This window comes from Furipterus horrens, unplaced genomic scaffold, assembly GCF_987537825.1.
Source record: "Furipterus horrens unplaced genomic scaffold, mFurHor1.1.pri manual_scaffold_7, whole genome shotgun sequence".
In the NCBI taxonomy this organism is placed as follows: domain Eukaryota; kingdom Metazoa; phylum Chordata; class Mammalia; order Chiroptera; family Furipteridae; genus Furipterus; species Furipterus horrens.
The window spans coordinates 106686612-106829024 of NW_028327177.1; the positions used below are offsets into that span (position 1 = coordinate 106686612).

Genomic DNA, 142413 nt, shown 5'->3' on the forward strand with positions numbered 1-142413 from the left:
CACATACAGTGACCTTGGACTCCCAGCCTTGTGCAGGGTCTTCCTCCCTGGTCTCCCTGCCTTTGTCCTAACCCTCTGTAGTCCCTTCTCCCTTTAGCAGCCAGAGGATAGTGTTAAGTCAAACAGCAAGTAGATGCTTTTCTCCCCAACCCCTTCTCTGAAATCAATTTTAAAATAAATAAATAAATGAAAATTTATTTTTTACAAAATCACAGGTCAGACCATGCCACTTCTCTGCTCCAAATGCTGCACTGGTTCTCATCGCGCTCAGAGGAGAAGCCAGAGTCCTTAGGAAGCCTTGCATTCCAGCCCCCACTTCCTTCCCTCACATGTCCTGCTCCTTGGACACCCAGGCCTGCTCTGCTGCCTTCCTGCTGGACACGCCCCCCCACCCCCCGCCATGGCTCTGTCCCTGTTTTCAGCATTCTTCAAATTTCACCTTCTCAGTGAGGCCTTTTATGACCCCTGTGTTTATTTTTATTTTATATTTCAAATTTTTATTTACTTCTAAATGGCATGTATAACATGGATACCCCTGATACATTTTATGTGCAAATCTTGGATTTTTTGTGTTTCATCTGTCTCTCCAACAGATAAAGACATTTTCTTAAATATAGTTATAATAATAGCATCAACACAACAGAATTCACCATAGACTTCCAGTGAAGATGGCGGCATAGGTAAACACCTTACTCAAGGCCTCCCACAACCACATCAAAATTGCAACTAAACTACGGAACAACCATCATTAAAACTGCCTGAAATCTAGCTGAATGGGAACCCTACAACTAGGGATTTAAAGAAGAAGCCACATCGAGACTGGTAGGAGTGGCAGAGATGCGGATAGGCTGGTCCCACATCCTCATGTGGTGCATAAAAACCAGGAGGGGTAGCTCAGCTGCAGAGATCCCCCTGAGGATTCAGGGGTCCCAGACTCACACAAGGTCTTCCAGCCCAGGGTTCCAGAGCCAGGAAGAGAAGTCCCCATAACTTCTAGCTGTAGTCTCAAGCATGAACTTACTCTGATTCACTCCCTCCGAGCTCCAGCACTGGGGCAGCAGCATGAAAAGAACCAGAGACATATGGGGAGAAACTGAATTGTCTGGCATCAGGGTGAGAGCTCAGGGGGCAGCTTTCTGCTAGATAAAAGTGCCGGCAGAAGCCATTGTTCCTTTTCTGACACACCCCGACACACACAGAGCCAGAAGGTGGGCGCTATAAGTGATTCTCCATTAGCCTGGCTCATACTGTTAGCCTAGCCCTGGTGATTTCCTGAGGCCCCACCCCACCCAACTTGTGGGCCCACCCAAGCTGTTTCCAGTGGCTTTTCCATATAAATGGCCTCTCTCACCTCATGCTTTGGACTTTCCTAAAATCTCTCAAACAAGCAGCATCTGGCCTCTGTGTACCCCATACCTCTTGCTAAATGACCCCAGGCCTGGCACGAGGGACAGCAGGTCTTGGTTCACAGCTTGGCCTTTCCTGGGCACCTCCAGGCCCAGCATAAGTAACAGCCACCTGAAGATTGCTCTGTAGCTCATACCAGGTGGCCCCAGGCAGGGTACAGGTGGTGACTGACTTTGCACCTCCGGGGAGGCCCCAGAGTCCATGCAGCTGGTGGACAACTTCAGATCACACCAATTACAACCCTACCGCCTCCATGAACAACACACTCAAAGGGCAGACTCAGTGAGCACCAAAGCTCCACTGAAGCAAGTCCTACCCCATAGGGTCAACTCCTGCACAGTGTTCCTCCACTGTAATTGCAGCTGGTCTTTGGATCCAGCCTGGGGGTCAATACCTCCCAGTGACACCAAAAGCAGTTAAGGCTCAAATACAACAGGACGGTGCATGGAGCCCACACAGGGCACACCTGGAGCGCCCAGCTCAGGTGACTGGGGATTATGTGCCACTGGGCCCTAAAGGACACCTACTACACAAGGCCACTCTACCAAGTTTGGGAGACATAGAAGCTCTACCTAATACATAGAAACAAACATATAAAAGCGGCCAAAATGCAGAGACTATGAAACAGGTCCCAAATGAAAGAACAAGAGAAATGTCCAGGAAAAGGACTAAGTGAAATAGAGGCAAGCAAACTACCAGATACAGAGTTCAAAACAATGGTTATAAGAATGCTCAAAGAACTTAGTGAGGACTTCAAGGAACTTAGTGAGAACTTTAACAGCAGACTTCCAGTTAAGATGGAGGCATAGGTAAACATGCCTCGCCTCCTTGCACAACCACAACAAAAATTACAACTAGACTACAAAGCAGATATCACCCAGAGTCATCAGAAAATCAAGTTGTATGGAAGTAATTAAAGAAGCCACATTCATCCAGAAGGGTAGGAGGGGTGGAGACATGGAGATGTACAGAGATGTACAAAGACATGTGGAGAGACATAGAGACACACAACAGGAGGTCACTCACCCACGTGTGGTGGATAAAAATCGGGAGGGATACCTCAGGAGTGAGGGATCCCAGCCCCACACCAGACCACCCAACCCAGGATTCCAGCACCAGGAAGATAAGTCCTCATAATTTATGGCTGTAAAAACTAGTGGGGGTTGGAGTGGCAGAAGAAACTGCAGGATTCTCAGGAGTCTCTTCTTAAAGGTCCCACAACAGACTTAATACTTACACTGACTCACTTCCTCTGAGCTTCAGCACCAGGGCAGCAGCTGGAAGGGCACCAGTGGCATATGGGGAGAAATTGAGGTTTCTGGCACCAGGGTGAGTGCTGGGAGACAGCTTCTTTCCAGACAAAACTCTAGAGGCCAGGCAGTGGCATTGTCCCCTCTCAGAGCCCTCCCCAACACAGAGCCACAGAGAGGTGACACAGGTTGTCTCTCACCCTAGCATACCTAAGGCTCTGTCTCATCCAACGTACCAGTGCACTTTTCTACAATAGGCCATGCTATTAAGACAGAGAGTCAAAGCAGCTCTACCTAATACACAGAAACAAACACAGAGAGGCTGCCAAAAATGAGGAGACAAAGAAAGACAGCCCAAGTAAAAGAACAGAGAATCAAATCATCTGTTTGGAACATAAGGAAGCAAAAAAGCACCCAATCAGAACAGCAAAAAAAAAAAAATCCAAGAAATGTAAATAGTGTAAAAAACCTCTGGGACAACTGCAAATGTAGCAACATTCACATCATGGGGGTGCCAGAAGGAGAGGCAAGAGAGCAAGAAATGGAGAACCTATTTGAAAAAAAATAATAACATAAAACTTCCCTAACCTGGTGAAGAAAAGAGACATATAAGTACAGAAAGCACAGAGAGTCACAAACAAGACAAACTCAAAGAGGCCCACACCAAGACACATCATAATTAAAGTGTAAAAGGTTAAGGACAAAGAGAGAATCTTAAAAGCAGCAAGAGAAAAACAGTTAGTTACCTACAAGTGAGTTCCCATAAGACTATCAGCTGATTTTTCAACAGAAACTTTGCAAGCCAGAGGGGACTAACAAGAAATATTCAAAGTAATGAATAGCAGGGACCTACAGACAAGATTTTTCTGCCCAGCCAAGCTAGACTCAAAGGACATATAAATAGCTTCCCAGACAATAAAAAGCTAAAGGAATTCATCACCACCAAATTAGTATTACATGATTGTTAAGGGGTCTTCTTTAAGAAAAAGAAGAAATATAAAAAATATGAACAGTAAAATGACAATAAATACATATCTTCAACAATTGAATTTAAACAGAGTAAATGAACAAGCCGAGAGACTTCTGGCCAAGATGGAGGTGTAGACAGACATGCTGCATCTCCCTCCACAACTAAGAAGGAACACAACTACCTCAAAACTAGAGACAACCAGAAGTTCCAGAAAATCAAGCTGCATGGAAATCTAACAAACAAAGATATAAAGAAGAAATACTCATCCAGACTGGTAGGAGTGGCAGAGCTGGGGCAGACAGGACATGGTGTGGCGGCGGCAGCAGACGTGGCAGCAGCAGCAGTGGCATCGGCAGGCTGGCAAAAAACGCAGTCACATGTTTTAAAAAGTCGGGAGGGACACCTGGGGAGCATTCCCAGCCCCAGACCAGGCCGCACAGCTCAGGGTCCCAGTGCTGGGGAAAATAAGAGCCTCGTTGCTTCTGACTGTGCAACCCAGTGGGGGTTGGGGTAGTGGAAGAAACTGCTGGTTTCTCAGCTGAGTCTGTCTACCTGTTTGAGGGCCCCCACAGTCCTAGAACATCCACAGACCCACCCACTCTGGGAGCGATGGCCAGGGCAACAGCTAGAGAGGCGCCAGTCCCATACGGAGGTGGGAGAAGTGCCTAGAAAAGGGGCACGTGCTGAGCGGGTGGCATTGTTCCATCTCAGATCCCTCCCACACACACAATGCCACAACGTGGTGAAACAGGTCGCCCTATACTGATGAATACCCAAGGCTCTGCCCCTTACAACATAACAGGAGCAACAGCTCTACCTAAGGCCCAGAGGCAAACAAACACAGGAGCCTGTCAAGATGAGGAGACAGAGAAGTATGGCCCCAAAGAGAGAACGGATCAAGGTTCTGGTGGGAGAACTAAGTGATGAGGAGATAAGCCAACTTAACAGACGAGGAGATAGCCAACCTAACAGATGTAGAGTTCAAAATACTGGTGATAAAGATGCTCACAGGCTTGACAGATATGCTTGAGTATGGCAAGCACGTAAAGGAAGAAGCGAAGGCTATGCTAAGTGAAACAAAGGAAAATCCACACAAAACTAATGGTGAAGGGAAGGAAACCGAGGTTCAAATCAATGATTTGGTATATAAGGAAGAAAAAAAGCAGTCAACCAGTACAGAATGAGGGAACAACAATTGAAAAAAATGAAGAGAGGCCTAGGAACCTCTGGAACAACTTAAACATGCCAATATCCAAATCATAAGAGTGCTAGAAGGAGAGGAGGAAGAGCAAGAAATTGAAAGCTTATGTGAAAAAATAATGAAGGAAAAATTCCCAAATTTGGCGAAGGAAATAGACATACAAGTCCAGGAAGCACAGAGAATCCCAAACAAGCTAGACCCAGAGAAGACCACACCAAGACGCATCATCATTAAAATGCCAAAGGTTCAAGATAAAGAGAGGATTGTAAAAGCAGCAAGAGAAAAGCAGAGAGTTACTTACAAAGGGTACCTATAAGACTGTCAGCTGATTTCTCAAAAGAAACTTTACCGGCAAGAAGGGACTGGCAAGAAGTATTCAATGTGATGAAAAGCAAGGACCTACAACCAGGACTATGCTATCCAGCAAAGCTATCATTTACAATGGAAGGGCAGATAAAGTGCTACCCAGACAAGGTAAAGCTAAAAGAGTTCATCATCACCAAGCCATTATTATATGAAATGTTAAAGGGCCTTATTTAAGAAAAAGATTAAGACTATGAACACTAAAATGACAACAAACTCACAACTATCAACAACTGAATCTAAAAAATAAAAACAAAATCCAACTAAGCAAACAGAGGAACAGAGTCATGGGTATAGGGATCACTTGGAGGGTTATCAGCTGGGAGGGGGAAGGGGAGAAATGGGGAAATGGTGCAGGGAATAAGAAGCATAATTGGTTGGTACAAAACAGACAGGGGGAAGTTAAGAATAATATAGGAAAGGGTGAAGCCAAGGTACTTATATGCATGACCTATGGACATGAACTAAGGGGGTAGGATTGCTGGAGATAAGGGAGGTGCTGGGCAGAGGGGAGCAAAGGAAAAAAAAATTGGGACTACTGTAACAACATAATCAATAAAATATACTTAAAAAAATGAACAAGGAGAACAGAAACATATGCATAGATACAGAGAACATTTTGACAGTTGCCAGATGGGAGGAGGGTTGGGGGAATGGGTAAAAAAAGGTGAAGAGATTAAGAAGTACCTATTGGTTGTTACAGAAGAGTCATGGGGATGTCAAGTACAGCATAAGGAATATAGTCAATAATATTGTAATAACTATGTATGGTGTCAAGTGGGTATAAGATTTTTTTTTTTTTTAATTTTTTTATTTTGGTTTTTCAATTACAGTTGTCCCCTTTTCCCCCAATTTCTCTCCCCCACCCAACCCACCCCCTCTCCCACAATCATATCCCTCCCCGTTGTCCATGTCCATGAGTCTTTCATACAGGCTCTTTAATTAAACCCTTCCCTTACTTATCCCCCTTCTCTCCCTCTCCCCTCCCCCCTATTGACTGCTATTCTGCTCTTTGTTCTATTTAGTTCCTTTGTTTGTGTTGTTCTTTGGGTATAAGATTTATCAAGATGATCACTTAATAAGTTACATAACGTCTCATCACTGGGGTGTACACCTGAAATTAATATAATATTGTATTTCAACTGTAATTTAAAAATAATAAAACAAATTTTAAAGTAACAAAAAAAAAGAAAGAAAAATTAGAATGGATTAAAGATCAAATGTAAGACCTAAAACTACAAAACTCCTAGAAAAAAAAAAAACAAGGGAAAAGCTTCATGGCACTGGATTTGGCAGTGATTTCTTTGATATTACATGAAAGGCACAGCAAAAGAGCAAAAATAGATAAACAGAACCACATCAAACTTAAAAGATTCTGTACATCAAAGGACACAATCAACAGAGCAAAAGGCAACCCACAGAATGGGAGAAAATATTTGCAAATCATATCTGATAAGGTTTTAATATTCAGACTACATAAAAAACTCCTACAACACAACAACAACAAAAACAAATAACTGGATTTAAAAATGGGCAAAGAGTTTGAATACACATTTCTCCAAAGACAATATACAAATGGTCAACATGCATATGAAAAGATGCTCAACATCACTAACCATTAGGAAAATGCAAATTAAAACCACAAGATACCACCTCACACCCGTTAAGACAGCTACCATCGAGAAAATATGAGTGCTGGCGAGGCTTGGCAAAATTGGAACCCTTGTGCACTGCTGATGGGAATGTAAAATGGTACAGTCACTATGGAAAACAGTATGGTAGTTCTTAAAAAAATCAAAAATAGAACTACCAGATGATACAGAAATCCCACTTTGGGTATATACCCAAAAGAATTAAAAGCAGGTTCTCAAAGAGTATTTGCGCACCCATGTTCCTAACAGCATTACTCACTATAGCCAAGAGGTAGGAACAACCCAGGTGTCCATTGACAGATGAATAGAAAAACAAAACGTGGTGTATACATATATACCATGTGTGCATGTCACATGCTACAACATGGACGAACCTTGAGGATATCGTGCTAAGTGAAATAAGCCAATCACAAAACAACGAATGCTATGTGATTCCTCTTATTTGAGGTATCTAAAGTAGTCAAATGACAGAAACAGGCAGTAGAATGGTGGTGAGTTGTTTAATGGGTGTAGTTTTACTATTGCAAGATGAAAATGTTCTGGGAATCTGTTGCACAACAATGTGAATATATTTAAGATGAATTGTACACTTAAAACTGGTTAGAATGGGGAACTTTCGGTTATGTGCTTATCTCGCCACAATTAAAAAAAATTAAACAGTCTGCTGGGCCACCAGTTTGCAGTCTCTCCTTTAGACAGCACTTCCCCCAGGCTGGACATGTGCCACATATTAGGGCTGCAGGCACTGGGGAACTGGTCATTTAGGGGCTCACATGCTTGTCTTAAGCTCTCTGTTCATTCATTCATTTAATATTTGCCGAGTACTGATTCTACACCAGGCTCTGCAGTGACAGGTGAGCAGGGAGCTCACAGTCTAGAGGGTGACGGATGATAAACACCAAATGTATAAAAAGATCAGCATTATGAGACCAATTTGACAGGGTGGCAGGATACATGGTGATTGGGAGGGGGACGAGCTTACATGGAGCAGACAGGAAAGGCCTAGAAAAAGGGGAATTTCATCTGAAACCCAAATGACAGAAGGAGGGGGCCCAGTGAGGACATGGGAGAAATGCATCAGGCATCCCCAGTGTAAAGACCCAGAGGCAGAAACGAGCCGGGCCTGTCCGGGGTGGACAGGAGCATCAGGGCCAGTGTGACTGTCTCAGGGGCCAGTGGGTGATGGATGGTTGAAATACTGCCACGACCCCCATGTGTATGAAACACATGAAAAGCAGTCCTTTATCAGCATGAACTTGTTCTGTGAGTTCAAATGTGCCATTATCTTTTATGATAAAAAAATAAATTATCGCCCTGGCTGGATGGCTCGTTGGTTGGCGCATCATCCTGTGCACCAAAAGTTGTGAGTTCAGATTCCCATTCAGGGCACATACCTAGGTTATGGGTTTGGTCCCAGGTCGGGACACTTATGGGAAGCAATCAATCAATGTTTCTCTTTCACCTCTCTCTCTCTCTCTCTCTCTCTCTCTCTCTCCCTCCCTCCTCTCTTCTTCTCCCTTTTCCCCTTTCCTCTCTTTCTAAAATCCATGAATATATAGCCTTGGGAGAGGATTTAAAAAATAAATAAATAAAAACAACCACCACCAAAAAAATTAACCATAATCCTTAATGTCACCTCATATCCAATCCTTGTGTCGCTTCCCCCTCTTGTCTCCCAAATGTCTTTTCACACTTGGTTTATTCAAATCAGGATCCAGCTAAGGTCCTCGTATTGCATTTGGTTGATGGGTTTCTTAAGTCTCTTTTAATCTGTAATAGTCCCTTCTCCCTATTTTTTTTTTTTCACTTTAATTATTTGTTGGTGAAACCAGGGCATTTGTCCTGTGGAATGACCTTGTCATGTTGCTTAATACATTCTTTTGTCCCCTGTAATTTCTGTTCACTGGTATTTGGGTCTAAAGCTGGATTTGATTCAGGTTTAATTTTGTAGGCAAGGATCCATCATGGGTGATGCTATGGTCTTCCTTCCACACCCTGTCAGAGACACGTAGGCCAGAATGTAGCACTTTCGGTGATGCCTAGATGGGTCCAGGGATTCAAGTGCTACCTGCCTGGTCCCTCCATCATTCAGTCCCTTTCAACCTTTCATTGATAGTTCATTTCATTAGGACTATAAAAAGGTGGTTTTTCAATTCTACTATTTTCTCTGCAAGTATTTGCTGTGGTTCTTCTGTAAAGAACAACTTTCTCTTATTAGTTTCCCCTAAATACTGTTCATACAGGAAGACAGGATAAATGCTTCATTCTTGACCTTCATTTTCTGTTTGCAGAATAAGGAGTTGGTGCCTTAACTACCTCCAAAGGGACCTGTGTGGTATTTTTTCTTTTAAAAATTATGAATACACGGATTTTTACAGTCTTGAAGTCATTATTCTTATTTGTGTTGTCCCAGATTTGGCCAGTGGGAGCCCCCTCAAGCTGGCTTCTGTGTCCTTTCGACTTTCTGGTGCCACAAGATGTCCTAGGCTCATCTTGTACTTTCCAGGCCTCAGTCCTGGAATCACCCATTTCTCTGAGGAGCCCTGGGGGCCCTTATAGTGGGCAGAGGTATTTAGAGACCCTAGTCTGGGCCCCAGGGAGACCACCCCCTTTATAAATGGCAGCATCTACCTCTGTACTCTGATACCGCTCTCCCGCTCCATTTATTTCTAGCATGTTTCACCTCTAACATACTGTAACATCCACTCATTATTACATTTGTCACTTCTTCTCTGTCTTCTCCACTGGAATATCAGCACCGTGAGGGCTTGCTTTTGTTCATGGCTGTACCTCTGGGCCTGGCACACAGAAGGTGCTTAATAAGTATTTATTCAGTGAGTGAATGGATGGGTGGATGGCTCTCATCCTCTGCCTTCCCAGCCTGGAGATGGGGTTAACAGGGGTCTGCCCCCCTCCACCTCCCTTCTCTAAAGCCTAGAGGCTTCTGTCTCATTTACATCAGAAGAGCTGGGAAGCAGAAATGTCACCACTTGGACCATGAAAGGAAGGGTCTGGCTGAGAAGATTAAAGAAGATTAAAGGCATTTTTGATGAGATGCTAATTTGTTTCTGGAAGCTGGTGGGGGTGGCAGCAGCTGGGGCCTCTGGGGCTTTATAAGGCTGAGAGGCTGAGGTAGGAATGGAAAAAGGAGAACGGAGGCTGGCCTGGATCCTCTGTGAGACGATCCACCTCTCCATCCACGTGTGGATCCAGCCCTGGGGCCGTCCTCACTTGTGGGGCTAGGAACATTTGCAGAGCCTCCTCCAGGGTAGACTGGTGACAGGAAACCCTTCTAGCCAGGCCCTTGGACCTCCCCCACCTTCCTATGTAGCCTTATTTACTGCTGTGCTTTTCGTGTGTCTACCTGGGCCCTTTCGTGTGTCAACACCGGCAACTCCTGCGGCGCACCTGAAGCCAAGCTGTATTGACTCCGTCTTTCCCTTGGACCCTTCAGCTGCGAAGAGAGGGGGGGTCTGCTGCATGGGCAACAGCAGACCCTCCATATTACCCTGCCCAGGCTCTGTAGCTTCAGCGTCATCACAAGATGTCGATTCAACACGGGAGGAGACAGATACCGTGTCACTCCCGAGTCGGACTGCACAACCATTCTCGGCGGTGCAGATAGACTCTTAAGAAGCTACACCATTGTCCCTCGAGACGGACGGCTGCCGATGACGACATGATGCCGATGACCTGGGCCCTTTGTCTTCTTATCAAGGACAGTGCACGAGTCGGGAGCTGCCTCCCTCCTGGCCAGAGCCCCTGCCCTGGATTCAGACTGTCTGGACTCCCCTCTCAGCTCTGTTCTTAACAGTCGGCACAACCCCAGGCAGGCAGCTTCACCTCCCTGGGCTAACCTGGCAGGGTGCTCAGCTCAGAGCCTGGCACACAGTAGGAGGTTTACAAGGGCTTCTCTATGGCCTGGTTGTGGCAGTGGCTAGTCTGGTGGCTGGCACCTGAGGCCCTGTCTTGCCAATTGCATGCTAGGTGAGACTAGGGGCATCTCGTACCTCTTTGAGCCTTAGTTTCCTCACTTGGAAAATGAGAATGACCTCATGTCCATCCTGTGCACTGTGAGGCTTAGAAGAGATACTCGCAGAAAGCATGGGATTCCTGACTTTCCTATCTGACCTCAGCCAGGCTGTCACCTGGCTGGACCTCCCATCTCCGTTCACACACAGGGGTTGGCCTCATGCAGAATGATCATAATATTAATAGCTGTTACTTATTGTTTATTGAGAACCTACTATGTGTTAGACTAAGTACGCTAGGCACATGATCTCATACAGTACTCACCCTCTCCGTATCAGAGACAGGAACTGTTAGGCCCATTAGTCAGATGAGAAAACTGAGTCTTAGTGTAAGGGCACACTGAGTTGGGATTCACTCTGCTCTGCCCATCTCCAAAGAGTTATGTTCTCTGATTGCTCCCCTCACTCAGTGTTTACTAAGTTAGAGTTTTCTGTTCAGCAAGAGGAAGAGATGCCAGATGCATTTATTGAGTTCTTGCTGAATGCTGGGAGCACTTGCATGTAGTCCCACAGACCCCACCCAACCAGCCCATCGGGTAGATTCTCTGGTTATCTATCCCATGTTACAGTGAAAATAACTGTAGAGGTGAGGAGTAAAGAGGCAGGGCCTAGGTCTCAGCATTCTGCATTGATGACCCCATCAAGTGACTGCAGCTGACCCTTCCTTGTCTTCGTGAGCTTCTGCTCTTGGGTGTGAGTAGATGATATCAACCTAGTGTTTGAAAAGCATGACTGAGGCCCAGCAGGAAAAGACTTGCAGGAAACAGGGATCTCAGAAGGCTGAGCAAACATTCCCAGGCAGGGAAGTTCAGTGGAGCCCGGGAGGAAGGGCTTCCAGGTGGAGGACCCTGCAAATGCAAACGCCTGGGGGCTTCAAACAGTCCAGCCTAGGGGAGGAGGGAGTGGGATTGGTAGATTGGAGCAAAAGAAGGGGTGGGCAAGATGAGCACTTTGGGAGAAAGAGAACTTGGAGGGGGAGGGGCATGGAAGTTTGCCTCAGGGTCCAGAACACCCCAGAGCTTCACTTTCCAGCCAGGGCTGTAGTGGAGGAAGGGCCTTGCCACCACGGATGCCAGCTCTGCTGGCTCCTGGGAGGATTATCTATTTTAGCAACTCGGGGAGGGAGGGGCAGGGAGCTCCCAGCCTCTGCCAGTTATCACAGGCAGCTCCGGAGCGGAGCGCAGAGGAACGCTGAGGAGCGCTGGGACCTCTGGCAGGTCATGTCCCTGGCCCTGGGACCCAAGGGCAGCAGGGGACGATGCTGGCTGTGTCACTCAAGTGGCGGCTGGGCGTGGTGAGGCGGCGGCCCAAAGGTACCGAGGAGGGAGGGATAGGAACCAATGGGTCGTTGGGCAGATACTGCTGCCTCCCAGGGGCTGGGAGGGACCAGGGTCTGGATGGAGGGCCAGGCTGAGGAGCACAGAGGCACCTCCTGCCCAGGCCTCCCCTGCTTGCTCTGTCTCTCCCTGCTTCACCTTGACCCTATGTCTTCGGGCGCTTTTGGGGGTTTCTCTTTCGTACTCTTTGTCTGAGTCTCTCTAACTCTGTCTCTCCATCTTTCTCTCTGCCTCTGTCTCTTTCTTCCTTTCTGTCTCTCTTGTCATCCTGTCGTTTCTGCCCCCCACCCTCCCCCACCCCCCACCCCCCGGCTATTCCATAGTCTCTTTCTCTGAGTGTCTGTCTCCCTCCCTCTCTACTTTTCTGTGCCAGTCCCCCTCACATGCCATGTCCCTGCTGGTCTTTTCTTTCCTCCCTGTTTGGGGCATGGTGTTGTCCACATCAGCTGGGCTGGCAGGGGTGCTTTGTATGTGCATGGGGTGGCGGGCAGGGGCTCTTTGTGGGGAGTTGGGGCGGGGGGAGGACCGAGGGCAAAGGCAGGACTTGGCCCTGGGCGAGACTGAGTGTGCTGAGCCCCAGCCTGTGCAAGGTCCCATCGCTGGACTCCTGTCCAGCGCCTGAGAGAGCCCCAGGAGGGGCTCAGGGCGGGGGATAGCCTGGGGTGGGGGTGGGGCTGGGAAGGTGTGTCCGGAGCTGGGAGTCAAGCCCCCCAGGCTGTGTGACCCCAGGTTTCACCCATGGTCTCTTTGTGCTGCCGTCTCTGCATCCACAGCACGGAGGGGAGGTGGTGGGAGCACAGTGTCTGTGCTTCAGGCCTCAGAACTGAGAATAATCACACTGTTAACAAGAGCAGCAGTACCTGACAGTAATTCAGTGCCACTGTGTGCCAGACAGTGCATTCACTCATTAACTCCTCACCACAGCCCTGGGGGATTGCTCCCGTCCTTATTCTGATGGTGCAGAGGGAGAAACTGAGGCACCGAGAAGTTAAATAACTTGCCCAAGGTTGCACAGCTGACATACAGAGGCTGTCTTAACTGCCATGAGCATTTTCTAGACTCTGAGGGGCCTGCATAGGGAGGGGCTGCCTCAGATGTCATCAAGGGGTAGCAGGGTCCACAGAGAGATGGGGGGGGGGGGCTCTCGGCTCTGCACTGGCCCACAGCAGCTGGTGGTCTGATATCCTAGAGGTCCCTGGAAGTCCCTTCCACAGGGACAGAGCAGCCAAAGCCTGGAGAGCATCAGGAACAGGGTCCCCAAGGAACCTCCCCCAAGGGAGAAGTCCCCTCCCTCATCAAGGCTGTTGTCCCATTCAGGCTCACAGACCCTGAGAACCCAGCGGGATCCTCCTAGGCTGGCAGGATACACAGACACATCCAGGGCTGCTCCAGGTCTGAGCTTCCCCAGGATTTGGTGAACAGACAACTAGATGCTGTAGATCAGGTTCTGCCTCCCGTGAAGATGCAGGAAGTGCTCCTGGGCTCCCAACTGACCTGGATTCAGACCTTGCCCCTGGCTCTTACTTCCTGTGTTCCCCTCAGAACCTCAGTTTCCTTATTGGTAAAATGGACCCAAGGAAAACCATCCTCCCAAGACTGCAGAGGTAACTTGGGGATACTGGAGCAGGGTCTGGCACACAGTAGACACCTGGTAATTTTGAATTCCATCTTCCTATCAGAGGCCCAGCCACTTGCTTCCTCTTCCCGCTCACTGCCGACCCCCACCCCTGCCTCATGCACACACCACTGACCCCAGGGTGTCTGGGACCCGCCACCCCCTAAGAAGACAGGAAAAAACAGAAGGGAGGATGCCCGGATGGACTGAGTGCACACTGTGCGCTGACACTCCCCACTCCTTACGAGGGCTCTGAAGGAGGTGCTTGGACTTGCTTGTCCAGACAGTGAACCTGGAAATCCATTTGTGGAAACGTCAAAGCTCAGGGGAGAAGGATGCCAAGGGAAGGGGAGGTGTTTCCTCTGTCTTCTTTTCCAAAATATTTTTTAAATGCCTGAGGACACATCTCCCCACTCCCAGCCCTTATTTTTATTTTTTATTTTTTGTTAGCTCATGTCTTTTATTAACCCATATACAGTTGCTTGTCTTCCAGTTTGTTGAAACAAGTCAGACAACATTTGCCACAATAATGTCTGTCAAAGTGGCTGGCTGTAAAAACTCCAGCACCACACCACCTGAAGGGCACTCCCGACGGAGGTGACTGATTTTGCCGATCTCACCCACTTTGTAGTATTTCAGGACAGCCAGCTTAACTTCCTTTCTCTTACGCCTGTTCTTCTTGGGGGTGGTGTAAGACTTCCTCTTCCTTTTCTTAGCTCCACCACGAATTCTCAACACAAGATGAAGAGTGGACTCCTTTTGAATGTTATAGTCAGACAGAGTACATCCATCTTCATTTGCTTGCCATCAAAGATCAGTCTTTGCTGATCAGGAGGAATTCCCTCCTTATCCTGAGTCTTGGCCTTACATTTTCTTTTCTTAACTTTAAAAAAAAAGATTTTATTTATTTATTTTCAGAGAGAGGGGAGGAAGGGAGAAAGAGAGGGAGCGAAACACCAATCCGTTGCTTCTCACACGCCCGCAACTGGGACCTGGTCCACAACAAAGGCATGTGCCCTGACTGGGAATCAAACTGGCGACCTTTCAGTTTGCAGGCCAGCACTCAATCCACTGAGCCACCCCAGCCAGGGCTACATATTCTATTGTATCCGAGGGTTCACCCTGGTCTTCCCTGTAAGGGTTTTTATGAAAATCTGTATCTTGGCAGTGATTCCACCGCAGATGGCAGTTCAGAAAAAGAGCCAGCCTTATTTTTAAATAGCCTTACTGTTTCCCATCTTATCTGATAGGACCCCGAAGTTCCTCACTCTTTGATAACTTGAGGTAGGGTCTCTGGACCACATGGCCAGCTGAGCCCCCTCCTGTGTCCCCAAGACTGAGATTTGAGGCTTGGCTTAAATTCAGAAGCAGCACTCTGCCTGGGCCAGAACTGGGGGAAGAGGTGTTCAGTCCTGGCTCCGCTTCCCCAATTTCAATCACAGGTCCAAGACCCAGGGGAAGTACCTCTGTGTGCACAGAGGTGGGGGCATCTCAACACCCAGTTCATTGCCCCCCAGACCCTGGCTGAGCTCAGATAGCCCTGGCAATGTTATTCATTGTCTGCATCTGGACAGTGAGGAAATGGAGGCCTGGGGAGGGGAGAGCCTGACTCTTAACACCCATGTGCTGGACCTTGGTGCCCGCAGAGGACACAGAGATGCCTGGGTAACTGTGTCTTCTTCCATAGCTTAGGTGTAATGACAGTGCCTCCAGGAGAGTGGAATTGAGGGTTCTGGGAGATCAGATTAGTGAGCTTTCCCAAGGGGCTGTGCTTTTGTTACAGAACCCCTGGGCTGCTCCAATTGAAAACAAACCCACCGGCTCTTTAGTTAGGGGCCCGATTGCCCGCCGCCAAAATTATAACTCTCAATACCAGAGTTTAGTGAAAAGAAAAAGAATTGTTTATTTAACAGTTATGTAGATTTAGTTATTTGCGGATTTCTGTTGTTAAGTCTTATGTTCTTTAAAACACCCATAAACACATATCCTTGCCTCTCCCCCCTACCAAACCAGGCTAGTTTTAGAAAAGTCAGAGAAACCCTTTCCCTACTTTCCAAACACAGTTCAGCTTTACCAGTAGCTGCCAATCATTCAATCCTGATTGGGGAGACCTCGTCTGTGTTATGGGGTCCACCAGCTTTTAATCCAGAACCTCATGGATTCTCAGCCTCCTTGTAAACTGTATAGTTAGTTAGTCCTTTTGTAATCCGCACAGTCAGCCTCAGCCTTAGTCCAATTCGCACAGTCCGCCTTAACCTTAGTTAAATCTGCACAGTCAGTCCGCCTAAAATGTCTGCCGCTTATTTTTAAATCCCTGACTACATCCTCTGATGTAGTGGGTGCGATAACCAGTTCTGACCATTCACAGAACCTTACGCAGGTTCTGTGTGCTTTCTCCATACCATCCCCTGGTTCAAGACTCCTCCCATCTACCTGAGGCTTTGGATGCATTAAAGCCATTGCGTTTGAGAGGCAGCTAACTACACATTGATGTTTCTCTCCCTCTCTTTCTCACTCCCTTCCCCTCTCTCTAAAAGTAAATAAATAAAATAAAGCCATTTTGCATAAAAAAGACACTAGCCACCGGCCTCAGGCATGTGGAGGCATTCTGAAAAGCTGCTTCCTTCTCCCCATCCCCCAGTTGCAAACTCTGGGGTTTTTTGGAACACCCCTGTTTCTGTAACACTTTGACCTCTGGGGTCCATAAAATGGTCATGTTCAGTTCAAAGACTGAGGGATTTCATTTCATAGGTGTTCATGTGTGGGATACAGGTAAGAAAAGCCCAGGCCCTGGAGCTGACTGCTGGGTATAAATCCCAGCTGTGCAACTGGGGCAAGTGGCTTTATTTCTCTGGGCCCAAGTTTTCTGATCTGTAAATTGGGGTTAATATTAGAACTTTCTTCATTGGGTGACCACAAGGACAACTGCATTTTTAGTGGTAGGTAAGAGGTGAGGAGCTAGGACTATGGGGTGGGCAGCTTCAGTGAATGTTGGGGCAGCAGAATACCCTGTGCCATTCACTCATTCAACAGCTATCAACTGAGTACCTATTATGTGCCAAGTACAGTTCTAGGCCCTGGGGTACGACAGGGAACAAGGCCACCGTAGATCCCTGTTCTCCTAGAGCTGACATTCTAGGAGTGACAGTGAGGGAGCAAGACATCATCGTGGGCCCTGGCTGGTGTGGCTCAGTGGATTGAGTGCCAGCCTGCGAGCTGAAGGGTCTCTGGTTCGATTCCCAGTCAGGACACTAGCCTGGGTTGTGGGCCAGGTCCCCAGTTGGGGGCGTTTGAGAGGCAGCTAACTACACATTGATGTTTCTCTCCCTCTCTTTCTCACTCCCTTCCCCTCTCTCTAAAAGTAAATAAATAAAATCTTAAAAAAAAAAAAAAGAAAAATAGGATTGTGGTGGTGATATGTGCTATGGAGAAAGATAAAGCCAAAAGAGGGGTGGGGTATGTGGGTAGTGGGGCATGGTTTTAAATGGGGTGTTCAGGGAAGGCCACCCTGAGATGGTGACATTAGAACAAAACCCTGATGGACATGAGGGAGGAAGCCAGGCAGCTATCCAGGGGAAAAATGTTGCTCGCAGAGGGCACAGCCTGTGCAAAGGTCCTGGGGTATGAATATCTTGGGTGTTCCCAGGCTGGCAAGGCTAGAGTAGAGGGGGTGTGGGAGGGGGAGATGAGCTCAGGGAGGCTCTGGGCAGGGGTCTATTTCTGACTTCCCAGGCCAGGGTGGGCAAAGTGATGTATTGGAGGTGCACTGAACAGTTTTAGGGAAAACAAGGTTACTAAGGATAGTAATCTCTCCTGCCGGCTGTGTGGGGCCTCCTAGGCACAGGGAAGGTCTGTGCTGTGCCCTGCCCCCAGCTTTGTCCACCCACCCCCTCCAGGGTACTTGTCTGTGATGAATTATTCACTCCTTCCTTCCCTCTGTAATGAGGCTCTCTGTCTCCAACTCGCCTCCACATCCGGCTCCTGGCATTTTTCACACTGCGGCAGCTGCAGTGAGGTCTCAGATCTGACTCCCCAGGTGGAACCAGTTCCTCCCCGTGTGACAGAACATCATGTGCTCCTAGGCCTCTGTCCCCTTGATGAGTAGGCCCCAGAAGTTCAGATCAGCCATGGTGTCTCAGAGGCCGTGGGATTTCTTTCTTTATTAAGGAGCCAGGGATAAACTCTCCTAAGAATTGCTCCTGGAATCCTGGCAGCCTGCAGTCAACCTCTGGACCTGTTCTTTGTTCCTCAAGCATTTATTGAGCACTTGCTGTATGCCAGGCCCCATGCTCAAAGAAGAAGGGCCTTTCCAAGGTTACACAGCCAGAAAGGATGTGGTGGAGTCTGGGCCTCAGAGCCAAGCTGGCTGACTTCAGTTCCAGTGGCTCACCACGGGACATTTCTCAATGGCCAGTTATCCTTTCTGCACCGCCAGGAGCAGGGGGCCCTTCTGTTGTATTCCCAGAGTGTGGCTGCTGGTCTCTCTTTGCCGGGGTCCCCCCAGGTTCTCTGCTCCCTCTGCCCCAGGGCAGCCCTGCAGAGAGTGATGGGATCCTACAAGGTCCTCCTCCAGGGCCCTTACTTCTCAGGGTCCATCACTCTTCCCACCTGGCCACCGCCTCTGTCCATGCCCCAGCCTGTCCGAGTCCTTCTCCCAGGGCAGAGCTCAGGTCTGGGAAGTCTGTACAGAGCAGGCAAATAAGCCCATCTCCTGATTCCAGGCACACCCTTTGGGTGAATGTCCTGACAGCACATTTGCTTTGCCTGTGTCACCCACCACACCAGTACTGAACTTGTCAGCTAAAGTCCCAGCATCGTTTCCATTTGTCAGCTTGAATGTTCAGTCTAGCGAGACCATCTGCCTGTCTTAATTGCCCAGATAATTGTGAAGGCCGTTGGCCCTATCTCCCTCTCTGGGGAGATGGTCTGATGGAGCAGAAGGAATGTCCATCAGACAGGAGACCAAGGCTGACCCTGCTATCTGTGGTACCTGCTCCTCCTGGCCTCAGTTTCCCATCTGTGCCCGCCCTCCTCCCCCACGTTCCTGTGGCTGGAAGCCTCTCCTTGGCCTCTTCATATCTGCCTACTTGCTCTCCTTGAGCTGACCTTGTCTCTCCAGCCCCTGCATTTTGCCGTCTTGGCTGGGATGGCAGTGACTCATAAGCAGATGTGTAGGCAGGTGGGTGGATGAGGTGGGGGGGCACATACCCAACAACCTCTCATAGCCACACAACTGGGACAGCTGGAGTCCCTGCAGGCAACCTTGGGGAAAGTCCCTCTGTCCCTCGCTGAATCTCAGAGCCCCATTTGCAGAATGCATCTATCAAGGAAGGTTTGTATGAAGTTTGGAAACAACCAGGGACCATTTGGAGCCCAAGCTGTGAACTGAGGTTAGGGAGTCCCAGGCTGGCTGAGGGTGGAGCTGAAGCAGCTCCCAGAAACCAAAGGTCCTACCCTTATCCCAGCCCATACACATACCCCCATTTTACACATGGGAAGGTCAAAGCAAGTTTGCTCAAGGTGGAGCCAGGACTTAAACCCAGGGCCCCTCTAGGTCCCCTTGTGGTACTGCTGCTGGAGTGGGGGGTGCTCACAGACTGACAGTGGACAGACTAGAACATTCATCATGACACCACTCTGGTGTCAGGCTCATCTAGGGACAGATGGGCAAGGAAGAGGGGACATCTAGTGAGTTGACAGAAGTGGGACTGAGGGCTGCCTGTGGGTTTTAGGGATTCCGATGAGGCATCAACCAGCTTGAGGATCAGGAAAGGCTTCCTGAGGGAAGGCTTCCTGGGGAAAGGGTCAGTGGGGCAGTCTTGGGGAACTTGCAGGATTTGGCCAAGCAGGTGAGGGATTGGAGAGAGCACATTCCTGGGAGGGGCCATGAGAGTAAAGTCTGGGACGTGCCAATGGGCTCAGGGCTTGGTGCTGGGAAAGCGAGGCTGGAGAGAGGGGCAGGCTGGCTCTGGACACCATCTGGCAACCTCTCGGTGGTTCTTCCTGAGCAGCACTGAGGATGCCGTGGAATGTGGGTGCCTCTGCTGTCAGGCAGCAGGCACTGGCCCAGAAATCTCAGGGTCAGGCCTTGTCCTCAAATAGGTGGCCTCTGCCAGGGCCCACCTCTCACCTTGCAGAGCCCCCACTCCACACCTCCACCAGGGTCTTACTGGTGTATTCTGAACTGGGCTGTGCAGGGTCAGTGCCAGACTAGCACCCTGCCTGGGCTTCCACCATTAGCACACAACTCCAGGCTTCTCTTACAATAGTCGAGTCCACCAGGAAGGCACAAAATTTGACAAAACTATCACACAAAGCCCTTTTGAGGACATGTGTCTGCTGAACTGTGTGTAATTAAAGCTTTGGAGCCAGACGCCCAAATTCCTCAGTCTCTTGTCCTCTGAACTCCAGGTTCCTCTCCTGTATAAAGAGATTATTCCATCCCGAAGCAAACACCACCAGAGGTGAACAGCACGCTAAAAGCTGTAGGAGGTAAAAGACACACATATGAGCAGCACCCCAGACCTATGGGATGAATGGCCACCCACTCTTTCCAGACACATACTGAGGAGAGGCCCTCAGGAGCTGGTGGGGCCCCACTGAAGCTACATCCAGACTCTTTTGCCAGGGCTCAGAGGCCATGACCTGGGACCAGACGCAGCCCTCAGACTCTGCAGAGTGGTACTGGGACAGGGGGCCTGGGGCCTAGGGCCTGGAGAAGCCATAGGAAGACAGGCTCCAGCTCAGGATATCGGCATGGCTCTCATGCCTCACAACTGCTGGGAATAAAGTGGGCTGTTCATAAGGTGGTGAGCTCCCATTTGTGGAGTTGCACAAGCTGTACCAGACAGCAGAAAAGATTTTCTGCACCAGATTGAAGTGTTAGAGGGGAGATATTGGTTTCTTTCCAATGTAGTCATCCAGAGATTATGTGTATTTATCATTGATTTCTCATTCACTCATTCAGCAAACACTTACTGTTTACTGTGTGCAAGGCCCAGTCCTGGGCATAGGGTCGAAGTCAACGAGCAGGATAGTTGTGGGTCTCCTATTTAGTAGAAAAGAACAAATGAGCAAATGCATTGGGAGAAAAGGGACCCATTTGCTGTAGTCAGGGTGGGCTTCTCGGTAGAGGCAACATTTAGGTTGGGTTTGAAGGATGAAAGAGGGGAACAGGGCTCCAGACAGAAGGAAGAGGCCATGTAAAGGACCCAAGGAGGGAGCACTTGATTCTAACAATCTGACGTGTAGCCTATCCTAGCTGGAGGTGTTGGCCAGGTTCCTTCTCCTCTCTGCGCCTCAATGTTTCCTCTGTAAAATGGGACTGGCCAGGCTTTTTAAAGATTCCAGGAGACCCTGCACATGAAGTGCTGGGTACCCAATAGGCGCTTCATAAATGTTAGCCCCTTCCCTTTTAACCTGCACTTATTCAGAGGGTAATACTTGACCTAGAGGGTAGAAGGTAGGATTCCAGGCACGGTCTTAGTCACCAGGCTGAACCTAGGCCTGAAGTCCGTCTCCCACTCCACTGGGCATGAAGGCACAGGAAAAGGCTGTGCCTGCCCCTTCCAAAGCCTCGTTGATCACTAGCCACAAGGGGGCGACTCCGATATGCTGCGGCTCCAGTACCGCCCCTGATAACTTTCACATTCCCATGTGGCTACAATGGCCCTCTGTGTCCCACCCTCCCATCATCTCCTTGATGGGGCCTCAGGAGAGCCTGCTCCTCCTTAAATGCCCTCCACCTGGTGGCCACAGTGCCAGGAATGCCCCAAGGTGCATTTCCTCCTCTGAAGCAGGTCTCCATATATTCAGGACCTAGCCCACTTGCCTGTCCAGCCCACCTGCTCTGTTGGGGCCCTCTTACCTGCCATGCTGGTTGGCGTCTTTCCATACACATACTGTGCACCTTCCCACCTCCCACCCTTTGCCCGGGCTGTCCCCTCTGCCTGGAATGCCCTTCCCACCTCTTCTTTGAGTGTTTGATTCTTTTGTCCCTCAAAGGTTAGCTCAAATGCTGCCTCCACCAGGCAGTTTGCCTGGACTTCTCCTCTGAGCCACTTTGATTCTTGGCCCCTTTGTTGTTTGGGTTCTTAGCAGAGCCTCTTTGGGTATAGTCCCTTCTGCAAGAGACACTGGTATTCTGACATCATGTGTAATGTTCTCAGTACAGAGTAGGTACTGCATGAACAGCAGCTTGGGAACAACCCCCACTCCACAGTCCCTTTGTCCTTCTTGTATCCGCGTGCACAAGTGGGCCAGTGAGAGCACTTCCGTGTGTGCATTTCTCAGGAGACAGGATGAGGTGCTTGTGAAATGGCATCAGGGTACCTGGGTTCCAATCCCAGCTCACCCTTCACGTGCTGTGTGACTAAGAGAAAGTGGTTGTACTTCTCTGGGCACTGTTTCCTCATCTCTGAAGTGGGGGTATTGTGGGGATGAAATGAGAAAATAGGTATAAAATGCTGAAAGCAAAGCTTGGCACAGAGTTTCTACTCCACTTTGTCCAGAAGAACCATCAACTGCGTTCCTCCCACAACCCGGGGGGCGTCCTCTCCCCTGGTCTGTGCACACAGACTGCCAGGCATTGCTCGCGCAGTCACCTGAGACCCCTTGACTTCACATGCCCTCTTGCCCAGCAGGGCGGGAGGAAGGCTGTGGTGAGGGTGCTAGGAACTGGTAGGTGTCATTCCAGGGCCACAGCGTGGTAGTGGCCCATGGGTGTGACATTACCCCTGAAGCACAACTCAGCCTGCCTTAAGGTCAAGTGAGAGGCACTGAAGGTGGGGGGCAGATATCAGGCAACTTGGCCAAAGTGAGGGCCACAGACAAACAACACCCACTACGAGGGGTCACCTAGTGCCCCTCACTTGTGGCTGCTGGAAACAGTTTCACCATTGGAAAAATGGGGACAATAACACCCACCTTATAGAAAAGTTTAACCACCAGGCAGGGGACCTATTATCCTGGCCTGACCTCCTGGTGTGAGAAGAGAGGGAGGAAGAAGCAACTGAAAAGCAATAAAGGGTTTATCTCTCGTCCTCAAATCCCCATCTCTGCACCCAGACTTCATTTCCGGCTGTCACTCAGGGCCCCCAGTGGGCTCAGGCATGGCTTGCCTGTAATTATGATGAACGCAGCCCTGGGGCTTGAGAGGAAGGAGATAGGCCGGGATCCAAGCCCCTGCTCTGCATTGGTGGGGCCCTCTCTGGGTCTCGGTTTTCCCATCTGTGTAGCCTGCTGTTAGTTGGCTCCTAATTGCAGTGGTCACTGTCCCTGGGTGGGCGCAGGTAAGGGACACCAGGGGTCCTTCAGTATGGGAGACACCTCAGCAAACCAGAGAATGTCCCCAACAGTGGTGCCAGTGGTGCCCCATTAAGAGACACCAAGAAGGGCCCTGTAGGCCTTGCCCCATTTAGAGAAGAGGTCATGTGTGTGCACTGGACAGTCACAGGCTGCAAAGCCCTTCCCAGTTCTCTGCCCCTCATCCCTCACGTTGGGGAGGTGGGGGGCGGGGGAGGCGTAGAGGCGCAGACAGAGGGACTTGCCCAGAGCCATGTAGCAGCTGGCAGAGCTGGGACTTGAACCTGGGCATCTCTGACCTTGAAGTTCTTCCACTCCAGTCTCCTTCACAGTGTTGGTGTTACACTCATGGCAGGAAAGATGGATGAATGCTTTCTGACTCATTAATATGTGGTTTCCCCAACCCTAGGGGCTGGTGCTTTTATTATTCCCATTCTATATCTGAAGAAGCTGAGGTCCAGAGAGTTTTAGACATGTGCCCCAGGTCACACAGCAATCCATCTCCAGTTATCTCATAAAACCTGAGGATGCAAGGGTGGTAGGGCCTTTCCTGACCACGGAGGGGCTGCCTATCAGCTCAGTGGCCCTGCTAGCTCCCCAAGGAATCCCAAATCCCCCTCATGGACCATCCACTGCATTGGAAACAGAGCAAATTCTGTGACCTAGGGCTGCTGGCCACTGGGGCACCTAGCAGGCCTGGCTTCCAGCAACCGCATAGGCCGAACAGTTGCCCCTTTTCCTCTTCTTCCTCGAGGTGTGGCAGCCTTGGAGGAGAGTTGTTGTCTTGGGAGATGGGCAGCAGCTCTTCCTGCTCTTAGGCACCTCCCAGGGGAGATCCACTCCCTGCCTCCTTGGCTGAACTTCATCTCTGAGGTCCTTGAAGAGCCTCTTACCCACCTACTTTACAACCATCCATGGCTCCCATTGCTTGGAGAAGGAAAGCCAAAATCCTAACACTGCTTTGAAACCTCATCTGCATCCTCTGGGACCTTGTTCAAATTTGGGTTCGGATTTAGCAGGCCTGAGTGGGGCTGCTGGTTGGTCCCCAGACCACACTTATAGGAGGAGTGAGACCTCGGTAGACTCTTCATGACCTGGCTCCATCTCCATTTCCTGCCTGGTCTCCTCACTAGTCACATGGGATTGAAACGGCGAAAATGACCCACAGGTCTGGCTGGCTGCTGCCACGAAAGCCAAACTCATGAGGCAGGTTCCGGTCGAGAAGGAAGGGGGCTTCTTCAGAATTCGACACCCAAGAAGATGGCAGACTATGCCTCCAAAGCCAGCTTGGCACCTCAGGCATCCTGGCTGTTATACAGTATAGGGGAACCATGGGAAGAGGGGGCTAAGGAACCTCTGGCGATGTGCGGTTCCTTAGCTTCGCTCTCGGTGGTCTCATCGTTAACTCCTGCATGTGTCATTATGCAGTTCCATTGCTCCGTCTCCAGTTTTACTGCTGACGTTCAGGGGCAGGACCTGCGGGCAGCGTTTCTGCTGGCTCTGATAGGAATGACTGACACTTGTCCAGTTCTTGGAGACGGGGTTGTTCCTTGGTGAGGCAGGAGCTGCAACTGCTGATATCTACGAATTACTCATAAGGAAACTTTTAATACCTAATTTTTCTGTGAGTCTATTAGTACAACCTATTCTATAATTACTACTTGATTAGTATATCACAGTTTTTTTCAATCACTGAAGGATTCCATTCAGGCTTTTTCCTTTTTTGACATGTTCTTTCCCATTCTTCGAAGTCAGGCTCCAAAGCACCTCCTCAGGGGACCACCAGCAAGCCCCTTTACAAGCCCCTGAAATTCTGAGAGGCCCAGATCAGCACCTTTAAGAACAGACCTCTTAGGTATGAACCTGGATCCACCCTTACAGCTGGGTGACCTTGGGCAAGTTACTTAACCTCTCTGTGCTGATTATTTATTTAAACACTGCCTTCTTCCAAAATGGACAGTTGCTTCCAAATATACCCTTGGATAAAATCAAATGCAAATGTGCTGGGTGGGCTGATGGGGACAGAGGGCAGAAGGAAGACACTGTTCCCTCCTGTCTCCTGGTGTTTCAGTCCCCAGTGCCTGGCACAGCGGGCACTCAAATGCTCAGTGGAAGCTCTCTTATAACCCATGGTCTGACCTTTCCAGGAGCTTCTCATCCACAAAAGTAAATTCCAAAGGAGCAGTGAGACAGATAAACATGGTAAAGTCTCCGAAAGTCCATCTTAATAGCTCATTTAAATGCATCTCTATGAAAAGCAAATATTTTTATATGAGAGGAGGCAGATGTAACTCCAAAGCTTTGTGTGCCAGGAAGCCCTCCTCCCTGAAGGAGCTGTAAATGGGGGGCAGGGAGAAGAGGGCAAGGGTCTGTTAGAGCCATTTACATGCCTAGAAGGCTTCAGTCCTGCCTGCCCAGCATGGAGCTTGGACTGCCCCCAAGTGGCTCTCGGTACCCTGGGGATGGTCAGGGAGAGCCTTGTCCCGACCAGTGCCTGGCACGATGAACCACATCGAGAGCCTGCATTGCCTTCCTTGCCTGGCCCAGTTACAGGCCCTCCCTCTCTGACCCACCTTAGCACACCTCCCGTGGCTGAGGTCTTAGTGTCTCTCTTCGACCTTTGGCCTCATTGCTGGAACCTGGAGCCTGGAACCTGCCCCTTGGGACCTGTGTGAAGTCACCCAAAGAAGGAAGTACCCCGAGGAAGTCGGCAACAATGGAGGAACACAAACCTATGGATACAGGGTATAAGTGGCCCCACCCCAGATTTAGAGTCTGGATTATTGTGGCTGGTAGGAGCCAGCATGGGTGGCCCAGCAATTGTGGGCTAGATTTTGTGGGCACCTCTGCTCAGGAGGGAACCCAGAAAAACCCTCTGGTCCCTAACCACTGGGAAGCACGCTCCCACTTGACGCAAGACACAGAAATTATGTGAGACCTGCTTGTTCCCACGTGTCCGAGAACTCCACGGGAGCCAGGACTCATCTGCCTCATTCTTTGCTGCATTCAACTGGATGCAACGTGTAGTCGCAGACTTTGGCCGCCCATGTCACTGTGATCCACCCTTCTCAAGTCAGTGCCAGCACACATGGGTGGGATGGAGAGCAGGAGCAGCTGGAGAGCTGGAGGAGGGAGGCCATCGGGGTCATCAGGGTCAGTCCTGAGCTGGAATGGAAGAATGGAGGGATCCACGAATGTGCAGGGCTGCAGCCCAGCTGGGGCTGGAGTGGTGACCAGCTGCTCCTGCCCATCAAGCCCAGAGGCAGGCAGATCCTCAGCCCTGCTCACTCAGTCTTCGCAGAAAGCTAGGGGATGCTCCCTGTGGCCGGCTGCTGGGCTCATTCGCTCCTAAGCTCCACCTTACAGAAAAGGAAACTGAGGCCTGGGGGAGAAGTTATATCTGCTTAGAATGTCAGTGTAAGGGCCCCAGGAGGCTCCAAGAGCAAGGGTTCCTAACCTGAGACCTACAGATACGCCTTGGCATCATCCATTGACTGCACTGGTTTATGTCCTGGGATTCTGTTGGGATCCACTATTTAAAGCAAAAAGTCTGAAAGACTCTGTTCCCCTTCCCTGGATGGAAAAACTGAGGCCTGGGGAAGGCAATCACTTGCTAAAGTTCCAGGGCAAGTTAGGAGCTGAACTGGACCTGGGTTCTGTCTCCCGAGGGCCTTGGGGGGGACCCCAGGTGTGCCATCTTCAAAGAGCTTCTGCCCAGGCTATGGAGCTGGGGTTGTTGAACCCCATCCAGGAGCCAGCTTGACAGCAGCAGCGTGTCCCCTTTAAGCAGAGAGCCGCCTGCTGCAGTGGGTGGACTCAGTGCCCAGCCAGTGGGAGCTGGGAGCTTCCCTCCCACAGCCCCTCCCTGGGGAGGGTGTGGGAGGGGCCGAGCAGCGTGGCTCCTGAGGGAGTCAGTGGGCAGCGGGGACAATAGCAGACATGCTGTGTGGGCTCAACCGGGAGACCCCTGGAGAGGCTGGTAAGTGATGGGGGACCTGTAGGCAGAGTGGTCAGGCTGGTTCCTGGAACTCCTGCCTGAAAGGGGACTGGGACTGGGATGGCTAAGACTGGGACTGCCACTCCCCAGAGACCCAGGGCTTCGAAAGAGTGCAGGGGCGGACACCTGGCCAGGGGGAGCAGGTGACAGGGCTGTCTGTCTGACCCTGGCTGCTGTCCTGCAGCAAGGCGCTGAGTTCCCTGGGCTGTCCAGCACGGCAAGGGCAGCAGGCAGGTCTGGAGCTCCCGAGGGCAGTGCCCAGCCCCTTGGGGGCCCAGGGCGGGCATCCACCTTGGCTTGAGCCCATAGGCACGAGCTCCTCGCCCAGAGGTCTGAGAGGGTGCTCCTGGACCTTGCAGCAGGAAGAAGAAGCCCTGGCCGGGTGTCTAGTTAGTGGGGCTCTGGGGATGCAGTGGGGTGTCACACAGCTGCCACATTCCTGGGTGGGTCAGGACTGGGACTCAGGGAAGGGCTCTGGGGCTGCATAGTTGCTCCGTCCATCCATCCATCTATACATCTAGCTCTCTAGCCTTAGCCTGCTGGGCTGGCCTTGCTTACCCAAGCCCCGCAACAGGGAGCTTTTGAGGAGCCCAGGACCAGATCATCCTTCACTCTGTGCCCCGCGGCCACCCTTATCAACCCCTTCTCCTACTCAATATACTCTTGACTTTACTGCCTTACAACTACTCCAAAGGGAGGGACTGCAGCCCCAGTGGGCAGGTGAGGAAACCGAGGCACAGACCTGGCGCTCTCCCCAGGCTCCGCAGCTACAACACAGAGACTGACTTGGAATTGGCACACACATGACTACAGCAGAGCTCCCCACCCTGCTTCTGAAGACTCAGTGAACTTAGGCTCCCATCTTCCCACCCATGGCAAGGGCAGAGGCAGGGTTACCCCCAGGCCCTCACATAACAATAATGGAAGCAATAATAGCTGACAGCTGTTGCGATCTTACTCTGTGCCAGTCAGGTCTTACTCCGTTCTAAGCTCTCTGTGCATTTTCTCATTTAATCCTCACAACACTGTGAGCTCGAGACTATTTATTCTTCCCATTTTACAGTTGGGGAAACTAAGGCATAGAGGTGTTACAGGATTTGTCCAAGGCTACAGAGCCAGCAGGGGCAAAACTGGACTTTGACCCTACGTGGTCTGCTCTGGCCCTTTCCTGGCAACGGCACTATAAATGGAGGCACTGCCTTCCTGGTCTGCACACTTCTACTCTCTTGATCTAAGGCCCAGGTGAGTGGAGTCACCGCATCCTGTGGTGGTCAGGGCCACAAGGGCAGTGGGGCATTGGCAGGGAGGAGTCTTCCCTTCCTTCCTCATGCTCCTCTGCCTCCACCCAGGCTCAGGCTGCAGCACTGCCTGCCTGGACCTTTGCTCAGTCTCCTCCCTGGCCTCCTGACCTCCTCCTCTCTCCCCATGCTGCCATGGGAGGGAGCTTGCTAAAACTCAGATCTGATTACAGCTCCTTATCCTGGCATTCAAGGCCCTTCTTGATCTCCCTGACTTTTTGTCTCGCTGATGACTTACTTGACCCCCACCCGCACCACCACAGCCCCCACCTAGTTTCCTCATGGTCATACCTGCCTCAATTGGTGTCAGTGCCAAGGCGCTTTTCAAGAAAAATTCCAAAGAAGCAGCAGCTTCAGGCATAGCAGGATCCAGGTGCTCAGTTAACATTGCTAGGACACTAGGTTTCTGCTTCTCTTTAGGTGAGTTTCATTTCCAGGCAGACTGTTTCTTCTCCAGAGGGCCCAAAGTACTTTCAAGCGTTAGGTTAACTAGCTCAGTTCTCCCCAAGAAAGGACTGTTTCCAAGGGTTTCAGCAAACGTCCCATGGCCTGCTTTTGTCAGCCCACTTGGATCACACATCCTCTCGTGACAAATCATTGGCGCTCTCTCTCTGATTGGACAGACCTGCTCCCGTGGCCTCCCCCAAGAGCAGGGGGACAGGGCAGCCAACAGCTGGCTACCCCATATACCCTCCACATTTTGCAGGGAAGGCTGAGGCCCTGAGAAGTCAGGCCACTCTTAGGCCTCCTCCGTGAACACTGGCTTGGGGTTGGGGTCTGTGGAACACACTGCCCAGTGCCCTCTCTGCCCCAAAGGACTCCTGCCTGCATGAGGGCTTTCTCCGCCTGTACCCTGACCATGTCCATTCCTGCTCCTGGGAGTCTTGTTTGTCCCCCCATCTAACCCCAAGCCCTTGCGGGAAAGGATGTAACAGAGGCTGGGATGCACAGCAAACATGAACACAGATTTTGGCAGGAACTTCCTCACTCCTTCCTAGTGTTCACTCTTTTCTGACTCCAGGCCACAAAGTGGTTTTTGTTCCCAAAGCCTGCTAGGTCTGAGTGAGCACTTGCCATCCAGCCAGGACTGGGAAAGCTTGGGCAGCGTGTGTGTGTGTGTGTGTGTGTGTGTGTGTGTGTGTGTTTGGGGTCCCTCTACTATGGCCTGGGCTTCCCACTCCTCTGAGGGAACGCTCACCAGAACCACCTGGACCCTTGGGCAGGCCAAACCTCCTTCTCTACAGCAGGGGCTGCAGCCATGGGGAATCCCCAGGCTCCACACCATGGAGACCATGGAGGCCACGGCCAAGAGCCAGGGAGTCCTGGCTTCACGTCCTGCCACTGCCTCTTCTTGATTCTATAACCTTGAGCCATTTATTCTACCTCTTTGATTCCCACTCCCTAGTGGGGCAGAGGCAGATAGTAAAGATCACTAAGTTAAAAAAAATTAGGTGTGTTAGATGGCATTGAATGCTATGAGGAAAAATTAAGCAGGGAAGGGAAGTGATGGGAGGTATTGGAGGGGTCAGGATACAGTTGTTAAGTTCAAACAGGCTGATGAGGGAAGACCTCCCTGAGAAGGTGACATTTCCTGAAGGAGGTGAGGGAGGCAACTGTGTGGATGTCTGAGAGAGAACATTCTGGGCAGAGGGAATAACCAGTGCCAAGGCCCTGGGGTGGGCATGCGTCTGAGAGGTGGAACAGCTAGGAGAACTGTGTGTTGGGATGGAGCTGGCAAAGGGGAGACTATGAGGAAGGAGGTGAGGTCAGGGAGGCTGAGGGACTGTGATGAGAATTTTTACACTCAACGGGGTGAACTGAGTCTTTACTGTTCCAGGCAACCACTGTTGGGAAATAAAATGGTTCTGTGGTGACTCAGTTTTGAGGTCATGCTCCCTGATATTGCTGGTTTCAGAGTGAGGCAGGAGAGCACAGACTCGGAAGGCAGAGGGCCAAGGCCCGCCTTGAGCCTGCACCTCATCCCAGATGATGTCGGGGCCACCGTGCCCCATGGAGGGGATGTCTGCACGTGTGTGGTTCCCACCCAGGGCCCGGGGCTCCACACACCGTGTGGAAGGGGGTTACAGGGCTGGTGAGCTCTCCCGGTCATGCCCGTGGTTCCCGGTAGCCCTGAGGTGCCCTGCCTGTGGGTGTCTGAGCCCTGACGGGGGACGGTTAGCGGGGGGGTGGGGAAGGGGGCCTCCCAGAGGCCAGCACTGCCTTTTGGGGTGCCCTGCACTTGGGGTCCCTTACGCTACTGTGAATGAGATAGAGCAAAGCTGAGGGTTAAGGATGTGGTCTGATGTGGGGGCCAGAAAGGCCTGAATTCCAGTCCTTCCTCAGCAGCTCACCAGCTGAGTGGCCTCTCTGGGCTTCAGTCTCCTCGTCTGTAAAAGGGGATCATCGGATAATTCTTGGTGGTGTTAACTGAGTTCAGGGCCTATGAAGTGCTCAGAGCAGGCCTGGCGCAGGGAGGGGCCCCACACCCACGGCTCCTCTTCCATGTTCCTTTTCTTTCGCAATTCTTGGCACTGAATGAATCAGGAGTCTACTTTTTAAATCTATTGATATTTTTTCCTCTTGTTTCCCTTCAAAGCAGGCATTGAACAGAATGAGGGGTCACCCTGTGGCAGCGCTGATCTTTCCATGTTCCCTCCCCCGCGAGAGGCAGGCTTCTAGGGAGGCTTGTCAGCTGTGTGGGTGGGGCTGCCATTGCGAGCAGAACCAGCTAAGATATATAATGTCCAGCTGGGATGGCCAGAGGGACGTTATTCGTGGGGAGTTCCCAAAGGTGCTGGGGCCACTGGCATTATCCCTGAGTCAGCCAGGGTCTGTCATAGGGTGGGAAGGGGAGGTAGGAAGGGGCCCTCTGGCTCTGCCACTTAGAAGCTGTGTGACCCTGGGCGTGTAAACCTCTCTGTGCCTCAGTTTCTTCAGCTATAAAATCGGGATGGTAATGGTACCGACCACATAAGATTATCATGACTATGAAGTGATAATAATTTTAAAGTTCTTAGGACATGGCCTAAGTTCAAATCTTGGCCCTACTCCTTACAGTGGGAAGTCACTGAACCTCTCTGTGCCTCAATTTCCCCATCTTTCAAATGGGAATAACAATCATATCACCTCAGAAAGTGCTGAGGATTAAATGGAATTACGCTTATGAAGCACATAGCACAATATCCAGCATTTAACCAGTAAGAGTTGTTACTGTTACCGGAAAGGGACCCCAGCCCTTAGCAGGTCTGCCTCAGGGTGGCTGGTAATGTGTGGGTTCTTGACTTTGAGCAGGAAAGATTTCACAACACCAGTCCAGGTGATTTTGAGTACATTTATTTAAAGCCGGGACAGTGAAACAAGGGAGGGCTTAGGATAGAAGAAGCAACAGGAGAGCCTAGGTGGGGCTGCTTTGGTTCACTGAGAAGTCAGAGAAAAGGGGGCCTTGGAGACAGGTTCAGGCTGTTAGCCCCAGATGGACAAGCTAATGCTGCGCATTGCTTCCCTGCTTGCACGTCTTGTGGAGACCCTTAGAGCTCAGAAGATGCAGCTGTGGGGGAGGACGAGGGGAAGCAAAGGGGCTGGGATGCTCCTGGAGAGACAGCATGGCTGGGTCCTTCAGCTTGGGGGTTTTAAAGGCTGGGGCTTTAGGGGAGGTCTTAGGGGGAACCTCAAGAGAATATTCATCAGCTTTCCAGTTGTGTCCTTTCAGGGTTGTGGTCTCCACTGATTGGTTGGTTCAGGGCAGGGGTCATTAGTCATCGAAGCTGGTCCTGATGCCAACTGTGGCATCACCTGCCTGGTTTTACTGCTTTTCTAGGTCTGGAGCTGAAATACATCTGAGGCCTAGATGTTATCTTCTGTGTCTGGCTGTACATTGCTCAGCCAGTTTGTGCAGCTCTCTGTCTCAGTTTCCCCATTCCACCTGCCAAGAAATTTTCCACCTCCTTACTATCCTGCCTCATTACCATTATTAATCTAGGAAAACCTTTCTAACGTGGGGAGTGAAGGGGCCAAGGAGATAACCTCTGTCACATTTCATGGTTTCTGGGTACCACATAATCTCCTTGATTCCTCTCACCAACCCCAGAGGTGGGCAGCTGTGCAGAGAAGCCCAGGGGTCAGAGAGAAGTAACTTGACCCAGATCACTTAGCCAGTCAGCAGTAGATTTCGAATCAGAATCTGAAGGTGGCCTAAGTCCAAAGTCCATCCTTCCACTTACCTCGCAGTGGCCGAGCACCGGGAGTGCTGCAGCAGGTTCCCTCGGAGAGCTGGCAATGGGCTACCATGGACAATGTGATGGTTGGACCCAGGGTCAAGCCATCAGTACATGGGGGAGGGGCTGGCCCTACAGGTGGCTCTTTGTCATTTCTTGTTTGCCCCAAGTTGAGTCTCTGGGCATTTATTTTCTCAGCCTCCCCACACCCCCCATAAACGCCCACAGAATCAGGCATCAATCAAGGCTGAGTCTACAGCCCCTCCCAGCGCCCTCCTCCTCCTTAGGCGGGGTCGGGGCAAAGGCATCCTGGCTCAGGGCTGACTTCCTTTTGCCTTTGTTAAAGCTCAGTAGCTCCCTGGGGCTCCAGAGAGACAGAGATAATGAAGGCAAATTAGCAAAGCTTTCAAGAGAAATAAAATGAAAAAGAAACCCACCCACCGACTCTGGGCACAGCGTGGGGCTGGGGACCAGGTGTACATGGCCTTGCTGGGTACAGCACCTCTCCCTTCTGCTCCCCCACTCACCCCGCCCACATTCGTGGGGATGACTGACCGGCTTCACTGCGGAAATGAATTTCCCTCTGAAGCAAGTTCTTACTGGATGGATGGACTGAAGGCAAAAGCTCATAATTGCCCATTGCTGGAAGGAGGAGACAGGAAAAAAGAAACGCGTGGATAAAAATATCTCTGTTTTTTATGCATGTTTCCAGCTGAAAATTGGTGGGAAAGATGTTTTTGAAAAGCCTTCATCTCTAAGCATGTAATTACCAGGTCCCAGAACAAAAAAGAGAGTGGGAAAGAGTGAGCTTGTTCTCTGAGGGAGGGGTACTGGGGCCTGAACCCCCGTGGGGATTTCTATAAATAAAATAATTTCTTCAAATTCTCAAGCATGGGCTGGCTAGAACTAGCGATGGGGAGGCGAGGATAAACCCCCCTTTTTACAGGTGGAGAAATAGAGACTGAAGTCATGCAGTCAATGGGTAATCTTGGCCATGCTTTGATTCTTAGTTTATATGCTGCCTCAGCTCCCCTACCCCCACCCAAGGATGCTCATGACAGTAGGATGCTATGTCCTCGCTAAACAGGAATCAGCAAACATTGTAGCATTCCTTATGGGTGCCTTTCTAAATATGGCCGTGTGTCTTCCATAACCAGAAGTCATGTCTGTCAAGGTCAAGGCCACATCCTGAAATGCACGTGCCTTCCCTAGGGAAGAGTCTCTCAAGCCCTCACTTGCTGCCCACTGACCCTTTACACGCAGGTGTATGAATCCTGGTTTGTAGCCCACGGTCAGGCCCATCTGGCTGCTGGAGAAGAGATGGCTTACAGCCTGAGCTCAAAGCCAGCCAAAAATGGTAGAAGGAGGCAGTTGGGGCCACTCCATCTTGACACCAGCAGACCCATGCACCTCATTTGTCCCAAGGGTATCATTGCAACTCAAGCACTTAGTGGTTCACTAGAGCAAGATCTAAATGTTGGGATGGGGAAAAAGAGGGCAGAGGACAAACTTGGAGGTTTCCACAGAGACCCCTCAGAAGATGGGTCCTGGCCTTCAGCAGCCAGCATCCTGCATTCTTTGCTTCAAAATCCTGCATTTGGAGATCCCATTGACCCTCAGTCTAAGTCTCTCAATCTTTGTTTTCAATATCAGGGCTCAAAACTCCACCTTTAAACCACTGTGGTTCCACTCTATTCTCTGGGATCCTACTGCTCTGAACTTGGCAGACTTGATCCTAAGCTTCCTCTTCCTTTCCTTAAGAAATAATCTCCCCCTCCTCTACCCCCAGATTCATAAACCTGGAGCTAGCAAACTTATCTTTGATCTTCCCAGGACAGCCCAGGACAGAAGGATTGTTGTCCAGTGGCAGAATCTCATTTGCACAGGATAAGACAGATTTTTTAAAAAATTATTTATAAAATATTTTATTGATTTATTTTTAGAGAGAGGGGAAGGGAGAGAGAAAGAGAGGGAGAGGAACATCGACCAGGGACCCAACCAGGGACCAAACCCACAACCCAGGTATGTGCCTTCATCAGGAATCGAACCAGCGACCTTTTGCTTTGCAGGATGATGCCCAATCAATTGAGCCACACCAGTCAGGGCAAGATAGATTTTAATTCCAGGATTGCCCTCATGAAATACCAGAGAAGTTCACTGTCACCTAGTTGATATAACCCAGTCTTACTAATTTTATTAGCTCAGAAACATCTTGTTACATCTAAATGAAGTGCGAGTTAGGGAACTGTAATGGGAGGCATTATACTTAATGGAATGTTGCCTAAATCGTTGCTGGTTGATGTGAACAGGGGGCCTGGGGGCATAGGGGGGAACAGAGCTGCTGGGGCCCCAACTCCAGGGGCCCTAGAAATGATTCTGGGTTCAACTGCTATTTGATTCATTGTTTACCACCCTCAGGCAAGCAGAGTGAGTCTGGCCCTGGTCTGTCTGAGGGGAGGGAGGGAGGAGCAAGAATGTTTCTCAGTAGTTAGAGCTGCAGGTGGTGAAGGTACTTAGGCTGTTAGACCCAGATTGAGCTGCAACCTTGACCCTAGCCTGAGCTGCAAGCCTGACTCTAGAGCAGTAATTCTCAGTGGGGGGCAATATTGCTCCCCCAGTGGACACTGGCAACCTTTGGAGCCATTTTGGGTTGTCACTACTGGGGTGGGGTGCTACTGGCATCTAGTGGTCAGAGGACAGGAATACTGCTAAACAGCCTACAATGCAGAAGAGAGCCCCCCACCACATGAGAAAGGTCAGCAAAAATGTCAATAGTGTGGAGGCGAGAAACCTGCTATAGACTGGACCCTGGTTCTCATGGAGCCCTGACCCTGGCCCAGGCTGAGTCCTGATCTTGACCCAGACTGACTCCACTGCTGACTGAATTCTCATCTGATCTTTCCCTTCAGGAAAGGACCTGGCTGGGATGGGGTAAGTGGCCTCTGTCCCTGACAAGTCTGATTCCTCTCCAGCCCTTCTTTCTCATGCCTCCTCTCAGGAGTGAGGAGAGGCGATGGGGCCTGTGGGTTAGGTCTTGCTATGGCCAGGAGGCTGCTGAGGGGAGAAGAGTGATATTCCCACAGCTGGTGAATGGCTGAGCCAGAATATGAACTCAGGCCAGGCTGAGCCCTGAGCCCACAGGTGGCAGGTGGGTTATTCTCCAAGGGCCTGTGAGTTGGCTGAGGGGTTTGTGCAGGCTCAGGTGAGGCCTGAGGGAGCAGCAGAAGCCCACGGTGCAGATCTGGTACCTGGGAGGGGTGGCCTCCTGAGGCAGCACGGGAAGCCCACCAGCTTGATGGTTTGTTAGTTGTCCTTGCCCATCTAGTTCAGTGCTGAGAAAGGACTTGGAGAAGGAACATGAAAAAATAAGCTGGTCAAGGAAGCATAGAGCATGGGGTGGAGTTGGTGAAAGGGCCTGGGTCTGGCCCTGGCTCTGCAGAGGCCCCCTTGGCCAGTGATTCTGCTGTGTTGCTCTGAACCTCATTTTCCTTATCTGTCAGATGGGCATGATGGGAACACCTGCCTCCTCCCAGGGTCACTGAGAAGTGGAGGAGGAAAAGGAGGTAGCGTGGGTGGTGTGCACAGGGCGCGGCTGGTACACAATATATGAGTAGCCTTCCCTTCTCCTATCAGGACATAGAGGAGAATCCAGAGCGTGCACAGTGCATAAAACAAGGGGATGCTGCAGGGAAGCAGGAAGCCTGAAAACTAGCTTCAAATGAACTCACAGGAAATGAAGAGAGTGAGCTGGAAAGGAGATCAGGATGGTCTGTATAACCTCTTCTATCACCTCGGTACTGGAGGTGTGGCCAGGGCAATAAGGAGAGTAAAACAAAAAGTATGAAGGTCAGAAAGTAACAAATCGTCGGCAGCCGTCCGTCTCGAGAGACGATGGTGTAGCTTCTTAAGAGTCTATCTGCACCGCCGAGAATGGCTGTGCAGTCCGACTCGGGAGTGACACGGTATCTGTCTCCTCCCGTGTTGAATCGACATCTTGCGATGACGCTGGGGTGTCCTCTCCAGTGAAGCTGAAGCTACAGAGCCTGGGCAGGGTGATATGGAGGGTCTGCTGTTGCCCAGGCAGCAGACCCCCCCTCTCTTCGCAGCTGAAGGGTCCAAGGGAAAGACAGAGTCAATACAGCTTGGTTTCAGGTGCGCCGCAGGAGTTGCCGGTGTTGACTACAACGTCAAACCGCCTTAGGGACTCTGGCTCCGGATTTTCTGTCGGGGTTTACTCCCTTAGCCTTTCCCCTGAAGAGGTATGCCGCAAGGCAGCGGAGGTTTTTTGGAGTCAGAGTTTTCCTTCTCTGATGTGCCCTGACTGGAAGATCGAACCAGCGACACTTAGCTCGCAGGCCGACGCTCAATCCACTGAGCCAAACCAGCCAGGGCTAGAAAGTAACAAATAAAGCTGTCATTATTCACAGATGACAGGAAATCCAAACAAAACCACAGATAAACTATTACCTTTAATGCGTGGATTTTAAAGGTCAGAATATAAAATCAACTACTATTATATACTAGCAACAACTAATTAGAAAATAAAATTTGAAAAACAATTCCATTTATGATAGCATTAAAACACTGCAAATATCTAGGAATACATTTAATAAAAAAGATATAAGACTTTTACTTGTGAAAATACTCAATATTCTTGGGAGAAATTAAAACAAAAATAAATGAAGGATATAATGTTTATCAACTAGAAGATTCAATATTTAAAGTTGTTCATTTTCTACAAATTTATCTGCACATTCAATGCATTTCCAATCAAAAAATGAAAAACTGAAAACCAACAGGATGAGTATTAACTGCTGCTGATGCGTCCCTATTGGGGTGGCAGCATGAATGGGGGTATTTTCTGGTCTGATAACCAAGGGCCTGGGTTTTAATAGCTTAGGGGAACAGGACAGGATGCCTTGAACCTTCCCTAGTTGGAACTGATAACCCAACATAAAGCTAGGACTTTGAAAAAGATATACCCTCAGTGAAAGGGGGGACTTGGAAAATATCACTCATCTACCAGGGAGGTAAAACAAAAGTTTCTACGTCTTGGCTGAGCTCCAAGTGGACTCCTTTGAGAATTTGATCTGAGGTTTGCCCCTTGTTTTCGTTAAAGTTTATGATTTACACTACCTCCATGGCTCTAGAATCTTAGAGCCAACAACTTAACGTGAACATTGGTGTCGGAGTAATGACGCTTTGGCAAGCACCCCGGGGAAGGAATTACAAATTCTCTCAGGCTCTGAAGGGACCTTCCCTTAACCAGGCTGAATAAAATTCCCACCGATAAAGCTTCACTAAAGATAAGCTCATAATCCAACAATTACCAAATACACGAGGAAACAATCTACCATCAGGGCATGCCATCAGACAGCAGAAATACCTCTCAAGAGTTTGAGGTAATAGAAAAATAGAATAACAGGTGAATGTTGAAAAAATGTTAAACTGTTAGAGGTACATAAGGAACAGTAATAGACGAGGGAAGAACAACATAAGAAAATAAGAGGAAAACAAGGAGATAAGCAAAAGAACCAAACAGAGCTTTCAAAACCAAAAATGTACTTGTAAAAATTAAAAATTCCTTGGAATTGGGCCCTGACCAATGTGGCTCAGTTGGTAGAGTGTCATCTTGCAAAGGGAAAAGTCACAGCTTCAATTCCAGTCAGGGCACATGTCTGGTTGTGGGTTCTGTTCCCAGTCAAGGTGTATATGAGAGACAACCAATCAATGCTTCTCTCCCTCTCTTTCTCTTAATTAATTATTAATTATTAATTAATTAATAATTAAGAAATTATTTTAATTTGGTAAGGTGGGATAATGTTATTTTGCTATGTTCCTATTTTAAAAATTTTTTTATTTTTTAATGCATACTGGAATATTTAAAGGTATAATTTCATTGTGTCTAGGGTCTGTTTTAAAATATTTCAGCATAAATAAAAACACATGGAGTAAAATGACAAATTTTTAATAATTATTAAAGCTAGATGTTGGATAAATATGATTCATTACATCAGTGGTTCTCAAACTTCAGTGTGACACTGACTCACTTGGCTTTTCAAAACATAAATGATTACATCTGACAAAACACTTGTATCCAGAATACATAAAAATTCAATAACAAGAAAATAAACAACCCAATTTAAACATGGGCAAAAGCTTTGCACAGACACTTCACCAAAAAGGCAAATAAGGGAACGCGTTCATCATTAGGCAAATGTGAATTAAAACTATAATTAAGATATCTCTACACATCTATTAGAATGACTAAAATTAAAAAATAAAATCCTAACTGACATTGCCAAGTGCTGGTGAGAATGTGAAGCAACTGGAACCCTCTCACATTGTTAGCGGGCAGCAAAATAGTGTAATTCTTACAAAATTAACCTCATCCTTACCATATGACCCAGAATCCCATGCATGGGTACTTACCTGAGCGGAGTGGAAACTTATACTCAAACAAAAACCTGTATGCAAACATTTCTTACAGCTTTGTTTAAAATCACCCCAAACTGGAAACTGTAGAAATGTCTCTCAACAGGTGAATGGCTAAACAAACTGGTGCATCCATGCAATGGAACTCTACTCAGCAATGAAAAGACGCAAACTACTGATACATTCAACATCATGGATAGATCTTGAAAGATTGTGCTATATGAAAGAAACTAGACTCAGAAGCTTACATATCATATGATTGCATTTATATGACATTCTAAGGAAGGCAAAATTATATAGACAGAAAACAGATCAGGGCTTTTGGCACTGAGGTTGGGGAGGGACTAGCTACAAGCAAGAGCAAGGGAGAATTTGGAGGGGGGGGCAATGGAAATGTTCTAAAACTTGATTGTAGGACACATGTCCCAAAACCCATAGAAATACACACCAGAAAATTAATTTAAATGTATATGAGGTCTGTCTGGAAAAGCCCAGCCACTGTTAATATAACAAGAATGGTTTGTAGGACAACGATGTAACCTGGCAGCCAAGGAGAGTGGACTGGAATGCGCATGTGTGAACAATGATGACTTCACTGTACTAGTCAGTAGGGGCAGTAGACACTGCTGAGTGAGCATGTGTATTATGTGGCCATCGCATTCAAAATGGCTGAGCAAGTAGAGAAACGAATCTGCATCAAATTTCACATTAAACTTGAACGTTCTTCCATGGAATGTATTTGGATGATTCAGAAGGCCACGGCTATGGGCAACCTGTGATTGGTAGCTTCATCATGACAGTGCACCCACTCACGCATGACATCTCATGAAGAGTTTTTTGGTGCAACATCAAATCACCCAGGTGACTAAGCCCCACTACAGCCCTGATTTGGGGCCCTGTGACTTCTGGCTTTTCCCAAAATGAAAATCACCTTTGAAAGGGAAGAGATTTCAGACTGTTGATGAGATCCAGGAAAGTACGACAGGGAAGCTGATGGAGATTGGGAGAACTGTGTGAGGTCTCAAGGTGCCTACTTTGGAGGGGTCTGAGGCATCATTGTCCTATGTACAGTGTTTCTTGTATCTTTTTCAATATATGTTTCTATTTTTCAAATTACATGGCTGGATACCTTCTGGACAGACCTTGTGTACATTTTAAAAAGTGGATAAAAATGTTAGATTAATATACTAAAAAACACACACAGATTGCTAGACTTCACCCCCAAAGTTTCCAATTTACTAGGTTCTGGGGCCCAAGAATTTACATTTCTGACAACTTCTCAGGGGACACTAGGGGCTACTGGTCTGAGGACCACACTTTGAGAACCTCTGCCTTATATATTCTAGTACTTTACTTATGTTTGAAATGTATGAAAAATTTCATAGTAAGTTAAAAAAAACCAGCAACAAATCATAGATTTCCTTGAAGATTAGGCACATCCCAGAAAAAAAGACAGGAAATATGATAGGTGGGCGAAGGGTCATGGGGATAAAGTGGAAAGTCCCAAAATACATCTATTAAGCATTTCGAAAGATAGAGATGAAGAAAACAATTGATGAAATAATGGGAGAGCATTTTCTAGAATTAAAGCTAAAGTAGACAGACTTACCGTGGGCTGCCTAGAATGTCTGAGAATATGGTTCATACACTGTAAAGTGCAGTCCTTGTGAAGAAACACTAATCTGGTTCACTCAAATTGAGTTCACAAATGGTCGGCATTGTCTTACATGTGCTGTGACACCTACCCATGTGTGCAAAAGCTCCCTTTCCCAGCAGGTGTGTGAACGCAGCCCCAGGTGGGAGAGTCAGCAGACCTGGGTTCTAATCCACATTGCATAATTCCCCCGCTGTGTGACCATGGGCATGAGTTGTCCCTCTCTGGGCCTTAGCTTCCTTATGCATACAGTGGAATAATATTACCCATAATAATACCACCCATGAGGCTGAGCAGATGGTTAAACGCAGAAGAGCTATGAAGTTTCCAGTATATGGTGAATGTTCAAAAGAATATTATTAAGTGCAAGAGCAGAGATGTATCCTCCCTTGGGAGGAGAAGCCACAAGGATCCCCCAGGTGACACAGGTGGAGCCGGTGGCAGGAAGGAACCCCTCCTACAGGCCACACCCCTGGAGTGGAAGATTCCCAAGCCAGAGGATTTGCCTGAATGGAAATGAAAATGAAACTTGGGGCCTTTTCTGTCCTTCTTGCCTGCAGATGATGGGCCTTACTCCAAAGGAGGCAAGGATGTGGGAGGAGCCGACGTGGCCCTGGCTTGCCGCAGACAGAGCATTCCAGGTAATGAACCCCTGTCCTTCCTCTTTCTCTGTCCTAGAGGCACAGAGAGTTCTGGGTGGGGGTCAGACGGCATTGGCTGTGCTGCTAACTTGCTCTGTGACCTTAGACCAACCACATAACCTCTCTGATCCTCCTCTGTAAAAAGGAGGTATCTCACCTAGTGTAATGCAGCCAAGTGCCCTGCTTACCAAGTGTTAGCCTCACTTGTCTTGGAGCTGGGGGCCCCAAATTGCTCATGCTGTCTCCTCACCCCCCATATGTCAGCAGAGGAGTTCCGAGGGGTCACCGTGGTGGAGCTGATGAAGAAAGAAGGCAGCACGCTGGGTCTGACCATCTCAGGTGGCACCGACAAAGATGGGAAGCCCAGGGTCTCCAACCTGAGACCCGGGGGGCTTGCAGCCAGGTGAGAAGTGGGGCTGGGTGGGGGCAGCAGGAGGGGGTTAGAGACCAGTGGAAGATGTTCTAGGGCTTTGGGTAAAGCAATCAGGCTGTTGTTTCCAGAAGCACCCAAGAGCTTGGTGTCTGCAAAAGGGAGCCCCCCAGTGGGGGCTGTGACTCTAGGCCCCAACTTCTCTTTCCCTTTACATCAGGGGCTGACTTGGCCACAGTGCTGCATCTTGCCAGGCCTTCCAGGCCTTTGCGCATGCACTTCCCTCTGCCTGGCAGTCCCATTCCCCAGGACATCCTCCTGGCAGACTCCTGTTCATCCCTCCACGTTGCCTCTGGGAAGCCCCCAATCCCAGGCTGGGGCAGCTGCTCGCTCGCACAGCCCTGAGCACTACTTCTGCACACGTGGCACTAAATTTTCCCATTGTTGTGCCTCCATGGCTCCCTTGGATCATGAGTTCCATGAAACCTGGGAGTTAGCCTTTCCATTGCTGCCTCCCTGGGCCTGCATGGGGCCGACACTGAGAAGTGTTCATTTGAACAGAGCAGATGATTAGTGGTGAACAGCCCAGGATGGTGTTAGGGACTAGCAAAGGTGGTGATGATCTGGCCCCTCTGTGGGCTCGGCTGGAGCTGGGTAGAGCTCTGAGGATGCCCCCCGAGAGGAGGAAAAGCAGGCAGACCAGCATCAGGGAAAAGGTCAGGCCTGGGTGTCAGACAGGCGTAGGTTAGAATCCATGCTCTCCTCCTCACTCTGTGTGACCCTGGACATTGTCTGACTTCTCTGAGCCTAAAGTCCCCATCTGTAAATGAGGATCCAGGGGACGTAAGGATTCAATGGAGGGTGGGTGTAAATGCAGGCACCCGTCACCACGCATGTGCTCTGGCCTCTTTGCTCCCAGGAGTGACCTGCTGAACGTGGGTGACTACATTCGGTCAGTGAACGGGATCCACCTGACCAGGCTCCGCCATGATGAGATCATCACCCTGCTCAAGAATGTGGGCGAGCGCGTGGTGCTGGAGGTGGAGTATGAGCTGCCCCCGCCCGGTGGGTGCCCTTGGACGGGGAACTTTCTCCACTGCCTTGGTTGTGGGTGGACACAGCTGCCTCCCCACCAGGACCTGGGTGGTGGGGATCATGCCACATGGGGTAGGTGGGACTTGGAGCCTGGCTGCAAACATCCATACCTCACCTAGGGGCTTTGCCTGCGACTGCAGTAAGCTGTCACCAGGAGGCGGCAGGGCCCTGTTTAGAACCCACTCTCACTTTGCATATTTAGTTTCCAGATTTTTTCCTTTACTAAGGCAAGTTTTGGGAACATTGGCTGAATAAGCTGTTCCCTGCACTACCGCTCTCCCTACCCTACCATCCTGAACTGTGTACAGTGGCCTAGCTCTGAATATTCAAAGTTGGACTAAAGTCTTAAAATTGGGTAACTCTGGAATTCAACCCTGGCCTGAGCCCAGCAGCCATGAATTCAAGCCTGAGTCTGTCATCGTCTCTGTGTGAGCGTGGGCAGGCCCTTTCCTCCCTCCCGGTGATGGATGAAGTGGATATTAGGAAGAGAGTCCCTGTCGGCCTCACTTGTCCTGCCTGTTAAATGGGGAAGAATCTGTCTTCCCTGTAATCTCTGACTGGTCACCCAGCTCTCCTGGAATGAGCTTTGGGGACATGGGCCAGCTTGGTGGTGTGACTGAGAGACTTAAAGGCGTCCCTCATTTTCCTCTAGCCCCTGAGAACAACCCGGGGATCATTTCAAAGACAGTGGACGTCTCCCTCTGCAAAGAGGGCAATAGCTTTGGCTTTGTGCTCAGAGGTCAGTGTAACAGTTACCCTCGACCTGGGGGCGGGAAAGTTGTTCATCTAATTCTGTGCATTTTCTGTTTTGCTTTAATGAATCTATATACAAATATGATATATCATCTATATCTTGCTTCTGACTTTAAAGCACCCAGCACCATTAAGCCCAGTGTAAAATGAAAAATTCGGCCAAGCAATGACGTGTGCGTGGTTAAGGGGAGTGTGAGGGAAAAGTTGTATCAGAAAATGATGGTGAAAGCTGCCGTTGAGATTGGGAACAAAGTTTGGAGCTGTCTAGCCACCAGGGCAAAAAGGGAACTAGGATAAGGGAAGCAAGCCATTACACAAGGGGAGGACTGTGGTCATGTTCCCACTTTTTGCTCCAGCTCTGGCTGGCGGGACATGGGATTTACAGTTAGCATCTCATGTGGGGGTCTGTGAAGAGCGGACAAGGTCCTCAAACAGATTAATTAAGGGAGCCAGCTTAGGGGCTGGGTCAGGGCCTCTGGGCATCAGGGAAGGTGTGGGTAGCTGATTTTCTGCCTTTACTTGAACTCTGTCCAGGAGGTGCCCATGAAGACAGCCACAAGTGTCGCCCACTTGTCCTGACCTATGTGCGACCCGGGGGCCCGGCTGACAGGTGAGCCTGAGCCAGAGGAAACCTTTCAGCCTCGCACTCCAGGGACCAACCTCAGTTCCTTGTGAAGGAGGCAGAGCAGGGGCCATGGTGCCCATTCTCTAGATGAGCGAATTGGGGTTCAGAGAGGGGAGGCCCTTTGCCCATAGTCACTCAGGGAGTTGTTGATGTAGCCACGACTAAACCCCAAATGAGAGCGATCCCAAGCTCTTTCTTCCCCAACATTCTGTTGTCTCAGGGGACCAGGGGAAGAGCGAGCCCTGGTGTCACGCTGCTCTTCCCTTCCCCGGCCTTAGTTTCCCCTCCAGGGAATGGGTCCAACACGTAGCTCCTAAGAGTTGCTGTAAGGGATTTGGGGGTACGGGGATCTATGTCGCTGCGGCCCTCTGTAATTCAGCATCACCCACCCCACCCCCAGTCCTGGCTGCGCTGCCCACCCCGGCGCTGCCCAGAGATGCCAAGAGGAGAAAATATGGGCAGGAACATGTCTAGTTCCCAGCCCCTGACGTCCCCAGTGGGAGATTCCTGGCCATTTAAAGAGAAGCCCTGTCAGAAATCTAAATCTGTCCTGGGACAGGGCCCTGTGACAGGCTATTCATAGAACCTCCCAAAATAGCTTTGGCCACCTGCTGGGGCAGGCATTCCAGGGTGGGGATTTGACCCAAACTGAAGTGAACCCCAGCTTGGGCCCCACCCTGGGGCCCTTGATGAATTGGATCCCAGGCACATTTGTCACCAGGACAGATCACTGCTGAGAAACCAGGGTGGGGACAGTGTGATGAGCAGTGAGAAGCATCCAGACACCCCAGCACCGATGCCATGTTGCCCTGGCAGGGCTGCCGTCCTCTCTGGACCCTTGGCTCTCTTCCACATCCGGGACAGGAGGGAGGTGGTGCCCTCCAGGGCCATCCCCAGTGCTGCTATTCTTGGGGGCAGCTAGGACTGAACCCCTTAAGCACCGAGTGGGGTGGGTGACGTTGGAGCTGACTCCCACCTTCACTTGCCCGCTTCACATATTCAATGGCACGTGCGTAGTTGCTCATTCCTTCACTCACTCACGCGTCCCTTCCCTCACCCGTCCATGCCTTTCTCCTTCACCCGCTCCCGCGCCTCCTCTGTCCTCCGTGTCCCCCTCTCCCAACGCCTCTCGGCAGGGCTGTGCCCAGTGCTGGTGCTGGGTCAGGGTGGCTGACCAGATCCTTCCATGCAGGGAGGGCTCTTTGAAGGTGGGTGACAGGCTGCTCAGCGCTAATGGCATCCCACTGCATGGGGCCAGCCATGCAGCTGCCCTGGCCACTCTGCGGCAGTGCAGCCAGGAAGCCCTCTTCCAGGTGGAGTACGATGTGGCCATTCCAGGTGAGCTGGGGGCCTGAGCACTAGGGCTGGGTAGGAAGAGGCCTGAGGGTTGGGGGAAGAGACAGTAGGCACAGATCCTCACCACTGCAAAGGCTGTGTGACCTCGGGCCGGTCACTTAGCCTCTCTGGGCAATAAACAGTATGTACCAGGCATTATCTGATGTATTGAGGGATTCTGCTGAGGGCAGTACACATGAAGTCTGATCTCATGGAGCTGACATGATGGTGGGAGAGACAGACAGTAAACAGAATAAATCAAATATTAAAAAATTAGGGAGAGAGGTGGGAAAGGCTGAGGGGTGTCCTCTAACTTGCAGCCATCACGTGAGAGAAAGGCCATGGTGGCTGGACCAGGCTGGTGCTTGGGGAGGAACATAGTTGGGAATGGATTCAGGAAATGTGGTAGAGTCAAGCTGGCCCGCTTTGCTTACATTTGGACATGGTGTCAGAGCCAAGAGCAGAAAGAACTAGGTTTTGTTTTTGACCCACTGGGCAGATCAATGGGGGTGCCATTTTCTGAGGTGGGGAGGGGTTGCTGTGGACACTACAATTCAGTGCCAGCAGACAGCAGGCTTCCACCGAATGTGAGCAAAGCAGTCTTGTCTAGCAAAGCCTTGCGGCCAGAGCCCCTCAGACCCGAATCCCTGCCCCTCCTCTGCTGCACAGTGTCTCTATGAACTTGGACAAAGAAAGCTTTTACCTCTGCACAGCTCAGTTTTCTAGTCTGTAAAATAGATACAGTGATCTCTCTGACAACAAGTATTAAACTGAGCAGAGTGAGGCTAGGGACGGAAGTGCTTAGTATTTGCATTTTAAACTCTTCTTTCCTTCCATGTTCCAGATACCGTGGCCAATGCGTCAGGGCCCTTGATAGTGGAAATAACCAAGACACCGGGGTCCGCACTGGGGATCTCGCTCACTACCGGCTCCTACCACAACAAGCCAGTCATCACCATCGACCGCATCAAGCCGGCCAGTGTAGTGGACAGGTGAGGCACACGCCGGGCACTGCCACAGCGCAGGGGGGTAGGCAGGGGTAGAGGCCACCCAGAGTTCCATCTGGCCAGCCCAGCCACACCCTCCTTCACCACCTGACCCGGCCAGGAGTGGAGCGCTGCATGCTGGAGACCACATCCTGTCCATCGACGGCACCAGCACGGAACACTGTTCGTTGCTTGAGGCCACCAAGCTCCTGGCCAGTGTGCCAGAAAAAGTGCAGCTGGAGATCCTGCCTGCGCCCCGAAGTCGACGGCCTCTGAAGCCCTCCGAGGCAGGTGGGTCCCCTTGCAGGGTCTCAGGGCATATCACGTTATCCTAGTAGGGGGACACTATCTTAGTTCAGTTGTACAGATAATGACAGTGAGGCACAGAGGGGTTAAGTGACTAGTCCAAGGGACCTAGCAGCGGGCTGCAGAGTCAGCCAGGCCCTGGATGAGTGTGGAGGCACTTGGGTCCTCACCTCTCCTCCCAAGGATACGTCATACTGTCATACCGGGCTGGACCGCTCAAAGCCCTGAGGCAGAAGGAAGGGCCAGAACAGGACACGGGGCAGTCTGGGAGGAAGTGCTCCAGGGCAGCCAGTGTGGATGATCAAGTGGGGAGGCAGGATCTCTGCAGTCACCTGGGATGCAGATGCTTAGGTGGACTATAAGTATGAAGAATTCCCTGCGGGGAAGGCCTGTGAAAGGTTGAAGGGGAAGGATGCAGGTCTGAGCAAGAATCAGCCAACCCAACAGGAGCCCTGAGAGCCCAGCATGGGGCAGAAGCGGCCAGGCCCCGGGACCCCAGGGCTCAGCCCCTGGCCGAGGCTGCCCGGGCTATGGCCCTGAGGTAGGTTCCAGAGGTACTGTGGCCAGATGCCACCTATCAGCTGCACTCCTCAAAGCCGACAGACCAGCTAGCTCTTAGGCTCCGGGGCCAGTCGGCCTGGTTCAAAGCTTTCTCTACCACATCCCACTGTGGGCCTTGGCTGGGCCCACTTTTCCTCTCCTGTCCCTGCTGCCACATGGCTGAGCCCTGAGCACAGTGCCTGACAGGCACTTCATGGGCACTGGACTTCTGGGATGCAGGAGCAGAATCCTGACGGCCTCTCTTGGCTCAGGGGAGCTCAGGATCATCTAGAGGTCCTGTTTTCCTCGCTGCAGCTGTAGATGGGAGTGCAGCCTGGGGTCGGGGGAGGGTACGGTGAGCTCAGATTTGCTCAGCCCCTGACGTCCGCACCTCTCTCCTCTTTCTCTGCTGGTCACAGTGAAGGTGCAGAGAAGTGAGCAACCACATCGCTGGGACCCCTCCTGCGTGCCCTCCTGCCACAGCCCCCGGCCCAGCCACTACAGGGCACCCACCTGGGCCACACCAGCCGGCCAAGATCAGAGCCGATGTAACATGACCACTCCACTGTGGGCTGTGCATGTTTCACAGGGGAGGAAACCTAGACTCAGCAATATCGGGGGGCCTACCCAGCGTCACCTAGCTCATTAGGGATGGGGGGGGGGAGGCTCCTGTCCTGGCAGCTGGGTTTCACCAAATTTGTGAGATCCCTGCAGTCTTTGAGGCCCAGAGGAGGAGAACCTTGCCTGAGATCACACAGCAAGTGGTTAAGGGGAATGGCAGAAAGCATCCCTCAGTCTCCCTGAGGCTGGGTGGCTTCCTGGCACCTACTGTGCAGTGAGGGGGGGGGCTGCTGGGGTTCACAGGCCTGTGCTCTCATCTCCCCAGCCGTATCCTCGACTCCATTTTCCTCGCCGATCATGAACCACACGTTTTCCTGCACCAACCCCAGCACCCTTCCCCGTGGGTCCCAGCCCATGAGCCCCCGGACCACAGCAGGGCGGAGGAGGCAGCGAAGAAGGGAACACAAGAGTTCATGTAAGCCATGCCCCCTTTCCTCCCCCTGGGCTGCCTGTATGCCTGAGAGATTTGCCAAAGGGCAGGGCTATTTGGGGCAGGGCCTCAGGTGTGTGGGGGGGGGGGGGGCAGGAGTCATTAAACAGCATGAGTGGTACAGCATGGATGGTCAGGCAGGTTGTGCGCTGCACGAGGACACATCTGAGTTACTTTTCACATTTTAGTCTTCTATGTTTATGATGGAAAATTCCCAGTAGGTGGTGGCAAAATGTCTTCTTGAGGACAGGACGCCTTTTCAGACTTGCACGAAGGTCTCAGAGTAACTCCGTTTCATTTTTCTTTTCATTCAGTCCTTTCTGATCTACCCAAGTGTGTGGTATAACTGTGTCTTTATCACCTCTCTTGACATTTAAAATTTTTTCCCTAAGACAGAGACACAAGGCCTGAGACTAGCCATCCAGACTGTAATAATTTTTATGGGATATATATATATATATATATATATATATATATATATATATATATATTTCTACTTTCCTTTTGATTAGAGACTTTTGTCTTTATTTATGAAGGTATTTTAATATTGTAAAGAGTGAATAAATGTAATGGCAAATAGTAGTGAATGAAAATGCAGGAGTCAAGTGGAGTAGCAAAAGTTACAGAATGCCCAGAATTTTTAAATCTTTCCTGGGGAGAGTTTTTCCTTTGTTGATGTAGAAAGTATGCCAGCCTCCCACCATGTGAGTTGCAGAGGCTCCAAGGAAGGATGAGGGTCAAACTGGGCCATTTGGAATTGAAGCAGGTGAGGGAAAAGAGGAGTACAAATCACCTGGCACCTGAAAGGAGCTAAAGATGGTTATGAGCTTTCCAGCAGCCAGGGTGAAAGAGAAACAGATTTCAAAGTCAACTGAGAAATAAAACACACCTTTACCAACCAGCTTTGTCAGCCAGCAAAGCTGGGGGGGGTGTGGGTGAAAAGATTCGGGGCTGTATAGGTAGGAGCATGTGGAAGCTGGGGGCTTTTGGGACCCCTCACCTATCTGCTTCCTAGAATAGGTGACTAATAAAATTATCATTGTTATTATTGATGATAACAATTAGTTAAGTGACATTTTTGAACACCTGTGTATGTACCAGGCACCATTGTTATCATTAGGTATATGAGAGTAAAAAAATAATAAAGATAAATATAATAACACAGTATACCCAACAACATACTATATTATACATATTGCAATGTTTACTATGAAATATAACAAAATAGTGTCTACAGACATACCAGTATAATATAATTAGTAATATAATGAAATAAAAATAAAGTTTATTAATAAATTATATTTAATAATCCATATTTTAAATTCCAAAACTTTTTTCAGTTACAATTGACACTTAATATTATTTTATATTAGTTTCAGGTGTACAGCATAGTGGTTGGACAATCATATACTTTACACAGTGATCCCTGTAATAAGTCTGACACCACACACAATAATTACAATATGACTGACTATGTACCCTATGCTGTGCTTTACATCCCTGTGAGTATTCTGTAACTGCCAATTTGCACTTCTTACTCCCTTTCCAATATCCACATTAATAACACAAATATATTTTATATATGAAATATAAGACAATATCTATTAAGTGATATATCAAGTAGTAGTTATATATAAAGTTATCATGTGCCCCAGCAACTCTACATCTAGACATTTGTCCAAGAGAAGTGAAGACATATGTCCTGTCCACACAAAAACTTATACATGAATATTCATAGCATATTATTCATTTTAGCCAAAAGGTGGAAATAACCCAGATGTCCATGTACAGATAACTGGATGAACAAATGTGGTATATTTATACAATGGGCTATTTAGCCTTAAAAAGGAATAAAATTTTCATATATGCTACTATACAATATGGATGAACCTTGAAAACATTATGCTAGGCAAAAAGAAGCCAGTCACAAAAGATCACGTGTTATATGATTCCATTGATATGAAATGTCCAGAATAGGTAAAACTATAAAGAAGAAAAGAGGTTAGTGGTTGCTAAGGGCTGGGAGAGATGGGAGGATTTGGGGCTGTACCTAAGAGGAACAGGGTTTCTTTTTGAGGCAATGAAAACATTCTAAACTTGACGGTGGTAATGGTTGCACAACTTGATGAATATACTAAAAAGCATTGAATCGTATACTTTAAGTTGGTGAATACTGTGGTAGATGAATTGTATTCCAAAAAAACTGTTACAAAAATAACATAACACATACTGTACTATATAATAGCATTATAGCATAGCTAACCTAACATAACACATGACATAATATCACTGACCCTCAGGATGGCTGTTTTCCAACATGACCACCCCAGGAGCTGTCTTCCTTAGTCCTTCCCATAGGACTAAGTTGTGGGAATCACAACTCCATCATACAGATGAGGAAACCGAGGCTCAGAATGAGCCATAACTGGCTGGCATGAGGTCGCATCAAAACCCTCACTCCCTCTAGGTCCCTGGGCCTGGGGGTGAGTTGGTCCCCACAGGAAGGCCTGGCTGGGACAGCTCCACTAAGTGTCATGTCCACTGCCCCACAGTGTCTCTGGCCTCCAGCACAGTGGGGCCAGGTGGGCAGATCGTGCACACGGAGATCACGGAGGTTGTGCTCTGCGGTGACCCTCTCAGCGGCTTCGGCCTCCAGCTCCAGGGCGGCATCTTTGCCACCGAGACCCTGTCCTCCCCACCCCTGGTGCGCTTCATTGAGCCTGACAGCCCTGCAGAGAGGTGAGTCTCCTCCCTGCTGGGCTGGCCCCTCTTCAGTGGAAACTCATGGACAGCCTGGGAAGTTGAGTCACACACCAAGCCTGGCTTTACAAGTTACCTCACATAGCCATCACATCAACTCCATCACCAGCCCCATTTATAGATGAGGAAACCAAGGCTCAGAGAAGCTGATTCACTTGCCCAGAGTCACACAGATCACGAGTAACCCAGGACTTGAAGCCTTGGCTGTTTGAGGTCAGAGTCCTCTATAGAAACATCTTACAAGGCACAGCATCAGTTCCATTGAACAGACAGAAAAATTGAGGCCCACCAAGGTGACCCCCTTAGCCAGAGTCACATGGTAAGTTGCCTGAGGGTCTCTAGCTCGTACCAGGCAGGGCTGAGTCAGGTGTTCCTGTCTCCCAATGGAGTTGTGACAGTGATGGGGCTTCTTCTCTCTGCTGGGCTGCCTGGGGTTCAGGTGTGGGGTGCTGCAGGTGGGGGACCGTGTCCTGTCCATCAATGGCATCGCCACTGAGGATGGGACCCTAGAGGAAGCCAACCAGCTGCTGCGGGATGCTGCGCTGGCCCACAAGGTCGTGCTGGAGATTGAGTTTGATGTGGCAGGTGAGTGAGTGCCCCTCACCTCCTCCTCAGGCTTCAGAACCCTGTGCTCCCTCCTCTCTCTCTCCTGCTCTTGCCTGGCGCAAAGGCACATGCCTGAGCACTAACCTTAGGAAGGAAGGGACTGGCCAGGGAGGACGAATTCCACACACAGTGTCAGGGTTCATGAGGGATTTTGCCTCTGAATTTGGGCTAGAATTCTGGTCCTGTGATTGGGACATTCTGTGACCTTGGACAGGACAGCTTCCCCAACTGTAAAACAGTGAATAGAATCCTTTCACTACAGGGGATGTTGCTTGGGTTGATGAGAGAAAACACGTGGAAACACCCATCTAAGGCCTGGCACATAATAGGTGCTCAGGAAATCATCACTGGATCCAGATTGGGTTGGGTTTGGGTATGGGGAATCCCTAGCTGGCAGTCATGAGGTCTGGGTTCCAGTCCTGGATGCTACTCTGACCGGGTGGATTGGTGGTCTTGGACCAATTTTTCAGCTCGGTTTTCTCATCTGTCAGGTGTAGAAGGAGGATGGGGTTGGGACAGTGACGTTTTTTGGGTTCCCTCCCTACTGGACCAGAATTGTGGGGCTGGGTCTCACACGGATCCACGTCTGTTTGCACCCAGAATCTGTCATCCCGAGTAGCGGCACCTTCCACGTAAAGCTGCCTAAGAGGCGCGGTGTGGAGCTGGGCATCACCATCAGCTGTGAGTCCCCTCCCAGTCATGCTGTCCCCTCCATACGATCCCTGTCTGCCTCGGGGTGCAGAACGAGTCCACCTTCTGAAAGAAAGAACACACCCCGTGGCCCAGGGGAAAGGCTCCGAGGGGAGGACTGGCTGGTGTGGGTTCCCTGCGGCCTGCGCTGCCCAGGTCTGTGTTCAGGCAAGACTGGAACTTCTTAAAGCCTTGGGTTCCTGTCCTGCACCATGGGAGTCTGCAGGCCCTTTGGTCTCCCAGTGGGGTGAAGTGGCTTGCAAGGCACCAAACTTGTAAGCTGGGTTTGGTTTTCTGTCTATCTCTGTGTGCCCAGTGCCCAGAAAAGGCCTGAGGCACAGTAAGTGCTTAAATTCACATTTGTCAAAGGAATGAAAGTGAGGACGGCAGAATGAAAGATGGAGGGTGGGCCACATAAGCATAAGACTGTGCAGAACCCTCCCAGGGCTCCCACCTCACTCCGAGCGAAAGCTCAGGGCTCAGGACGTCCTTTGTGATCTGGTCTCCATGACCTCCGACATTGCCTGCTGGCCTCCTGGCGGTTCCCCCAACAGGCTGTGTTCCTTCCGGCCTGGGGCCTTTGCACTGGCTGTTCCCTCTGCCCACTTCCCCACACCCTTCAGGTCTTTGCTCACAGGTCATGTCGGCAAGGCCTTCTCCACCAGCTGATTTAAAACTGCTCTGCTCTCTGCGTAGCCTCTGCCCTTCTTTCTTTTTCTCCACAGCACGCTTTTTCACCTGACAAATTGCTTTTAAATTTTATTGGTTATCTCTGATGCCTGTTAGATTGGTAGCTCCAGGAGGGCAGGGATCTTTGTCGGTTTTGTTCACTGCTATTTTCCTTCCTGGCACATAGTAGGGACTCAGTGCATTTTTATTGAATGAATGAATGAACAATTATAGGATGAATTAATAAGTACAGAGAATGAGGCTGATTAGGACATGGGAGTCAAGAGTCTGGCTCAGCCTGGGTATAGCCTGGGGATCCTGAAGAGAAAGAAGTTGGGGTGAAGGGAGTGGAGACCCCACTCACCTGGCCACAGCATCGCTACCCCCCATGCCCTGCTGAGGTGGCCTCCTAGCAGGTGTCCCCCTTGGCCAGGGCAGCCACATACATGGGTGGCCAACCCCAGTCCAGACAAGGGGTGCTGGGACACACTCCCCAAGGACTGACTCTGAGGGCCGATGACCAGTGCTGCGGTCCCTGTGTGGAGTAGTCCTCAGCCCCCACCAGGGCTTGATGGAAGGGCAACTGCTACAGTGCCTTCCTGCCCCAGGCTCTGCAGTCCATGGAAGAGAGAGTTTAAGCAATTTCGGAGGGAGAACCTGCTTCCAGCCCAGGAACCTCTGGGCAGGGCCACCAGGTGCAGTTGCACGGGTGGCATATGACACAAGGGTGACCATTCAAGGTAAACATACAACTTCCTTACATTTTCTCAGTAGACTTGATTGGAAGGGGCACTTTTGTCTCCTCTGCAAAGATACCAAAATGGCTAGAAGGGGATCCTACCACCTGGCCACTAATGGGAAAACCCATTAGCCCAAATGGATCCTTTTTTCAAGAAAATTTAGCCACTGATGCAACACACATTTGCCTTAGGTCATATTCCCCAGAAACAGCTTCTTAGACAAAGAGTTACATGCAGCGGGTTTACCGTGGAGACCTCCTGAGCTCAATCCCTGTGAGCAACGAGGAACACAGGGCTGGGCACAGGGAGAAGCTGGGCTGCAATGCAGTAGCGACAGAGGCTCAGCCAATCCCCTTGAAGAGCTGTCCACTGGGAGGCTTTGGAAGTTGTCCTGAGCCAAGGCTGGGAGCCAGGACTTTGCATCAGCTCATGGACCAGTCAATGGATGTAGGCTGCCCCCAGGAGGGGCGTTACCTTGGGTGAGGCTGCTCCCTTGACCAGAGATGGTTCCCAGAATGGGATTCTGCTCTGAGCAATCAGCAACCAACACCACCTGCAGCCAAAGAAGGAAGGACGGACTCCACTGTGTCAGAATCACCCAGGTCTGGGTCCCAGCCCTGTGCCAGGTGCTGAGGACACAGACAATAGCCAGACATAGACCCTCAAGGAGCTCACAGATGGCTGGGGGATGGGCAAGAGGAAAAAGTGGCTGATGTGGATTGAGCACCTGCTGTGTGCCAGGAGCCTGCATTATCTAGTTTAATCTCACAACATCCCTATGAGGTCTGTGGCATCATCCCCATCTTGCAGAGGGGGAACTGAGGCACAGAGAGGTGAGCCGATTTGCTCACAGCCACCCAACCAGGCATCAGTGGGAGCAGGGCTTGTGGCTCTGAGTCCATGCCCCAATCCTGGGTCACCCTGCCTGAGACTGAAACCATCAAAGGTCAGAGACATGGCCTCTCTTCCTCCAGCGGCCAGCAGGAAGCGAGGGGAGCCCCTGACCATCTCTGACATCAAGAAAGGCAGTGTGGCACACAGGTAGGGGTGGCCCTGGGCCCGGGGAGGGTGAGTAGGCAGTGGGGGTGGGCAGGGCACTGGCATGTGCCAGGCTCCATCATGCCCCCCACCCCTGCTCATGCAGGACCGGCACCCTCGAGCCAGGTGACAAACTGCTGGCCATCGACAACATCCGCCTGGACAACTGTGCCATGGAGGACGCTGTGCAGATCCTGCGGCAATGTGAGGACCTGGTGAAGCTGAAGATCCGGAAGGATGAGGACAACTCTGGTATGGCCCACCCCTCCCTGCCACCTCTTGAGGTCTACCCTCTGGAGCAGCGAGTTCCCTGCTTGTAATTCAGGGCTCCCTCTGGACATGGAGGGATGGTGGTGGAGACTCCTTGAATGGACAGATGCAGGGAGGGGCAGCACCACAGACCTCTTGCTGTCCCTGGAATCCGGCATCATCCAAGACCCTTGTGAGGGGTTTGAGTCAACGCTTAGATCCCTGTGCTCTGCAGGAAGCCTAGCAGAGGAGACCCACAGGGAGCAGCTGTGAACAGAGGAGTGGATGGGGTGTGAATGAAGAACAGGGTGCACCACTGTGTGGGTGGGTGTGTGACTAAGCAAATGCTACAAACTGAGACACACCTGAGGTCAGACAGGTGATATAAGTGAATGAACTGACAGAAGGTAGAAAAATGATACAGCTCGGGAGGCAAAAGGGAGGGGTGAGGACTGTGGCCACTGGACTGTGCCCCTTATTCAGAGGGGCAGTCACCACCTCCTACCCTGGGAAAGACAGTCACCTGTGGACCTATTTCTTTTTCTTCCTTTTTTTTAATTTAAAGATAAGTTGGAAATCTGGTTTCTTATCATGATTAGTATTACTACCATCATTATTGTTATTTTGTGTGATGTGTGAAATCTACACTTTAAAATGTTTGTTCCGTGGTTCTTTTCTTTTTCTAAATGGTGTTTGGGTGGAAAAAAAAAATTCTGAAGGCAGAAGATGGCCTCAGGGTCCCCAGGTTGCACCATCTGATGTCACAGCACCAGTGAATGTGTGAATTAATGGATGAGTGAATGGATGAGTATGAGTAAGAAAGTGCACCAAGGTTTCAGGGGGCCGGGAGTTCCCAGCTCCTGGGCCCTGGCCGTCTGGTCCCTGCCCTGATGGGTGTCACCCTTGCAGATGAGCAGGAGACCACAGGTGCCATCAGCTACACAGTGGAGCTGAAACGCTACGGGGGCCCCCTGGGCATCACCATCTCGGGCACAGAGGAGCCTTTTGACCCCATTGTCATCTCAGGCCTCACCAAGCGTGGTCTGGCTGAGAGGTGAGCCAGCGCTCTGTAGGGACACACAGGGTGGGCCAGGGACCCTCCTGGAGCAGAAGCTGGGCTTTGGGATTAACTGGATTCTGACCTTTGTTCCAACATCTATGCTCTGGGGACATCAGGCCCGTCTCTTCCCTCTCTGAGTCTCATTTCTGCAGAGGTGTACCAGTGTCCTGCAGACCTCCCAGCTCCAAATCAGTGCTGGATAAATGTACGCTAATCCCTCTGTTCCCTCCCTGCCAGGTGGAGATGGCGGGGGGAGGTGGTCTACCCTTTACAGAAAATCTGCACTGTGAGCCTTTTTTGAGCGCCTGCTGTGCCTTCATAGTACAGGGGCTGTGTCCTGTACTTGGGTCCTAGCACCTGGATCCTGGCACAGTCTGGGGCTTTACCTGGCACACTGGGGGCCTGGCCCCTACTGTCCTTTCCCTTGGAAAGTGTCCCCCAAAGTCTCTCAGTGTAGGAAATTATGAGAAGGGGGAGTGTCCCAGGTTCTCTGGTTGGTTTGGGGAGCAAGTGGATTTGGGTCCCACCCCAGTGTGGGTGAGAGGGAGCATTCTCCCCTTAGCTGTGCAGTTTACCCCCAGCACTGAGAGGAGCTGGCTGTGAAGGGGGAGCCTGACCAGGCTGGAGGGTCAGGATAGGTCCCTGGAGAAGGACACCGTGCAACAGGAGCCACGGGGTGGCAGGATGTGGTAGGAGGATCAGTGGGGGTCTGGGGCTGCGGCTTCTCCAGACAGCTCCCTGTCGGTGTCCCTCTCCTCGAGCGCCTCCTGCTGGACATATGTCAGACTGCAGAGGCCAGTGTGGACCGTTCTTTCCTCAAATGTCTTTGCTCCCACATGTACCGGGTACCTACTGTGTGCACAGCGGCGTAGGGGGATGTAACGCTTTCCCCCTGCCTTTGTCGGGCTGATCTAGCTTGGCCATTTAACTGCAATATAATATGAGGCACCCATTTATTTATAAACTTTCTAGTAGCTACATTAGAAAAGTAAAACGAAGCAAAATAAGTCAAGTATTCCAACATGTAATCAACATAAAAATTAACGAAGTATTTTTATATCCTTTTTAAAAATACTTTATCTTCAGAATCTGGTGTGTATGGTTTGGTAGCACATCTCTGATCTCCCTCCCTTAATCTGTCATTCCCTGATGCACTCACTCTCCCAGTCCCCTGGGAGCTTGCTGGGCAAAGCTGGAGATAAGGAGATAAGGGGCTGGACCCTCTGTGAGCTCCCACCTGAGGACAACATCTACGTTTAGATTTCAGGACCCCAGCACCCCAATCCTCTGCCTCTTTCTCCCCCACCTGGGTCAAGTGAATTCTCAGCAACTTCTGTTCCTACCCTCAAGTCCTGGCTGCTCCTCAGAATCACCTTCCCTAACCCCAGTCCCATAGATTTAATTGTTCAGGGGTGGGGCCAGGCATCTGCATTTCTTAAAGAGTTCCTCAGGTCATTATAAGAGTGTCTCCGTAGGAAATCACTGGGCCCTGGGAATGATGCTCACTCTCTGGGTGGGGAACCTGAGGCCCAGGGAGAGGGAACAGCTACCCATGTATTTCTGCTGGATGGAAACATGAATCCATTCCACTCATCCACCCTTCAATAATAATTTGATAAAATAAGTATTATCACCCCCATTTTACAGATGAAGGAACAGAGGGAAGTTAAGCAACTAGCCCAAGATCATGTAGTTAGAATTTGGCAGTTAGTTTGTAGGATTCAAACCATGCTCAAAACTCATGGTTGACACTGGTTCCAGACCCTAACTTTAGAGTTAGGCAGGATAATCCCCTCCCAGATTGTAGACTTTATACTTCTATTAATGCAACTCAAGATCACACTTGCTTTTTTTTTTTGGCAGCTGGGTTTAGCTGAGGCCAGCCAGGCTTGTGCTTTGGGGTTCCTGGTTTCCCAAGGGCAGACCCCCACTGGGAAGCTCTGAGTGTCTAACACCCATCCTCTGCCCTGTGCCTCCTCCCCAGGACTGGCGCTATCCACGTTGGGGACCGTATCTTGGCCATCAACAACGTTAGCCTCAAGGGTCGGCCCCTGAGTGAGGCCATCCACCTCCTGCAGGTGGCTGGTGAGACTGTCACACTGAAGATCAAGAAGCAACTAGACCGTGAGCCTCACCTTGCACACTAGGGCCATCCAGCCCATTTAGGAAAGGAGATCTCTCTGTGCCCCCGTGCCAGGCTTGTGTGCCCCATCTTACAGAATCTTTACTCACTGCTGTGGAGGTGGGAGGGTACCTGAAGCAGCTGAAGAGACAAGACTCAGTGGGGATTGATGGGCCCAAGGTCACACAGCTGTGTGGGGCAGAGTCTGGCTCTGAGCCCTCTTCTCTATCACCTTCTGCTTCATCAGGCTGCTTTTTGCACCTTGTGGTCATAACTTGTACATTCCTCAGCTTCCCCTGAACTTGTCCCATGTGGCTTTGTAGGGAGGCTGCCATGTACAGTGGAAGGAACCTGAGCTATGGGGTCTTCCTTCTAATCTGGGCTCCAGTGTTGCTCACCATGCAACCATGAGCATGTTGTTCAGCTTCCCCAAGCCTCGGTGTTCCTGTCTGTGAAATGGGTTTGTCTATGCATGTGGCACCTCCCACATGTCAGACTGCCAGCAGCAGGCGTGGGGGGCTCAGCACCTGTGAATTCTCCAACATGACTCACATGGGGAAACTGAGGCTTGCTAAACATCTCTGTATCTCCAAGGTCAGAGAGCAGTGGCAGTGATGACCCCTTTTTCCTCTTAGGCCCGCTCCCACCCCACAAGTCAGGCAGCTTCAGCGAGCCCAGCGATGTGGATGAGGACCCGCCAGAGGCGCTCAAAGGAGGACTGCTGGCAGCCCGGTTCTCTCCTGCTGTGCCCAGTGTGGACAGCGCCGTGGAGTCTTGGGACAGCTCGGCCACAGAGAGTGGCTTTGGGGGCCCAGGTAACAACTCAGAGCAACATGCTCTCTCTGGGTCTCCCCCACTGCCAGGCCTTTGTGGAGCTCTTTCCTCTACCTAGTCCTCCTTATTATACTCCTTTTCTCCTAGCTCCCTCCTTTTGGCACTTTCCCGGAAGACAGACCTGATTGGGCCCCATTAGCCATTCTCAGGGGCCCTCACTCCCCAGAGTAGAGACCACAGGCCTTCACATGTCTTTGACTAACATCCACAGCACCCTACCTCCCGTGAGGTTAGAGACCACGCTTATCTTCCTTCTTCTGTCTCTCTCCCTCTAGCCTGATGGATGCCCAGCACACAGTAGGTGCTCAGTCAATGTTCATTGCATCCCACTGAATATGGGAAAGCAGAAGGCCCCCTCCCACCCCATCCTACAAAATCCAGCTTGGGGTGGAAACCTGCAGGGTGCCCTCCTAGGACACAAATTCCCCTCTCCATGTATGTTGAGACCCATATGTGGCCTCAAGATGGGCAGGGGGCATTTGAGTCCAGTGGCTGGCTTTCTGGCCTCTATGACCCAGAGCCACAGGGACTCCCAAAGGCACAGCTCAGGGAACTAGTGGAGTGAGGCCTCTAGGTGACCTTGGGCGGCTCCTAGCCCTGGTCCTCACTCTCTGGGTCTGAGCTTCCTCAACTTGAGCACTTGGTCAGCATCTCTCAGCTCAGCCCTGGGCAATTTTCAGAGCTCTCAAAGGTGGGGAGAGAAGGAGGGTCAATATATTGAACCTCTCTCTCAGGCAGGGGATCAGCCCAGCCAAACCCACTGGAGCTGGGACATGTTCCTGGAACCCCAGGCATTAACTCTTCTGCCAGATGACCAGGATTTCCAGGGGATTCTCGGGTAGGGACTTGGATGGCAGGAGCCCCCAGGGCACTCTGGGTGGTCATGCTGGCCCAGAGAGGGCAAAGACCTATTCAGGGTCATCCAGCACTGCTAGAAATGGATGTGGAAGGAGGGCAGGCTAAGGGCGCAGAGAGGATGCAGACATCCCCCGTCTCCACCTGCCAGGTTCCTACACTCCACAGACGGCAGCCCGGAGTACAAACCCCCAGGAGTGGCAGCCCAGCCGGCGGAGAAGCAGTCCCCCACCCACCAAGCCCCAGAGGACAGGCTACACCCCAGCCCCTGCTGACAAGCACTTATGCGAGGAAGAGGAGGATTGGGAGCCACCAACGAGGTCTGTGGTGGGAATGCCGTGGCTTGGATGGGGAGGGTAGCCAGCTCCTGAACCAGAGCAGTGGAGGCAATGGAAGAGTCTTGTTTGGCCCCCAGGGAGGAGCCCTTCCTGGGAGGGGAGAGAAACCACCAAGCAGACTATCTCAGCCAGGGAGAGACAGTGGAAAAGCACCTGGGTGGAGGGCACAGCTGCGGCAAAGGTGGGAGGCGGGAAGCAGCCTGGTCTGCCCTTCCCGAGTCGGGCAGTCTCCTGTTCCCAGCAGAGCAGCAGCGGACTCAGACCTTGAACCCAGGCCCCCTGCCTTAGTCCAGATGGCCTGATGGCCTTCTGCGAGGGCCCTCTGGGCCATGGGCTCCAGCCCTGGGCTGTGGATCTGGTGGTTTTGTAATGTTAGCTTTGAAGGCTCAGTCTCTCCCCTGACTGAGAAGGCTCCTGCCGAGAGCTGGTCCCATGGAGGGATGCTGTTCCTCGTCCTGCCCTTGCCGACCTCTTCCCATGTCTGGGCTTGGGCTCAAGCAGTTCCTTCTGCCCAGAACACCTTCCCTCTCCTCTCCTGGCCAACGCCTACTCATCCTTCAAAACCCAGCTCAAGTTCCCCTGCCTCAGGAATGCTTCCCTGGCTTTCTCAGGCAGATGACAGTCCCTCCTCCCTCTGCTGGTACCCTCAGCTGCTCGGTTGAGCCTGCTTGTGGCACTGGCTACCTTGTATCTACCTGGTTAATGACCTGGCTCTTCTACATGGCACCCCAGCTCAGTGCCTGGCACGCAACAGGTGCCTATACACACTTTGTAATTAAATCCTCAGCTCCCTGAGAACAAGGGCCACCCCTTATTTACCTCCATAGACCAATTGTTTGTACATCTGACTTAAATAGAGACAATGTCCTTCAGTCTCAGTCTTCTCATCTTTAAAATGGGAAGGGAAGGAGGCAACTGTATCGCATCATTGTCTCAGGCTCCCTGGAGAAAAGCCAGCAAGCCTTTGGAAGAGGGAAAGCACTTTGCAAACCATAGCATAGTTTATAAACAGCCAGGGCTTGGTAGATGGCAGATGGCTTTATGAACTCTGAAATGTGAAAATATGACTTGTTACCCTTCTGATGAGTCGATCGTAGAGCAGATAATGGGCTCATACAACCTGCGCTGGAAGTTACAGAGTGGTCTCAACCCCTCCCCCAGCACAGATCCTCCATCCTCTTCATCCATCTGTGTCCTTGCTGGCTCCAGCTCTGTCCCTGTCCCTGTCCTCTGATGCCATGTGTCTGGGTGGGTTCCAGAAATTGCCCTCTGGGGCTACACCATGGATCTCCTCTTTGTCTGTCTGTCTGTCTATCCGTCCGTCTCTCTTCCCAGGTGTCCTGTGTCACTGCTCTCCACCCCGTCTCATCTGCTTCTGTTCTAACTGACCACCGGCAGTCTTGGTCGCCCCTAACTGCGTCTCCCCCCATTCGTGTCACCTGCCACTGCCCCGGGGCCCCAGCACTGCCACCGAGGATGCCCACCTGCCCGCCTACTCGCCCGCCAGCCCACTCTCTGGCCCCGCGAGCCCAACGCTGATGGCCATTTAGAAGACTCCTCAGGCCCCAGCCTGCCCACCCTCCTGCCCATCAGGAGTTGACGCTCTCTGGTTCCTACGTTACAGCCCGGCCCCCGGCCCTGCCCACAAGGAGGGCTTCTGGCGTGTGTTTGGGGAAGCCCTTGAAGACCTGGAGTCGTGTGGTCAGTCAGAGCTGCTGAGGGAACTGGAGGTAGGGCCACCTGCCCTGCAGGCCTGTGTAGGGGCACCTGCATCTGGGCACACTGGTGTGTGCCATGGAAGGCAAGCATGCTGATGGGATTGTGCTCACTTGTAACATGTAGGTTTGCACTCACACAGTACCCGCTGTGTAAAGGTGTCTTCACACATGTGCAGACTGTGCATGGACATGTGTGCAAGTGTGACTGAGAGCACTTTGGATGGCACATTGAGGCATGTGCACATGTGAGCATGTCTGCATCATGTGTGTACTGGGACCATGAATGCATGCATGCATGTGAGCATGCTCATGCATGCACAAATGCTGAGTGTCTTTTCAGATCACATGTGTGTGAGTGTGCACATTTGGATGCCCAGGGGCAGTTTTGGTGCTTGTGTATGCATGTGCCATATGTGGATATGGTTGTGGGCATGCCCCATGGAAGGGTGTGGATGTCAATGTCATTTACAACACAGGAGATGAGGAGCCAGAGGAGCTGAGAGGTGAATGCAGCTTTGTGCGAGGTAGCGTTGCCCACACTGGAACAGGCAGCTCAAGAGAAACTAGGGAAGATCCGACGGGGTCGCTTCTGAAGCTCCTTCGTGCTCTGAGAGCAACTGTTAAAATTCCTGCTCTGCTCGCACACGTTCCCTGTACTTGCGTTCTAGCTGCTTTCCTTCGTCTTCCAGTCCATTCATCCTCTCCTTGGCTGTATTTAGTCTACTAATCCATTTCCTAAATAGTGTATTTTAACTTCTACATCTTTTATTTCTATAATTTCTCATTATTTTTCAACTCTTCAGTCTTTTTCTTAATGTCTCATTTTCTTACTTTTCTGCACGTTTGAAGCAGACTTATTTTTAAATTTCTTTAGATGCCTTTTTTTCTAGTTTCTTGGGTGCGTATTTCTTTGTCTACTGTGTCTGTGAGCAGGGGGACTTTGTATTGCATTGCTGTGCTTCCGTACAGCAGTGATGGCTCCTGAAGGCAGGGTGTTGTTGAAGCATCTCTGAGATAGAGTCTCACAGGTCCTTGCTGGGGCTTTTGATCTTCATCAGTTCCAGACCAGTTTTTCACATTAACGTCCCAGCTCCATGTTTCTTTTACACTGTTGATGGGAGTCAGAGTCTGGCCCCACGCTAACATAGTGGTCGGGTGAAGGTTCCTGGTTTCTCACAAACGGTTTTGCCAGCCTCCACCAGTCCTGGCGGTTCCTTTCTGAACCCGTGCTAGCCAGCAGGCAGTTCTGGTCCCCATCCAGCAGGGGAGGGCAGTCCACTCACTCTCTGCTTTTCCCTCAATGGGTACCCCAGCTCCTAACATGCATGTCTAGTTCCACAGGCCAAATGGTTCTACTCCTGCTCATGCCTGTCTCTAAGTGTTTCCTTCTTGCTTCGAAAGTGTTTATTTTTATTATGGATTTTAGAGAGAGAGAAACACCCTTTTTTTTTTTTGGTTCCACTTATTTATGCATTATTAGTTGCTTCTTATATGTGCCCTGGCCAGGGATCAAACCCACAACCTTGGTGTATCAGGATGATGATCTAACCAACTGAGCTACCCAGTCAGGGCTGAAAGTGCTTATTTTTTAAATTTTAATTTACCACAAGATTCGGTATCAGCTCAGTCTGCATCTTAATTGAAAGTTCTAGGATTCTACAATTCTACCATTACAGTTGTAATTCCACAATTCTACGATACCCTGGTCCAGGAGTCTATGACACCTTGATTTTATTTTTTAATGATTCTGTGACCCCAAGATTCTGGGCCTCTGGTCTTTCCTTCTGGACTCTGGCTCTTCAGGCAGGTGAAGACCAGGTGTAAGAGTTGAGAAAGGTTCCTCTGTGCCTCTTTGTTCAATGTCCTCTCCCATTCTCCTCTCTTCCTCCCCACCCCAACCCAACCCTTGACCCCAAGTTAATTGTTGTCATAGTCCACCTTCCCTTGGGGGATCTCTAAAAGATGGAAACTCGCAGCCCCCGTGTGAGATAGTGGGAGGTCAGATGATGTGATGGGCAGGAGGACAGAAGTTTCTAGGCTGGGGAGATACCTCTGTGCCTAGGAAATTGTATAATATCACGTTTAGGAAGTACATTCTCCCATCCCACCAACCCCCAAAGCACCCCCTACTCCCATCTATGGATTTCCCAGTCTGAATGCGAGTAAGTTTCCCTCAGGGCCACCCGTGGCTCGCAGCTCTGAGCACAGCATTGAAGGTTCTCCTGGCCCTCTCTGAGCATGCCCTCACTCCACCTCTGACACATGTCCTAACTCTGCTCCTTTCTGTCCTTCCCCACGGTCACAATCCCCGGTCACAATTCAGACCAGTCATCTTTTGCTGGGAACTGCATGGTCCCTAACAGGTGTCCCTTCTGGCTTCCACGCCCACCTCTGTAGTCCAGTCTCCATCCAGCAGCTGGACGATGCTACTAAATCCACAAATCTGGCCCTGTCCCCCCACCCCCTGCATAAATTCTTCCGAGTGTCCCATTGCTCCCAGGATACAGTTAATATCTCTCACAGCACAGTCCACAGGATGTGCAGGACGAAAGCCGTCAGCTCCCGGCCTCATTCCATTCTCCCCACCCAGCCTTCTTCCAGATTCCCCATCGCAGGAGCTTTGCACATGCTGTTCCTCTGCCTGCCAGGTTCTCTCTCCTCCCCACCCCACTTCTAGCTCATCTTTTAGATTTCAGCTCAGGAAACTTCCCTGACCCCTCACCCTGGACTGGATTCATTGTCCCAGGCTCTTGCCTTCCATGTGCCTGGCCTCTCCTCTGTGACTTTTACTGTCATGTGCGATTTTATCTTGTTTTTGCGATTAGCAAGGTAGCAGAGTGGTTAAGACCCCTGACTTTGGAGCCAGACTCTGGGTTTAAATCTTACTTTCTCTCAGCCTCTGTTTCCTCATCTGTAAAATGGGAAAAAAAAAGGTATTTGCTGGTCTCGTAATATTGAACAGAATAAAATGAGTTCTATATAGAAAGTGCGTAAGACTGAGTCCAGCACAGTGAGTGCTCATTCAGGGCCAGTGGTGATTATTCTGATCGCTACTGGGATGGATTGATCCTGAGGGACCCAGGAGGGCAGCACTGCACCTGTGCTCCCCACCACCGTGACCTGAAAGGCTGGCGCATAGTAGGTGTCCAAAGAGGCTGACTGAGAGCAGAGTGAGCATCTGAGTGCAGGGTTGTGTCCTCACAGGCATCCATCATGACAGGCACTGTGCAAAGCGTGGCCCTCGAGGGCAGGCCTGGCCACCGGCCCTGGCGGAGGGGCCGGGAGGGACCAGCTTCCCCTGAAGAGATGCGGGAGCCGCTGCCGCCAACACCCTTGGAGATGCACAAGGTGGGTGCTAGGGCTGGACGCAGGAGGCCTGGGAGAGTGTCCTGTGCCATTGGGCCTGCCCCTCTCTGGCTCTTGTTCTCTGCCATCAGGAAAGGGGGATTTTGTATTGGTTTCCCCAAACTTCCATCACACACACCCCTGTGGTACACACTGGGCTGGTATTAATTTTTTTTAAGTAGACTCACTTTTTCCCAACTTAAGTTATTGTGTGCATGTGTGTATATATATGATTTATGTATAAAATATAAAGGCTTTGCTATATTATGTGTATATATTTATTACTACCTTAAATAAAAAGCCAGCATTTTTGCCACCTATAGTTTACTACATAGTAAAAAACCCAGAGGAGAAAAAAAAAACCTCTCACCCAAACCTCTCACTCAGAAACCTCTGAGCCTGAAGCCAGCTCTTTGATAAGGGGGTGATGAACAGGTGTTGGGGGGGGGGTGAAAGCACACAGGCACCCCACTGAGACCTTCTCCTGGGAAGATGAAAAGACCTGAAAAGGAGCACCTTCCTCAGGCCCTGCTGCGACTGAGTGCTGTGAACTGGGATGGGTCTGCTGAGGTGCAGACCCGGAGGGAACCATGTGGGCGCAGGCAGTAAAGTGTGGGGAGCGCAGCTGGGCGAGGCGGCTGAGGCTGGGTGCTGAGACGCGGAAGGCCGGACCATGGGATCCTGGCTGCTGTGGGAAGCTGGGGACAAAGCTCAGCACTTGAGGGCCCTCCTCCTCCTCTGCTCCCAGGTGACCCTGCACAAGGACCCCATGAGGAATGACTTTGGTTTTAGCGTCTCAGATGGCCTCCTGGAGAAGGGTGTTTATGTCCACACTGTGCGTCCTGATGGGCCCGCCCAGCATGGGGGCCTCCAGCCCTTCGACAGGGTCCTCCAGGTAATGCTGTGACAGGGGCACCTCAGGTAGGGTGGTCTCTCCTAGCCCCAGGGTGGGGAGAGACCCCCACTGCTACCCTGGCTGAGTGGCCTTGGGCCAGTCACCTCTCCTCTCTGAGCCCCGGATTCTCCATCTGTGAAAAACGAATGATGACACCTGTTGTATTAGTCAGGTTAGGCTTAGTTGTGTTGCAGTAACTAATAGCCCCTCAATCTCAGTGGTTTAACTCACACAAACATTTATTGCTTACACCACACATCCACCATGGACTGCTGTGAGCCGCGCTCCATTGGGCTGATGGAGGCTCCACCCTCTTGTCATCACCTCAGATTCTAGGGCAGAGGGAACCACACTGGAAAATTGCATGTTTTGTTTTTTTTTTCTGCCTTCACTCCCGTTCATGGCCTGTTGGCCAGATTAGTCATGTGACCTCACCAACTGCAAGGGAGGCTGGGAAATGTAGGTGAGCAGAAGGAAAGCTATGGGCATTGCTAAATTGACGGAATATATATTTTCTCTAAATTGATGATGTTTTTTCAATTTAGATATATTTTAAAAGGAAATTTTTCTACTCAATTAGGAGTGAAAACCCAGCACTGTTTTCTTGAAATAGAACGCCAATATAAAATACAAATAAAATCGAAATAAGGGATGGTCACAAAATTCTAGGCAGGAGGCTAAGTGCATGTATGCTCTTTCACATTAAAAAGGGAGAAAAGCAGGTGTCAGGGTGTGTGAAGGATGTGCTGGCACGTCCTAGGACTTGCTCTTTAATTAAACCCACCAGAAGGATTGAAATAGTTAAATGAAGAATGACTTCTAAGTGGGTGTTCTAGATTTACCCCATGCCTTGGTGGGGGCAGGGCCCTGGTGGGGGCAGGGCCCACATTTAGGAAATCCCTCAATTCCCACCCCTTCGGCCCAGCAGCACTGATGCCCGTGTGTTCCTTGGCTATGCACCGTGCAGGTCAACCATGTTCGCACGCGGGACTTCGACTGCTGCCTGGCAGTGCCACTCCTGGCTGAGGCCGGTGACGTGCTGGAGCTGGTCATCAGCCGCAACCCACTGGCACAGAGCAGCCGGACCCAACGAACGCCAGGCCCCAGCAGCCCCCGGATGCTCTGAGGTCGGCGTGGTCCAGACACCCAAGGGACCACTCCAGCAGATCTTGGCTCCTAGACCTGTGGCTGGCCTGGAGACGTGGCCACCCACCCGTCCATCTGTCCATCTGTCCAGCTCTGTTCTCCAGTTCAGTGGAACTGGGGTGCCAGGCAGTGAGGTCCCTGCTCCAGCTGGAGTGGCATCAAGGTCTTTTTCCACTTCGGGTCTTCAAGATGCCCAGAGGTACCCGGTCCAATAGAGACAGGCTGCTCAGCTGGAAGAAGAGGGGTCTGGAGGTGGCTTCAGGTCCCCACAGGGCTTCCTCAGGAGGGTGTCTGGTGTGGGGAAAGCCCAGCTCAGTGTAGGGACCACTTGCTCCCAACAGAGCTGTGGAACTGGAATGAGCTACCACAGAGGAGTGAGCTCCCTGTCACAGGAGGTGAGCAGGCGGGAGCTGGATACCCCAGTGGGGTGTGAGGCATCCCAGTGATGCATCCACATGTGCTCAGAGGGTTAGTTTCTCAACAGGGGGGTGTTCAGGGGGAGACTGGGGAGCAATTTCAGCTGAAGAGCTGATCGCCAGGAAGTCTGCTGCTTGGGGTAGGTGCCCACCTCCTTCTCCAGAATTCTTTCGTTTTGGGCTTGCTGGTTCCAAGATTCTCTGATTCTGATGTCCCCACTGAGAAGGTTCTGAGCTGCAGCCTCTGGAATCTGGGAAGCGCCAGCTTTTTGATACGAAAGTTGCTTGATTGTTTTGTTTTTGGCGTCTCTTTGATGAAGTGTCTGAGATGAGAGACTGCAGCCCTGGACCCACTGGGCAGCTCCATGTCGGGCTTTGGGCTCTCAGCACCCCCGGCTTCTTTCGTCCGCTGCGTGGCCACTGACCCATCTGCATACACCCTTCTGAGTCCAGGCCCCTATATGAGGAGGGGGCTATTTGGGGACAAAATTGGGGCTCCATCCACCTGCCATTGAGTGAAGACGGGAAGCCATGGAAATAGGATGTGCAGCTCAGTGGAGCAAGAGAATGAAGGAGAAGCAGAGAGGAGAGAGAAACAGGAGCGAGAGTCTGAAGAGATGGGCCAGTCTCTCTCACACTCAGTGGTGACAGTGTCCAAGTTGGTCATTCAAGGATGTTTCTTCCCACTTGAAATCTGGAAGCACTGGCATCTTTTAAAATCGTTTTTCTCATTTTCCACAGACCAGAAACCCTTTAGATTTTAAGAAGAGCATGGGGCCTCCCCCTGATGGCCCGGAGTGTGGTCCCCGGGATGGAGGTGGGCAGGCAGGACGCAGCCTGGTCTGGGGCTTTGCTCTTCCCCACCCAACTCTTAATGAGGGTCTCAGGAAAACGGGGTACCCACTCCCACCTGCACCCACCTCCACCCCTGTCCCCTGAAAATGTTCTTCCACTCAATCAACCAGATGGGGAGTCAAGAGGCCTGTCATTTTCCCTGAGTCTGCTCGGTTACTGTATGACCCCTCTGAGTCTGATGCACCCTCTGGACAATCAAGGGGTGAGCAGTATCTGAGCAGGTAGGAGCCTCCCTGTCCACTGTGGCCCACTTGGCAACCGAAGGGCCTGCCTCCCCTCTCCTCAGCCCTTCCCTTCCCTGTTCCATGCCCCTCCCACCCTCCCTGGAGAGCCCTCCATGCCCTGGCAGGACTGCCCAGTGCCTCTGCTGTCTTGATTTCCAGTGTGAATGTCCATGCCCCGGTGAAAGGGCACTGTCCACCAATTACAGGGGCACCAAGCAAAAGCCAAGAACCCTCAGATTGGTTGGGGCGAGGGGTTTACAGCAGAGACATGGCCACTCACAGCCTTAGCTGTGTGACCTTAGGAAAGTGGCCCAGCTTCTCTGGGCCTCTGTCATTTGACAGAGCATACTCCCAGGGCCTCTTGGCTTGGGAAAGCTGCACTGGACTGCAGGTGAGGAAAGATGCATCCTAACTCTGACCAGTGCTCCCTTCCCTCCCCCAGCTGAGGCCCCTTCCCCACCCATGTATGCAACGAGGCCTGGAGGCCTGGCAGGTGGACCTCCTCACTGTGGCCGGCCTCCTCATATGCAATATTTCTTCTGGCTTCTCATGGGATCGTTCATTCCAGACTTGACGTTTCCTGACACCTGTCCCTGGTGAGCGTCCTGCCTGCCTATGCATTTTGGGTACAGACTGTGCAACATGCCCCTTCCACCCCCAAAAGCTGTATTTTTCTCTGGCTGAGATGAGAGCATATTCCTTGTATTTTTCTACATGGGGTTTCTTAGGGAAGCACTACAAGCCAAGGGGCTGCACTGCAAAGGCCATTTGGGGCCTGTCTGGGCCCCATGTAAATATGTCTGTCCCACCAGGGGCTGCAATGACTTGGGAGTTGGGGGTGGGAGGCTGTGGGGATGATTTGGATTTTTTAATAAAATTATTTAAATGTACCTAGAGAAGGGTGTTTACTATTTTTTTTAATCATAAGCTAGCAAGAGTCAGCTTCTGTTCGGGTCTTGTGACATCTCACCTGCTGTTGATTAACCCATTAATTCATCTATTCAAAATGTTTGCTGTGCACTACGCTTCATTCTAGCCCCTGGGAAAACATCAGGGACAAGATAGATGAGGTCCTGTCTGCATGGAACTTATATTCTAGTGAAAGACAGACCATTGACAAGTGAAAAAAATCATAAAGAATTCTTCCAAGAGGAATACAGAGCAATGAAAACCACAAAAACAGTAATGGGGTTAGTGACTGGGGCGGAGGACCTCTAGTTCAGGGGGTCAGGAAGGGCTTTGCTGAAGAGGCAACTTTTGTGCCAAGACCTGAAGGACAAGAGTCAGCCCTGTGGAGACATGGAGGAAGCATGTCCCAGGCAGAAAGCATGGCAAGTGCAAAGGCCCTGAACTGGGAATGAGCTTGATGAGTTCAAGGAAAAGAAAGAAGGCACGGAACGCCATGGGGTTAGAGACCAGACTGAAGTACACAGAGCCCGACTGTACAGGCTTGGGTGAGGGCTATGGATTTTATTCTCTGTGCAGTGGGAAGCCACTGAGGCAGGTGAGTGGCAGGTCTGCTGCCTGGGTAGGGAAGGGGCCAGGAGGGCAGCCTGGGGGTGTCCTGGGTAGGATGAGCCAAGGGGCAGGGCTGGGTCTCACTGTGGGGCCACAGCTCTGTGAGGACAGACGAAGAGCTTCTTCCAATCAGCTATGCCAGAGGGAGTGAGCTCCCCATCTCAGGAGGGGTGTAAGCAGGGACTGGACCACCCGATGGCATTTATGTGGATGAGCTGAGACAATTGGAGGCTATAGTGTTGCACAGGATACTGCTGGTCTTCCGAGAGAGAGAGAGACAGAGAGACAGAGAGAGAGAGAGAGAGAGAGAGAGAGAGACAGAGAGACAGAGAGACAGAGAGACAGAGAGAGAGAGGTAGCACTGTTCCTACAGCCTGCCGGCACACCAGGCACTGTTCTAAGAGCTTTTCGAGAACTCCTTGGATTCTCCCAACAGCTTTCAGAAGTGGCTCCATCACCATTTCAACATTATAGGTGAGAGTATGGGGCACAGAGAGGTTAAGTAACTTGTCCAAGGTCACATGGGTAATAGGGATGAGGCCAGGATTTGAACACAAGCCTTGTGGCCAAAACATTCAGGGAGTGGGGGAGGGAGGTGGGCAGAGGCCAACAGAAAGGGAGATAGCCAGAAAAAAAGAGAGAGGTGTTATTCTAACATTGTCTATAAATAATGAAACACTGAGAGATTCCTTTGGTCTGGGAAGTTGAGGAAAAGACCCAGCAGGCTCCCCCAACCCTGCATCATAAAGGGTGATCTGGCCAGTAGGCGGGAAAGGCTGCCCCAAACATCAACCCTCTCCTGGCCTGTTTCCCCACCTAGATCAGTGTGTTGGGCTTACAATCCCCAAGGCTGAGGACATCTGTGCCAACCACTGACCCTTAGGATGTCCTCCCCTGAGGTCCCAATGTGCATACTTCCACAGCTTGCCACTTACCCACCTTCCAAGAGCACCCTCAACCCAGGCCCCACTCTTGCACTTGGCAATCAGAGCCCCGATGGGACAGCACGGGATCAAGCTTCGGGGACTGCACCTGGTGGGAGGCGGAGGGAGCGGGGAGAAGGGCACTGACCTCAGGTTCGTGCTCCATCCCTAGCCTTACAGCAGGATAACCCTGGGCTGAGAAAGAAGGAAGTCAGTGCAGGTGAGGGCCTGATGCATGAGCATCACCTCTAATCATCCCTGAACACATAAAGGGGGAGTGGTTTATTCCAGATGGGGAAACTGAGGCTCAGGAGGCTGTGTGAGGTCTCTCAGCTGCATGGGGCTGTGGGTGTAGCAGGTGAGCTTCACTCAGTAGGACCAGTAGGACCAACTCGAGCAAACCCAGGTGCAAATCGACTTTCACAGGCTTGCCGTGTGCACGTGTACAAACCACCTCCCATCTAGAAGTCTCTGCCTCAGTGTCTCCAGCCTTGGATAACACCTTTGAGGGGCATCCTGGAGCTGGACTGAAAGCCCCTTATGAACTGCAAAGCACTTGCCAAACGTAAGAAAAACGAGCCTCATCAAACTAGAACCCACACATGTTGGATTTAAAAAGGAAATGTTTATTTTCATGTTATAAGGTGATTACAAACTCCTCTAAAAAAAAAGCAAAGATGAATTTAAAATATCGATATACATATTTATCTACAAAGCAAAAAAGGAAAGACCCTGCAAAATACAGGGATTCATATCATAAACATTTAACACAAAAGCTTGTATACTGCAAGACTGAATTACACACCAAGGATCTTATTCAAATACAAATGTTCCTCCTCAGAAGAGTCTCTTGTTGGTTGATATATATATATTTTTTTTTACAAAAGTTCAAAATACCTTAAAAATATTTTGAAGTTAAAAAAAAAAAGTCCTGGTGAGCCAGACATATTTCTGGAAGGAGGCAAGACCCACATTTTCAGCTTTCTCTTGTGCTAAATACAGTCACAGTTGGTAAGGATTTGAAAATTAATTGGATTAAAAAAAACCATGGAGCAAACATCTCAGTTTGAAGCCAAATGTGTCACAAGAGGCTGCCTCCCTGGGGACCTTGTCAGAGCAGGTATGTAGTGACACCCACAGAACAATAGGATAGCTTCTTATTGAAACAAGACTAATTCTGAGGGAGGCCCCACATTCCGCTCCCGCTTTGATATCTGGGCTTTTGTTTTGTGGCTTTGTGCTTGTTGCATTTTTGCACAGTGGTATTTACGGCATCCACGGGGATGGCCCAGGTTGGAATCGCCTGACCTCCGGTCTGCGGGCTGCATGGCCCCGACTGGCGATCTAGTGCGGTTTTCCTGGCCTGTGTCTGAGTTGGGGAAGGGAGGCACCTGCCTTCAGGACTGGCTGCCCAGAGCATCTCCCCACCCAGAGGGGCAGCAGCGTGCAGATGCTGGCTGGGCCACTGGCCACTGTGCGGTGGGACCTGGTGATACAAGAATGCCCTGTGCAGGGCTGAGGGGGGCTGGCTTTCCCCTGTGCTTCACCACTGGCTCTGGGGATGTGCTGGGGACCTGGGATGAGATCAAGGGACCAGAGGTGCAGAGAGGGAGCTGCGTACTACTGGGAAATCAGAATCTAAGGCCACTTCCTGCTGCCTGGGAATGTCCTATGTGGCCTCAGGCTGAATCCTGCCTAAGGGTTCTGCCTTTTGCACACCAACTGGCTTCTTTGGGCCTCACAGTTTCCTCATGTGCAACAGGAATCTCAATGCTTCACTCTCAGGGCTGCTGGGGGCAGGGCTAAGGTGAAGAGGGGGAACAGGGGCTGCCTTTCCTTCCAGAGGCCCGAGTCACCACTTGGGGACCAGTTGGCCCACTGATGGTCAGGGGGTGGCAGGTGCTGCCCACCTCGCTCCTGAACACTGGGGATGGAGTGTTTTTCTTTTTCCCTAAAGGCTCACCCTGGATCTTCAGGGAGAACACTGGGGAGCTGCATTCACCACTCGCCACACACACGTCAGAGGACCCACAGCCAGAACTAGATGCAGACAGTCTGATTCTATTCCCACTTGCTGTGCCAAAGACCCTCCCCCATGCCAGGCCTCAATGTCCCCATTTTGTGAGGGCATTGGAGGGGTGCACTGGAAGCCTCTGTCACTGACCGTGCAACTCCACTGCAGGGACCTACACGGCCCAGCTCGATGGAGCATCTCCCTGGTGAGATTGATCCTGGGGCCCTTACCCATTTCTGCATCCTAAAAAACATTCTTTAAACACCTCCCTTGCCCCGCTTCCAGATCTAGCCAGCTGGACTATGTATGCGGGCATCGGAATCTCTGACCCATCCCAGGCAGAGAGTGGGAGGAGGACTGCCCCTTCTCCAGAGACAGGTGGACCAGAGTCACGAGCGCCAGTGACAGTTTCCTTTATGTGGAGACATGAAAGTCGCGCATCATTACACATTGTACTCATAGAGCCAAGTTCTGCAGATACACCAGAGCTAGGGGATCAGACACAAGGGTGACAACTGGAGACAGGTGCCAGGGAGACTGCTGAGGGGTGGGCTTGGGGCAAGTGGCTGACCTTCCAACCAGGTGGGACCTGGGGACTTGGTCTGCATGTCTTTGGTCTAGAATTTGGTCTGGGAATCTTATAAGAGGCCTTCCTCGGGCCATTTCCAGAATGTTGCAATTTGCCTGCCACCCTGTGGCCTTTCACTGGGGATCTGAGCCCCAGAGGGGAGATGTATGTAGCCTGAAATGACCACAGCTGGCCAAGCCCCCCTTGCTCCTGCATACCACCTGTCCCCAGTCACTGACAGTGGTTAGTTTACTACAGTTCCATAAGACAGAGGAAAAGGGGTCACCTTGCTACTCAGTAGAATTAAGGAAAAAAACAAACAATAAAATCAAATCAGACACAGCGGCAACCATAAATACATAGAAAAATAGGAACACGTCAGAACTGTGAACGGTTTGGAATAGGTGTTGTTCGGCAGAGTATGTGCTTTGGAAAGAGCGAAATGTGAAAGTTTACCAAAGACAAGAGGTTCAGAAGGTTCAGAATTGCCTCTGCCCCTTGGGAGGGGAACATCAAAGACTCCTCCCTCTCCCAGACTGGGGTGGGGGTGAGGCTCCAGGTTTCAGAGAGCCCCTGCTCTGAACACCTGAGGTGGACTTCACTCTCCACCCTCCTGCCCCACACCACCCCCACTAGGCAGTCACTGCCCTTTGTGACGTTTCGGTTTAGTCAGAACTTGGAAGTAACTTTATATGGCACAGTTTAGGTCCAAATGGGGGCCAAGGCGGAGGTGTGTCCATATGCAGGGTGTTAAAGGTAGAGTACCTCCTCTTCTGGTTCAGCGAGGACACTGTACTTGGTTGATCCAGTTCTGGGGTGCCAGCCCCCTGAACCCCAACTTCTCAAAGAAACCCTCCCTCACTGCCTGCCCTCAGTCCCCACATAGTGCATACCTGACACCAGCTATTGCAGGGGTTATGAAATGAAGACTTTTATTATCTCCCAGGGTCTACTAAGCGTTGCACTTGTGGCTGAACTGGGAGGAGTTTGGGGAGCACTTCACCAGGTTCAAATATCCAGTGAACCTCCAAAGATGTTCTTGGTACTCCCTGCGGGGAGCCAGCATGGCCCTGGGCTGGGATCTTCAACAAGAGTTTATCAGGAGTTTCCCAGCCTCTGGGAGATGAGGGTGGAGAGATGAGGGGGAAATAAAGCACCCCTCCCCAACACTGGGCCCCACATCCTTTGGTCCACTCGCTCACCCCTCGTCCCTCACCAAATACAGGCTGCTTCCCTCCTGTAGGGAGCTTCCAGGGAAGGGGAATAAGCAGAACCTGACAGGCCCCCACTGTGATGCCGTATGAGGCTCAGGGCCGTGGGATGGCCAGCTCCCGCCAGGCCAGCCTCAGGTCTCTCCCTGGGGCACCCAGGAAGGACAGGGGCTGAGCAGGCAGCCCCGTGAGTGTTCTGAATGCCAGGCCCCATCCTCACCATCCACCTCGGATGACTGGTTCTGGCAGTCCCTCTGACCATCCACCATCGACCTCTAAATAAAAGGCAGGATTTTGTTCCTGGTGCCACGATTTCTACCACTCTCAGAATCTGATTTTCGCTGTAGGGCCTCACCTGTCAGCTTTAAATCAGTGCCTTTATTTGAGGGGTTGGCTCATTAGTTAGGTTTCCCTCTTCTTGGCTACAGCAAGTGTAAATGAGACACCTCCTCACAGCGCTCCTTTCTCCAGCCCCAATGGGGCTGGGGCTGGCCTGAGGGTAGAGCCCTCTCCCTGCTGGCTGCTTCCACTTGAACCAGGTTTAGGAGGTACTACACCTTTCAAAGGGGTCTGCTGTTCCAGGAAAATTCCACCCTGCATTTTCTGGGGCAGAACTTTCTGCCAGCTACATAAGCACCGAAGAATTGCTTTTGAAAATGAGATCTATTGCTGGCAAGAAGATCAATTCAAGTGGTAAAAGTGTATGACAATCTCTAAGTGTATATATAATTATACGTAAAAAAAAAAAAAAAATACAAAGAAAAATTTACCAGTTCCCATAAAATACATCTAATTCAGTATGAAAGCTCTGCCTTGCCCCGGACTTCTGCCCATGGGGCTTTTCTTTTTTTGTACAAAATAGCCCCAAATCAAAACAAAATACACATACACACAACACCACACACGCGCGTGCACACACACAGTAATATTTTCTGTGACAATTAAAAAAAATTCCTAGTGCAAATATAAAGCTCTGTAAACCTGGTCCTATGAGAATCTAATGTTAGTAAACAGCAGGAAAGCAGCCCCTGGCCCGAGAGAGCTCACATCATGGTCTCCACTATGATGTGGGTGGGCTTCATGAGAGCGCCATTCATAGCCGCACGGGAGCTGTAAGGGGTGGCCCCCTCTCGCTCCACGGCCCAGTGGTTGGGTTCCCTCGGGGTCAGCAGGTACTTGAGTCTCTGGAGAAGGAAGGGAACAGAAGCAGGCAGCAAGTCAGGCAGTCTGGTTCCCTTTCACTACAGCCATCTACCCCCACCCCCACCCCCCGGGGCTGCCAGGGTGCTGTTTGGCCTTTTGCAAATTACTGCCCTCCCGGGACTTCCCGTTTCATCCACTGGCAAAAGCTGAACTAAGGTGTCCTCAGGTCCCTTCATCCTCACAGCTGGCTGCCTGCTCGTGGAATCATTGAGGAAGAGAGCCCTCCCCAAGGACACCGAGAGAACCGATGGCAGAACTGGGACATGAACCCAGGGCTCCCGCCTCCCCGCCCACCTCTGTCAAGTGTCGACCCAGAAATTTTAATAGGAAGAAGTTATGAAGTACTCTATCTAGGCATTTGGATTAGGTATATTAGAAATTTTCAGAGCTGCTTATTAAAAGCTACGATGTTTCATTCAAAAATCCAAATTTCCACCTTTTCTTTAAAAATCGCAAGATCTGTCCACTGCAGACCCCATGTCCCCTTTCGGTAACTATTGGCCAGAGCTGAGCGCATCGCTCTGGGGCCTGCCCCCGGGGCTCCCCTCAGCTGGGTTGCCTGCCTGGTCCCTGGAGGCCCGGCTGGAGACCCAGGTGAAGGGCAAGGGGTGGGATGCCAGCAGGAAGGGCGTCTGCTCCCCTTTCATCGCTCCGCCTCTCCGCACATCTGTATGATGGGGTGCACGCACAGCCGGTGGGATGGGAGGCAAACACTCCCGGACAGCCACTTGGGTGCCATTTATATGGGGGTGAGATGCAACTGGACTCCTCCCAGGACAGAAACCTGGGTTTGTGGAACCTGGCTCCAGGAGACATTCATGCTGAGAGGCTACCTGGGCAACCCGTGCAGGCAGGAGCTCCAGGGGGCACACAGCAAAAACAGATGGCGGGAGGCTCAGTGACCTCCGGGGGAGGAGGTTAGGTTTGCAGGTAAGGGTGCGGGCAAGTGCGGGGGAGAGTGGATTCCTCACCCACCCCTTCCTCCTTCCCCTACATAACCCCACTCTGACCAAACCTCGACACTGCAGCTGGAACAATGTTTTAAAATTAAACTCTGAAGGGACACACAGGTTAGTGACCTGTTGGGTGTTCCTCTGTCCAGCCCCAGGGTAGAACTCTGTAATTGCTGTGGGTAATGACCAGTCAGAACAGACATCCAAGCCCCTTGGCTATGCATCCAATTAACCCTTTAGTTTCTGGATGGTGGGAACTGTTCTGGAAATTCCTGGGGAGAAACTGGGTTGGCATAGGGTATATGTAGGGCGGGTGCCTGGGGGCTCAGGGCAGTAGCTATTGCCTGTATGTCCCCAGGCTCAATATTTCAATATTTTAAATGATAGGGCCCTTCAGCATTCTGGCTGAATACTGGGGTCCTTCCGTGTCCTCAGAAAACACCAGGAGCCCAATGCTGCAGGAACAACCCAGGGCCTGCTGGCTCAGACAGAGCTTCATGTTTTCCTCCCTGGCAAACCCCTGCCTACTTCCTCTGTCTCCGGAAGGCTGGTCCTTTCTGCCTAGCCTTCCCCCCCACCCCCAACAACACCTCCAGGCCATTCCGTTGCCCACAAGGAAACCCACCCAGCCCAAGGGGGAGACAGGGCCCCAGGACATCCTGGCTCCAGATTTTTAAGAGAATAACAATAAAAAACAGCCCAGAACAAAACAGTGCAATCTTGGAGCCCACCCAAGCCCAAAGGTTAAGTAAGATTCTAAGAAAAGGATTTCTTGGAAAGAGCTCTGGCTTTGGCCAGGCCTGGAATCTACAGTATTGTCAGAGGAATTTCTGAGAGGAGGTGAACAGGGGGAAGGCAGCCTCAGGGGAGGAGACTGGCAGGCACAGAGGCCTGGAAGCTGGAGTTCTGTCTCAGACAGAGGTGGCTTCCGAGGGTTGGGCAGCAGATAGGGCCGCAGGCCTGGGGACGGGGCACCAGCTGGGTGGCGCTTATCTGCGCTTTGGCTTCAGGGTAAGGGAAGGCCTCCTGGGGGGTGGCGGGTGGGGGGCTCAGCCTTCCTCCCTGGCTCCTGGTCTCCTGCCTCCGAAATGCAGCCTCTCTGCTCCTAAAATAGAGCCCCAGATCTTGGCTTGGTATCCAAAGCTGCCATCACCTCTCCATTGCCCATCTCCTAGAACATGTCACTGCTGCCCAAGCATTGTCACACCTCCGTGCACGGGGCCCCATGCCTGTCCACCTCCAGTTCTCTGCTTGGCTAACTCCTCCTGCTGCTACAGCCCTGAGCCCTCTCCCACGTGAACTTGTACTTTGTTCCCATTTCCCACAATGCGCTCTCCTGCCCAGTCTCAGCCACTCCATGGGGCAGGTGGGAGTGTAGGACCCAGGGCAAGTAACGTGCCCGAGATCACACAGTAAACCCAAACCGACAGCAGGGGGGCCTTCGGCCTCCCCACCCTCACAATCCCGCCTGGGCCCCGGTGCTCACCACGAGGAACGGCCCTTCCGTCTGGCAGAGGCGGATGACCATAACCAAGGGGACACACACCATGGAGGACAGAGCCAGGCTCCAGCCCAGCCCGATGGCCCAGGTGGGGTACACATACACTTTGTTGTAGGTCAGGGGTACATACTTGACGAGAGAAAAGATGAAACATCCCTGTGGAGAGATGGGGACAGTCAGGGGGGTCCTGGGCATCGGGGTTGGGTGGCTTCTGGGACCAGGGCAGGCCTTACCCAAGGGGCTTCACACCCTTCTCCACTCTGCAGCATAAGGACCTCCCCTGGTGCAAGCCTGACCAAGTCACTTCTCTGCTCAGAACCCGCTGTGGCTCCCCAGCGCCTTCAGGACGCAGTCCCAGCTCTCAACGTGGCCGGAGTGTCACCAGGAGCTGTGCCCCTTCCCTTTTTACCTACTCCCACCTTCACATCTGTGCTCCAGCTCCCCTGAACCCCTTCCAGCTCCTCAGCCACTTGCCCCAGGGCCTCAGGGCCCAGGATGTTCCCTCTGACTCCTCCTAATTTAGCTCTAATGGTCCTGCCTCACTCGCCCAGGCCCTGCCCAGACATTTCTTCCCAGAAAGCGTGTGGTTACAATAACTCCTTCAGCACAGGTTGCACCCTCCCAACCTGAGTCAGTGAGGGCAGGAGGTATGTGTCTTGTTCCCAGCACTTGGTGCACAATAAATGCTAGCTGCCTTTCCTCCCCTCCCCACCATCTCCATCTCTGAGCCCCAGGACAAGGTATGGACCTGGGCCTTGCCCTTCTGGATGTCTACAGCCTAGCCTTGAGACTACGAAACTGGCCAACGGCCATCAGCATCCATGAATAGCGGGGAGGCATAGGTGAGGTCAGCTTGGAGCCCCAAAGTCTATGCAAACACTCTTTTCCACACATGGCTGGGCTGGGAGGGCCCAGAGCTCCTGCTCTGATCAGAATGACAACATCTCAGAGTATAACCCAGGTTGTCTTGGATGACGCAGAATGTGAAAATGCCATCCTCATGACCTAATAACTGAGGTTTGATGGGAAAACCAATCTATCTACATTAGAACTGATGACTGGGAAGGGAGGAAGCATTAGGCTGCAGGTGCCTGCCATTGGGCACCTGCTGTATGCCTGGCCCTGGTATTGTTTCTGCCCTTCTCTGTGGGAGAGCACAGGAGGGGGCTGCTCTGGGCTCTCCCAACATGAGGAAGCCTTATACCTGCCAGAGACCTGTACCTGCCTGTCATGTTCCTCTTCCTACCAAGGTGACTTTATCCTGCCACCTTGAAATGCAACCTGTCTCTGACCTATGCAACTCCTCAGGAAGGGAGAAAGGAAGAAACTGATAGTCATAGTGGTGAGAGGCACTGCCCACAAATATTCAGTAAGGACGAGAGCATGGGCTTTGGACCTAATAAAATCTATCTCTAAAAATAAACCAGCCAAGTATTATGGTTACTGGCTGCTGTAGTTTACTTATTTTAATGGGGAAAATAAGCACCTCATATGGAAAGGCCACAACCATATTAAATAATAATAGTAACAACCTAACGCTGTTGGCTGCCGCTCACATCCCACGTCTGTCTCCTCATTTTACCATTGGGAAGATGGGGTCCCCTAAAGTTACACAGTGAGTTAGTGGCAATGTTGATTTATTCTGCCTAGGAGCAGAGGTCACTGAAAGAAGGGCCTATTTATTCTTCAGCCCCTGGTCCCTAAATACAAGGAACACGTCTGTCACCTGTGCCTCCCATGGGCGGTCTGAGCCGAGATGGCAGAGCAGGTGTGTTGCCCTGCAGTTAGCTCCAAAGCTCACGGCTGGTCTCAAATGCTGATGGGAAAGCAGCTTCTGCTACAGAGGATTTCTCTTTGGCTGGAGCCTTTGAGCAGAAGCTAGAGACAGACAGGGTGCTTGGGCATACTCCAAGGCCACATTCCAAGGTGGCAGTTGGGGGACCCCTGGTGGGAAGAGGAGTGTGGCACCTCACTACTCTTGGGTCTTGGGCTGGTATTCAGCTTCCTTGTTCTTGGGAGAGTCCTGAGCATCTCTTGGCTGGGAAGTCCCCTCTCTAGTTACAAGCCCCACCCTGCCATGGAAACACATTTCTAATGTCTGTGTCCTCTCCTTTGGACATCCCGATGGCTCCTTCACTTAATCCATGACTGAAAGTGGGCTCATGGGCTCTGGAAGGGTTTGGGGAAAGGTTACGTGCTGTATTGTGGATCCTCTGAACTTCTCAGCAGGCCCTTATACGTTTCCCTCTTTGAGAATGCTCTGCCTTTGCACAGGCTGGTTTCTTTGCCAGGAATGTCCTTCCTGTTTTCTCTTCCTGACAACTCATCTCAGGGTACGCTTCTGGGGCAACCTGCCCCACCTCCTCCCAGGCACAGTTGTCAATAGGCTTGGTACAGGACAGCACTCAGCAGATGCTGAATGCAAAATAGTGTAGCAGATGAGAAAAGGCTACTACCCACAGCCAGGCCAGAGAAAACTCACAACACAGAGAACTGGAGTGACCACGGCCCAGCTGTACTTCATCCATGGCCCAGGCCGATAGCCGATCATGTCCTCAATACCATCATACAAGTTATCACTGCCTGCAAGAGACAAAGGGAGACAGATGTTGACCTGGTGTCCAATGTCAGCAACCATACTGTGGACGGCAGAGCAAGGAAGGGCTCAAGAGCCATGAGGGGTCTCTGGGGCCTGACCCATGTCCTTGTATCATACACCACATTGACCCAGGTGTGCAGATGTTTATCTAAAATAAAAAGTAACTGCACATCCTGTATTTTTCTGGCCACCTTAGGCATACCCTACCCAAAACCTGGTGTAACCAATCCCTGTTCTCAAGGAGGTCCGGATGGACCATTCCTGGACCCCAGAGTAGTTGATCAGAGAGACCCCTGCACAGCCAAGTTATATGTCTGTCAAAACATACAGTCACACCTTGCACCTTTAGCACAGGGAGAATCTGCAGTGTGGCTACAACAATGTTATTTCTGGAGGGAAGGGGCAGCCTTCAAATGAAAAGTCCAGGTAGGAAAGGTCTTTGTGTTTGACTCAATAAATTCCCCTCAGAATTCTGTTTCTGAAGCTCCTACATAGAGAAGCCCAAAGGAGAGACTTGAGAAAGGATCTGCAAAAACTGTACTCACCATATATCCAGGCAACAACAAAACATTCAAAGAATGCAACCCACAAAAGGCATACACCGCTAGCTGCATAGTAGTCAAAGAGTTGAAACACATACATGCCACCCTGTGAAGGAAAAAACAAAGATGTTTGATGTGTTATTTGGTATCTAAATCCCTTAATATATAAAGAGCCCTGGCATGTCAATAATAAAATATAAAACCCAAAAGAAAAATAGACAAAGGTTTTTACAATCAGATACCTCTGTAAAAAGATACTCCACTTCATGTTTGACTCAACACACACATACACAGAGCAAAATAACATCTTCCTGAGCAAAAAATGACAAGTTCACTGAAGCCTGCTTCCAAAGGAGGCACTTAAAACCAATCGTGGCCAACATGGAAGACTTCAGCAACTTCCAGCAGCTCAGCATATGCACCTGTGATCTACCTTTTGCAGAGGGAGGTTTCTTACAGAGACTTCCAGAAAAAACATTTACTTTTACTCCCAGTAAGGAAAAGTGGTGATGGAAAAGCCTGAGCTGAGTTTGGGGGCTAATGGCAGCCCTGTGCTGGAGAATATGGGAGGTAGGCAGGGAGAGGTACAGGAGAGAGTGCCCTGGGCCTGTATCCTGAACTCACATGCCTACATCATTTAGCCCAAGAATCTTTTCTTGTCTGGCCCATCTCTTGCTAGACATGCTGACCCACTGCTGCCTTAGACACACTTGCTCCTTTCCTTGCTTACTTCTTTGTCCCACTTTAAATGGATCATCTTCTGGCCCTGCCCTTTCTCTGAACAGCACATACTCCTGGCCTCGGCACTGCCTGCAGTATTTATGCTGGAGAACCAACCCCCCCTTCAGGCCTGCAAAGGGCGGCTGCACGCTCATGGGGGAGAGAGCTGTTTTTTTTTTAAAAAACGGATTTTAGCTGAAGCACCCCTTTCCCAGGCCTCCCAGGATGGGGGAAAGACAGAGAGCATCAGTGTTGCCATGGTAACAGGAAAAGAGCAGAAGTTTGGGTCAACTGCTGAGTCCCCTGGGCAGGGCAGGGCCCCTGAATTGGGTGGGGCGAGGAGATTACCCACCCTGGTCCTGTCATCCAGATGTTGAGGGGACCAAGGAGACGGTGTGGCCTTGAACTGCTCTGAGACACATATTTGGGGCACCAAGGGCCCTAATAAGGGGAGGCCCCTCGCGCCAGGTAAGAGAGCCACCTACCTCCGTCACCATCGTCAGCCCCAGAAGGTAGCTAATGCTACATATCAAGGCGATGAATATTTCCCGACGGAAACCCTTCCTTAGGAAGGACGGGTAGAGATCAACCAAGGACGTGATCTGTCCTTCAACTTCAACAAACTAGGGGGGGAAAGAGAGCAGTTTGAGTGGCAGATGCCCAGCACCTCCCCTCTGCCTAGAGAGAGGAGCGGGCATGGGCAGTTAGCCTGTGAGGTTAAATCCAAACATGTGAACCCGGTCTTGTGGGCTCGGCCTGCTGGTCAGGCCACAGTGGCCCATGCACAGTTCTTTACATGTTCCACAGCTCGTACTGCTGCTGAGCCTTGTCCAGCCACCAGAACGCCCTTCCCTCATCACTCAAGAATGACCGTTTCTCTGTAGCCAATGCTGACCTCCGCCCTGGCTCAGGCGTTGGCACATGTGTTAGCACATGTGTGTTGGCAAGACAACCTACTCCCACTTTGGTCTTGGTCCTCTCTGAAGCCAAGAGCGGTGCCCCCTCATTTCAAAGCCTCGAGTGCCCAGCTGGGCCAGGCCCATGTGGTTGCTCTACAGACACATGAAGAATGGGTGGGTAACCCCAGGCACGCCTGGGCCTCAGTTTCCCCATCAGATTCATGTGATGGTTTTAAACTCTTTGGAGTTTATAGGCCCGCAAGAGAATTCTGCAAGTGTGCATGCAGGTGTGCACACCTACATGCACATGTGTGTAAGCTCAATGAAACCATGACTCCAGGGCTCATGGACTCCGGGAACTCATCCCTGAGCCCCCAAATGTGAGGCAATGTTCTAGAATGACTCAATTTTTCTAAATCTTCTCATCTATGCACCTAATAATTTAGCTTGGAGACTTCCATATCATTCCATGGGGAGCTGCCTCATTTTTTAAATGGCAGCATAAAACTCCGTCCTGTGAGCACATGTTGTCATAGACCTAACCAGTGCCCGACAGAAGGCTTCCAGCCTCTGCAGCTATTGACCTGGGCAAGGACTCTTCCACTACATCTGTCTTTAGGTGTCTGTGCACAAAGTAAAACTTCAGGACTAAAGGGCTCACGGACTCGTTTTACATTTGGATGGCTACAAATTGCTCTGCCAACCAACACACCCTCCAAGGCCAATCTGACTCCTTTAAAAGTTGAAAAGCTAACCCCCGACCCTTCTGTTCTGTTCTTTCATCTGCGAGCACTTTTGGGAAGGAATCGTTCCTCAGCATTCCTACAAGTCCAACCACTTACTCCTCTGGGATGCATCACAGGAGGATCAAGGAATACAAACAAGGAGCAGATCCCTTTCATGTGCTAACAGGGGCCCAAGAAATGACTCTTTGTTGCCAGGGACTCAGGGTAAAGATGACCAAGAGGCTCTTGAAAGGCACCCAAACACAAAGGACTGATGCTTTGACCTCTAATTGATGTGTCAGCGGAAGAGGTTTTGAAGCTAAATTGCCCCTGAATTACAGCTAACCTACAGCTCAAAGGTTAAGCTTCAAAAGGAGTTTAAAAACAAAGGCTCATTCTCTTTTGGAGATGGGGAAATTACAGACAGGAAGACCCAGTGTCACTGTGAGTCAGGGCCAAGACCCGCACAAGCCCCTCATCACCTAGTTGCCTGCATTTCCAGAGAACACCACCCTCCCGTCCCCACTCCACCAGCCTCTTACGATCTGCTTCACTTAACAGCTGTGTGACCCTGGCTTCTCCAGGCCTGGGTTTCTGCCCCTGTGAAATAGGAGGGCTTTGCTTACTCAGCAGGCATACTGACACAGATTTGAAGTCATGAGGCAGGATGGTAAGAAGCTAGGAAAATTCTCTGGCAAGTGGAATGGGAAAACCGAGACAGAGAGCTGCACAAACTGGCTGAGCAATTTACAGCCAGATACAGAGGTCACTAGGGCAGAAGGCCCCAAGTGCCAAGAAACAGGCAAAACTGGTGCTTACCCTCAGGGTGGCCTGTCCTCCCTGGGCACATCAGTCAGTAGTCATGAGATTTAGACCCCCTGCCCTGGCGCTGATGAATCAGTGGAGACCACGACCCTAAAAGAGCACCCCTGGAAAATGATGAATATGAGATCCTCCCCTAAGACCTCCCCTCAACTTCCAGCCTTTGAAACCCTCCAGACAAGGACCCAGGGTGCTCTCCTGCCTGCCGACGCCCTTCCCTTCCCCTCTTCTTGCCCCACAGGCATGCATCTCCGAAACTCTAAGGGTCCCCACAAGACTTATAAGCAGGGGAGCAGTGGGCAGTGGCAGCTCATCCTGGGCTTACCCCCTGAGCCCATCACCAAGGCTCCCTTTTCTCTGACTTCTCAGTGAGCCGAAGCAGCCCCACCTAGGCTCTCCTGTTGCTTCTTCTATCCTAAGCCCTCCCTTGTTTCTCTGTCCCCGGCTTTAATAAACGTCCTCTCAAAATCACCTGGGCTGGTGTTGTGAAATCTTTCCTGCACAAAGTCAAGAACCCACACACTCCTGGCCACCTGAGGCAGACCCGCTCTGGGCCTGATCCCCTTTCCAGTAATAATTAAGAGTGAATTGGCAATTGGGTGATTAACCTTAACCCATGTCAGGGGGCTGGGATGGGCGAGCTCCTGGGAGAGGGGCTCCAGCTCTCTTCTTGTCATGTGTGTTCACAAATGCCAGGCACCTGCCTCTGTGAGTGACATCCCCACCCCAACTCACAAAGCCACCGCACTCAGCAGTACAGCAGGTCTTAAGCCAGAAAGTGCCCCCTCACCCCCAATGCTAGAAATTTTGGGAAAACGTGTTCTGTAATGAACAAGAGTCAAGCTCCTCCACCGGCACAAGACCCTGCTTAAGGTTGACTGTGGGTCTCTGCACTTCCACAGGAGGAAGCTATTTTGGGGAAGCTCAGAAGTAAGGCAAGGGAGACAAGTTAGCAGGTCTGGGAACAGACAGCCCCAGGGTCCAGGCGTGGCCCCACTCCTTACCCAGCTATGTGGGGCCTCTGCCCTCAGGGGGAGCCCTCATCTCTCTAAACCTCAGTTTTTCAGGCACTGGGACACTGTGCAGATCAAGGAGCTAATGCAGAAAAGAGCCAGGCTGGCAGGAGGGGGAATGGGGAGTAGGTTTAAGGGGCACAGAGTTTCAGTCTGGGGAGATGAAAACATTTGGAGCTGGATGGTGGTGGTGGGTGCAGAACATTGTGAATGGACTTAACGCCACTGAACCACACCCTGAAAAATGGTGAAGATGGTCAGTTTTATGTTTTGCGTACTTCACCACACACATGCATGTGAAAAGCCTGGCCCACGGGAACACCTCGAATGGCGATGCTCCGGCCCTACCACGGTGCTGGTGGTGTGCGAGGCGGTCCCCAGCATTGGCAAAACCTTCCCCCATGTCCCAGGTTCACACAGCACATGGTACAAAGGAGGGATCCCAGCCTGTGCCAATGAACCTGAGACACCATGGCCCACCCCGCTGAGCAAGCATCATCCCACCACACCTTGTTGGTAGGTCAATAGGCAGGCAGGCCACTTAGGGCTCTGAGCCCAGTTCCACGCTCTCAGGTGGGAAGAGAACCCTTCCCTCTGAGGCTGGCCTTCAGAGCTCTCGGAGATTCCTTCTGTGCCTTGGCCACCGTGGGGCTGAGCTCAGGGGTGCAAGCCTTGGCTGGCCCCACCTGCCTCCCAGGGGAAAACCTAATGAATAAAACCACCTACACTCACTCAGGAAGCAGATTCCACAGCCTAAGAGACTGCTGTGCGCCCCTGAAGATGTCAGGCTCCATCATTCACTAACCTCTCTCTGTTTTTGCGTTTTGCTTTCACTAACAGGTGTGGAAGAAGTTATAGAAGCCACTTGCATGGGGCCTCCGAAGGCCAAGCTCATGAAGTGGGAATGATTAACGGAGCCCTCCTGCTGTTTACACAGCCCAGGCCCATCAACCACTACAGAAGCATCTTGTTTTCAACCCCCCAAATACTTTTCATTGTCTTCTCTGCTGATCTGCTCCCCTTTCTGGCAAATCCTTCACGCTGTTCTGACCTTGCTGGTGAACACCTCCTTTGCTCTGCCTGACCATCTGACACTTTGGTCCTGAGGTCCCGGGGACCCGCCCCGGGCACTGGCTTTGCCACCACTGCCCCTTGGGGCAGGCTATAAAGCGCTCTCCTGACCTGGCCACAGGTCCCCCTTTCACTGGGTCTTAGATGACCAACAACTTTCCATGAGGCAGCCAGACCCCTAGACCACACGTGAGGCTGCAAAACACCTGCTTGCAGTGACTGACCTCAGATGCTGGCCCTGGGTGACAGACACCACGTGTGAGGCTCTAAATGGCCTGGGCACAGGACTAGCCTGCCCTGCACACCATAATCCCCCACTTCTGGAGTCATGCCTGTACTCGAAACTGTCATCTTGAGAAGACCCCGATGGAAATACGTATCTCCAGGGACAGGTGACTGAGAGGTCACGCTATTTATCCTCCGAGTACCACTGACTGCTCTGTGCCAGGCACTGTACCTGGTGCTTCATGCAAGGCAATGGATACAATCACACCCATTTATCAGATGAGGAAACTGAGGCTCAGAGGGGGAGGAAATGTGCTCAATGCCACACAGAGGCTTAGAACTGTGTTACTCCAAAGGCAGGTGCAGCCCCTGGTTGGCTCTCACTGAGCATCAGGTAGAGGCCTGAGCCCCGGAGGGGATGGGGCGCGGGGGTTAAGAAGTGCAGGAAGCAGCCTTGGCGGAGTCCTGCCTGGGGAGGGCAGGAGCCAGGATGACCAGAAGACAGGGTGGGTTTGAGGGAGGCTCCCCAGTGCTTAGCTGTTTAGGAAGCACTGGAGGACCAGGATTTCACTGTGGGGACAAGCTCTCTGACTCCTGCGTGCCAGTAAGCACAGAAGAGTGTGGTCAGTTTTCTCCAGCCCCATTTAGGACTCTCAATGCTGGCCCAGACAGGGACCATCTGGCTCAGGCAGAGATGTTGGTCCCTTCCCCTAACGACCCATGTGCCGGTTCCACTCCTGGGCCCCTGCCCAGCCACTCCACAGGAGCACAGTGCTTCTGCTCCAGCCTAGCCCTTTTATTTCCCACCTGCGGCTTTGTTCAACACCATGCCGCTCAGTTGTCCCTTCCCCTTGCTGAGGCCCCAGACTTGAGCATTGGGGCTTCCATCCTGCTCCTGCTGCCCTGGGCCTTTCCCACTCCCGGCGTCCCATAGGAACCCTTGCTAGCTGAAAGCTGAAGCTGTGGCAAGCTTGATGTGAGGAGATGGGAAGGGTAACCATCTCCCCATGGGTGGACCCCCAGTGGGGCCAGCCCATCAATCTGTACATACCTGGCTATCCAGTCCAAGCAAGAGAAGCATAATAAAAAAAAGAATGGACCAAAACGTGGGCAGCGGCATCATTGTCACAGCTTTCGGGTAGGCAATGAAGGCCAGGCCAGGACCTAAAGGGAAGAGAAGACGGGGAGGGACAGAGCAGGGAGATGCATCAGCGGCCGAGCACCCAGAGCCCCGGAACTCACACCAAGACACCTGGGTCTAAGGTGGGTCTCCCAAACCCAAAATGCAGGGAGGAGTCAGGCCTGAATGGCCATGTGGGTAAAGAGACCAAGCCTGTCTCACTTTTGGGCGGGGCGCACGGGGGCTCAGATGGGGCCCCGTTTTAGCATCTGTCTCCTAAGCAGCAGCACAGTGGCCTCCTCACACACCAGAATCCAGATGGTCACCGGTTACTTGGGGTGGCAATGAGACTACTGAGCCTGGACTCAGTCTGCTGGCTTGGAAAAGGAGCACCCCCACCTCGAACCAGGGCACCATACCAACACTTGCTGGAAGGAAGCCAGGGGAACGTTCTGGTTAGCTGACCACTAAACCCGTTTGCAAAGAAAAGATTTCTACTAAAACACTGCATGAACAGAAAGAAAATGGAGAACCATGCCCCACAAGGCAAATGTCTTTTCAGAGGTGCCTCTGCTCACCCACCTGAGCAACGTCAGAGCCAAGGTCCAAGGCCGGAGGGAGAAGTACGAGGGGCAAGCCGCCAGGCCCGGGAGACCCGTGCTCGTCCCACTGTCTCCTCCCTCCACATCACCACATACCCGCTCAGGGCCTCAGTTTCCCCTCCTGAGAAGAGGGGCAGGGTGCCACAAATGACTACCAAGGAGCCTTCTCATGCTCAGATTCTCAGATGCTGACACCATTTCCCTAGGAAAGGGCTTATGGTTTCTAAAGAAGGGACTCTGACAGAATCTGGTGGCAGGTCTCAGGTGACAGGAGCCCCATCAGCTCAGGGGGTGCCTTTCCGACTAGAAACATTAACATTCTGAAGACACAGAGAAATGTCTCCTCTGTCTCCAGCCCACCTATGAGAAGATGCCAAGGGGAAGATCTGAGCTGTAACTGAGACCTGGGGGGTCCACGAGATAGGAGGCCTCACAGACCTGAGCTGGAAAAATAAAGTCCAAAACTAAAAACAAAAGAACAAAAAAGGTCAAGAAATGTGAAACAAAAAAAGCTAGAGGTAGGATACTTAAAGCAGTTACCAGAAGCAAATGAATGGTTTAAGAATGGGGGGTGGGGGGAGCTTTGAAGTAAATTGGAGCCGGAAATCACATCACACAGCACAAACACAAATGTGGTGGTCAAGGGCGAGTCCTTTTATCATCCAGAGTCCACTCGACCTGAGTAAAACCTGACCATGACTGAGCATCCTCTGGTGGCTGGAAAACTAGCACCTAAGAAGCAGTGGGAGAGGTGTCCATACTAACCCCAAAGCCCAAGTTGGACTAAGAAACCAGGCTTCTGCCTAGGCTGGGCCCCCAGCCCCCCAACAGGTCAGCTCTGCGTGAGGAGTCAAGTCCAGCCGACTTCGAGACAGATGTAAAATGGGGCCCCCCCCACCCCTCCGGGGCCTATGAAGATTCTCAACGCACTCGTTTCTGTATTTCAGTTTTGCCTTTCTCAAGCGAGCCTCTGGAAGAGGGTCTGAGCGTCTTTGTCTAACAGCACATGGTGAGCTCGAGAGAGAAGTCCATGTGAAATAACGCAGCCGCTCCGAGCATGCTGCATGCCTCTGCTAGCGGAGAACGCGCCTCCCTGCATTTCATTTGCACTCTATTCAGCTAAATAATGATCTCGTTCAAATGTACTTGGCTCAACATGGTGCTTGTTAAAAGCTTATTAGAGAAATAATCACCCTTGATGGGTCGGCTGTTCAGACATCACCGTGGGGAATAAACGCCAAGGTCTTTGACATGGACCAGAGGAAGAAAACATCTTAGGTTGACAATGTATATACATACACATAAAAGTACCTAGCTGTCCACAGAGAGCTGTCTTACATATGGTTACATATATTCCACCACCAAGTACATTCCATGCTCCTGGAGATTCCCAATCAACCAGAATCGGTTTGCAAGCCCTCAGGCTGAAAAAAAGCCATCTGCGAAGGAGGTGTGTACTGTCGTCTCCCTTCAACACTCTGTAAGTCACAGGTGGGCGTGGGTATTTCTGGAATTACTTTCTGTGTCCTCCGTCTCAGGCCTGTCTTTGGGGGCTCCTCAGGGCAGGAAAACTATGTCTGAAGGTCTGATTTGGAACTGGGGTCAGTGGAGAAACACATGGGGCCGAAGCATGGACCTGCCACATTGTCCTGCACGTGAGGATGGGGCTTGGCAGCATCTTTGCAAGTGAGGAAGAGAGCAGAGCCCAGGAGCCCAGAGAAGTCAGGAGAGCCCAGATGTATTCTAATATGGCAGGGCCAAAGGTTGTCACATGTATCCAGGGTGGGGTGGGGAGGCAGGTGTGGGGACACCCTCATGTCAGAGGCACCCTGTCCTGGAGACCCCAGCTCTGATCCTGACCAGCCCAAGGCTCTCAGGCCATTGGTCTCATCTGTGGAGCACACATCTGAATACACAATGCTGAGATACCCTGACCCCCAATTCTAGGGTCCTGTGGGCAAGTGTGACATCTTGGGAGGGACCCAGCTGTACCTGACCCTGGTCTGTGGTGGTCCCTGGAGTTAGGACCTTACATTACGCTCTCCTTGGGGCTTGAGGGATCTCAGCTCAGGACCCCAACCTGCCTCCCAGAGGCCCCACAGACATCATGAGAAATTAGGAGGTCGGGCGGAGCAGAGGGAGGTGTGTAAAATAACAAAACTTCCAGGAAACTGATGGTCACCTTCCAAGTGAATTGGGCAGGACCAGGAAAGGGCAGAGAAGCCACAAAGGTGGACTAAGGATCCTGGGAGCCTAAGGTTCTCATGCCCACATCTCAGCCAATGCATTTTTAAAGCTGAAAGTCCAGAATTTAGCACATCACGGCAAGTCCTAGAATTTGGACACCTCAGATACTGTGGTTCTGAGGTTTTAGGATTCTATCAACTGAAGACCTCATAATTCTCAGATTCTGTAACTATCCTGCTAGAGCTCCAGGATCCCAGCCTAAGATTCCAAGCTTTGCAGAGTCTGTGATTCTAAGATTCTTTCCATTATTTCCAAGTGTCTGAGGGAGGAGCACATTGCCAATAGGGCCCACATTCCGAGAGGGTGACAGTGTCCCCACAACCCACCCCCAAATTAGACCTACCACTGTTCCAGAGGGCGGCCTGCCACGGCCAATGTCTCCCCACACCCCAAGCCTACGGTGGTGCCTGACACAGAGTAGAGACTCAATAAATCAATAAACCTCAGTGGAATGAATGAATGGGTTTGCTTAGAGGGAGCGCGCTGGGAGCAAAGTGCAAAATACAGAAACCAAAGCTGAGAAGGCGGCGATGGAATGCCGATTGGTGGCTGACTTGGGCCTCTGTTAGGAAAGTGGTTCCTGTTTTGGAAACCAGGAGTTTGCTGGGGAAGGAGGGGGAGGGGGAAAAAAAACCACACAAAAGTAGCTAAATATTTCCCAACTTAACCAAACCCATGTTTCTGCCGCCCCTTGGGCCAAATTGCAATGAAAGTGTTTAAAATTTAGCTTTTGTACTCTTTGGTACTTGGGGGACATCTTGGTGGGGGGGGTCCATTTTGGAAACCAGGCTCGTCCCCCCCCCTCCAAAGCCCCTGGGGTCTGGCTTCATGCCTGCAGTACTCGTCTTACACACTAGGTGGCAGTGCCCACCACCACTGCCACCAATACCACCATACCTGACTCAGCCACATCAGCAATGTCCACCCCTTGCTCTTGTGCCATGAAGCCCAGGATGGAAAAAATTGCGAAGCCAGACACAAAACTGGTACCACTGTTCAGGCATCCCAGCAGCATACAGTCCCTAAGTTACACATATGTCAGGGAGCAAGTTAATTTACAACACAAGGAAGCCACGCTTCCTACTTCTTCTCTTTTTTTCTTTAAACATCATCATTTCTAACGTGCACCAGGCCCGCTGGCACATCACTTGCCTGTACGAGTTGTACTTGTACTTGTTGTAGCTCCCCAGTGAGGTCATGGCCCCCAGGCAGATGGCATAGGAGAAGAATATCTGGGTCCCAGCATCGATCCATACCTATGGGGAAGTGGGAGTGGGTGGCAAGGAGAGATAAGGAGCTGTTAGACTGGCCTCCTGGAGGAGGCAGCTTGCGTCCCTGGCCACCTGACCACTGAGGACGGCACCTCAAAGTATGCAGATTCTCAGTTGCAATTGGAGTGTCTGTGCTGAAATCCAAATGGCTTTCAAGATAGCCCTGAGCAGCAAGGAACCACAGAAGTTGAAGACACTCCACAGTCATTCAGCATCAGAGTTAAGAGGCTGCACTTATAAAGTGACGGATATGAACTCCGACCATGGAATCGATGTGGGCAAGTAAATATGACTCCTGGAGCCTCTGTAGAATGGGCTCTGCAGCCCTGCCACACAGAGCTGTTTTGCAGGCTCAAGGAATCAAGATGCAGCCCAGGGCCAGTGGCAGCCCATTAAGTCAAGGCTGCTATCATTCCTGTAATTGCTCGTCTGGGGACCCTGAGTTGGAAAGGAGAAGAATCCCCTAATGGTTAATGCAGGCAAAACTGCTCTCCTTCAATAGGCAGGTCTCCTTATGGCTACAAAGCTGTTGCCTTCCACACCATCCTCTGACGTTAGCCAAACCCCTCCCACCCACCTCCTACCCAGAGCAAGAAGAGACTCAAAGCAGCAACCCGAAGGCTGAGGATCCTGGGGACAAAAAGATCCTTAAACTGGCCCATAAAATCTCCTAGGCTTTTCTCCAACCCCCTGTGGTCACATGGTTGAGTGCCAAGAGGTGGACGTTCAGTACTGATCCCTCAACTTTCCAAGGTCACCAGCTCTGAATTCCATCCCTGGCCAAGGACGCCAGCAGCTCTCCCACCCCCCACGATGAGGCTTTCTTGGCTGGTGCAGGCAGAGGCCAGGTCCAAGGAGAAACTAGCTCAGAAAGACTTCTCTCTCTTCCCTGGCACAGTGCCTGAAGAAGACTCTATAATTGGCCCGCCTCAGGAGTCCTCGACATGAAAAGATACACAAACAGCTAGAAAAGCCCACAAGCGCTGGGAACGATCCGCCCCGCCCAGTGGAAAAGTACTAGGGGGTGATGGCACCCAAGACCCATGGCTTGGGTAGGAGGGAGGACAGGCTGCCCGCAATACCTGTGGGTCCTCCAGGCGGCTGATGTCAGGGTACAGATAGAACTTGATGCCTGCGCCTGCACCGGGAAGCGTCAGCCCACGAACCAGCAGCACCAGGAGCATAGCAAACGGGAAAGTAGCTGTGAAGTAGACGACCTGCAAGGGAAGAGAGGGATTCAGGGAGGCCTATGGCATCACCTGTTGCTGTTAAATTACAGCATCTTTTCCGAGGTGGGGGTTCTGTGGCTAAGTTTGCCGTTTCATTTGCTGTGTGATCTTGGGCATGTTGCTTAACCTCTCTGGGCCATGGTTGCCTCACCTGTATAAGTATGAGGTAGGATATAATTACCTACCTCATAAATTTACTGAGATTCAATGAAAAAAATTCCTATATTTATATTTATATTTAGAAATACAGTGGTGGACAAGACAGAAAACAAATCCCTGACCTCATGGAATTGCCATTCTAAGGGGTAGAGATGGAAAATGCAAATTAAGACACTACCAAGTGTGTATGAAAAGGCTTAGTCCAGTAGTTGGCACGTGGCACTTAGTTCATATTAGCTAACATTACAACTACTAATATGACTCACGGTTAAAAATCAGATAAGAGTGGATTCAAATCCCAGCTCTCTCCCTTCACTTGCAATATGACCTTGGGCATCGGGTTTAACCTCTCTGGGGCTGTTGCCTCATATGTAAAATGAAGACGGGAGAAATGAAAAGTCATCATCAAGAGACGAGACGAGGATTCAACAGGATAGCGTTTCAAACATAATTAAGAGGCTTGGCACTTAGGTGCTTAAGGAATGGGCCTGCTGTTGGAATTGCGATTTTGCAGGAAGCACAAAGGAACCTCTGGGAAGGAAACAAGGCCTCTAAAGCCCCTCCTTCAGTCAGGATGGGGAAGGCCCTGCACTGCCCGGGAGCTGTGGGAGGCCAATGGCCTTCCCTGGGTCACACAGAACATCCCAGACAGGCCAAGGTCAGTGCAAGGTATGGATCAGAGATAACCCAGCCCTGGCCTGTCCATCCCCAAGGGCCTGCCCTGCTGTCTCTCCTCCTGTTCTGAAAGCTCTGGTCTCCAAACACTGTGGCCTCAGTTCTCGGAAATGGATTTCCCCATCATTTTCTTCACCATGAGAAGATTTCAGGCAGGGTTTATGCCTGGAAGGAGCTCAAAGGTGTGGGCTGAATGGATGGTGAAATCCTGAGACTTTCAGCAGGGCTCTGGCTGAGCCAGAGCTCTGCAGTACAAGCTCACCTCATGCTTGCCATGTCTGCCTCAAACTGGTAGATACACTGGCCGCCTGCTGACAGGGGGCTGAGGCTCAGCAGGACTCAGACACTTGCCCGGATCATCTGCAGAGCACAGGGGCTGCTCCCAGAGCCCCCGGCTTCCTCTGAGGGCCTTGTGAGCCAAGGAGCTAGGGAAGAACCACCCACAGCCAATGCACCTACTTTACAGGTGAGGAAACTAAGACTGAGAACAGGACAAATGTGCCGTGGTATTAGGGGAAGGAGGCAGTGCCAGGGTACTGCAGAGCACTGCTGGGGTCTAGGGAGCTAACAGGCACCGACAGAGGGTGACAGAGCCCCTGGACCTAGTCTGGCTGGCACAGGAACCTCAGTGAAGCAGAATTCTCGGGCAGCCACCATCTCTTTGTGCAGAAAAAACCAGAAAGAGGCTTTGGAAGAGGGCACACAGGAAGCTCTCAGGGCCTGTCTGACTCAGCTGCCTGCAGTCAATACCATCAACCAGCATTTATTGAGCGCTTACTGTATGCCTGGTGCTATTCCAAGTGCGGTTACTTCTATACAGTTGGTCCTGCCTTCCCCCTTTGAGGGAGGTTTTATTACTATTCCCATGGTGAAGGCAAGGAAACTGAGGCCCAGAGAGTCCATTGCTTGCCCCACACAGGTTACACAGCACTTAAGTGGAGGAGCGGGACGCGCTGGAGCCTGCCTCCGGATGAGGCAGTGCAAAGCCTTCCACAACTGGCAGGTTGGCCAATCCTCCCAGAGGTCAGAGGGAGGCTGGGTCCCCGAGGGTTCGGGACTGGCTTACTGAGAGCGAGGGACTGCCCCTCTCTGGGCTTTGTTTCCCCACCTGTGAAGTGCACGGTGCTCAGACCAGATGAGCTCTGAGGTTCCCTCCCGGGGTGGGGTGGGGGCAGTGGCTGAGAGTGTCAGTTTGAGGGCACCCAGACTGGGGTGTGTATCTGCTTCTGCCACTTCCCAGCTGGGCAGCTTGGCCTCAGCTCCCATGTGTAAGAGGGAAATACGAGTACTGACCTCGCTCACGCGTGGAACGGAGTGAGCCCTCCAGAACCCTTAGCAGGGAGCAAGTACTCTCTGATGACCCCGTAAGGCAGGTGTGCCGTACTCCTGCCTCTGCCACACCCTGCCTGGACGTCCTTTCTCCTCTGGGCCTCTGTGTCCCCAGCCACCCTTACTTCCCTCTCCTGAGGCAGAGAACTCTCACTATTTCCCCAGGAGGAGAAGGCAGGCGTGGAGGGTGGAAGCAGGGCAGGAAGCCCCAGGAGTGGTGAAAGAAGAAAACCAGCAAGCCGCTCCTCCCTTCCTGCAGACAGGCCCCCTGACCAGTTCCCACCTCTGGGCCCACGAACAATAGCTGCTGACAGCAGGCCGTCCCCAGAGAGCGGCCACTTCAAAGCCAGCTGAGCTCCACAGGCCTGAACAAGGCAGTGTGGCCAGAGGACTTTGTGTCAGGGACACAGGACACCACCAGGGGAAGGGGGTGGCTTCCCTTGTTTTTCTGTATTTAATTTGTTTAACAAGCACTATGGAGCACTTACTGTGTGCCAGGCACTATGCTGAGAGCTTAACCCATGTTAACTCATTTAATCCTCACAGTGTGAAAAGGTGCTGGGGTTACAGAGCTCGTAGGTGGCAGAGGTGGAATTTGATGTAAGCCAGCTAGTTTCGGGGTCCTGTGTCCTGGGGTTGTTTTTGTGTTCTTCCCCAAATCCAGAATAGAACAGTCTCGCCTGTTCACAGCCTCCCCTCGGCTGTCTCTCCGCAAAGCCACTCTTGTTTTGCAGAATCTACCGCTCTGAGGACAAGCCCCTGAGTGAGAGCTGTTCTCTCAACTTTTCCGTGACTCCTCCAGGATCCTTGTGGGAGAGGCGAGTGCCAACTGCCGCCAGTGGGCCTCTGGCAGTGGCCCAGCAGGCTTCGCCATGGGACATGGTAGTTTTCCACTCTTGCTGGCAAACCTCTGTGGCTCCTCTGAGCCCTCGACCCAAATGCCCTGTGGTCCAATTGCCCTGGAAACTCGCAAAGATGACTCTTCCTCATTCCCTAGTGACAGGGAGGAGAGGGTGGCCTGTGAGACAGGAGAGAGATGGGCTAGTTTCCTGCTGCCCTGAGCTTCCTTTGGGGGAGAAGGCCTGGGCAGGTGGGGCCATGGGTTGGTGCCTAGTGCCTAAGCAGGCCCTGAGGGTCCTCAGACCACCCCTGTGTGTAGGTGGCTGGGGGGCGTGGCATTGGAAATGAGGCTCAGAGAGGGAAAGGGATTTGCCTACAGTTATGCACCTTGTGGGGGACAGAGCTGAGACCCCAAACTAGGTCTGGCTCTGACTGCCGCCACTGCTTTATGTCTAAGCTCTGGATGGAACAGCTGCCCTGAGGCCAGTGGCGGAGGCACAGCCTCAGAACACGTTTGTGCTATGTCCTTCCTTCGGGTCCTCAGGGCTGTACTTCCTGTGTGAGGGTCTGGACTTCTGTCACCCCCCTGGACCGTGGTGGCTATGAACCTGGTCTGTGACTTAGGATGGAAGCTGGTAGTGGGTGGGTGGTTGGGCAGGGAGGTGGCTGTGGAGCTTGAGCCTAACTGTGCTTTTGTCTTGGCTTCTCTGGACTGGCCCAGACCCGGCTATTGTTCTGAGAAGCACGCCTGCCCCTCAGGGGCCTGGAGCTGCCGCAGGAGGGAGGAGGTGGTCTCTAGGGGCAGGCTAGGGGGACCTTTGACAAGTCACGTCTTCAACCGGCCACAGTTGCAGTCTGGAATACTTTTTGCCTGGATTCTATTCTCTTGCCCCATTCCATTGTGTCTCAGATGTTGTCCACTGTTTCTGGTAGACAATGGCCTCCTTCATCAGACTGGGGGCTCCTGAAGGGTCTGGGTCGGACACACCTCAGGGCCTTTGCACTAGCTGTTTGTCCTCTCCCAGGAATTTCTTCCTCCTCCAGGTATCCACAGGGCTCACCCCTCACTTCTTCAGATCTTTGCTCAAGTCCCCTTCTCGGTGAACCTTGCCTGGCCACCCTATTTAACAATGGCCCCCATTCTCCCTGTTCTCTTTTGCAGCATTATTCTTCCTCATAGGTCCTGTCACCATCTTACTCCTATAGAGGGTCAGGCAAAAGTAGGTTTATAGTTGTTCATATGGAGAACACAATAATTAATAAATAATAATACAAGAACAAACTCTGTATTTCATGTACTCACAACTGTAAACCTACTTTTCCCCAACCTGTACTTTACACATTCCTCTTGTTAAAACCAATGACTGTCAGCTCTTGGACCACAGGGTTTTTGTCTGTTTGGTTGACTCCTGCACATCCCCAGGCCCCATTCATACAACAGTACCTGGCAGCTACAGAGGTTCAAAGCATACAAGAGCCTCAGGAGCTGTGTCTCCAGCATTAATCGGGACCAGTGCTCCACAGAAACTTCCCGACAGACTCACCTCTGTGGAAGAAATGGAGGCAGGGCGAGGAAGGGACTGGTGCATACTGCACAGTCTATGCTAAGCACTGTGCCGGGTGCTGAACATCTAGGGCTGAGGGAGTGACCTTGGATAACTCACTTCACCTCTCAGGCTCAGTTTCCTCAAAGCTTAAAGAGAAGAGGTGATGAAATGGGATAACACAGGTGGGTGAGCACCAGGGAGCTGGGGGACTCACTTGAGCTTCCCTCTTGCTGCCCGTCCTGGGGATCGATGTTAGCTAGGGGTGTGCAGGTAGAGATTTCTGAAGTCTAGCCTGCTTCCTTTCCACATTGGGTTTTAGGATCCCAGACAGGGTGGCTCTGTCCTGAGAAATGGGGCAGAGAGTATGGGACATGCAGACAGACCCCTACTCCATCAGCAATCCCACTCTGCCTAGGCAACCACGGTGTCCAGACCTTGCCCAGCTGGAATTGTTCAGGTCCATGACTTTGCCCTAGGGGCTCTTCAGCCCCTGGAGGGAACATGGTCCTTAACTCCAAATTCTGGTGCAGCCAAGGCCCTTTCTCCAAGGGACTTTTCCACTCCCCACCACTGTATCTCAAATACTACTTTAACATATTCTTTGATCTTAAGAGATTTTCCCCCTATTGAGATGCAGATGATGGGGGAAATGATAGATGGACTTGTAAAAGCAGATCAAGCCAACCCCTTAGCAACTGGCTTGTGCCTTGGGTTCAGGTTCACACTTCTGACCACAACAGACTCCTCCACACTGACTTTGTCATTAGAGTGACTGTGATACCAGTCAGTGTCCTGGTTAGCAGGTGACTGTTCAGCTTGGTTAACACAGAAAAGTTTAGTTATAGGCAAACATTTCATTATTGCCGATATATATCAGTGTATACCTGAAATCTTAATTATAAGCTAACATTTTAATTATCCGCTACCACCTTTGTGAATAGCTTACATCCTAGTCATTATGTAACACATTAATCAGCAGCAAATATTTCAGTTACGGCTAACGTTTTAGATAACAACTAACATCTTGGTTATGAGTGAAGGACTTAATCTTCAATGAAAAGAACATCTTAGTTACCAGCTAAAACGTTACTGGTAAGATAATTTAGTTAATTTTGACTCAGCAGCAAAAATCTAAGTCCGTGCTTCTCAAACCTCAAAGTAAATTTGGATTATCTTGGGCTCCTATTCAAAGGCAGATTCTGACTTTGCAGGTCCAGGGCAGGACCACAGGGTCTACATGGCTAATAAGCTCCCAGCGGGTGCTGACGCTGCTGGTCAGGGACCCTTGCAAAGCAAGGCCACCCTGTCCATTAAGAGATGCTAATTAACAGAACTGCAGAAAACCTCATTACCAGCTAACTTACCAGTTACAACCTCAACATTAGTTTTTTGCTAACATCTGCTCCACGGCCAACACCTTGACAGGGAACCGGTGGTGTGTGCGAGCTCCTGCAGGTGCAGAGAAGAGCCGACTGTTCCATTTTCAGGAACTTTGCAAGCTGCTTGTTAAACTAACAATAACTTGACCTCCGACATGGTGGGAGTCTTTATATCCTGAAATGAGGAAACCGCTACAAACCAGGGCTTTGTGTGCTTTTCAAGGACAGATTTATCAGGCTGCACCCTGGCCTAGGTCAGGCCCAGTCTCAGGCGGGAAGGCCTGCAGGACAGGAGGAGCTCTTTACTGAGGGCCAATCTCCAAGAGGCAGGGGAGGGGAAGAAGCACAACTCACCTTCCCTGTGGACTTGACGCCCTTCCAGATGCAGAAGAAACAGACCAACCAGACGAAAAGAAGGCAGAGAGCAAGGTCCCACTTCAGTGAGCCGGGGCTGTTGATTCCAGAGGACAAGCTCAGCACATTGCGCCTGGAAGCAAACAGAGCTGCAAGTCAGAAGGGCCAAGTTCTGGACTTGAGTAGACTGGGGTTCAAGTCCTAGATCATGTGCTGCTTTTGCACAGGTCACCTGTCCTCTGCAGGCCCTGGGATCCCCGCTGGTCTTGGGAAATAGTTAACACCCTTGTCACGGAGTTGTGAGGACGTCAACCAGGGGAGGAATTTAGACTCCTAAGTGAGGTGAACTTGGGTTCAACCCAGCCTGGCCTTGGGCAGGTTAAGTAAACACCTAAGCCTCAGTTTCTTCATCTGTAAAATGAGTACTGCATCACTGATTCTCAGCAGACACAGCTCCACCATGTAATCACTGACTCTGGGCTAGTTACCCAGTCTCCCAGACCTCCTCGGTCTCATCTATAAAATGGGAATAGCTACCATCCCCTAACATGCTGCCCCATGCCTCTTTTATTGTATTCACCTGCTTCTTCTCTGGATCTCTCCCTAAATGTAAGCCTCAAGGGGGACAGAGTATCCTACCCATGGCTGGAGAACACCCACCCACCTCCTTACATGGATTGCTGTTAAGAGAAAACCCACACAAAGTACTAACTACAGGGTCAGGGGTTGCAGCCAGCCATAGAGAAACCTAGCAGCTAGGTTGCTGAGAAGCCAGGAGCTGCTCCCGGCACCTAAGCAGTGCTGGCTCTCCCCTTCCCTTCTCGGGTTGTGAAGGCCTTCAAAGGAGGCAGGTAGACCATTGGAAGGACAATCAGCATGGGGCAGCCACCAACCCTGCCCAGCACAGCCTGGGTCTTTGCATTCAAGAACCTTGCTGATGCACACAAGCACCTGCTCAGACACACTCCTAAGGGGCAGATGACATCTAAAGGCAGGACAGGGCAGCACAGGGTGCCGATGGCTGAGAAGACCATGCAACCTAGCACCCAGAAATGTCCCCATTGTCCCAGAGCTCTGACTGCTGCAGCACTGACCATGGGCAGCCACACCGAGCAAAGGGACAGTGGCTCTGCCTACCAGTCCCCTGAAGTCACCTGCCCACCAAATCTCCAGGCCACAAACCATGGAAGATACAGTACTCATGCTCCCCTGGGAGATGCTGGGTTCCTTCTAATGCAAGTCAGCTCCCTATTTGAAACAGGAATGGCAGAGAGTGTTGTGTGACTTTGTGCCTCAGTTTCCTCATCTGTAAAGCATGAACAACTCCTGCCGAGGATGCTGCTGGGAAAGCCTTCCAGGCCATCCCTAGCTCTCAGCCAGTGGCAGGATGTCCCCCATGGTCAGGGCTTTGGGACATGTTTCCATTACTTCTTCTTCTTCTTTTTATTTTTATTTTCCCCAGAGGAGCTTCAACATGAGGACCTTGAATAAATCCAAAATGCCCACTCAACTGGCATTCAAGCCAGGCCTTGCTTTGCTGTGCTACACGCCTAGAACAGCACATGGCACACAGTAGGGCCTCAATAAGCACACGTGGAGAGAATGAAAGGACTTCAGGGGTTAATGGAAAGTTTGCATGGCACTCTGGACCAATCCATGAAATATTTCCACTAACGAACCTTAAGAAGAAGCAGTTGTTCTTTTTCTTCTTGCTGGTCCCCTGACATCGATGGGCTTCCCACTGTCACCTAAGACAGTGTGTGCTCAAATGTTAACACCAATGAAGCCTTTTCAATTTATCTCATCTGATCCAAGGACTAGAGGTCATTTGCCCCCTTCTACAGACAGGTAAAAAAAGGTTTGGAGGAGCCAACTGCCCATGAACACAAAGACAGCAGGGGGCAGAGCTGGCACCCTATACCCAGGCCCGTCTGACACTCAAAGCCAGTGCTCCCCGGACTCCACCTGACTACCTCTCTGATTCACAGAGAAAACAGAGCCTGAACTTTCAGAAGAATCTCTCCAGTCCCCGCTACAGGCCGGGATCACCTGGAACCTTGGAGCAGGGGAACATGGACATCCCCATAAGGCAGGGCTGGCGGCCAACTGCATCCCAGCTGGGGCCCTGCCAAGCACATGGATCTGGCGGCTGCAGCAGCTTTAAAACAAAAAGCCTTCCCCGTGCAGCCTCCAGAGCTCGGTGCCTTCAATGAAGGCTTGGGGCATGCTGGGCAGTGGCCCAAGGCTTCCTTGTGAATGGGCAGCATCAGGGAGAGAGCACTTTTCCACCTCCACACCGTTGCTCCCTTGCCAGCGCCAAGCACTGTCCTCGTGCTTCCAGAGAAGCTTTCCCTTTGCTCCACGGACAACCTACCAGAGTCCCTGGCTGTCCTCTCACACTAGATGTCACCCTGGGTGACGAGTCTGGCTTGCCTAACAGGCTCTAGGCGTCCCAAGGACAAGAATCTCACAGACAGGCACACAGCAGGCACTCAGCTAATGCTGAGGTGGTGCCCAGCCCTAAGACGGCCTTTTCTCCTTAACAGCAATTGGGCCAAGTAGCTTGAAACCCCAGAGCCGGGATTCTGACGGCACCAAGCCAACAGTCAGGCCCCCAACACCCTTCTGCCTTCTCCCACCTCCGTTCTGGGAAAACCAGTGGTGCCCACTCTGAATGGGAGGCTGCCACGTTGGCTTGCTCTAGACAACTGACCAGTGAGGCAGGGCACAAGGAACCTGAGTCATGACTTGCTTTTTCCCTTCCTGGCGGTAATCTCCTTGCAGGATCTCATGGCGCCTCCAGTGACATGGTAAGGCACCCAGCAATTCCATTCTCAAGACTCTTCCTCTACGGTTTCACTTGCATATGTGGCCAAAGTCAGGGTACACCCCACAGTGCTGTCTATAAAAGCAAAAAATTGGCAACCACCCAAATGGCCATCAAAAAGGGCAGAGCAGGCACAAGGACACACAGTGGAATGCCCTGCAGCCGTGGACAGCAGGGAAAGCTCCTGAGGACTGATAAGCAACTCCACCCTGGAGATAAATAAATGAACAAAGCAAGGTGAGGAATAGCACATACGCGTGCTCCCTATTGTGTAAAAAGGGCTGAATGCGCATTGTGCTTGAACACGCACAGACTATTTTTGGCAGGACATACAAGACGCTGGTTTTGTCACTGCCACCGGGGAGGGAGAGCCGCTGGGTAGGAATGTGGGGGCGGGGGGCTCACTTGGTATTAAATATATTTTTTCATTATGTGAATGTTTTTAATGTGCACATATCACCTTTATACAAATTATTTTAAATTCTAGAAAATGTTTGTAATGGGTCATGCAAACGTTCTAAGAATAGAATATGTCTCATCAATCAAAGGCTGCCATAACTGAGCCTGACATGGGCTCGGGGCCAAAGGGACTGACATCCATCCTTTCCAAGGTTATCTCAAGGGTAGCCATGAGGGCCGGAAAGTGTGTGGGGCTATCTGAATCCATTTTTGAGGGAACCCAGTTCAAAGGACAATCCGCAAGTCCCTTCCCTGTCAGACCCCCCAGCCTCAGCCACAAAGCACCGGGATCTGTTGGGCCTTCCCCTGGTGCCCAGAAAACTGCAGTGGCATGCACCAGAGGGGCTGCCATGTTGCACTGCCCCTCATGGGTCCCTCCTAACCACACCAGGCTACCCCAAATCTCACCACATCTCCCCAACACCACCACCACCCTGCTGCTCCCCAGAGCTAGTTCAGCAGCTCCCATTTTTTATGTCTCCACTCTCAGTCCCCAGTTTGTTCTCATCAGTCTGTCAATACCCAAGTCAGGTCATGCTCTCCTCTGTTCTACATCCTCCCATGGCTCCCACCTACCAAGGGACTCAGACACCTTCAAGAAGGAGGATGGTGCCTCCTAATGATATCACAGGCATAAATGGGACGTGTCCAGAACAAACTGTATGCACAGTGGGTAGTTCCATCTCAAACCTCATTACCATATGGCTCCCTTCACTTCCTCCTTTAGCCATACTACCTTCTGCAATGTTCCCAGAATAGGTGGAGCATGCTCTTGCCTCGGGATCTTTGAACCCCCACCCCTTCTTCAGGTCTTTGTTCAAACAGCACTTCACTGAGGCAGTCTGTACTGGCCACCCTATGTAAAAAACATCCCTGGCCACTCTCCTGCCCCTGTCATGACTTTATTTTCCAGCACTTACCACTTTTCTATTACAATTTTATTTGTGGTATCTGTTTAATGTCTGTCTGCTCTACTAAAATGACATCTCCACAGAGACAGGGTCTGTGTCTGTCTTCATCACTGCTAGATCAGGAACAATGCCTGGTACACAGTAAGTGCTCAACAGATGTTAGTTGAGTAAATCAATTATACCCACTTGGTTGATGCAGAAACTGAGGCTCAGCCAGGTTCAGGAATTCACCTGAAATTACTCAGATAAAAACCAACCCTGGGCCTGGTTTTCTTTCTGATGCCACCCTAGGGACCTGTCACCAGTGTGCTGGGTCCTACGCTGCCCTTCATGAGGGCCGAGAGCCCCAGCACCCCAAAGTCCCCTGCATCTCGCACACAGTGGGAGGAGATACAGAGGTGAGCTGCATTCTTGTCCAAGAATAGTAATGATTCATTTCAGGGTGGGATCCAAAAAAGAATTGCCTGGACGTCTGTTTTGAGTCGGCCAGCCTGCTGCCGTCCAGCCGGCACTCAGAGATGTAAATACGTCCTCCAAGTGGGCCAAATCGTTTCCTTTTGACTGCCGGCCAGCCATTTATTGGCGATGGTTCTTCCCTGGAGACTGATGGAAGCAACAATTATAAAAGAGCCCGTCCGCCCTGAGCATGGGGCCACACAAGGCTTTCTCCCCTGCCTCCCCCTCCTGACAGCTGCAGGGGAAGATTGGCTGAGCAGGGCTTGTTTGCAAATATGACTCATTTCTTTGATTCTAATAAAGTCTAATGATACGTGCTGAGCTCCCAGAGGGCTCTGGAGGAACTGCAGAGGAAGGAGGGCATTTGGCCAGATCAGGCCCTGCCTGTCTTCCAGGTCTAGGGGTGAAGCAGGACCCTCAGGATGGAGGTGGCCCCAGAGCAGGGATAAGCAGCACCAAGCTGAGCGGGGGAAGAAGCTCTGCTTCCCCATCATACACTGACTCAGAGTTAAATTATAAAGCCAGCGTGTGGTGATTATCTTGGGAGGCCGGGTGGTTTATCTAGCAAAGGACATCTCACTGGCTCCTGCTGAGCATGGCGCCTTAGCATTGCAGATAGGGTGGGCACAGGGGATCCAGGCCAAGAGAAGACCCCACGCATAACCTCAGAGTGGGGTCGCACACATACACATGGCACAACGTCACCTGTGGCCGTGGGCTTAGCCTGGCCTCACAGCCAATGAAAACACAGACACTGGAGGTGGCATCCAGCGTCTGAGGTCGGGGCTGGAACTCGGCTCTGTCTGGCTACAGAGCGCCCTTTGGCAAGTCATACCATCCTCTGGTCTCAGTGTCCTGTCTAATAAGCCATGCCTGGAGGCCCTGTCTTAACTCTAGCCGGCCTGTGAGGTGTTGGCACTATGTCACCTCTGAGGTTTGGACAGGTGAGGTGACTGCCCCGAGGACACATAGGAGCCAGTCAGCCTCCCCGCTCTCAGGGATGGGAGCATCACCCCCTGCTCTCCACTACCTCCTCTTGTAAAACTGGAGAGGGGCAAAGAGGAGCACCAAGGTCCTTCCTTGTCCAGGGCCAGGAGGAAGTATCAGGTCCCATGGTGCCTCACTGTCTCGACTCCCAGGAAGCTCCTGAGCACCCATCAGGCATCATTCGCCCAAGAAAAAGCTCAGGGACCCACGCACCTCGTGCAAGTAAGAGAAGGGAAGGGAAACAATGGCTATGACTGGGCTTCGCCTCAAGGAGCAGGGACACCAGCCTGTGACAGATCCATACTGCTCTGCAGCCCAACAGGGGTGCCAGCCAGGGACACTTCAGTAATAACCCAGCAAGCCGATTTCTCAATGAAAACCCCAAAGCTGGTCACTGTGGAGCTGGTGGCTATTTTCAGGGGAAATCATATAAGCTAAGATTCACCCCAGAGAACCCAGGCCCACTGATGGCTAAGTCCGCTGAGGCCCTGTACCGCATCGGTGCTTCATACAGGACCCAGTTCTTTTTCCACCCGTGTGATCTTTAAGCAATGTCCAGAAAACCCAGACTCAATCCCATCACTCCCCTTCTTGTATACCTTCCATGGTTCCCCCTCTAGAGAGCAAAGCTCAAACTTAGCCTAACATTCAAGGCCTCAGTCCTTCTCTCTGGCCCCAGGTGTCCTATGCGCTGACCAAACCAATGACTTGCTATTGCCAAAACAGTCATGTGCTTTCAGGATTCATGGGATGTCCCTTCTTCCCAGAAGACCTTTTCTCTCCACTTTTCAGTCTGCTGAGCTTCTACTCATCCCTCAAAGCCCAGCTCAAAGGGTCATGTGCACAAGGGAAAATGAGGCCAGAGAAGGGTAGTGACTTCCTGCTCCAGGCTACACTAGGAAGTGGATGCAGACAGGTCGTTAAAAAGAAGAATCAGCAGTCAGTGAGCACTGAACTGTGTTGAAACACTTAAAATCCTCTCTGGCTGGGTGAGATCACAGCATGGGAAAAGCCAGGAGACGACTCTGAACTAAGAAACAACACGCTTGGATTCACAACTGATTGCAGAGTTGCAAGGCAGGGAACATGGTGAGAGGGCCAGTGCTGGGGTCTGGGGGAGTGATGATGGGGGTCCCAGGTGGAGGGAGGAAGACTACAGTGCAGATGGGGAGGGTGGTCAGACTCTGAATATACTTTAAAGGGAGAGCCAAGAGGACCTGTGACTTGGGCATGAGATTAGAGATAGAAAGCAGTTTGTGGTGATTCCTAGATATTCCTAATCATAGGGCCTCTGCCAAGATGAAATGAAAGGGTAGCGGCAAGTCCTCAGCACAATGCTCATGGGAGTCAGTCATTCCACATTAGTTCTCTTTTCCCTCTTGTGACCAAGAGGATGGAAAGCTGTAGAAGGCAGGCAGCCAGGCCCTTCTCGCCCTCTTCAGCTGACTCAGAGCAGCACTGAGCTGAAGCCCCCGGCGCAGCTCATTGGCCTCAGCCTCTCTGCTCACATGGGCAGCAGGTCTGGCTCCTCTCACCTAAGCCTGCTTTCCAGGCTTCCCTCTCTGTGGGCCCCAGTCCTCCAGTGTTCTAGAAAGAGAGCAAGTTATTTATGATGCTCAGGTGGGCTCACAAAGCTCTGCTAGAACCAGGAGGGGGTACGAAGGCTGCAATGGGAAGGGAGCATCAAACAGGCGGCCAGAACTGTCTGGGCTGAGCGAGTCCATCTGGATCATGTGGGACTTGAGAAGGTGCCTGCAGGACCAGGAAATGTAAAAAGATAAACACTGTCTTAATGTCTTCCGGGCCAGGAAAGGGAGCTGGGGCACTCAGAATGGAGATCCTGGAAGGCAAGAGACCTAGAATCCTCCAGTAGGGCCCAGTCTGGGGGACAGGCAAAGGAGAAGGCGTGGATGTGTCTGGACACCTGGAGGACCTCATCACTCATACGGGCATCTTCTCAAGAGCCCTCAGGCCTTAGGTGGCAGGGAGACGATTAAAGAGGATCCAGTGGGGGGTGAGGTGACAACTCTGGCATCTGAGAGGGGGCCATTCTCAGTCCTTCTGAAGGCCATATCACTTAAGAGTTCCAAATGCTCCCGAGGAGGGGTTTTATCCACTATGAGGGCCCTAAATAAATAATAATGGCCCATATTTATCACGCAGGTTCTCAGAGCTGGCTATCCCTGGGAGGGCAGTGCTATGATCTCTCCGGGTACAAGTGAGGACACTAAGGTCCAGAGAGGTAAAGGCACCTGGCCAGGCTAGAAGTAGCACAGCTAGCATTTGAACCAATCCATGCCGAGGCAACAAAGCCCCGGCAGGCACCCGAGTGGCGGGTTGAGTGCCAGTGTCCTGGGTGGGGCAGGCCCTGGGTGTTCAGGTTGTGCCAAGAACAGCAGAGAGCAGACAGGGCTGTGGTCTCAGGCCCATTCAAGTGAGAAGAATAAAGTGCCCCATTTCTTTGTCTGTAAACTCAGCTCTTCAGAGGGTGGAGAGCTGAGGAGATGACGAATGGGCTTGTAATGCCCTCTTTGTCTGGAAATGGGAAACATGTACATGTAAAGAGCCCCAGTCCCAGTATTCCCAGGGACCTGGGGGCAAATACTAAAAGGCCCACATGTCATGACAGGGACAGGCACCACCTGAGTGAGGATTGACTGACCTTGCCTATTATTTCCCAGCTCTGGCCCCAAAGCACACCTGGGACCGCCTCCTCTTCCTTGAGCCTGTTCCTAGGCCAGGTCCTCAGTGGTGAGGAGACACCTTGGAAACAGCAAAGCCACACACAAAAGAGAGGGAGTGTCATCTCGTGATGATTAGGGTCCACCTGCTTCCTTAGCATTCCCTGCTCCTGGCTCTCAAGCTTCATGCAAGGCCTTATCTCAGTTATTTCCAGGTTGAGGGGGCGGCACCCATGAAGAGCAAGGAAAGTGATGCACTGAATGTATCTTTAACTGGCCTCCAAGGACTGTGTTAGAAGCACTTTCCCATACATCAGCTAAGAGGTGCCCAAACTTCAAGCCCCTCCACAGTCTGCCCTCTGATGGATACTCCTATTGACAATAGTGTGGTAAACTATAAAAGTGCCTATAATTCTCCACTCCTCTCATAAAGAGACAGAACCTATTTCTCCACCACTTGAATCTGGGTAAGTCTTGTGGCTTACTTTGGCCAACAGGTCATTAACAAAAATAATACAAGCAAAAGCTTAAAAACTGCTCCTCATTGGGACTTTCCCACTTGTTGCTTTGGAATGTCAAACTGCCTCTGAATAAGCTCAGGGTAGCTTGCTGGATGATGAGACCATATGAACCCCGGCACCCCAGCCAATAACCCCCCAGTCCCCAGAAGAGCTACCCTCATGCCCTACAGTTGACCTACCCATGAGGGAGTCCAGCAAAGACCAGAATAACTGCCCAGCCAGGCTCAGCCCAAACTGCCAATCAGCAGAACCTTGAGCCAAATAAATGGTTGTTGTTTAAAGCCAAAGAGTTGGGGATGGTTGTTACACAGCAAAAGCTAATTGACACATAATTTTTACTCTATTCACCTTTTCACTTGAGTAACTATGTTAGCTTCTTATATGCATTTTTCTCTGTACAATAATGGGTTTGATGTGCTAACTATATTTCTTCCAAAATACATTAAGAAAACTATCATTTTCAGACAATATAAGTACATACATATACCTGCCTTTGGGAAAAAAATCCTCATAGAGATCCCATAGGTGTTGGAACAGTTCATTCCCCTCATTTGACAGTTAAAGAAACTGAGGCTCAGAAAGGGGCAGAGACTTGCTGAATATATCAAACAGCCAGTAAAATAGCAGAACTGGTACTCGATTCCAGGTCTGTCTGAGACCAAAGGCATGGATTTATCTCCAAATCTGTACCCACCTTCCCACCTTCTCCCCAATCCCACATTGCTGGGGAGAAGACAAGGGAGTGGGCTGTCTTCTCTGCCCCCACCCATGCCCTCCCTCCTTCCTTAGTGAGACCAGCCTTACTCCCAGAACTCAGTGACGGGGGAGGTGAAGTTGCTGGTGTTGAGAGTGCTCCACAGGCTCTTATTCTTGCGCATAGTGTCCTCCATGCAATAGGGAGTGTTCCAGGTGTGGTTGCAGTGCGCCCAGGGCAGCTCTGACTGGAAGGACTGGAACAGGTAGTATGTGGCCCAGGCCAGGATGATGATGTAGTATACATTCAGGAGGGACACGATCACAATGGAGGCATAGCCGATGCCTGTGGGTATGGACAAGCAAGATAAGTATCAGAAGGAAGGCCAGACCCACTACATCCACACACTCTAATGGAAGGCCGCGGCACCCTCACGGGGCCATCAACATTAACCAGCAAATATCTGTAGGATGAATGGATGACTGGATGGATGGATGGATAGGTGAAAAAATGGAGTTAAATCAATGGGATACTTGGATGAATAGAAGATCCTGCATGGAAATGGGAAAGATCTATGAACGGATGGTTAGATGGATGAATGGCTAGAGAGCTGGTTAGACAGACTGGTAGAGAGCTGAACGGGTTTATGTTGGATTGATGGGTGGACATTTCATTTGTTGGATGGATTATGGCTGGTGATTGGCTGGAAGGTCAGGTAGATGAATAGATGAATGGATGGATAACTAAATTGACTAGTTTAAAGAGGAAAGATTTGATGGATGATAGATGGACAGGTTTCTATGGGTGACTAAATATACATACATCCTCCCATTCTTTCAAATTATAATCATAAGACTATTATCTTATGCTAGGTACTGGACATAGGACTGAATGTTACAATAATAAAGCTACCATTAATTTGGGGCTTCCTATGAGGATAAAGCACCTTTACATGACTGTCATTTTGTCTTCACAGTCACCCTATGAAGTAAACATACTGTTTCCATTTGATAGAGGAGGAAATTGAGGCACAAAGAGATTAAGAGACTTTCTCAAAGTCATGAGTTAGCAAGAGAAGGAAGAGGGACTCAAACCCAGATGGCAAGGCCGCTGAATCTGAGTGCTTGTCTTCTGCACTGCACTGCTAAGCAGCCGCTAGCTTATCTGTCCTTCCACAACCCAGGGAGGGGGAACAGCTAATACATATTGAGCAGCCACTGTGAGGAGCATCATGTGTATCACGTACTGGCTGCTACCTTGTGTCAGGCACAGTGCCAAGTAACTTGTGTGAGGCTACGGTGTACCTGGCAAACAGCAGATGCTCAATAATAATTTGCCAAATCAATGAACACCAGGCCCTGGGTGACCTTTGTCCCATACTCACCGGAGAACAAGGGGCAGATCTTTTCCCAGCAGGTGATGCCCCCTTCAGAGGTGTACTGGCCTATGATTACCTCCAGGAAAAACACAGGCAGGCCGCCCCCAAACAGGAAAATAAAATACGGTATGAGGAATGCACCTGCGGAGAGAGCAGAGTGGGATGCGGGTCAGGCTGTGTCTGTCACAAGAGCCAAGGCGGCAGGTGCTCACTCCCAAGCCCTCCCAGCCAATGGAACCAGAGAGAACGCGTGAGGGATGTGAGGGATAAAGGCCAAATTCCTGGATGTGGTTGCAAATTCTCCAGGCCCTGCCCACCTGTCCTGCTGGCATCACCTTTCCAGTGTGCCCTTTCACCTTCTTCAAGTCTCCCAGGTGCTCTGAGCCTCGGAGCCTCTGGTTAAGCTATGCCAGCTGCCTGCCTGTCTTCCCCACATCGTCCGTCTGCATAAGAACTGTTCAGCCCTTCAGACCCATCTCATATATGACCTCCTCATTGAAGCCTCCATCTACCTGTCCCCAGGCCTGCCTAGAGCAGAAGCTGAGATGAACTAGCTAGGAAGGGTGCGATGATGAGAAGCTAGAGGTGGGCACCTCCAGCTGGGGATGGGAGCCAGGGGAGGAGTGAGGGGCAAAGAGTTGGGGTGAGGGTTCCTACCTGGTGTCCACTAATGGCTTCAGCGGGTCCATAAACCCTTTGAAACTGTGGGCAACTTGGGTCTATGTGTATGCGCTTTGCTCTGGGGAGCGTCTAGAACACTCATCAGAGTCCCAAAGGCACCTGAGACCTACAAAAGGTTAAGAAACCAGACTCTAAGGCAGAATCTCCCGAAAGGTAGTTCTCCTAGCGCAGGCTGTATGCGGCATGCCCATCTCCGCTGACAGGTAAGCCCTCAGTCACGGGCAGTTCTTCCTGCCAGTCCTCATCAGGCCCCTGCTAGCGCACAGCAACACGGGCCCAGCACATGCTGCTGACGTGAACGCCTCCAGCGGGAGAGGATTCTAGCTCACAGCCTTCAGGTTAAAAAACACAAAAACAAAAAACCCGAACCAACCAACAAACCAGCCAACCAGACTATTTTTAAAATATCTTCAATGATTGAAGATGGTGAAAAGCTACAAACTTCCAGTTATAAGTTAAGTTCTGGGGATGGACTGTATAGCATTGTCGCTATAGTAAATAATACTGTATTATACTTAAAGTTGCTGAAAGGAATTTTAAAAGTTCTCAAGACAAGAAAAAAATGTGTGACTGTGAGGTACTTTATGCTAACTAAACTTATCGTAGTAATTTTTCACAATATATACACATATGAAATCATTGTGTTGTACACCTGAACCTAATACAAGGTTATATACATCAATTATATCTCAGTAAAATTGGAATAGAAATTTTAATTAAAACAAAAATAAGAAATTTCTTCACTGTATCTTTTTTTCCTGGACACCTTTCCATTATGGCAAACAATACTGGTTTTCCATTTATGAGGGGAAGTGAAGCTTACTTTTGAATTATATTCGGTTTAAATTAGGAAAGCCAAAGCAAACGTCAGGAAAGATATAAAGTAAGAAGGAGTCAGGAGGCACTTAGATAAGAGAAAATTTATGAAGGAAGCGTGAGTGTCAGAGGTTTGAAGAACATGGGCCTGGCCTCATCAGCCCTCAACAGCCTTCATCAGAGATGGTAAACTGAAGGATCAGAGACTACTAGGGATCCTCTCAAGGTAACACAGTAAGACCTGACTCCCAGGCATGCTCCTCTCCTGCTGCTAAGGTGGGGCAGGGTGGGGCGCGGGTGCAGCACACTGACTGGGGGAAGTCAAGGTGGGGACTAGGGAAAGCAGGGCACAAGAGACCATTCCCCTCTCCATCCCCACCCTTCTCTCTGCCCAGCCTAGACTCACCTCCACCATTTTTGTAGCAGAGGTACGGAAAACGCCAGACGTTGCCCAAGCCGACAAAGCCGCCAGCCACAGAGAGCACAAAGTCGATCTTGCTGGACCACTTCTCCCTCTGTGGGGGCTTCCCCTCCGCCTCATCCTCAGGCCGCGTGCCGGGGCTCTTCCCTGGGGATGGCTTCAGGATGTCCTTGTGAAAGTCTTTCAGACACTGCAGCTTCTCCTTGGTGGCCATCTCCTCGCTTTCTGTGGGGGACAAAACAGGACCCAAAGTGTGGTTGGTAAGGAACGGCCTGTGTGTCTCCAACGCAACTTCTCCCTTCTCACCCAGGCCTGCCTCTGACCTCCCAGGCCTGTGGCAGGGAACAGACCGGCCCCTCCTCTGCCCACTGATCTGACAACATCCTGAGTGATTCAGAACCCTGTAGGTAATCAGGCACCTAACAATTCAGAAACTGAGAGATTCCATTCCTTGGGCAACTACTGAAGAGAAGGACTGCGGGCCCATGTTTGTTGTCCTTGAACTTTATACCCCATCCTGCCCCTGCAGGCAGGTAAGCATGAAGCCACACTGCCTTGGCATCATCTACAAAATACGACATGCCCCAAACAGTTCTAAGGCACCTCCCAAATAACACCTGCCTGAATTTTCTAAAAATGAATAGATACTATTTCCAAATTCCAGTCTACATAGAAAATGACAGCTCCCATGTCACTCATGACTCAGCACAGTGCCTGGCGCACAGGAGGTGCCTGATCCTGTTTAAAGAATGGGTAAACATAAAACGAATGAGGAATGGGGTTTCAGGCTGAAATGAAAACAATGTGAAAATGGGGTTTTCATCAAAATATGGAAAAATGCATGTTTATGAAATATATTTGCAATTCATTAACCAGTCTCATCTCTGCAGCATAGAAGACAAGGGATTTGCACTGGTAAGGGTTATGTAAGAAAGCCAGTTAACCTCCCTTTGTCCACCCCTCTCCACGGATTCTCTGGCTTGCTCTGACCTTTGTAGCATGCAGGTTCTCCCTGTTGGGTTTGGTAATGGGAAGCCTCCAAGGAGGTCAAATCCCTAAGCCTCCAGGAGCTGTTTGTGGTCACTCTCAGCTGACCCCTGCTTGAACCCCACTCTAGAGGACATCTGCCACCAGCTAGAGCAGAGCCTCTTCTTTCTGTACCTCATCAGATCCCTGACTCTTCACTCTCCCTGGTAGCTCAGCCCGGAGGGCAAGAGCAACATGAGTCCCAGCCCAGAAGGAAAGGGAGTCTTCAAGGGTTTTCCCCCTATAAGGTAGAGGGCCACAGAAGACAGATGAGCTAGGGGGCCAGAGCCTGTGGGCCTATACACCCCTCTCTGAGCCTGTTTCTCCACCTGCAGAATGAAAAGGATGACGACAAACGTGACCGACTCATAGCCAAGAAGCCTGGGACACAACTTGTCCTCATGATCCAACTTGGTGGCCAACCCTGAAAATACCAGATTTCAGAGCAAAGTTAAGATTTCTAGGTTCTCTTGAAAAACTGGAAGGTTGGACCATGTGTGGCTCACATTCCCTTTGGCAACCATCAGCTGGACCAGATGTGGTCCTGTCACAAGTGCACACCCACGCCAGCTCACCACCCAGCTTACAGGACACCTTCGGAGGGCATCTGAGTCTGTCTTGCCAAACTGTTTGGCACTACCTTAAAACGTCTTCATTCATATCCTTGCTTCCTTGCTGTCCCCTCCTTGATGACAAGAGTAGTGCCCCCATGGGGACAAGGACCTACCTTGTCCACTGCTATTTGCCCAGAGCCTGGCGCACATCAGATCATCAAGTAAAAATTGTTGGGGAGATGGTTCCCAGAGTGGGATCTGCCAGCAGCTGGTGCTAAGTGTGAACCCCAGCTTGGCCTCTTCCCAACCACAGGGCACAGTGAGTCACTGGGCCTTGGAGCCTTGCTTTCTACACTGCCTGGTTCAGAGGCCATCCAAGGCACAGCCAGGCGGGGGCTGCCCGAGGGCCTGGGGTGTGGAGAGGAGACGTGTTGGCCTGGCCCCAGCAGCCAGGCCCACAGGGGCCGTGCCCTGAGGAGCAGAGGCACAAAAGCACAACAGAACCCCTGTTTCCCCCACGCCTCCTTCCTCTCCCTGGCTCAGGGTGGGGGACCCCAATTGTTTTGCTATCTGGTGGTGAGCAGACCAAGAAAAGGCTTCCTGGAGCCAACGGGCGGCTCACTGAGCCCTTCCTCTGTCTCCCAGAGCACAGACTGGTGGCGGCATCCGCATGGCCTTTCTTTGCCCTGCTCCCTAGGGGCGACGTGGGGGTTCGGCCAGGCGTATGGCTACTGTAAAAATAGCCCGAGCAGCCAGCATTGTTCCAGCGTTAATTTGTGCAGCCCCCGATGGTTATCTGAGGGACCCATTGTGGGCTGGCTGGATGGGAGCATAATTGGAGGATGTGGGACTCAACTCCCTCCTAGTGAAGATGTTTTTCAGGGAATGACCCATGCGCCTCTGAGGAAGGTTGGTTCCGCCCTATTGGGCTCTCCTTGGATCTCAGAGCTGGAAGCCACTTCACAAGGCCAGCCAGACAAGAGGGAGGTGGCCAGCTTCTGCTCACATAAGCAGCAGAGACTCCTCCCCACTAGGACCTGGGGTGTCTGCTTCCCCTTGGATACCCTGAGAGTCCTGGCTCTGCTCTCTGGTCCCACAGATCCATTTGCCACATTGGCATTCAGAGAACCCTCTAGAAGTTGAGAGAAGAAGGAGAGCAACAAGTTCTCTGAGACCTCCTCTGCTCCAGGCTGATTTCCTACAAAGTGAGGACTCCAGCTCCTTCTCCACACTCAGAACCCTGTCATACCAAACCCTGTAGCCAAGACTGGTTGGAGGGAGGGCCTGAATGGGGCAGAGCTGGGGCCCATCAGTGCCTGGTGTGGTGGGGGCTTCCCCGATCCTCATCCCCAAGGAGCATCCAGAGATGTGTTCCTGCCCTGGCTGGTGTGGCTCAGTGGATTGAGTGCAGGCCTGCAAACAAAAGGGTCGCTGGTTTGATTCCCAGTCAGGGCACATGCCTGGGTTGCAGGCCAGGTCCCCAATTGGGGACATGCAAGAGGTAACCACACATTGATATTTCTCTCCCTCTCTTTCTCCCTCCTTCCCTTCTTTCTAAAAACAAATAAATAAAATCTTAGAACAAAAAACAAAAAAGTACAAAAAACAGAGATATGTTCCTCCTTCACCATCACCTGTCCCACCTGTGGTTGCTGCAATCGCAGGCCCTGCCTCTGGCTCCCTCAAGCCAAACTATCTTCTATGGCCTCACCCAATGCTCACGCCTGGATGAGGCCACCCCAACTCCCTCTCGGGGGGCTCATTCCAAGCCCCTCTGAGGTGTCTGACCAGCCCTGTGCCTATAGAAGACCACAGCAGCAAGACGGTGGATTCAGCCTCTCATATATTCTTGGCATCCACCCACTTCTCTCTATCGCCATGGCAACCACCATGCTCCAGGCCCCAGTAGTCCTCAAAGAGCATGGGAGGCAGCCTCCTCACAGGCCTGTCTGCTGACGCTCTACCCACCTCCCCACCCCCATCTATCCTCAACATGGCAACTAAAGGCAACTTACAAAGTACACTCAGACCATAATGACCTCCCACTCAATCCTCAACCACTCCTAGAAGAAAGCCCCAGCTACCTCCCACAGCCTTCTGAGGCCCCTTCTCCTTGGGCCACTGGCCCCACAGAACTGCTTTAATTTTCATCCCCTCCTCACACTCAGACTCCCTGCATGGCTGCTCCAGGACCTGTAGTGATAGCCTGGCCCCTGTAGGAATCAAAGCGTGAGTCCTGGCCTAGAAGCACGGCCACTTCTTGGCTGGGTGACTTCAGGCAAATTATTCACTCTCTCTGGTCCTGTGTCCTCATCTGTAAAGTGTGGATAATTGTACTCACCTCACAGGGATGTTGTGAGGACTGGATGAGAGAGGTGTATAGAAAGTGCTTAGAACAGTATCTGGCATGTGGCAAGTACTCCTTAAATAGTAGCTGCTAGTATTACTGTTGTTATTACAGCTATAATTATTATCGGGTCCCACCTGACCTTGGGGTCAGTCCTAGTCAGGGTGAAATCAGCAAGGCCCAGAGGGGCCAAGTGACACTCCCAAGGTCATGAAACTGATTGTGACAGTGACCATGATGTGCCCAAATTCTTGGCTCTGCTTCTGCCGTCCCTCTGCCAGCCTAGCCTGATCTCAGATGACACCCTATGAGGTCCACTAATTCTCCATCACCCCTACAGCCCACTCCTGATTCAGTTCCTAGGAGCGAGCTCCCTCCACAGGCATCTCAGCAGGCTGCCTTGCTGGCTTGTGTGGAGAGCTGTTTTCATTGGCGCCAGGCCCGGGGCTATTTTGTAGAGAAGGTGATACAGAATTCCCCATTTTAAGAGCTTCCTCTTTGATTATTACAGCCACAGGCGATTAGACAGGCTCTGACACAGAGGCTCCAAGATGAAGTCTCCCTCCTGGCCCAGCTGAAACTCTCTCATCTCTGTTCCAGGCTAAGGCCAGAGCTGGCCGTGCCCTTCGGATGACATGACAATCACCTGGTCAGCTCTGGCACTACTCAGACAGAGTCAACCTGGTGGCAGCGACACTGTGGATTTAGAAGTGGTTCCCTAGCTCCCCTGATTGAAAACTACCAGTACTTACTCTGTGCTGAGCTGTTTGAAAACAGTTTTCTATTCACTCTCCAAAGACCCTTATGGTAGAGGGGCTTTTAATTTTACAGATAGAGAAATTGAGGTTCAAGCAGGAAAGGGGACTGGAGCCAGAATTCCCGCCTTGGTCTGCTCAAGGCCCAAGGCATTGGAGCAAAGCTTAGAGGAGGAGGCCTCTGCACTATTTGCAGATGGGGACACTGAGGCCAGAGGGGAAAGGACTGCAGAAGTACAGAGGGTGCAGCTGTGCAGGGTGGGGACTGAGTGTCCTGCCTGCCTCCAGTGCCCTCCCACCCACTCTGGCCCCAGGTGTCTTGAGTGGAGTTGCAGATACTGCTGTGGCTGTCTCCCCCAGCATCTGCCACCTCAGTCCAGGGATGTGGGGGGAAACCAAGCCCTTACCTCTTTTTCTAGGGCAAGCTGCCCACCTGCTGGGGGGTTCTCTCCCTGGGCCTCCCCAGCAGAGTCTGAACCTTCTCAAGTAACAGCTTCCCACACAGCTATATTGTAGAGAACAATGACTTAAATCTCTCAATGTCACTGATTTAACCACTTAGGAGCTTCTGCCATGTTTTTGTTTTTGTTTTTTTCAAGGTTTTATTTATTTATTTTCAGAGAGACGGGGATGGAGGGAGAAAGAGAAAGAGAAACATCGATGTGAGAAACATCACTTGGCTGCCTCTCACACGCCCCCAACCAGGGATGTGGCCCCGCAACCCAGGCACATGCCTTGATTGGGAATTGAACCAGCGACCTTTCTGTTCACAGGCCAGCACTCAATCCACTGAGTCACACTAGCCAGGGCATGCCATATTCTTAAGTAAGAAGACAGGTACTTTCTCTGTTTCCTCTTTGGAATATTACCTCCAACTCCAAAAGGGCCAGCCACAGAGCCGGCCTCTACCATCGTTTGGACAGTTGGTGTTTCTCAGCAAACCTCTGGGGGTAGCAAGCATTCCCAGCATCCTAGAACTGGGGAAGGAGGACTGGATGATAGACCCATTTCACAAGTGGGGAAACCCAATGCCTGAGTTACCCCCGCAACCTGTTGGGCTAGCTGTAGAATTTGGCACACTGCTCGTCTCTTGTCTGCCCTCCTTTCCAGTCTCCCTATCTACTCCAGAGGAGGTGTTTAGGCTCACTGAGGTCGTGACTATGCTTTGTGACCCAGGGCAAGTGACAACCTTCTCTGTGCTTTAGTTTCCTCCCTGGTTAAAAAAAAATAGGAGTAAAAATAAAATTTCACCTCACAGGAATTAAATAGGATGATGCCAATAAAATTTTCAGCATAAGAGTCTGGCACACACTAAGTGATTAATAAATACTAGCTATTATTGAAGAAAATAGCTGACCACATTGGGATTTTACTATACTATGTGGCAGACATTTTATCCTGCGTGTTTGAAAAAAAGAAAGAAAGCTGCATTTATTGGGTATTGATGGCACGCATATTCATTCTGCACTGTGCGAAAGCTTTGCATGCATTTTCTTAGCTCCTCAATGGTGTTGTTACCACCTCTGTTCTGATGATGAGGCGCAGAGAGGTGGAGCTTCAAGTGGCTCTGTTTTGGCCTCTAAATTCCATGTTCTTAACCATTTGGATGTTTGAAATCACTTACTTTAGCAAAGTCACAAAATGAAACCAGGTCTGCTGCCTTTAAGCCAACTTCAAGCCACTGGACTGAGCTGACAAATTAGGGAAGTAGGTAAGGACAGACAGGGAAGTGAGGGGCCACATGAGAGAGATGGGGCAGGGCCTGGGGACCTGGCAAGCAGTCCGTGCCAGGGCCACAGGATGGAGTGGGCAGGCTGATGACATTCCTGGACTCGGGCAGAACAGATGGTGCTATGGACTGGAGGCTCATTCTAGTGAACAGTCTCCCAGATTTCTCTGCTGGATTTGAATGGGCTCCTGTGAACACCGTCTCCACAGATTCCAGGCAAGGAACAGGCTCAGTGAGGACATCTGGGTTCAAGTAGTAACGTCTGTCACATACCATCCTGGCCTAGGAAATATTTAACAATTAAGCACCCTAATCTCCAAAAGTGAGTTGTGTTAAGAGCACCATTTCACCTTCTACTTAGAATAGCTATAAGTCAGTCAAAGAAAGCTTTATTTTTTTACTTCCGGTCAAGACAGTGGTGTAGGTAGACATGGCTCACCTCTTCGCACAACCACATCAAAATTGCAACAAAAACATAGACCAGCCATCACTTAGAACCATCAGAAATTGAGTTGAGTGGAAGTCTGACAACTATGAAATTAAAGAAACCACATTCATCCAGACTGGCAGGAGCGGCGCAGACATGGAATGGGGCTGTTCTCTCACCCATGTGTGGTGGATAAAAATGCGGGAGAAATATCTCAGGAGCAAGGAGTCCCAGCCCCACACCAGGCCCTCAGCCCAGGGTTCCAGTGTCAGGAAGGTTAAGTCCCCACAACTTCTAGCTGCAAAAACCAGTGGGGATTGAGTCGGTGGAAGAAACTGTTGGAGCTCCAAGCAATTCCTCTTAAAGAACCCACACACAGACTCACATACTCAACTTCCTCTGAGCTTCAGCAGCTTGAAAGGCGCCAGTGGCATACTAGGAAAAACTGAAGTGTCTGGCATCAAGGCAAGCAGAGGCCATTGTCCCTTTTCTAAACCTTTCCCCAACAGAGCCACAGAGTCACAAGCTGGTGCCATATCTGAGATGCCATCAACCTGGCTAACGCTGTTTGACCCTCCTTGGAGATCCCCAGAGACTCCACCCCACCCAACTTACAGGCCCACCCAAACTGCTTTTCCATATGAATGGCTCGTCTTGGCTCAGGCTGCACAACTTCCTAAATCCTCTCAAATAAGCAACAACTGGCCTCAGTGAGCCTCAGGCCCGGCACTGACAGCAGCCAGCCTAGATTCACAGCTAGGCTTCGCCTGGGATAGCAGCCATCTCAGATTGCTTTATAGCTCAGGCAGGGTGGCCCAGGCAAAACAAAGGTAGGGGCTGACCTTCGCCTGCCCCACCCGGGAAACCCCAGGGCTAGCACAGCCAGTAGACAGCTACAGACCACATCAGAGCACCACCACCCTGCCCCTGCACAGCTGATCCTCCACAAAGGGTGGAGGTTGGTGGTCAGTGGCCACAGCCAGTCCTTGCAGCTGACTGGCCTGGGTAAATCCCTCCCATTGATCTGCCACAGCAATCAAGGCTCAGCTACAAGCAGAGGGTATACTCAGCTTACATGAAGGGTGCACCTCAAGTACCCAGCTTGGCTGTGCCACTGGACCCTACAAGGCACCTACTATATTAGGCCACACTATCAAGACACAGAGTCAAAGCAGTTCTACCTAATACATAGAAATAAACACAGGGAGGCTGCCAAAATGAAAATACAGATCAAAACTCTAGAAAAGAGCTAAATGAAATGGAGATTAGCAATCTCTCAGATGCAGAGTTCAAAACTCTGGTCATAAGGATGCTCAAGGAACTTAGCGAGGACCTCATCAGCATAAAAATGATCCAGTCAGAAACAAAGGATTCACTAATTAAAATAAAGAACAATTTACAGGGAAACAACAGTAGAGTGGATGAAGCTGAGAATCAAACCAGTGATTTGGAACATAAGGAAGCAAAAAACAACCAATCAGAACAAAAAGGAGAAAAAAATCCAAAGAAATAAGGATAATATAAGCAACCTCTGGGACAACTTCAGGAGATCAACATTCACATCATGGAGTCCCAGAAGGTAAAGAGAAAGAGCAAGAAACTGAAAATCTATTTGAAAAAATAATGAAAGAAAACATCCCTAATTTGGTAAAGGAAATAGATATGCAAATCCAGGAAGCACAGAGAGTCCCAAATGGAATGGATAACAAGAGGCCCACTCCAAGACACATCATAATTAAAATGCCAAAGGTGAAAGATAAAGAGAAAATTTTAAAAGCAGCAAGAGAAAAGCAGTTATCTATAGGGGAGTTCCCCATAAGACTGTCAGCTTTCTCAAAAGATACATTGCAGGCTAAAAGGGACTGGCAAGAAATATTCAGTCATGAAAAGCAAGGACCTACAGCCAAGGTTGCTCTACCCAGCAAAGCTATCATTTAGAATCAAAGCTGTTAGCTTCCCAGACAAGAAAAAACTGAAGTTCATCATCACCAAACCATTATTATATGAAATGTTAAAGGGCCTTCTTTAAGAAGAATATTAAAAATACGAACAATAAAATGGCTAAAATACGTATCTATCAACAATTGAATCTAAAGAACAAACTAAGCAAACAAAAAGAACAGAGACAGAATCATGGATACAGAGAACATTGTGACAGTTGTCAGATGGGAAGGAGGTGTGGGGGAATAGGTGAAGAGGTGAGAGGATTAAGAAGTACATATAGGTAGTTCCAGAGTAGTCATGGTGATGTAAAGTGCAGTATAGGAAATGGAGTAGCCAGAGACCTTATACATACCTATGACCCATGGACATGACCAATGGTAAGGGGATTGCCTGAGGGAGTGGGGGATGCTGGGTGGAGGGGGGCAAAGGGGGAAAAAATCAGGACAACTACAATAATAGTATAATCAATAAAATATAATTTAAAAAAAGCTTTTTTTTCTCTTATAAAGGTACATCTTTAAAGATTTAATCATTTGATGGAGTCATGTGGACTGCATCCTTCTATCTTGTTTATTTATTTATTTTTTAGAATTTGCTCTTTATTATTATTGTTGTTTTACAATAAAAACAAACAGTTATGCTCTTAGTAAAACAAAACACATTTTAAAAAATCACAGAAATTTACTAACAGCATTTCAAAGGTAATGCGGTTATCTATTCTTAACTCAGACTAACTCAGGTGTGACAAGTTCAAAGGCCTCAAAGCTTAAAGGTCTCCGGGGGCCTGCCGGGCAGAGGACAGGAGTACAGCAGGGAGGCCACGGGGAAGAGCAAGGACTGTGACAAAGGGAGCCTGGGTTCCAGCCACAGGCAGCTCTTTTCAGCTCCAGAGACTGGGATTGGGGCCCACTGGGGCCAGCTCCTCCAATTTCTCAAGAGAGGTTGAAATCTGAGATGTATGGGAATATACATTTTCCAATTTCTAAAACACTGTGTGGGCCAAATACAAACAGTTTGCCCTCTTTGGTCACATCATTGCCCCAGGTCACCCAAGGTGGCCACAGCAAAGGACATGCTGGCCAGCCCAGCCTCACAGGCCTGATGGCTCGCCCCACTGAGGTCATCCAGGAAGCCTGGCATTGTGCTGCCCGGAACAAAGCCTAAACAATGAGCAACAATATTCGGTCCTAGTGAAAGTGAATTGTTTGGGGAATTGTTTTCAGTGTGCCATCTCTGGGGACAGGGCTTGTTATCCACTTGGGGTTTAGCATCTGTGGGCAAGGTTCTCCCTTATCCTAATCTAACTGCAACCGCCTCACCCCACAAAAGTTCAGGTCTACCCTCAGAGACCCAGGACCTCCACTGAGAGCACCTGCCTGGCTCAGCTCAGCCTTCAGCCTACAGAAGTATTTGCTTCTCCCGAAGCCTCCCAGGGAGGACCTGGCCCAGGTCACACAGCCACAGGCAGGGCACCAGGAACTGCACCCAGATCCTGACTCCACACCATCCCGGGGCAAGTGACCTCTGCACAGGGACCCATCAGAGCAGGTCATACTTCTTGGTCTGTGGTTTGCAAAGGGAAAAGTGGGTAAAGGTAGACACTTTTGAAAAGAACTGGCCTCTGGGACTAAGCTGGTGGGGAGCAGGGCAGGATGTGGGCCTGATGTACAGCCACCTTGTCCTCTTTCCCTCACAAAAACATTTGCAGGTGAAAGGTCTGGGCACTTGGTCCAAATTTCTTATCTCCTGGGAGATGGCAGGCCTCGACCCAAAGCCCAGAGAGTACAGGCAGGCAGCAAGCAGAGATGAACAAAGAGGACGTACAAACTGCAGGCGTGGGCTGGGGCGGGGAGTACAAGGGGAAAGAGGGGGAGGAGGGCTGCAGGAGGCCGCCCTGTGGCAGGACTAGGCCTGGAGAGGGTAGAGGAGCCAGGGTAGGATGACTGGACGCCAGGTGAAGGTGAGCTGGGACACATTGTGCCCCACACAGGTGCCCCAGGCAGCAGCTGAGCAGGCCGCAGGCTGGGAAAGGGCAGTGGGCTAGGAGTCAGAAAGCTGGGTCTAGTCTGGTTCGGGGGTCACGCTGGGCAGCTACTTCCCCTTTGCATCTCGGATGTCCAGAGAAAAAGCAGAGCAAAGGTGGCTTTAACAAGCAGTGAAAGCTGGATAAACATTTACTGACAACCTACCCTAGAGGCCAGGCATGGCTCCAGGAACTGGGGGCGTGGACAAGGGCCCTGAGGAGCTGACATTCCAGAAGGGGAGATAGACACTAAACACACACATGAATTAATAGTTACAACCGGGGCCAGCTCATGGAAGACAACCAAGCAGGCTGAGGTCTAGGAGATAGGGGCACAGGGAAAGTCAGTGAAGCCCCTCTTCTGGGGACTGGCTCCAGGCAGGCCCCTCGCTAAGTCCTTTTAGGCACCAACTCATTTATTCCTCTTAGGAGCTTGGATGAAAGAATGAGGCCCAGAGAGGTGAAGCCACTTTCCAGAAGTCACACCCCTGGGACTCATTTGAACCCAGATGATCAGCTCCAGGGTCTGTGCTTTAAACCACACTGAAGCTGAGCTCTGCGTGGCAAACATCTGGGGGAATGGTGTTCTCAGAACAGGGAACAGCGTGTGCAAAGAGGGCCACACCGGGCATGGTGAAGGAACACAGAAGGCCATTGTACGAACAGAGAAGAAGGGAGGACGGCGCTCAGGGTGACCTGGAAGGGAGACGAGGCCTGGAGGCCAAGGTCAGAACCTAGATTTATCCAGAAGGCGTGGGAGTCCCTGAGAGCTCCATTCTGCCTCACTGAAGGCTCAGCACATTCAGCTGAAACCCCCCCACCCCTCTGCTAGTCCCTGACCACCTAGCCCACCCCTCCCTCCTGCTCTGGGAAGAAAGGTAAGGCCCCAGAGTGGGCTTTTCCCTGTAAGCAACTGCTGGGGGGAACTTCCCAGTGGCGGCCTGCAGAGAGCGAGTCCTCAGCCCAAACACCCCAGAGCAGCCTCTCCCTCGCTGTACAGACACTGGAATCAGCCTCCTCCTCAAGAGGATGGGCAGATGGTGGCTACAAAGAGGCACCAGCCAAGGATGGGTGGCGGAAGTCCTTCCCCTGGGCCAAGTGACACAGAGAAGAAAATGTTCTTGTGCGTCAGGTCTAAACCCCTCAGCCCTCCACGGGTGAGGCCCGTGGGTTTGGAAAGAACAGGGTTAAGCTGTTGAGGCTATTCAATCTCAGGCAAGTCCGTTCCCTACACCGAGCAGGCCCATACTCACCTGGAGCTGGTCAGGAGGAAAAGCCCCAACTGTCCCACGCCGACTGAGCACCTGCTGCGCGGCTGGCCAAGGCCCACTGCAAGGGGCACAGGGTCACCTTCATGCCCTCAAGGTGCTAACGTCCAGAGACAGGAGGAGGGGCTCATTTGTCAAAGTAACAGAAAATTTTCTACCAGGCCACGAGGAGTACAGGAGCCCGTGACTGAGTCAAGGGGGAATGAGAGAGGCTTCAAGGAGGAAGTCTCATGATACCCTCTGGCGGAGCCCTGCAGCCAGGCTTGGCCCTCCACTCCACAGGAAGGCGGGGGCCAGGGACGATCAAGCCTCTGTGATCCCGTCTGAAGGGGCTCAGACCCCAAGTGCCACTTAGTAGATTTCTAGCATACGCCACATGCCACCATAACCAAAGCGAAACTAAAGGAGAGCATTAGGGAGATGCAGGAGGCCCGCCATGATGTCTGCTGGGCTCTCAGGGGCCTGTTTTCAGGCACAGGGCGGTGAGTCAGCAGCCACAGCCTCCAGGCACTGACTCACCAACCACAAGCCTGTCACCCTCCTCCTGTCAGCTTCCCCACCACCCCAGGCCTCAACCTGGTTTTGCCGGAAGTGGGGGTGGGGTGAAGTCAATCATGATCCTGAGGCAGGCCCTGGTAGAACCCAGAATTATTTCTGGAGGCCACAAAAAGAGACTTGAGAAAAAAGAAAGCTTGGTTTTTATTTCCTCAAACTTCCCTTTTTAGGCAACCCTCCTCTCACTGACTGTAAAAAGCAAACAAAGAGGCCTGGCCAGGTGGCTCAGTTAGTTGGAGCGTTGTCCCATATACCAAAAGGCTGCAGGTTTGATTCCTGGTCAGGGCGCATACATACCTGGGTTACGGGTTTGATCCCCGGTTGGCGTGCATGCGAGAGGCAACTAATCGCTGTCTCTCTCTCACATTGAAATTTCGTTTCTCTTTTTTCTCTCTCTCAAATCAGTAAAAACATATCCTCGAGTGAGGAGTTAAAAAAAAAAAAAAAAAAGAGCAGCCCCTACCTTGCTGTATGGGAACTGGAAGCAAGCCCAGGGTGACAAGACCAGCTAATGGCACACCTGTAGCCCAATGCCCACTGTGAGCTCAGCCACTTCCAACCAACTCTGCGGGAAGGCACAGCTCCACGGAAACCAGCGACGGCACTCTGCTGTAGGGCCTTGGGCAAGTCACCTCTCAGTTTGTTACCCTCTAGAAGGTGGGCATGATATTTTGTCTACAGTGTGTGAAAACTCCTAGCTCAGTAAATGCTTGTTAAAAAACTGTTTTCATTGTTCCTCTTTTAAACATGTTTCTACTCAATGAGGAAAGACCTTCATCTTCCTTCCTAGCTCTACCCTTACCTCACCTTAACTTAGAAATTCAGCTCAAGGACAGTTCGGTGCCTGCAGAATGAAACAGCCTGGGATATAGTAAGACAGAGGGGGTGTGATTGATTAGCAGTGTCTGCCCTCCTTGCCCCTGTTTCAAAGCAAAGGACCTGTAGTTTCAACTACTGGTCCACTTATCTGGAAGTCAAGTTTCAGGTGTCTTCCACCATCCAGAGCCCACCCAAGATCTCCAGGGGCTACTAAACCACACCTTGGCTCATGCTGTTCCCTTTGGCTGCCATGCCGTTCCCCAAGTAACTCACAGGCAATAAATACCCCAGGAAGAAGGACCCCTAGTGCCATGCTTGGGCTTCACGGGCCACACGACACTCACTAGCTGTAATGTAATGATCTGCTTGCTTCTCTGTTGCACAGGGCCTGCGTCCTGACAGCGCCTGGCACTGTGAATATTTGTCAGACAGGAGATTTAGGGCTCAGGACTCTGGGGACACTCAATATAGGAGTAAATATCTACCTCGTAGCTGTGAGGGCTCCTCGATCAGGGTGACAGAAGCAATGGCAGACGTTTAGGATACAGGCAGGGAGGTCAACAGGGGAAGGATGGGCCCTACCTACTCTCCAAGCACCTGAGAACACAGTTCCCCCAAGTGGTATAAAAGTCTACAAACCTTTGCCTTTTTTTGAGGTGAGCCCTCAAGCTTTAGAAAATCAATTTTCATGAAATAACCCGTTCCCTGAGCACCTTCCAGAGTGACTTTGCAGTGAGCTCTCCCCAGTCCCCTAAAAGTCTGCCAAGTGCTGGGGGAGGCTGCTGAGTCCTACACAAAACCCAAAGGCTCAAAATGGGTCCTCAGAGGTCCTGGCGCATGCAAATGCAAGCCCACTTTCTAGATGAGGAAACAGGCCCGGGACCCAGAGCAGAGCAACAACAAGAGACACCAGCCTCTTTCACTGACGGACCATCAAAACTGCAGGGAACTTGGTTCACAGAAGGGAAGCCTAAGCTGGAAGGAGGTAGTCGAGGGCAGGCACACTCCTGACATCCCGAACCCGGTGGAACACAGCGGGTGCTGGAGGCTAAAAGTAAAACTCCTACTCTAAACCCGGGTGGACTGGATCCATAGCTAATTCTGTCAGGCTGGCAGATGTTGGTGCAGCAGCGGCAGCGACTGCCAGGGCTACAAGACAGTGCCTAACGGCAGCTACTGCTTGGCTAGAAGAAAAGCTCAGCATTAAAATCCACACCAGGATCTTGGGAGACCTCAGGGGAACACAGATATTTCTCAAGTACAGTCTTCCTACATGTGCAGACCATCCTCCAGGGCAACCAGACTACTTCCGTCTCCCTCAAATTCTCATTGTATTCCAGTTACACTTCGATAGCGTCTGCCCGGTGTTGGGGACATAGCGCTGCCTCCTTATGGCTCTGTCACTCATGCAGCATCAGAAAACAAGGCCACCCGACCACTGGAAACTCCAGAGGTGTGCCCTGAGCTCTGCCAAGCTTGTTCCTAGCAATCCCCTTGCTGTGCCGCCCTCAGCTCCAGAACTAACGGTGACTCCCCGCTGCTTGAAGAGTCTCTCAATTTTCCCACCTGGAATCCCAGGCTCATCACACTTGTTTGCCCCTGTCCACAATCTCTGTCACTTTATTTCTCTTCCTGCCTGAGTCCCGGGGCCTCCTTGTGCTCCCCAGCACTACCCCATTCAATCCTGTGCTTTGTGGGTTCATGTTTAGATGAATCCCACCTGCCTTGAAGACCTGACCCAAGTTTTGCCTCCTTCAGGAACTTCCCCTCCCATTCCCTCTCTCCCTCACCCCTCCTGTGGCCTGCATCATTGCCCTGTTCACCAGGCACTGGGCTCTTGCTCAGAACTGTGTACTCTGGCTGAAATGGCGGGTGCCTGGGCCCACCCCAGGCCTACGAAATCTGAATCTTCAAAGTTGTAAAACCAGCCCCAGGCTCCTGAATGAATCTTAGAATCTGGTGAGGCTGGGAACAGTGGTGCCAATGAACTGGGTGAGAGACACTTGGTGAAACATATAACAAAATCAACCACTAAGAAAGACTGTGGGTGGCTGACAGTGCACAAGAGCATGCATGGTGTGCACACGTGTGTATACATGGATGGTCTCCCCACCAGGCTTTGAGCAGCTGGGGGCTGCGCCAGGCTCAGCTTCACTTCCACCAGCCCTCGCAAGTCCAGGGCCTGCCCCAATAACCATTCGTGTAGAAACGACAGTCTGCCATTGGTTCTCCTCTGCCCTGTTGCCGCTGCTCCTTATAGTTCCCATGGGGGTGGGTACTTTTGTCCCCAATTTATAGATAAGGAAACTGAGGCTCAGAGAGGCAAGAGGACCTGGCTCAAGGTTATCCAGTGAGTGGCAGAGCCAGAATTTGAACCCAGAACAAGGCCATCACTCCTTTTATCTATCTGCTTGATCAAGTAAAAAGGAGCCTGAGAAATACCGGTGAGGGCTGACAGGTGGACTCCCTGGGGCTCAGACCTGCATCAGACTCCTTCACCCAGCGGAGAGCATGAAGGAAGCCTGGACCTGGCTCTGAAGCCTCATGAGGCGCAGAGTCCAGCTGAGCAGGCCCCAGGCAACATGTCCAAAACCAGGACTGAGGAGCAGGGTATATCGCCTGGGACTTGGGGACCTCCCTGGCTGTCACCCCCGCAGAGGGGGGAAGTCACTTTTTCGCTAAAGTAGAGACAGCAGGTAGGGCTTTCCCCAAAGGAGAAACACCTAAATGCCAGCCCCCCAAACACAAGGAACAGCAGGCAAGGCCCCAGGAGGCCCTGGTGAGGCCTCAGCACTGCCAGTGACCACTGCTTGACCAAGGCAAGGCCCGCCCCTCTCCAGGCTGTGCTGCAGACCAGGTGACCAAGAGATCCCAATGACCTGGAGGTGACGCATGCGCGTGTGCACACACGCACACTCACACACACACACACCACAGCCCTCTCTCTGGGAAGGCGACCGCCCCGACAGAAGACTGTAAATAAACCTCTGTGCCTCAGTTTCTTAAATATAGAATGGGGACAGTAATAGTACCTACTTCTGAGAGTTATGGGGTTCAATGAGCTAATACGTGTAGAACGCCTAAAACAGTACCTGGACAAAGTGTCAGATACGGAGATGACGGCCCAAGCCGTGCACTCTCCCTGAGACCAGTGACAGCCTGGACTCAGCCAAGGCCCTGCTGGACAACACCAGGCCCAGGGATCAAACGTGGGCTAGCCATCTCGGAGATGAGGGCCGTCACCCTAACAGCCACCCTGGCCTCCTCCTGCTGCCCCTTCCCTTCTATTCCAACCTCCGCTCCCCTTCCTCAGTGGGGTAGGATTGGGGAACCCTCAGTGCCCTCCCCCAGTATTTTGTTGACTAAAAGACAACATGGGTGCCATGGACTGGTGGCTTCCTGGGGATCTGAGCATGAATGCGGGAACACCCTGTCACCTCCACTACGTGGCCTTGGGGCTCAGCTGGGAGAATATTTCAAGTAGCTGCCTGAGGAAGGATGGAGGGCAGAAGGAGGGACAGGCAGCTAGGCCAGGGCCTACAGCCCCCGTATAAGGTGCTGGTAACGGTCTGGCCCTCGGGCCTGTGGTGCCTGCCAAGCTGGGGAGGTGGGAGTTTCAGGGACTGGGGCCTGGACTTGAGGGCAAAGGCTTTGCTGGGAAAGCTGCTGGGAACGGGGACTACACAGCGACCTGCACAACCCACGGCGAAAACTGCAGACCAGCTGCTTAAAGCAGGGTGCCTGAGGGGCCCCCCTCCCTCCTTCCTTCCCATTTGTCACAGCTGGAGACTGGGCAGCTGTGAAAAAAGCCTTCAGGAGAGGAAGGTGGCCTCGCTGGTGTCCCCCAGGATGGCTGCAGCTGCAGACATCAGATACTGTGACCCCTCAATTACTCCTGGCAGCCTCAAAACCACAGAGGTCCCTGGACACCTGAGACCCTTCACCGGGCCATCACTGAATGATACTGCAGCCCAGGACCCCACACAAGGAGACTGAGGCCTGAAAGGGGAAGGGACTTGCCAGGAAGCTCTGGAGTCAGGCTGCTAGGGATCAAATCCTGACTGCTGGGTGACCCTGGGCAGCCCACTAGGCCTCTGTCTCCTCAGCTAAAAATGTAGCTGATGATAGCATCAGTCTCCCAGGGCATAGGGGTGATCACATAAACTGACACAAGTAAACCGCTCAACACAGAGCCAGGCACACAGACAGGTGCCTATCAAGATGTTGTGTGTGCGGGTGAACATCTATACTGGAGCCTACTAGTAGGAAGGCAAGACAGCAGCGATCCCTGTAGTTGTGCCCAGGGCCTTCCAGAGCTGTTCCATGGCTGTCCAGCGCCAGGCCTCTGCCAACCTAGCTGAGCCTTCACCGCCCCAAGTGCAATGAGAAAGCCAAGGGCATGAGGTCCAGGTCTGAGATGGGGGGTTCCGTGGGCACCTTTCTTTAACCCTATTAGCCCTACCTGCTAACACTGCAGCCTTCCTACTTTTGGGGGGGAGAAGGGGGTATTAAAAATGGCATTTCTTTCACAACATCATAGTGAGAATAGATGATCTTTTTTTTAATTGCCATTAAGTGGTAAAAATAAAAAGTTTACCGGCCTGAGGGTAGGTCATTCCACTCCTCAACCCCAATTTGTTTTTTGAAATGTGTACTGGTCCATGAAATTCAGTATCATCATCTGGTCTAATGTGCCTGTTCTGCAGGTGGGGAAACTGAGACCTAGGTATAAGAGCTTCAGCCTCCAGTGTGTCAGTTCTGGATTCTGCACATCCAGTCTCCTTTCTGGCCTGCTCTGACTTTGGATGCTTAGGACCCAATCCAGTTCCTCATTTATTTGGGGAACTCTTATCCAGGCCCAGATATATCAGAGTCCAAAATCCCATGGAGGTCTTTGACCCCAAGGGAATGCCAACCTGCCTTCAGTCAGCTCAGGGGCTGAGAGGCAAGGATTTGGACTCAGGGGGTGGGTAGACGGAGGGTCCCACTGGTGGTCAGGGGTGAACAATCTCAGCAAACAGCTCCCAGCACTGGGAGCCATGATCTGCGTCAAGCTGGACACCTTTGACAAAGCCCTTGTTCCCACCAGACCCACAGCAGGCCCACCCACTCAGGTCAGAGCTCAGATGCACCTAAGGGCTCCTGCATTGGTTCCCTGCTCCCTCTTCCACTCAGACAGACTCCCTGAACAAAAAGCACACTCCCAAAGCCTTAAATGTATGGAAAATCCTCTAACTGCAGCCATTTCAGAGAGAAATACCAGCTCCCTGGGCTGGGCACCCATGTGTGCTAGGCTCAGTGTCCGACATTTGGGTGCAGTAGCTTACCTAGTCCTTACCAACCACTCTGTGAGAGGAAGGATCTTACCCTATGAGGTTCAGAGAGGCTGAGTGACTTGACCAAGGTTAAGGTTGCACAGCCAGGAAGAGGCAGGGCTCCAGGGCCCTGGGTTCTCAGCCACTGGGTCTGGGCATCTCCTGGCTTTAACACCAGAAAATCCCCCTAGTCACCCGACACAGAAGGGAACAAAGGCTAGCAGGAGGCAGGGGGGTCATTTTGCAAATTAACCATCTGAATTAGAATCCAGGTCTCTTTACGGGCCCAGATCACAGGTATTTTCGCCTCTCCAAGGATGAGGCTGCGCCAGTCTCAACCACAGAACAGCAGCCACCAAAACATCCACTGAGCTGAGGCTTTGAACTAAGTGCTTCACAAAGATCTTCCCATTTAATTATGTGTACCTGCTGGGATGACTAAATACTGGCCCATCAGCCCAGGAAGAGCTTTTAACTATTTAAATTCAGCCTGCCCAGACAATTAAGTAGCTATGTCCAGGCTCCAAGCCCCCCTCATTTTTGGAAATGTAACTGCCCCCTTCCGCCTCACTCCCTCTCAGCCCTACTCCCTCTCAGCCCAGACAGCATCGCCCACTGCCACATCTCCCTGCAATTTCTCTCACCCTGACCCTCCAGCAAAGCGTCCCATCCAGGTCTTAATCAGCTCACTCATCCTGTAGAAAGCCTGCGATCTGAAAAAGTCTCCTTTTACTTCTTGAGGGCAAGGATACCCGAGATTTAGGCCACAACTATAAATAGTTGAGAAATCGGTCCTTTTTAATTAACTCATCTATTTATTTGGTCAATCAGCTCTGCTGACCCCCAGATGGCCCAGTTCTAAATAATTTCTGCCCAATACTGTCATTGGAGAGAAGGCATCCTACTGGCCTCTCCAGCTTTGTTCTCTGAATTCCCCAACAGACACCCCCACACCCCCCGAGACTGTTCCCCAAATACGCTTGCCTAGTTCCACTTTTGCCTGTGCTGTGTCACCATGAAAGACTTTAGCTGGAACCTAACTCTGCAATTTGCCAGCTGTAAGAAGTAGTGATCTCAGGAATGTCACTTCCCTCTGGGGCCTCAGCTGCATCATCTGTAGAACAGGGCACCTCACATTACACAAGGGAAGGTACAAGGAAGTGTCTCAACACAGGACTGGATTTGCTCTCAGGAGAACCCATAAGGCCCAGGATGAAAAAGATCAGCCACCTTCCATTTCATGCAGTTAATAATCACAGAGCACCCCCTTCTCAGCATCGCCCAGTGCTGAGAAAGGCAGATGCAAACACCTGGGGCTGATCTGTCCTGAAGGGTAAAATACCAAATAAGCAGCTTCTTCATCAGTGTTCTGTGCCATCCCCTCCCAAGGCACGTTATATGCTTCCAAAACCATGTGAGCGGCAAAACGAGGTTAGACATCTCATTAGAGTGGGTTTCCTCATGGGACCTCTGGCTGTGCCTGCGATTCTCCCACAAGCGTGTTTGGGTGAGAGCTGAGCTTTGTTTTTCTTTCTGAGCAGAAGCCAGTTGTCAAAACAACTACAAAGTCACAGCACCTTTAAGGGGCACCTGCATCATTAAATAAGGACTTCTGGTTTCCGGATGGTTCCCCAAAGTAAATCAAAACCTACCACTCAGCAGGGCATTTGGGGTCAGCAGGCAAGACCACGCCTTCCAGCTCCTCTCTCTTTGCCAGAACAGGACACCCAGCCATGCCACCTCCGTATGTCACGGGGAGTGCCCGCTCCATACCTTTGCTCTGCCCTGCCTTTTCAAGGGCGGCTTCTCTACCAGTAACGAATGCCCTTCTGGTCTTGTGCCCACCTGGCAAAAGCCTATTCAAGGCCTCTGGGAAAAATCTTCAAACTTGGTGTGCCCGAAGCACCTTCAAGAGACCCCAGCAAAGGACACCCCATCTGCCTCCCCGCTGGCCTGGGAGGCCAGCCTGGGCAGAGCGAGACTCACTCATCTCTGAGTCGCCGGGACCCACCAGGACCTGAGCCCCAGGAAAAGTCCATAACTCTGATGATAGAACGAACAGACTTCCAATTCTGTTTTCGGTTGTTGAGAGGTTTCCCCAAACTTCTCCTGGGCAGCAGTAATTCTCATCTGGTCCTCGCCAGTACTCAGCAGGGCTGGACCAACTTTGGAAATGTGTTAATTTCTCAAATGGCCCTGGGGAAAACAAAGGTCTGCAACCTGTGACCTTAAAAAGTGCGGGTTACTTTATCTATGAGGAGATGGATGTTAACTTCACATTTATGTAAATCAAACCACCATGCTATGCTGTACACCTTAAACTTACACAGTGATGTATGCCAATTATTTCTCAATAAAACTGGAAATAAAAACTCATTTATGTTCACATATTAGTCTAAAAAACTGACACTATGTCTTGCTCATATTTGGATCACTAACATCTGTCATAATATTTATGACTATGAAATAAAATTAATTTATTTTTTAAAAAATTGGGGGCAATGCTTCTCCCCAGAAGCGCCTGACAGACCCAGTCCTCAGCCATGACTTTCAGGTCTGGCCACACAGAGATCAGCTGACCAGAGAAGGTCACAGATGTATAGAAATCAGTGCCTATAAGCAACCCCACCACCAACCCCCCAGACACAGGAGACCATCCAGAGCTTTGGCTTTTCTAGTTTTGTCTTTTAGAGTGAGGGTTTTATCTTTTAGGGTGACTGTCCCAGAAAGCACTTTGTTAGGGCTATTATTAATAAGAAATATCTGCATCAAGCCTTTCAGTACACCAAACTTTCTCCTGTGCTGGTTAACCCAGTGGGCATCATGGTTCCCATTTTACAGATGGGGCAACTGAGGCCCTGCAGGAGATGGGACTTGAGAGAGGTCACACAGCCAGGAAGCAGCAGGGTAGACTCCTCTAGACAGCACCAGGACAGGAAAGGTGGTTCTGAGAGGAGCAGAAGCGTGACACCTCAAGGTGCTGTGTGACCTTGGGCAGTTCACTGCACCTCTCTGAGCTTCTGGATGCTCATTATAAGGAAGGATGTATGGGAAGATGGAGGCAGATAGGGTCATGAGAAGGATGGCTGGTTCCCATTCCCAGGTCACTTCCTTCCTCCACCCTCAGACAAGACCCAGTCTCCTGGGTAGCACCCCTGGGAAGGAGAGGTCAGGTGGGGAGCCTGAAAGCCCACCAGTCCTGTCTCCTACTCTGTGTGGCCGCAGTGGCATCACTGGGCACCTCTCTGAGCCTGGCTTCTTTGCCCACAAAGCAGAGAACATTGTAACCTTCTCACAGGGCTGTCTCAGCTCAGATGAGTTCCGGGCATGGTAGGTACTCAGAACGCATCTCTGCTCTCTACGTCAGAACTGGACTTGATAAATCAACTAGGCTGACCCCTCTGGTGCCTGGGTGAGGAGACAAGAGGCCCAAGGCAGCAGCGTCTTACAGTCTCACAGCAAAGAGGGTCAGGGCCGGGGCGACAGTCATTGTAACTAGATTCATGGGGACAATCTGAAACTTCAAGAAGCAGTTCGTCATGGTTCCCACGGGAACGACCTCCCTGGGCCATTGGATAAATAAAAACTGCAAAGGTAAACTTGTCAGATTTAGCAAATACTCCACAGGACATACTTAGGCTAAAAACATGACTCATTGTTTATCTGAAATTTGAATTTAACTGAGTGCGCTGCATTTTATCTGGCAACCTAATCCACAGTGCCTGGATGTGTTACCCACCCTCAAAGTCAGCATAAAATGTGAGACCAGGAAACAAGAGGACTCAAATCATCTAGCTGCCTGGTCTGAAAACCTCCACTTTGAGTACAAATTAAGTGAGTCGGGACTTAAGACCACACACTCCACTCTGGCCAGTGTGGCTCAGTTGGTTGGGCATCATCCCACAGACCTAAAGGTCTCAGGTTTGGTCCTGGTCAAGGTTCCTACAAGAGGCAACTGATCGATGTTCCTCTCTCAGATTGATGTTTCTCTCAGTCCGTCTTCCTCTTCCTCGTATCCCCAACCTCTAAAATCAGTGATATCAGTGAGCATGTCCTCGGGCAAGAATTAAAACACACACACACTCGCACTCTCTCTCTCTCTCCCCCCCGTAGACATGCTCCTTTTCTTCTTGCCACCCAGAGAAAGCCTCTTGCTGCACAGACATTTCAACATCCTCTTGGCTCCTCCGTTTCCACATTTTTTCCAAAGCAGGTGTCCACTGCCAAGGACATCATGTCACGTAGACCATCAAATACCACATTCTCCTATCCTGCCCCCTTGACAGACATAGCTAATGGATCATGGCGTCCTTCCCACTGAGCAGGACTAGCCTTAGATTCCTCACCAAACCCAGTCCCTCTCAGGGCCCCAGTAACTTAATGAACGAGGGAAAGATCTTCTGTGTGAGAGACCGTTAGGGCAGGTGGGACGCCCAGAAAAGACCAGGAGGACAGCAAGACAAGCAGAGGCTCCCAGCACCACTTGACCCTAAAAATATGACTAAGAACAATACTCCTCACTGCGGCAACAGGACCAAGAGCTCAGAGATGAGGAGAGAAGATGGGAGGATTTGGGGGTGAGAAAGCACCCACAATGTGCAAGGTGAGGTGGGAGCTGAGTCAGGGCTGGGAATGAGGGGCAAAGGTACAGAGGAGCAGATGACCTCAAACTACCTGTGGTTGTTCCTAGGGACAAAGGCAGGAAGTTGAGAGTGAATTTTGGACACTGAGGTGTCCACAGATAGCCCCACAGAGGTGTGCCACTGAGCTGCTAGGCTGGAGTGGGGGCCAGCCCTTCTTCTAAGCACATACAGACAGGAAGAGGGGCGCACACACTGTCGTCCATTTTACAGTAAACCCCCAGCTCAAGGAGGGAGAACCCTCACGCCGGGGCACCCAGCTCCTGAATGGGAAGGGGGAGAGTCACATCCAACATTCAGCACTGTCGCCCCAGCTGCTACCCTAGGGAGATGATTCCAGCCCCGTGTTTTAGGTGAGGACGCCAGGTACTGTAGGAGGCTCTGGGGGCCCTTCCCTGGCTGGGTCTGAATACGGACTGGGAACAAAAAAGGGATTCAGTGGAAAGTAACCTCACAGGGTGATCTAATCATAAATTCACAGCAAGCCCTGTCCATCTCTTCTACCCTGCTCTTCTTGAGTTATATCTTTTATAATAACCACTGACCAAGTAAGTAAAATGTTTCTCTGAGGTCTGTGAGTCACCCTAGCAAATTAATAGAACCCAAGGAAGGGGTCATGGGAGCCTCCCATCTACAGCCAGTTGGTGAGAAACACAGGTGACAACCTGGACTTGCCATTGGTGTGTGAGGGGTGGGGGAGGGCAGACTTGTGGGACTGAGCCCTTAATTAAGTGTGGAATCTGACACTATCCCCAGGTAGATGGTGCCAGAACTGAGTGGAATGTGAGGACACCCAGCTGGTGTGGGGAAACCCCCACACATTAGAATCCTAAGTCCTTCCCTTGAAGACATCCCTGACCGATCTTTTGCTAAGAGCCAAGACAGGAAGATATACCCAAAGGGATCTTCTCTCCACCTGAGACCCAAGCTTTCCTGACACAGGTGCAACCAGCAAGGGAGGCACCAGATTGCCCTGTTCATCCCAAGGCCCATCTCCCAGCAGCTGTGTAGAAGATTTGTAAGCCAAGGACGTGGGCTGAAACCCAGGCTCCTGGTCCTGACACGTGGCTGCTCTTGAGCTGGCCACTGCCCTCGTGAGCCTCAAATTTCTCACCTGTTACATGGGGACAGTAATAACTATGCTGTAAGACAATATAAGTATCAAAAGTGGAAAACTTTTTTGAGAACGGCAAAGGGCTGCTCACGCTATTATTGTCTGTATATTCGTTCAGGCTACCCTGAGATAGAGGTGTCAGAAATAATTACAATAATGGTAACAGTAGGCATAGCAGTTATCATTTATTAATTGCTATGTGTTCCTCACTGTCCTTTCCTAGTTTTTCTTCCCTGATCCTCACAACAACATCATTCTATATCACGTCTACAGTGTCACAGGACTCTGGGGCCCAGAGAGGGTAATGGATGTGACCTGAGTCACACAGTACAGTACAGGGCAAATGATATTTACACCCAGACTCGTTCACTGGACATCTGAACGGAGATCTTAACCACACCTCTCCTCTCTCTAAAGGGTGTATCTATCTACCTCTGAGTCTGGCCCACTATTTACAGCATTTCTTGTTTGCTGAGTTTTTATTTTCTTCCCCAAATGAGGAAGGCTAGCAGCTTAGGAGTTACTACTCTGGGGTGGATAGTTTGAAATCCTCTGTTCCCTAAAGCCCTGAAGGCAGGGACTCCCCAGTGAAGTGCCATCACTCCCTCTTGATGCCCAAGGGCTGTCATTTAGGGTAATTTCTGGAAGGTCATACATTTGGTAACATAGTGTCCAGCATAAAAAGCACATAGCCCCCTTAGGCTAGCAGCTCCAGTTCACTGCATTCAGTTTTGCAAGATGAAAAATTCCGGAGATTGGTTGCACAACACTGTTAATATGTTTAACACTACTTAACTGTATCAGAGAAGGAAAACTCTGATTCCAAAAAACCTCCGCTGCCTTGCGGCATACCTCTTCAGGGGAAAGGCTAAGGGAGTAAACCCCGACAGAAAATCCGGAGCCGGAGTCCGTAAGGCGGTTTGACATTGTAGTCAACACCGGCAACTCCTGCGGCGCACCTGAAGCCAAGCTGTATTGACTCCGTCTTTCCCTTGGACCCTTCAGCTGCGAAGAGAGGGGGGGTCTGCTGCATGGGCAACAGCAGACCCTCCATATCACCCTGCCCAGGCTCTGTAGCTTCAGCTTCACTGGAGAGGACACTCCAGCGTCATCGCAAGATGTCGATTCAACACGGGAGGAGACAGATACCGTGTCACTCCCGAGTCGGACTGCACAGCCATTCTCGGCGGTGCAGATAGACTCTTAAGAAGCTACACCATCGTCTCTCGAGACGGACGGCTGCCGAAAACGAAACTTAACTGTAAACTTAAAAATGGTTAGGGTGGTAAATTTTATGTTACGTGTATTTTACTACAATTAAAAAAGGAAAGGGGAAAAAAAAGATGTTCACAGCATTGTGGTTTACAAGGAAGAAACTGCAAAAGGTCAATTCCTCATCACTAGGATGTTAATTAAATAAATGATGATTTACCCGACAAATGAAAACCAATTTGAACCAGGGGTCAACAAACTGCCATCCCTGGACCAAATCCAACACTTCTGTTTTTGTAACTAAAGTTTTATGACACAAAGCTACACCCACCATTTGCATACTGGCTTTGCATTCTAGCTACAACAGCAGAGAAGAGACCACATGGCCCATGCGCAAAACACACTATCCAACCCTTTAAGAAGTTCGTGGACCCTTGACTTAGAAGACCCAAGACCCCAAAAAATGCTCAGAAATATGTGAAGTAGCAGTGGGGGTGGGGGGAGGGGAGGTGGCTACCAAACACAGCCAAGCTAGGAGTTCGATTTTGAAAGAAAATGTTAAATTTTAAAATAGCATATGGCTACATGGTAGGCAGTCAGACAGGAGGAGCAGAGCAAGGACATGGGCCAGGTACAGAAGGTCACCAGTGGGGAAAGCCCCAGATGCCTAGCAATGGGTAAAACTAGAACTTTGCCCCCAGGTTAACCTTTTCTCCCCTAGCATTTGTGTTTAGACCCTCCGACCTTTCTTATCAATGGTCTAGCAGTCCGGACCCTCCAGGCCAGTCACTAGTCATGTGGTAGACCCTCTCTTGGAGGAGGAACAAAGGACCTGAGTGGCCTCAGGAAACACCCATGTGGGCCCTTGCAGGACGCTCCCTTCAGCATTAACCCCTAAGGATAACATCTAGGCCTGGGTTGTGTGATAGCTCCAGGCCCAGAAAAACAGAAAAACCAGGCAAAGATGGACCGACTGACACCAGGACCAGCTGCTAGTGCTGACCAATCTGTAGAGAACACAACCTGGAAAGCTGATGAATATTCTAGTGGGATCCTTCCATGAGACCTCAGATAAACACCTCCTATATAGAGGATCCCAGGCAGCTCCCGACCTACCCCCACCCCACCCACCCCCTTCCCCCAGGCTCCAGTTTTTTGTCTGTTTCCTAAGCTCCAGGGGTCCTTTTTTTTTTTTTCCCCTCTGTAGCTTGTTTTCCTGAACCCATTTCTTCTACAACCCACTTCTTCTTCTGTGACTTTCTAAACAGACTTTGTCTTACAGTTTGAGTCTTGGCTCTGAATTCTTTCTCAGCCAGATTCAAGTACTGAGGTTGCTGAACCGAGGTCCGGCCTGACTCCACCGGTCTGACACGTGGTGCCAGTCTCACTGCCAAGCGCTAATCTTTGGATGGTGGGAATTGGGATAAATTTATTCTTTTGACTTTTCTGTGCTCTCCAAGTTTTCTGTATTAAAGATATCACTTCCCAACACTAGAAAAAATGGTAATTATGTGATGCAAAGAAAAGTGTTAGCTAACAATACAATGGCAATCCATACTGCAACACAAATGTATCAAATTAATATGTTGTACACCTTAAACTTACACAATGTTTTTCTATGTCAAATATATCTCAAATTTTAAACCCCGTAACAAACAATAAATACCCTTCTCATTGCCTTAGAGTGAGCTATGCTGACTTTCAGACTTCTAACGTATCACAGGTCTTGATATTAACAGCCTCTCCCTGCCAGCATACAACCTGTAGGGGTAGGGGGAACGCCCCATGGGAATTCTCATGACAAGTCCAGACAGGTTTCCCTCTTGCTAAAATTATCCCAGACACCTGGGAGGGTGGATCTGATTTTCAGCAGGGGGCAGGCGGGATGCCCTAGGGAATCCTGCCAAGGAGAGGAAATGAGAAAATGTACCGGGATTCTTGCAACTAATTTTGTTGAGCCTCTTGAGTGCTTCAAAACTCCACTGTGATGACAAAGTGAACATTACCCCTGATCCCACGCTCACTGTCTTTCTAATCCTCCTGGGTGCTGTACTGTCACACGTTACAAATCCCAGGTGGGGAGTCTGAGGCTCAGAGGTTCAGTGACTCTCCCCTCAAGGTCAAATGCTGGCACAGGGTGGAACCAGGATTTGAACCCAGAACTATCTGACTCTCTGGCTCCATCAGGAATACTAAGCATTTTGTCTGGTTCATTAATAACTAAGTCAGACTCTGCTGAAATGACAAACATCATATACCATCTCCTCCCGCCTGCGCACAACCCTATGAGGAGCTCATAAGTGATTATCAGCCCTTTTCTCAAATAGGAACCTGAAGAGCAGAGAGGAGGTCTGCAACCTGGTAGTGCTCAACTTTAGGAATGACAGCTTCAGTTCTCATTGCCTACCATGTCAAGTAAACCCAGGAGGGCTGCTTGGAGGAGGCATCAGAAAGCCTGAGAGAAACCTACCTCTGATCCTCAACTGCCTCACTGTAAAATGAGCTCCCACCCCACGTGGATGGGTCAGCAAGCCTTGGAAGAGAGGAACAGTGGCCGGCTTCTATTTGTTTATTTCCTATAAAGTCACCAACCCTGGTGGGGGCCAGGCCCCTAGCACAATATTCTCTTTATCTCACATTCCAGCTTCTCAACAGCAGGCACCTGGATTCCAGCTGCCCTGGGCTACTCATTAACCAGGACTGAGCCTCAGGAAGGGGCTGAAGTGGGAGTCTGCTCCCAGCCTGGGGGAGGGACAGGGGAAGGCAGTGCTGGATGACACTGGTATTAGGGTCAGATCTATGGGGGTTCAAATCCTTCCTGTGTTCCCTTGGCAGGAATCAACTCACCTCTCTAAGCCTCAGCTTCCCTATCTGTACAGGGAGATAGATACCTGTGCCCACCTCAGAGGGCTACTGTGAGGAATGTGAGTCTGTAAAGTGCCTAGTAGTGCCTGATCCAGAGTAAACACTCAATAAATGTCATCTGTCATTTTTACTCAAAGAATAACAACACCCAAGTCATAGGAGTGTTGTAGGATAAAACGTGCTAGTACACATTAAACCTCTCAGCACCATATTCAGCATGCTGTTAAAGAGTGAAATGTTAGCAAGTCTTACTAGCATTTACGTTTATGGTGATGACTCTGAAGGTGACATGGAGTGGGACATACACCTCCATGCCTACTGGCAGCTGCTCAGGGAGGTGTCTTGAGCCAGCAGGGATACGCCTGCCTGACTGTCCACATCTGATGTCACAGCATGAAGAACAGGTCTCCATGGGGTCAAGTGGGATGTGACAGAGTACCCTGGTTGGGGGGCCTTCATGACAAGGATAGAATCAGGTCCACCATCGGTAGCAGCAGACCAAGGGTCTTCGGGCCTTTCCTCCTAGTTCTGGCTTCCTAGGTGACCCAAAACCAACCAAAACTCTACCCTGGACCAGTGGGAGTTAGGTCAGGGGCATTTCCTACCCCCGCTCCCACCCACCCCAGGAGAAATTACTACCTAGGAAGCCAGGATTTTCCAGCTCCAGAGCAGAATCTACTAGTGAGTCATGAAATCAACTTAGAGGCTCAGGGCTATCATTTTTACACAAGAGCCCAGAA

General features: G+C 50.9%; 2 protein-coding genes and 1 pseudogene across 2 annotated transcripts; 1 reads left to right on the forward strand and 2 right to left on the reverse strand.

Moving 5' to 3' along the window:
• Window positions 1-12074: 12074 nt before the first annotated feature.
• Window positions 12075-68495, forward strand: GRIP2 (glutamate receptor interacting protein 2). Its single transcript, XM_090284224.1, has 24 exons — window positions 12075-12187; window positions 41288-41368; window positions 41636-41771; window positions 42658-42803; window positions 43486-43572; window positions 44121-44196; window positions 45404-45549; window positions 46391-46538; window positions 46654-46823; window positions 47798-47926; window positions 48265-48414; window positions 50982-51168; window positions 51629-51774; window positions 52396-52476; window positions 54869-54935; window positions 55039-55184; window positions 56091-56235; window positions 58226-58365; window positions 58999-59178; window positions 60204-60372; window positions 62015-62120; window positions 65313-65456; window positions 66202-66348; window positions 67316-68495. The coding sequence occupies exons 1-24, from the start codon at window positions 12133-12135 to the stop codon at window positions 67472-67474; spliced, it is 3141 nt and encodes a 1046-aa protein (XP_090140350.1). The 5' UTR covers window positions 12075-12132; the 3' UTR covers window positions 67475-68495.
• On the reverse strand, window positions 14290-18954 carry LOC150004993 (ubiquitin-ribosomal protein eS31 fusion protein pseudogene; annotated as a pseudogene).
• A 3850-nt stretch (window positions 68496-72345) lies between the features above and the next one.
• Window positions 72346-113394, reverse strand: SLC6A6 (solute carrier family 6 member 6). Its single transcript, XM_090284226.1, has 13 exons — window positions 113066-113394; window positions 111169-111303; window positions 109895-110129; window positions 100249-100381; window positions 93819-93953; window positions 92618-92721; window positions 92363-92487; window positions 88548-88660; window positions 83227-83364; window positions 82025-82127; window positions 81363-81463; window positions 78866-79036; window positions 72346-76407 (listed from the first exon to the last, which is right to left on the reverse strand). Exons 1-13 carry the CDS (start codon window positions 113292-113294, stop codon window positions 76267-76269), a joined length of 1863 nt encoding a protein of 620 aa, XP_090140352.1. The 5' UTR covers window positions 113295-113394; the 3' UTR covers window positions 72346-76266.
• Window positions 113395-142413: the final 29019 nt, after the last annotated feature.

Bases quoted from the DNA above. Each gene is read 5' to 3' on its own strand.
- GRIP2 (XM_090284224.1), top strand. From the start codon at position 12,133: ATGCTGGCTGTGTCACTCAAGTGGCGGCTGGGCGTGGTGAGGCGGCGG. The intron at 43,573-44,120 runs GTCAGTGTAACA...AACTCTGTCCAG, and splicing joins CTTTGGCTTTGTGCTCAGAG to GAGGTGCCCATGAAGACAGC. The intron at 46,824-47,797 runs GTGGGTCCCCTT...TGCTGGTCACAG, and splicing joins TCTGAAGCCCTCCGAGGCAG to TGAAGGTGCAGAGAAGTGAG.
- SLC6A6 (XM_090284226.1), bottom strand. From the start codon at position 113,294: ATGGCCACCAAGGAGAAGCTGCAGTGTCTGAAAGACTTTCACAAGGAC. The intron at 111,304-113,065 runs GTGAGTCTAGGC...CTCTCTCCGCAG, and splicing joins CTGCTACAAAAATGGTGGAG to GTGCATTCCTCATACCGTAT. The intron at 79,037-81,362 runs GTGAGTTTTCTC...ATCTCTCCACAG, and splicing joins TCACTCCAGTTCTCTGTGTT to GGATGTTTCATCTTTTCTCT.